General features: G+C 33.9%; 3 protein-coding genes, 1 long non-coding RNA gene and 1 other non-coding gene across 13 annotated transcripts in view; 2 read left to right on the forward strand and 3 right to left on the reverse strand.

The window, feature by feature from the left end:
* Positions 1–36419, forward strand: part of LOC106671026 (G-protein coupled receptor moody) — a 274923-nt gene extending 238504 nt beyond the window's left edge. The window contains exons 3-4 of the mRNA XM_014401778.2: positions 29810–30048; positions 33460–36419. Of these exons, the coding sequence (XP_014257264.1) occupies positions 29810–30048; positions 33460–34534 (1314 nt within the window). The 3' untranslated portion in view covers positions 34535–36419. The remainder of the gene's footprint in view (positions 1–29809; positions 30049–33459) is intronic.
* Trnav-cac lies at positions 30912–30984 on the reverse strand. The gene has a single exon. It is a non-coding gene; the product is annotated as a tRNA-Val (tRNA).
* Positions 36420–55458: 19039 nt separating the features above from the next.
* LOC106671020 (nuclear factor related to kappa-B-binding protein) lies at positions 55459–71512 on the reverse strand. Of its 7 annotated transcripts, none has more exons than XM_014401760.2 (22): positions 71416–71512; positions 67972–68215; positions 64793–64986; positions 64282–64729; positions 64074–64223; positions 63837–64009; positions 63272–63721; positions 62694–62914; positions 62370–62632; positions 62145–62313; positions 61847–62077; positions 61671–61786; positions 61245–61607; positions 61066–61174; positions 60682–60998; positions 60230–60565; positions 59648–59756; positions 59333–59524; positions 56645–56742; positions 56402–56587; positions 56161–56350; positions 55459–55667 (listed from the first exon to the last, which is right to left on the reverse strand). In XM_014401760.2, exons 1-22 carry the CDS (start codon positions 71430–71432, stop codon positions 55537–55539), a joined length of 4707 nt encoding a protein of 1568 aa, XP_014257246.1. In that variant the 5' UTR covers positions 71433–71512; the 3' UTR covers positions 55459–55536. The 7 variants fall into 7 exon arrangements, with proteins under 7 accessions (XP_014257246.1, XP_014257249.1, XP_014257247.1 ...); XM_014401763.2 differs by having other exon boundaries at positions 59333–59500; positions 60230–60574; positions 71416–71511; XM_014401761.2 differs by having other exon boundaries at positions 56161–56338; positions 60230–60574; positions 71416–71511.
* LOC112128213 lies at positions 71142–121632 on the forward strand. The gene is made up of 3 exons (XR_002910898.1): positions 71142–71307; positions 96033–96081; positions 121581–121632. It is a non-coding gene; the product is annotated as an uncharacterized LOC112128213 (long non-coding RNA).
* On the reverse strand, positions 74937–110236 carry LOC106671021 (tubulin-specific chaperone cofactor E-like protein). 3 transcript variants are annotated; one of them, XM_024230059.1, is made up of 8 exons: positions 110128–110236; positions 103367–103408; positions 76478–76720; positions 76240–76421; positions 76072–76178; positions 75686–76011; positions 75338–75507; positions 74937–75272 (listed from the first exon to the last, which is right to left on the reverse strand). In XM_024230059.1, exons 3-8 carry the CDS (start codon positions 76709–76711, stop codon positions 74951–74953), a joined length of 1341 nt encoding a protein of 446 aa, XP_024085827.1. In that variant the 5' UTR covers positions 76712–76720; positions 103367–103408; positions 110128–110236; the 3' UTR covers positions 74937–74950. The 3 variants fall into 3 exon arrangements, with proteins under 3 accessions (XP_024085827.1, XP_014257252.1, XP_014257253.1); XM_014401766.2 differs by lacking the exon at positions 110128–110236 and adding an exon at positions 105504–105640; XM_014401767.2 differs by lacking the exons at positions 103367–103408; positions 110128–110236 and adding an exon at positions 80472–80579.
* Positions 121633–126250: the final 4618 nt, after the last annotated feature.

The raw sequence follows: 126250 nt of genomic DNA on the forward strand, positions 1-126250 counted from the left end.
CATGCTTCTCAAATTTGATCTTTAGGATTAGACTCGTGCGTCGGTCAGCCCAGAAGCAGGTTATTCTTTCACCTCTCAACACTGCTACAGATACTTACATACTTACAGCAATGAAGAATCTTTGCGTATATATACAAGGTGGCCCCAATCGATTCAGCCACACTTCCTTCTAGATCTTATAGGAAATTGAACGCTGAGTAAAAAAAGTCCTATGAACCTGTGTCCGAAAACCCTTCAGTTCCGAGCTGCAGACAAAAATACATGAAAAACCACGTTTTTTGACCATATTCGTGAAATTGTTAGTAAACCGTTAGCCTCACCGTAAAACAGTCGAAACAACACGTTTTTTCGTGAACTCCAAACTCGGCTCACTATCGCACTGGCAATGCAGAAAATTGTCGCTATTTTTCGCTCAAGCTATTGTAATGGTTTTTTTCAATAAATAAAATGTAATATTCATTAAAAGATGCGTACACTTTCTAAAATTGTTAAGTAAGCCGTTCAGAGTTTTCGTACATTATTTCATTCAGTAGGGGGCACCCATCAGAAAACAGTAACATTCGATTTGGGTGAAAAGCAGTAAATTAGCCACAATTCGAATGTTTCATGAATCGGACTGGGGTTGGTCTAATGTGACGGAGAATTCGATATGGTGTTCAAGTTGTGAATTTTCGATAAAAATGTCAGAAATGGTGAATTTTGTGTACCCCTTCACCTCATAACTTCGAAAAATCGCCAAAAATGAAATTTTCGGCCGATCAGGCTGGTTTTAATCTCATTCGATCCTCTACAGATGTTTTGAGCTGTTTTACGGTTAGGCTAACGGTTTACTAACAATTTCATGAATAAGGTAAAAAAATGAGGTTTTTCATGGTTTTTTGCCTGTAGCTCGGAACTGAAGGGTTCGCGGATACAGGTTCATAGGACCTTTTTTACTCAGCGTTCAATTTCCTATAAGATCTGGAAGGAAGTGTGGCTGAATCGATTGGGGCCACCCTGTATATATATANTATATATATATACATATACATATATATATATGAAAGTAAGGATGGCCTCATGAATTAATCCTGTGCAGTTAAGAGAGCAGAGAAGCGGGATTAACTCTTGAGAGCAGTAAAACGTGTCAGAAAACGATGTCAGGCTTGCAATCTTCCAGAAGGTTGATATTTTGAACATTTACTTTAATTTTTAGAAGTTTTATTCTTTGTGTTTCTATTTGTATTTACTTCGTATTATTTTCATTAATTTTTAAAACAAGTTTCAAATTTTAATCACTTTTTATAAAGCATTTATAATCGAAAAATCAGTCTGTAGGAATTAAACATTAACTCTACATCGGCAATAACTGTTTTTTGAGAAATCAGGTACATGTGGTTAAAAGTTCATTAGTAAAAGCAACTTTCCTGTAAGCGCTCATATCCGTCAGTATTTACAGAACCAAGAAAGTCATACATAAACTTTAGACAAGAACTTTGGAAACTCGTCAAAGTTTATGTTCTGATTTCGTATTTTGTTTACTTGAGGTTGCAATAAAAAAAGTCAACCTCATAGGGTTTTCGATGCTCTTTCCATGTGTGTAAGCAACTTTTCAGTCGGATTAATATTTTAAAGGATACGAGTACTTAACGAAATGAAGTTTGAGAGGTCGAAGTAACGTGAAAAGTGAAAATATGGAATACAATTTATAATCAGATTCTGGACAATAAGGACTTTTTAGTTTAATTTGACAAAAAGACTAACCTCCAGAACTATTAAGTTTACATTACAATTAATTAAGGTTTTTTTTAGTTGAGATAAAAAAGTCAATGGCACGAGCGGGATTCGAACCCACGATCTTCGGCTAGATACGCCGCTGCTCTACCACTTGAGCTATCGTGAATTCGATCCACTCGGACACTAACTTCCCATCTCAACCACACCTTTTGAATTTTCCCTCCTTTTTGCCATTGCCGATTACACGACATTTGAAAAATTCAAAAGGTGGGGTTGAGATGAGAAATTGATGTCCGAGTGGATCGAGGTCACGATAGCTCAAGTGGTAGGCAGCGGCGTATCTAGCCGAAGATCGTGTGTTAATTAACAAACAATTACGATTGTATGCCTTCTCCAAGAAAATTGAAAAATAGATTTTTTTGCAATTTTCCCAGCAGCTAAAAAATCTTTTCTTTCTAGTTAATAGTTTAATTAACAAACAATTACGATTGTGACGGATTCGAGTTAAATAATCTGTAATGCTCCAAAAGTTTAACAAAATTTAAATATAACAATTTTATAATGTATAAATTTAAAGGATGAGCTTAATTTGTGTTCCTCCCTATAACCTTTTATTGGATTGATTTTGTAAAACAAACTGCGTTATATATTTTTTATTTTTGTCTGGTTCGACATGAGCCAAAAAAGTTTTGAACTAACTTTCCAGGATAACAGGTTTATCCGTATCCCTGACCGAAATTCGCAGGAAGCTGATTCGCGATTTAATGAGTAACTCCTTTTTGCCATTTTTCAAATGTCGTGTAATCGGCAATGGCAAAAACGAGGGAAAATTCAAAAGGTGGAGTTGAGATAGGAAGTTGGTGTCCGAGTGGATCGAGGTCACGATAGCTCAAGTTGTAGAGCACCGGTGTATCAAGCCGAAGATCGTGGGTTCGAATCCCGCTCGTGCCAGTGACTTTTTATCTCTACTAAAAAACCTTAATTAATTGTAATGTATTAATTGGTCAAGCGGACCAAGAAAATAGTGAAATTAAGTTTACAGTTCATCCTGTGGATAGCAAAATATAACAATGTTTTGATTTGAGTTAAATTAGTTTTGATATAAATAATTATTAATATGTATTTTCAAATTCAGATAAAGATTATGCCTTCATTACTATTTTAATTATTACAAATTATATTTTTATTTATTTTCATTAGAGCTATTTATACAGTTTTCATGCAAACATTTACTCCAATAATTAAACTAAAAGGTGTCATTAAAGTTAAGTGGAGATGGTATTAATAAGATTAACCCAGATTCCTTTACCCCGGTGTTAATTACAAAGGACGTTGTAATTTGTATTTAAACGAAAACCGATCGGTTTTTTATGGTGTTACAATCTTTTGACCAGCGTATAACTGGACAAAAACCCATTAGGCTCGGTTGTAAGCGAAAAAAGCGATTCGCCTGGAAAGGAAATATTAAGTAAGGGGCTGTCTCAAACCCCGGTTAAGTCGGATGAGCTCCTCTTCCCCGTACTTTTCCCGAGGGAGCCTAACCGTTGTAATTAATCTTGCCTGGCTAAATTATTCATCCTTACTAAACTCCTTTCTTCTTTTCTAAAATTGCAGTCATCCGCCACACGTTTAAAGAGTACGAAATATGAGAAGCATTGAATATTTCATTTAACAATATTATTTTTAATTAATTTTAATTTTTTTATTAAATTAAATAAAATTTAAACCGTGAGTCTTTTAAACTCTTAACCGAAAATCGTCTTTTTAAAAGATCACGTCAATTTAATAAATAGAAACTCTTGTTCTGGTATGTGATTCACGATGGGATCTCAAATTTTTCATTTAAGAAACTAATATTTTTTATTTATTTGTTTTCTATACCAAAAGCATTTCCTCCATGTTCATTGATACCAATCCTCCTTAAGTGCCCATTCAGTTCGCTGTCTCCGAAGAATCTTTCGGATTCGGAGTCTTTTTACTGCTTCCTTTGAAGCAGATTGTTGCCCAATAAGTGAATTTCACAGTTTCCTCACTCTCACCATGTCTTCTTTCCTAAGATACGCGTTGATAGGATGCATCCCTATACTACAAAAATGCTTCAAGACCTATCAGGTATACACTTCCTTGTAAGGACATAAGCTTCTTCGTTTCAGTCTACTCCTTCGTGTCATGGAATCCAGTAGAATATGATAATGGTGGTATCGCTGTACCAGCCAGATCTTCATCCTATCAGCATTGTTCCTTTTAACTATTCTTATTTGTCATTTATTAGTGGATCATCCTCGTGCTTTTGCCCTTAGTTCTGCGAATCCGTGTATTTTACAAAAAGATTTATGATTTTGAAGTATTACACTCAATTCGAGGGATATGTCATTAAGCTCTGCCATGCTCGTTGTGGAGGGAAAAAGATCCCTTCGATATTACGTAATGTTTTTTAGTATCCTATATTTATATTTCTATCTATTACTATTTTTTATTCAATTAACTCACGGTGTTATTGGTAAATCAGATTTTGTAGAATTAATATTTAAAAAAAAGTTGCCCTGACATTTTTTTTTTTTTTTTTGATTTGACATAGTATCATTCAATGCATCGCACGTTCAGCTCTTATCTAATACTTAATTATACTTATTCTCGTTAATAAATGTTAGAATGTGAACCAGCTAAAATTGACGTCAAACAGCTTAACATTGCTATGAATTGTAATTAAAAATATTATATAAAAGTGTGTCGTAACATCATTAAAAATACTTTCTACAAATAAATGATGTCCTTTTTAATTTAACGATGGTATTTGATATGAGATAAACAATACGAACGAAATCTGCTTCATTTCTAAAACAGTGGGAACAGAGATGTTTGAACAGTTTTATTTTTGTTCCTATTTTTTAAAACAGTTTACTTTAAGAATTCAACAATGAATTTGGCTAAAATAAATTTGAAAATGTAAAACTTTCCTCTTTAGACAGTGGCTTTATTTCAATTTTTTAGACAAATATTTTATGGTATTCTATGTTGTTATTGTTTTTTGTAGCATTCAGTATGCATTGTCTTTACTTTATAATGTAGCAGTTTAAATCTTAAAAAGAACTTTTGCAACATTAGTATTATTGTAATTTCAATATATTGTTCACAAATATACAGCATAAAATTTTCCGCAAAATTCGATTCCATTGAAAAACCTCACGATTTAAAGAAAAACAAATTAGTGAATATATTAGATTTTCGAAAGAAAAATTGCATTGGAATGAAGAGTTAATAGCTTATTGTCTGAATCAATTTATCATTTTTGGGGCTCTTATTCTTGCTTTTCTCAACTAAAAAAGGACCCACTTTGTACTTCAATTTTAAAATTTAAACAGTCTTATTTATTTTAATTTTTACCCGCTTAAGGCTGAAAATTGCAAAAAAAAACTCAACGTTTCAACCTATCAAAGGCAGCTGACCCTTCAACCACTATAAATATTTAATTTGCCATGCTCGTCTTTAAAACGGCTGTTCGTAATAATTATCTTGAATCTCCATTTACGAAATTCTATGGACGAACACTTTTGCCTGGCTTAAATCAAGGCTTTAACGAGCTTCTGAGTCATATAATTTAATTTTCTTTAAAAAAAACATTTATTACAACAGAAAATAACTTTTTGACAAATAGTTCTAAATAATGTACGGTTAATTACAAAAGTAGTTGTGATATGGCTCCGTGTTGTCAGCGGAGTGTTGAACCTTAAAATTGGTCACTAAAAAACACACTGGTATAACAGTCCGATCTTAAATTTTAAATTTTTTTTAAATAATTTATTATGAAATGGCATAAAAAATGTCATTTGGTCGTTGCCAATCATGTTGGTCTGCCTATCCCCGCTGGGATGGTCTGACAAACCCGTTTCGGCATTTCGTCATCTTCAGTGTTGGCTGTGGATCACTTTAGTGAAGACACAGAGTAAACGCCGATATATGTTATAGAAATTAAAAGGAACAAAACAATTTAAAAAACAAGCAGCCATTTTGACAACATGCAACGAGCAAAGTTTTCCAAATATTTGTTTTAATTTTTCGGTGTGTATCTTCACAAAATTCATTCAAACCCTACATTGAAGATGACGAAATGCCGACACGTCTGATAGAAGACCAACCCTGCGAGAATGGGGAGAACAAAATGATCAGTGACGACCAAATTACATAATACATTTTTTATGTCATTTCATAATAAATTATTGAAAACGTTTATTAAAATTTAAGATATATTCGTTATACCAGTGAGATTTTTGTTAGCAATTTTTAAAGATTTTATTCCCATTTCATTTATTATTATTTTTTTCAATATCTAACTTATTTTTATAATTAATTTATTCGATTTGTTCGCTTTTCTCCTGTTCTCTATATCAAAATCAAATTTTTTTGGTTTTATTTTCAAAAAATGATTTTGTTTAAACTGGTTAATTTTAATTTTTGTACAGTGTTTAAATATAGCCGTGGAACTTTTTCTCTCTATCTGTACACAAAACCATACAATTAACGATACAAAAAAAGAGAAAACAGTAACTGTCTAGAGTCTTTCTACACCTAACAATCACTTAAACCGATGACAAATAAAAATTGCACATATACAGAAAGTCAAAAACGGCACAAAAATCGGGATAATTTTTGTGAAGTGACAGGTTGAAGGTGGTGAAATGCCGAAATATATATAAAATTGTCCAACTTGCACGGCGCTCGGGTTATACACGTTATGCACGGCAGGACTGCGTTGATGGTTATGTGTCATAAGGCCAATGCGCGTACTCGCTCGCTCGCTTTCTCTCTCTCTCTCTCTCTCTCTCTCTCTCTCTCTCTCTCTCTCTCTCTCTCTCTCTCTCTCTCTCTCTCTCTCTCTCTCTTCACCCTTTCTCTTTTTCTCTTCAGTCGCTCTCTCTATCTCGCGCGCGCGCTTTCTCTCTCTCACTCTCACTCTCTCTTTCTCTTTCATTCCTCTCTCTCTCTCACTCTCTCACTCTCATTCTCACTCTCTCTCTCACTCTCTCACTCTCACTCTCTCACTCTCACTCTCACTCTCACTCTCTCTCTCTCTCACACACACACACATACAGGCTCAAAATAAGAAAGATGAAAAGGAAGGAAAAAGTTGTCTCTAGTCATAAACATTAATTCATTAATTATACAATTTTCTTCTTAAACAGGGTAAAATGGCGTTCGCACATTTTTCGCCATGTTGACCTTAGTAAATGTTGTAAAATTTTGTATGCACCTGTGTATGTGTGCAAGTTATAAAGGAATTTAGAGAAAAGAACGATTTATGTTTAAGGGATAATATTATCCATCCATCATATGGTGACGGCTAAAGGGTAACGTTATAAGAAAACAATGGTCCGTTCTATTATAATTTTAGAAATCCATAAACTTAGAAAAAATGTAAATCTTACTTGATTTTGAATAATTTGGTAAACAATTTTTTTATATTATGTTTTAAAGAAAATTTTTTATGCTATTATAATCCTTGCATGATTTTTTAAATATTTTGGCCGTCTGCTTGCTCAAAATCTGCAAGTGCAATCACTTTTTAAATCTTTCTTTAAAATCTGTAAATCTGCAAAAACCGAAACCTTCAAGGAAAAAAATTGTCACGAAGCTTTCCTTAGTCTTAATCTTCACCAAACTAAAAGTAATGTATAAGGTTAGAAGCGTTAGCAAGAAAATAGGAAAGTAACGGACAGAGAAAACAAAAAATATAAACTGGACCGTATCATTTAAAAATGCAATTTATGAACACTAATTACACCCTAAGATATGTAAAAATATTACAATACCTATTTTTGAACTATTGGTCTATTTTCACAACAGGCAAAGGTAAACAAACAATATGTTAATTACTATTTTCCCAAAAATATGATCTCACTGAAAGAAAACCTAAAAAATGGGTAGCCCCTTTTGAATCGCCTCCAGCCAGGGTCGTAAAAGGCATCCTATTTGAATATACGTTGAGAGGGAGGCATTCATTTTTCTCCAATAATTCAAATTGTTATAGCGTTTCCGTTAGAAAAGATAATAAACTGTTGGATTGAAGCCTGTTTGGATGCTTTTCTATGACGAGGTTTCATTGTTTTATGTAGCAATCTCACTCTTTATTGAACGGTAAAAGATATCAATCCTAAGAGGGGTTTTGTTGGAAAGTTTTAACTTTACCTTCCTGAGATGAATTTGTAACTGTTTTAATGAATTAAACATGTGTATATTGTACAAAATTTGTTTGCATCAAAAAACTAACAGATTATCAATAGTGATACTCATGTTGAATTTTTACGATATGTCAGCATAACTTACAAAAAATGTAATAATAATTTTAATTTCGGAATAATAATTAAATGCGTTTTAAGATAATCAATCTAAACCTTGCTAGTTTTAATCGCACAAAATTGACAAAATATAAAATAATTATTATAAATTATACTATTTCGTAGCATGACGCACAGCACTTTAACAAAGGTATGCTTGCACATTACGGCAGTACAACCATCTTTTTTAATGTATATGTTAAAGGGTTTAAAGTTTTTAATTAAGCGTAAGGGTTATGAACAGGTATAAATGAGTACTCAGAGGGGTTGTAACGACTCCCTCTCTCGAGGGTTAAACTAATTTCGTTTCCAAAATGGCGGTTTTGTGGTTCAACGTATTAATTACCGCTTAAACCAACACGGTTATTTACACATTGGATTCGGTGTGAAATATGTACAAACAATAAATAAAGGGTTGTAACATGGGAAAACGCGACATTCTTCGTTATCGCTTCGCCTTCACTTTATGGAAATAAATGGCCATCCGACACGCGCTGGTACTATTAATCGTTTAACAAGCTCTTGCATTATGTCGTTGAGAAGAAACTTTTTAATCAGATTAATATTTGTTTAGAGGTTACGTTGATTTTAGAGATTCAGAGAGATTTCATTAAATGAAACTACATATTTTCTATGGTGTTTGTTTCAGCGGTCAAAACTTTTCTTACACAGCGCAAATCACACCACAAACTTGCAAACTACAGCGCAATATAAATAATCTCATTGTATTTTTTTTAATAGAGTTATGTAGGTAAAAACATAATACAATATAAAAGAAAAAGAACAATTAAAGATATCGACTGGAGAAATTATTCGATGATACTAAATAATTTATTCATTTTAATCATTTGCCCTCTTTGAGTGCGGATATGTGGGGGCTCTGTATTTTAAACGTCGAGGAGGATTGTTGGGAAGAGATCGGGAGAAAAGTCGTACGTGAGGATTAAAGTGAAATTGGAGGCTAATGTGGAATTTTTTTACTTGGATGTTGCAACTTTGATTAAAAGAAACATTTAGGACGTCTTGGATGGTGCGGCTGGAACTGGAACTGGGCGTTGACGATGGATTTGAGGATTCATAATTGTTCAATCTGGGTTCTGCGGTTTGGTTGAACCCCGTATTTCTATGCCGTATGTACATTGTGGTTTCAGTATTGAGTTGTATAAATGTTTGGTATTTAAACGGTGTTTAATAACCGTTACTTGATGATTATTTGGAGGTTATGCGATGCGGTCTGGTGTGAGGTAGGTTTTAGAAAAACATTTTCTTTATCGTGCCAACGTTTCGATCTTTATTGAGATCATCTTCAGGGGATCATCTCCCAGGCCCTGAAGATTATTTCAATAAAGATCGAAAGGTTGGCACGATAAAGAAAATAATTTTCTAAAGCCTACGTCACACCGGAACGCATCTCACGACCTCCAAATTATCATTGAGTTGTATAAGAGTATTTTGTGGTCAAGAGAAAATTTAGATTTATTATCTAGTAGTCTTTTAAGCAAGCGGTATCGTCGGTTCAGTTCTATCATTTCCTCATGTATGTGTATTCCAGGTGAGTCGTTTTCCTAAATACAGCCTTAAGTAGCGGATGACGTTTTCGGTGGAATGTGGGTAAGATTATAATAGATTGGATGTAGGCTGACAAGATAGAGGGTGAAGGTTTATGTTCAGGGTTTATGTTAAGTTTAAGTCGATTTTTTTAACCATCTTTCAATGGAATTTTGGTGAGTCAATAGAGGGTTCGGTGAGCTATGACGGGGTCGGAGTTATAGAAGAGAAGTACAAATTGGAATTTTTCCCAATCCAGTGGCCCTGATATGAGAGATGTTTAGCGAGGGGAAAAAGGGGAAGTATCGAGGATTGTTTGGTTAGTTCAATGGTCAGATGAAAGGTCACGGAGTGTATGAAATTTGAAGTAAATTATGCTTTCAGTGTGTTGAAATCAATGCACTAAACAATGAATATGTAACAAAATGCACTACCACGAAGTTGGATCTATGACTTTACTCCGCACCACTTTTAAACACGATTGAAACCTTATTTCCAATGGGCAAATGTAATTTATTCCACATTACTCCAAGGACTCCCAATAAAGTCCGCGATATCACAACTATAAATTTACAAGTTTTTGAACGGTAAGGATAGAAATTTGATTTTGAATTGAAAATTGAGTTTCTAAATAATATTCCCTCAATTGTTGTTGTATTGAAACTGTTTCCTCTTGAAATCAAATCTTTCGATCCGGTGAAGGATTTCACTTCAAATTGACATTAATAGCATTCACCCTACACAATGTACAATATAATGTCATCAGTAAAAATTGAAGTTTGGCAGTCAAATCTAGAGAGAGAGCATGTATAAAAATGGTGAACAATGTTCGCCCCTGAACTGAACCTTGTGGGACCCCAGTGTCAATTTGTAAGGCGGCAGGTAAGAAGATATTTGAGGCAACGCACATGAGGATTAGTGCTTGAAGAGGAGAAAGAAGAAAATGTTTATTTTTGTGGGGATTTGACCGGACAAGGGTCTCCTGTACAAATTAAAGCTTGTTCCAAATACCCTCTTCTTAATACTCCGCTCTTATTTAACAAAGCGGTTTTTTCGAGTCCGACAAGGCTTAGATTAATTCGAATACTGCACTCTGGCCGAGTGAGTACCGCAGGGCAGTGTGCTCGGACCAATCCTCTACATCCGTTATACTGCAGATGTTCTCACTAACCCCATCTTTTGCCGATGATAAGCTATCCTTCAACCCCCGGTCCTGCGGTTGCTTTGGAAGATCTGCAGAGACATATCACATATATAGTAGATTGGTGTGGACAATGGAAAATGAAGTTAAGTGAAAGCACGTGCATCCATGTAACATTTACACTACAAAGCAAATCTCCCCTTTCACAATACACTACAACAATGTTCCTATCTCAAAATCCGACTGCGTACTCTAACTTGGTTTTCACCTAGATTCACCTATTGTGTAATCAGTTCATACGACTGAAAAGACATGATCTAAACAGACGCTACAGTATACTCTAAAAACGTATAGGACGACAATCATGGACGAAAAACAAACTTACAATTTACAAAACGCTACTACAACCGACTTAGATAAACGGGATAAAATTGTAGGGAACCGGTAAACCTTTCAGAATCTAACATCTCCAATTCTTTCAATCTAAAGTCATCAGATCACTTATAAATTGTACGTATTATGTCTCCAATAGCCTCCATAACGATCTTAAAATCCCATTTATCCAAAATATAATTTCTCAAAAATTTACCAAGTTCCGTAATAATCTCTCCCGTCTCTCCAATAGTCTCGCCCAAGCCTTATCCAACAGAACCTACCCGTACAATCCCACAAGACGTCTCAAGAAGAAATAGCGACATTCTTTCTCTTGGCGGTGAAGTTTATTTAGTGAATCGATTATATTTAGTACTCTGATTCATTCAATTAATTATTCTTTGTATGTAAGGTCTTGACTGAAATGAAAAGATTAGTGTCACGACCGGGATTCGAACCCACGACCTTCGGCTCAACACGCCGCTGCTCTACCACTTGAGCTATCATTACTTCAATCTACTCGGACATCAACTCCTCATCTCAACCTACAACCTTTCGAATTTTCCCTCCTTTTTGCCATTTTTCAAACGTCGTGTAATCAGGATTCGATTCTCGGCGACACATGAAGTAGCCGTATTTATTTAGTGAAGTGAAGTGGGAGAATAATATTGATTATTTACTCCCATCAATACGTATAGCTGTAAATATATCTATGTTCATCAAATTACATATTTTAATTTAAAAATTGCATATTGTAATAAAATATTAAGAAAAATTTTTTGTCGGAAAAGTTCGCTTTCCACCCTATGTTTATAATCATACAGATTTGATAATAGACCTATGTAGGGCAAAAATTATTTATTGCCAATAAGAATCTAATATGTTTCTTGAATTGTTCATTCATTTCTTTATCTTTATGCCTGTCGTTTTTTTTTTAATTGACATTATGTTGTACAGTGTTAGCGATGTTTGGTTTCTTATTTTTTTAAGCTACTAATTAATTTGTATGTCTGTTTTTCTGTTTTGCAAACGGCGCGTCGTTAAGCCCTTAAATAATATGAGAATCTAAGATATCATTTTATTCGGCTATGCTTTATTTGTTAATTAAATCTAATTAAATTTTATAAAATAGACTTGTCAGTGTTCTTTTGTTGAAGTTATACTTCCGTCTTCTCTTCAAAAATTTCAATTTTAAAGAGAAACTCAAATGTTTTTCGTTTTACGAAACAATCTCAACCGTAAACACTGAATTGTTTTGTTGTTTACCTAAAGCATTTTAAATGGGCGAGGGCTGTTAAGTGTAAACGTAGGAAATAAATTATGAGGCCGGGTGAAGAAAGCGAAGCTTGGCGGTGGGGTGATTATAAGTCTTGGCGGTTAGGGGATTCTGGAGGCGCACTCGACCCATTTCCTGCCGGGAGGAGACCGGCGTTAATAAATGTGGCTAGGAAAGAGGAATTATGTTAAAATTAAGCAGAGAGGGCGTTCGGGGAGCCGGCTTGCAGAGATTTACTGTCCACTGTAATGAAAACGGCCGTCGCAGAAGTAAAACGGGACGTTTTTCCGTAAGAAGCTCGGTTGAAACCCAACCGTCCATCAAAATCCAAACTAATTGACAGCTGATATTCCATTCCATCCATCCAATTAGTTGCAATACGCGACAAGTTTATCGATACCCAATTAATTTGTAAAAATTGGGGCTGAATCGCGTGTAAAGTTGTAAAGTTACACGTATAGATGAGACAAATTCAACCTTCACATTGTAAATGTATGTAAAAATACATAAAATGTATTACCACATGTGTCAAATATATCTTTGAGGTTGGTTTTATACGTGTAGTGTCTAAGTGTATGTTTCTAGTCAATTTTATGCCTCATAAACTAACCATGACAGAGAGAAGAAATTAAAGATATCCATCAGGTTAATACAGTGCACTTTATAAAAACTTATCGAATTAAACTTTTTCTACTTTCCTTTATCAATATTGGATCACGTCCACTGGAGTTGAGATTCCTTTAGCCCATCAATTAACTTATCTAGTTGCTTCTTCCGGTTTTTTCCAGTATTTTACTAGCTTTTCTCCCTTTTCGCTAGGCCGAGGGAGATAAAGGGGTGTCCCGGGCTAAGCCATAACTTTTTCAGCTGATCGATATCAAAAGCTTAACGATCCATTTTTGTTATGCTAGGTATTCTGAATTATTTTTTTATGAGAGTTTTATATCTAAGGTTTATTGCGATTGTCTGGTCCACTTATTTTGAAAGGAGGAAAAATTTATTAAAGTACTAGGAATTGGTTTGTTTAAATTGTTGTTTCACCTAACTGGTTTCACAATAATTAGCATGCATTAAAGTGCTGTTTTCACTTTTAAAAAAAGTAGCCGATAATAAATTACAAACATTCATGCAATAAAGTTTTTTAAATAAATATGTTTAACGTAAAACAAATATTTAGCAGACCTTATAAAAAATTGTATGACTTTTCCCGTTAAATTAACTCCCTTTTAATATCAAATTAATTATTTTTACTTCAAATGAGCACTTTTTAATTTCATATTAACTATTTTTTACTTCTAACTAACCGAGTTTAATTAAAGTTAGGTCTTTTGAATTTCAAATTAACCTTAAAAAAAGGCCGTTTAAACGTATATATTGCAGTTGGGATGAGCAATTTTTTGACCAATATATAAAAGAAGAAACCAACCTCTTAAGTTTCTTAATACTGCTTTTAAAAAAATGGTCGATTTGAAATGGTTTCTTTTCAAGGGATAACTTATGAAATATAATTATCAAAAATTCGTATATATTTTCAAAATATAAAATAATTGAGTTTTTAAAAATCATATGCAAATTAACAAATTTATTTTTTGAATCGGAGATTTGGTGGAAATGAAGTAGTAGTACCTTTCTGCCAAATTTTGCCTTTTATTAAGTCTTCCTCAGAGCTCTACAGAAAGAGAAATAAATTGTGTTAATACCACAGGCTCACAATAAACGCAATGTTTGCAATGAACTTATAAATACTTAATTAAAATATGTAAATAAAAGTGGCACAATCAGGTACTGTGGTCAGTTTTTGATATTATTCATACATTCACATTCCTTGCTTTATAGTAAATTTTAAATAATCTAATTAATAAATACTATTTATAGTAAACCATTTCCCTGTTTAATTTTGTTGCTTTATTGTCTGAGTGAAATTAAGGGTCACTTGTTGTAAGTTTAAAAGCACGGTCAATCCTTTTCGGATTATAAGCCTCATTAATCTTCATTTGATATATGGAATGATGAGAAATATAATAGCCTTTCTGTACATGTTCGTTTGTAGTACCAATTTGTCCCTGTTTCCATTGTTCACCATTACATGTACAAATGGGAGCTTTCGTTCCACTTCAATTTTCTATGTAAATTGTAGTGCTGGATACGAGTTAAAATTTGGAATAATTTGGAAATGATATTAGATATAGTAATATCTCAAATCTGACTTTTTTAACAGTAAAAGGTCGTCTAGGTATTTGTAATTAATTTTGTGACTACTAATTGAACTTCAATTTTATCCAATCCAGCAGTTCATTAATTACCAAGTTTGCAGTTGAGACAGTCACTTGTAGAATGTGTTGTAAAAGGTTGCATCTTGGGGCGTCGGTGTCCGGAACGGTTTAGGCGTTGACACGGCGCTCATCACTCTAAGGTAAAGGTCCCGGGTTCGAATCCAGCGGCCCTGCATTCGAACCCGACATACTTACAAATGGGCTTTTTGTCAAAAACACCGGCTCCCCGAGGGTTGATATAACCTCTGCTGTTGCGAACCCTCGTAAAAAAAATAGTGATTCTATATTTCACTGTGTCGTCTTAATAAAATGTAACATATGAGACCCAAAAGGATGCTTAGTGAAGTAGGAATTAATTAGAATTTCGTGGGAAAATTAGAATTTCATCCTCATCGATGGTGTAGGTTGTAATTAATGCCTTATGTATGTATGAGTTGTAGAGGTTATACTCTTTCTTTATCTAGTTTATTAACGTTATCCATGACATGTTTTGATAATACAAGACCAGGTATGAATCGGCCTAAGAAGGGTACTTAAGTCATGAATTAGAAGGCCAAAGATTTTAGATAGATCTGCATTATTGGTTGTCATTATGGTTTTTTTGTGTTCGGTTAAATAACTTTCTCTAAATAATGAATCTACCACCTGTGTTACATTTTGTTTATCTTTTTTTTGGAATTGTGGTTTGTAAATGTTACCTATAGTAAATTTACTTCCTTTTCAAAATGAATTTCTCAAAAGTTACAGTTGTACTCTTCTTGTCTGCCTTAAATATAACTAAATTAGGGTTTTTCTTTTCGAATAATCGAGTGGCTCAGATTTGTTTTTCAAGAGTGGGAATTCGTATATTTATGTTTAGTTTCAATCATCTTTACTGATAGTTGATGTTTCAGTTCTCACATGTTTGTTGTTAGAGTTTTAGCATGTCTCCCATAATCATTTCAATATCGAGTATTAATTAAGTCGGTCTTTGGAAAGGAATCTTTTGTATATGGTAAGTTGTATGTCGCTTAATTTCCCGAAATCCGCAGTACCATATGCGGTTAAACACGTCCTAAACTGTACATAAAAGATTCCTATATACTTTAAGCATTTTTTAATATATTATAAATTTTTATATTATTTTACACATGATATATTTTATTTAATATGATTTTAATTTTAATTGTATATAATTTTCATATTGTCTTCGATAATCTCCCAATTATTTTATATCTATATTTTCCTTTTCAAATGATGGAATTTTACTTTAAGTGATTACATTTCTTAACTTCTTCTAAGTTTTTTGGTGTTTTAAAGAGATGGTTTATTTTAAATTAAAACGGAATAATTGAAAATGGCTAATGTGATGTTAAAAAGGTTTTATTGTATATTAAGAAAGGTTAATTTGGCGTTTAAAAAAAGTTAAGAAGAAATTAAAATGGTTAATTTGAAGATAAAAAAGATTAAGTGAAAATTAAAAATAATTTAATTTTAAATTATAGGTTATAATTAACTAACAGGTTAATCTTACAGAAAGCTGCTGTAAACTGATTTAACAGTTATCTTTGTTATAAATAGAAAAAATAATTTCAATAAAATCCCTCTTAAAACCAGCGGAATAAATGTTTATCTTTTTCCAGAGATAAGCAAAAGACAGAATTTTGCTTTATAATGCAAAAATCCGTTCCTTTATGAAAACAGAAAGTCAAAGAAGCAAGCGTAACGATTTCAATGCAACTTCCAAAAGCGTTCCCGTCCGTATACTTGTATTAAAATAATTTAATTAAAAGCTCCTTCACTGCCTTTGTAACGAGAAAATACAAAGAAAACATTACATATACATTTATATATACAACAAACTTCCAAGGAGGGTGGATTTTATACAAAGACGGACTTCATTAAAACTTGAGACCTCAACGGCTTTCTCTTTGGGTCAGGTTAAGTCCCCTTTTGCCCGTATCGTTTACTTTTACTTTTGTACTTCTTTCCCTCCTTTCTTGTTTGACACGGGGTGACATATCGTTTTGAACTTTTCTCCATTGTTTTTGTACCGGGATGTTTTTCATATGACAAGGGTCACCGCGTTATTGAGCAAGAGTGTTCCTATCCTTTTTACCTTGTTCTTGACAGATTAAAAAGCTGTGAAACAGTTGATTTTCTACTTTAAAATAAATATATTACTCTTATAGTAAAACGATATGTATAATTCGCATAACAGAAACAAAACCTAGACTATGAGATCTAGTTCTAGTAGACTTTCCCAAGGTTCTAAATTAATGTGGAGTGTTTAGTGACCGTTACTTAATGATTATTTGGAGGTGAGATGCGGTCTGGTATGACGTAGGTTTTAGAAAAAGAATGACACATCTACACGGATAACGAGCACTTTGAGCCCTGAAGATGATCTCAATAAAGATCGAAACGTTGGTACGATAAAGAAAATGTTTTTCTAAAACCTATGTCACACCAGACCGCATCTCACGACCTCCAAATAATCATAAAGTTCTAAATTAAATTGCTTGCATAATAAAAAGTACATTAATTTGTAAAAATATACTAATTTTTTTTATTTATGATCACTCTTAAATTCTTACGGTATATGTTGAATTACTTTAAAACCGCTTTGTAATTGAGTGGTACTTCTAGACGTTGAAATATAGTCAAAAAAAAAATTTTTTTCTCTTTGATATATTTGGAGCACATCATAATTATGTGTTCGCACGACTTTATTTCTGATCAATAAATCTTTTTACGTTTGGTTATTTTATATTGGTATTTGTTACAAATCGCATCGTCTGCGTACATCCTATATATTGTCCCTTTGCTTTGTTTACCGGAATACCCAAATCAAAAATTGCACTATAGCTTTCGGCCTATTTAATGACTACAACCTATGTCTCAAATTAAAACCAATAGCATTGCAAAATATTTTATGATTTAGCGTCCGGTGGACCTCAAATATGAAACCTTTTTCTTTGTCGGCCTCCTCCCCGATATTCCTACAACATACGTGACATCACAAAGCTGATAAAAAAAAATACGTAATAAACTTAGATAAACAAATAAATAATTTTATATAAATAATTTAAGGCAGTACTTAAGAACGAAATGGTTATTTATTTTTAAACAAATAAATATTTTTTAATATTTTGGTACCGCTCTGCCTTTAAAAGGCTATTAAATAAAAATAAGAAGAAGAAAAACAATAACAGAATAAGATTCAATGGGAAATTATGAGAAGTGAAATTCTTCCACTGAACCTCAGTGTTGCCCCAGGGTATATTTTAAATTCATACGAACTACTTTTGAATTCGACATTTCGTCATTTCTTAAAACTTTAATGCGTCGTATTTATGAAAATAATTTTTATGTAAAGATTGCAAAATGGAAAAAACAAATACAATTTGATTTGAATGTGGAGGTCTTAAATTGAATCCGGAGCTGGAAAGTGAGAAAAAACCGGAGGTAAATAACTATTAAAAGCTTTCTTGAATTTTCTTTGAAGAAAAAGACGCCATCAAAGAATGTTACCCCACTTGTTAAACACTTCGTTTACAATATATACCGATTGGGAAGATGGAGATCGATTTAAAGTTGGTGTTGCCCCAAGGCAACAATGGGCTGAAAAAGTTAACCCCTTTTATATTTCCTTTAATTTAATTATTTCCTTCTTTTAAAAACTTTATTGTAAATTTAAAAAAGGTTCTGGGGAATCGTATAAGATGCATTTTGTTCTGTACTGAACTGACGAATATTAATATTCCAGTCGGTCGAGCTTTAATTTAAAAGTTCTAACGCTGTAGCCCAAAAATTGTATGGGTTATCTAAAGTTCATAAGAACAATATTCCATATTGACCCCAGGTTATGAACTTTCAAAATACTTGGCCAATATTTCAAAACAAATTGACAGTCATAAAATGTATAATGCTAATAACTCATTTCAGTTTAAGGATAACAAAACAAACTATTGATGACAGTGAGATGTTAGTGTCCTTTGACGTGAAATCATTGTTCACGGGCGTGCCATTATGTCTTGCGATATATATATATATATATATATATATATATATATATTGTCAAGACGGTGGAAGGAGTTGGAAGAGATCACAAAAAAAACCTTTTATATACTTATTGACATGTTGGAAGTGGTTGCATTAGAAGGTTTTTTCCAGTTCCAAGATGAATTCTATACGCAAGAAGATGAATTGGCAATGGGTGGAAGATTTTCCCCAATTCTGGCGGATTTAGTCATGAATGACTTATTAGATTGGGCGTTAACTCAATTGCCATTCACAATTAAATACATAAATAAATATGTAGATGATTTATTACATTCAATTTATGTTGGGGGGCCGCGGTAGCCGAGTGGTCAGCGTGAGAGACGTTACCCTTCCCCCCCCCCAAACAAATACGCATAATAACATTGTCATTGGCTAATATGCTAGAACATAAATCCATTTAAAAAAATGATTACCACAATAATTTACAATTCACAATAGAAAAAGAAAATAATGGGTAATTACCTTACTTGGACATGTTAGTTTGTAAATTGAACAATGTAATAACTACAATATGGTATATGAAACCTTCATCGTCAGAAAGGAATGTCAATTTCAATTCCTTCCATTCGTTTAAGTTAAAAATTAATGTGGCTTATAATTTAATTGACAGAGTGTTCAAACTGAGCTCTCCTCAGTTCCACCCTGATTATAAAAAGACGGTGAACAATATTCTAGTCAATAACGATTATCCTGTACCTCTAGGCACAAAAATTATTAAATGATAGAATTCTAATGTTTAACTGCAATACAAATGTACCTGATAGGAAGAGTGACCATACTTCAAGTGTATAAAAAACAATTACCTATGTTAAAGAAATTCCAAATAAATTGTTAAATTTGGTTAGGAGTCTTGGAGGAGTTAGGAGGAACGTCTAATTTGCATTCAAATACAAGAACAATCTCAGAAACCGTGTATTTTCAAAGTACCTAACCCCAGTACCTAATGAACTATGTAGCAATGCTGTTTACAAATGCCTTGCAAGGACTGTAAAAGGGTATATTATGGACAAACCAAACAGTTACTCAAGGGCAGATGTAGACAACATGAATACGACTGTAGGGACGAAGACAAACAGGGACAGCTCTTTCCCAGAATTGTCATAAACTCAATCATAAATTTTATTTTGAGAAAGTGGAAATTGTTGATAAGGAGCGTAACCTAGGGAGGAGGTTAATTAAATAAACGCTCTACATAAAAGCTGACAATAACGCTTGTAATTTGAGAACAGATATCTCTAACTTGAGTATTATTTATAGTTCTATTCTTAACTAAAATAGTCATTCTTTGTTGTTTGTTGTATTGTTTCATTTATTTATTTGTTTATTAGTAATTTATTTATTTATTTATTGTTATTATTTATAAACGGTAATTGTTATATGTGAAATTGTTAGCGTAATATATCTCTGAAACCAAAGAAAATTACTTAGGACAAATTTGTAAGCCATTGGCATCATTGTTGTGTGGCAATGATAACATGTTATCTCTCCTGGTGGTCTGGGTTGAGTTATCCGGCCCCTTCTATTTGGACCAATGTCCGAATTGATTGTTAAGTTTTGTAAATAATTTTTGAAATAAGTTATCAGATTTATCATTATAATTTATATATGTATAGTGTAGCGTAACATTAATTGTAATGATGTTTTCTTATATTTCGACCTCAACAGTTAATCTTATGATTCTTCCTTCTTGAAGGTGGGATAATAGGTCAATGACAATAATGACCTATTATCCCACCTTCAAGAAGGAAGAATCATAAGATTAATTGTAATGAAATAGTGTCCTGAGGAAGGCGTTAAATACAGCCGAAAGCTCGACAGCAGAAAAAGCATTGGTTTTTTTCACGTACATGGCGTCATCCCTGATCTCTTTATTTCAATATTTATCATGAAGGTCGGTATTACACTCAACGATATTCCAGACTTTTTACAAAATACGACAAAAGTCCAGTCAAAAGTGTAAATTTACTTTTACCCTTGCTTTTAATTTCTTAGTGCATTAAAAATCGTGCAGTTAAATTGTACTAAAAACAATTTAAATTAAATCAGTGTTTGTTAATCAAAGTACCACTTTGAGTAGGATTTGTTAGAAAGCTAACAAGTAATGGGAATGTATATTAATTAAGTTGTCTTAACCCCATTCTATGTTCTTACCCATCTCCGTTTAAAAGTTATATTTTAAATCAAAATTAAATTTACAATTATTTAATATTTATGAAAGGTATTATTTAAGATAAAAAAGTCAACCTCACGAGCGGGATTCGAACCCACGACTTTCGGCTAAATTCGCCGCTGCTTAACCACTTGAGCTATCGTGACCTCGATCCACTCGGACACCAACTTCCCATCTCAACCCAACCTTTTGAATTTTCCCTCCTTTTTGCCATTTTTCAAATGTCGTGAAATTTATTTCATTCTCGGCGACAAATGAAATGGCCATGGAGAGCTTTCGCAAAGATATACTTCAGTTTAATTATTAAATCCATTACAGTTCGTGGTCCGATAAAAAAGTCAGCGACACGAGCTGGATTCGAACCCAAGACCTTCGGCTAAATACGCCGCTGCTCTACCACTTTAGCTATCGTGACTTCGACTTTATCTCAACCAATACCATTCATAAATATTAATTAATTGAAAAAAAAGTTAATTGGTCAATCGGACCACGAACTGTAATGGATTTATTAAATTTACAAATAAACGGTTTATGGCCCATTTTGATGGCAATATTTATGACATTGAACTGATTAAAATTAATTAACTAGCTTTTTTAATATTCGTTCAATCAAATTTGGCAATTTACTTTTGCCTCGACCTTTAATTGTTTTTTGCTTGTTACATACCAAAGTTTACAGTTTAAATTAAATTATTGTTTGTTTATGGGAGAATAACCAGTATGTGCAGAAATTGTCAAAAGCTAACATGGAAAATGTATTTTAATTAAATTCTGTCAACCCTTTTTCAATGTTCTTGAACATCTCCGTCGTCCTGGCAGGAATAATTTAATTTTGACCCCCTCCCCCGGTCTTTAATCACATACAAAATACCACTATGCGTCTAATTTATATATTTTATATATTAAGTCAAGCTGGCTGAGAACAGAAGTGACATGCAATATGCATGGAGGATGCAACGGGAGATTTATGCGCATGTAAATGTTGTATAACACTCCGACGACACCCCCACGGGGCAGACGCACTTGAATTAAACAACAAGGACATTTAGACCAGTTCCATAGTTGTTATGTAGATTTTCAGCAGTGAATCACTACCCGGACAGAACACGAAAAAAGAATTCCAGACCGGCTAGACTAAGAGATCAAAAAAAATCAATTACCTCGCATTTCTTTGACAAGGCTCCGGAAATAACTTCCTGTGGGTGATAAAAACAGGAACGGTACACCGGCGAAACAGGAGACGGAAAAGTACGGTTGCTGAAATTCGCCTTGTCACAAATTTAATTGGTTACATGCCCTGAAGCCAGGTCAACTGTTTTTGTTTTCAAATGCCAAGTTGAGTAGATGAAACAGCAAGAGGATTTTAGTCATGTGTGTTATTTTAGTGTTTCGTTTTTTCTATTAGTTTTTTATATTTCTAAAGACTAAACAATTATTCAACAGGTCCACAGTTTTAACCTCTAAAGTGCATTACAGATATAAATCCAAATTAATTTCATGTTTGAAAAAAATCTAAAGGAAAAAACGACTTTTGTTTTCCATAAGAGCAATAATTAACTAGAGGGAGAACCACTCTTGGGATTAAGCTCGGTTATTAATTGCTTCCAGCCCTTCAAACTCGATCTTCAGAGACGGACAATCTGCGTCCGGGTGTTAAGAGAAAAACCGAGGCAATATCTAAGTGAAAAATGATAAACCCCTTGACACTTTAACCGGCCGAGATTGATGACCCCCTCAAATTGCAATCTCCTTTTCTTTAATTAATTTTTTTTTCTTTATAGTCACTTTACTAAGGAGATTTTACACGACGCAGCACCCCTTCCTCGTGCGTCGATACAAGGCGGAACGGTTGGGGAAAAAATTGCTGGCTTGTTGCCACTCCGAGGGAAATGTACTGAGAGGAAGCCGAGGGAGTTGTAACTTTGTGGGGGGAAAACTTTTGTTTGCGCAGAGAACGGCCAGGAGAAAATCTAGCATTTTAAACTAAATTTTGCAATTAGTGCTTGGAACAAGTTTCATTTCAGTGAACTCGATTGTATTTGATAGCAATGAATTTTTTTTTAAGCACAACAAAGGTCGAAATGGGGTTCAAACGTTTAGAGTTTCTTTAATTCCAACAACGGACAAACATTTCAATTATGAAAACAGTTTTTTTTATAATTAATTAATTAAACAGTTTTTTTTTAATTTGGGCAACTTTTTATTTTATGTGCGTGAGTGCTACTTGATGAACGGCCATCAATGAAATCCTGCCGCACCCAAACTGTAAACCTAAGCACTGTTAAATCGAAATTTTCAATAAATCTATAATTAATAAAATAGATGTTTTTATAGACAAAATGATTCCATGTATAATTTACAAAGCATAACACGGACATGGAGGTCGTTTTAAGTTATTAAAAACAAAATAATAATAATAATAAATGCAAATGGGCTTTTTTATAAACACCGGCACCCCTTGGGTTATTATCTCTGCTGCACCGAACCCTCGTACAAAAATATATTTACAAAAAGAAGGAAATGTAAATGAGAAATTTGTACAATTTAATTCATATTTTTATTTATTATATATTTTCGGTTTAAACATTTTATTTTGAAGAATTTAGATTTAATTAAGTAAGTAGCTTACAATTAAGGTTTTCAGTTGAGATAAAAAAGTCAATGGCGCGAGCGGGATTCGAACCCACGATCTTCGGCTTGATACGCCGCTGCTCTACCACTTGGGCTATCGTGACCTCGATCTGAAAACCTTAATTAATTGTAAGATATTAATTGGTCAAGCGGACCACGAAACTAGTGAATTTAACTAAGTAGCATTATCATTTGAAATTTTGGCAAAAATCAGGTGGGACTAAAAATTCCAACAACTAGGTCAAATCTATATTTCTAGGCTAGCAATAAATCTATAATTAATTTCAATTAATTAAATGAACAAAAATGATTCTAAACATGTCTAAATTTTAACTTTAAATAAACAAACTTTTATTTTAAATAATATAAAATAGTAATAATAAAATACTAGTAACTGTTGAGTCCGCAAGTAATGAAATAAATTACGAACAAATCAAAAAATATATTTTTCTATTGTCCGTTTATTTGTTCATGTATAGATGATTTGGATTTTGGATTTGGTACATACAAACACGTGCTGAGTTGAGCCTATTGGCTTTTTATTGTCCACCGGCAATTCCAGCTTTCGATATTTACTGTAAATTGCCGGCAGACTCGAGAATCACTCACCCCTGGTGTTGGCAGTGTGGGGGCAGACCTCAGTCTTATCCGCCCAGCCACCTACCTCCTCTAGGGTTCAAAAACTATGTAAATTGAGCACCAACGCATGCAGTTCCAAACCCATTCGTACTCACGTTCATTCACGCTTATTTACATACCATTCATTCAATTAGGGTGATGGAGTACACGATCACCCTTTACCCATATTATACTGCTAGCTTAATTGAGGGTCGATGTGATACTCCATATTCCGCCATCGATCCTTTCACATGGCACATTCACGCTAATAAATACATTCAATAACCATACGGATTAGGTACACACAACTGTTATTACTACATACAATAGAACAACCCCGTTTCCTCCAGGGAACAGGGGACCCAAATACTCGCTGCCGTACTCAAGCACAATCGCAAATCGCTCACTGGAAGATCTTTTTAAAAATTTGAAAAATTCACTACGCTATGACGGAGCCGTCTGGCTTCAGTGGGCCTTCCCAAACTGTGTTCCGCGGCGAACTTCCGGAAAAATTAATAATTACGAAAATAGAATGAAAAAAATAAAATTAAAACTAATGACGAAAGTACTGAAAACGAAAGTTTTTATTTTTACTTATTCATTCTGCCTTTATTTTTGTACAAGTAAATAAAGTAAGGTAAGTACGAACGGTACTAGACTAGTCGGTCGATCAGTTTCCGAGGAATATTCATGTTAAAGCCCTTCATTACCGGAAGAAAATTAGTTTGTTGGAAAATTGGATGTAGATTCTGTTATTATTTTATTTGCATGTAAAACCATCTACACACCGCATTCCATAACAGAGGATCATATAATAGTTGAAATTGTTCAAAAATGTAGCAATTCTACTGTTCAGTACACTGAAGTGGGGAATACATAAAAATATTTATTTTGTTTAAGAATTAGATTTTTTGTACAAAATGGTGTTGGGAACTTATTTTAAGTATGCATTCATAAAATAGTTACAATTAACTTAAAATACAAATACAATTAACAATTTACAAATTATCTTTCTGTTTTTAGTTGAAGCAAATTATTATTTTGATTTTATTGAATTTTTCAAGATATCAGTAAACTTTATGCAGTAATGATAATGTGTCTACCAAGGTTACTATGAAACATTGGCACAAAATATCATGAGATTCATATTGTATAAAGGAGATTAAACCCAGGGGATAAATAAACAAAAATTTTATTATCTTTCGTTCAGTTATAATGGGCCCATTTTATATTTCGAGCAATTTGAGCAGATTTTGTAAAGGTAGGATATATCTATAGCCTGCTATTTTGCAGTTTAAAAGATCTTATATTTCTCTGGCGATAATTACTCAATAATATAAAAATGGTCTCCTCCTCTGACAAAATCAGTAGGGAGTGAGGCTCTTTATTTTTCGGAAAAGTCAGGAATCATGAAACCACCACTCCTTGGATACCAAGTACCATCCAGCAACACGAAAACCAGTTCGACTAAAGTGCTTTCAATATTAACCTACATTAAGGTTTTATTGAATTTTATTAACTAAGGATCTAAGTTGACATTATAATCAGTATAATAGCATACTGAATAGTAAGCGTAGTGAAAAGTAGCAGCAATTTTATTCGATTAATCAACTTTTTGGTGAAATATACAGCACAGAAACTTCTGATATAGAAAAAATTAAGACGGCCAATGAGTCTGACTTTCATTGTCAAACAAGAAAATTTAGGACAAGAGATAAAGAGTAATCATCTTGGGGGAAAACCTCCATGACCAACAACATGTTTACGAAAGGACCAAGAGAAATCCTAACGAGACTGCACTGGACAAATTTGTAGAACATATGAAGAAATAGCTCTCCATCATCGACATGGATGGCGCTTTTGACTACACCTTGAAATGACCGTGCACAGAAAGCGTACAGACGCTTTGACTACCATGTCGGATAATAAGCGCGAAACTTGGTCATCATAGTATACAAATAGCACCTACCGAAGGATAAGGATACCTCGAAAGAGTCGCTACATCTCTTTCACTTCTAATAAGAACGATAGAAGTAGCCACCAAGTTTCGCGCTTATTATCGACCCTATTACCCAAAAGGTCGTTTTAAATCGGATAAGATAATTTTTAAAAAATCTTTTTTTTGCGTTTTTCTGGAAAACTGCATGTTTTACGAGATTCATTTTGGTTCCAAGTTTCGCGCTTATTATCGACCCTATTACCCAAAAGGTCGTTTTAAATCGGATAAGATAATTTTTTAAAAATCTTTTTTTGCGTTGTTCTGGAAAACTGCATGTTTTACGAGATTCATTTTGGTTCCAATCGACCCAGCAGGTCGTTTTACATCGAATAAGACAAAAAGGTTCTTTTTTCCGTATTTCTCGAAAACTACTTGGTTTACGACTTTATTCTTGTTTTAATCGACCCAGCAGGTCGTTTTTCATCGAATAAGACAATTTAAAAAAAAAACTTTTTTGTTCGATTTTTTAAGTTTCTGTTGAAAAGTGCGTAGTTTACGGGATTCATTCTGGTTCCAATCGTCGTTTTATATCGAATAAGACGATTAAAAAAAATATTTTTTTCTTTAATTTTTTGTGTTTTTCTCGAAAACTACATGGTTTACAAGCCTAATTCTCGTTCCAATCGACCCAGCAGGTCGTTTTACATCGAAAAACACAATAAAGATTTTTCGGGTTTTTCTCGAAAATAATGTGGTTTACGAGCTTAATCCTTTTTTTGTTTTAGTGCATAAAGAAAAGCCAAAATTCCTTCGAATCGTTGACATTGATTTGTAATATTATTTTTAATCTTTTTACCATAATCTTTATTTATGTTATTAACCAACTATAAATCTTTAGCACAATTTGAGATGCAATTTCGAAACCTATTTGACTCACACAGTTTATGGCTTTGAAGATATTTTGATTTTCTTTAAAGTAAATTATGAAATGAATTGCAGTATAAAAGGGCCCTTTTTTTTCTTTTTTTTTGTCTAGTGGAAAGAAAAATACATGAAGACAGGACTGTTTTGATTACCTTGGAACTGGTTGTGACCTTTGATTTACGATTCCTTATAAGAACATTATTATCTTTTTTAGCAAGTTTCTACCTGTTGGTTGATTTATATTGTCCAATAGTTGATTCTTACATGAATGAACTAAAGAAAGTTATAAGTGACAAAATTAAGAATGTCGTACTCTCGCCGAATTCAAAACAAGAAAAGAACCCGATAGGGGCCAAGCATTTTTCCTCGTCGACGTCCGCAGGGTAAACAGATAGGCGTAGTTTCGCATAAAATATGAAATTTGTGACTAGATTTCGTAAGGAAGTCAGATAAGGAAATTGCCAGAGCCGGTTCCCCGTCGACAGAAGGGGAGGCGTGGCTCCTCCTCCGAGACAATCGTTTCCAGAAAGGGAGCGTGTTTTTCCCGTCAGTAAAGCCGACGGTTTAGTGAGCGCTTACTTTCCGAGAGGAAGAATCAATGGCCGAGGGAAAGGGAATATTGGACAGAGCCGAGATATCCAAGAGAGAGTAATCCCCATTGTCCCATTTGCTTAACCCTTGATGGATATAAGGTGACTCGTCCCTTCGACCCAATCTGACTCTGACTCTTTACTAAAAACGATCTTCGACACCAGAGGAAAATACACTTCGAAATTGTTTCTCCACTGGGAAAATAACGCTCCTTAAAATTATGCCACCTGAGAAGCGTAAAACATGAGAAAAGAGGTTAACGGCAGAAAACATCATTCCCTTAAGTCATAGAGTTCATTTAACTTAACGGAAAAAAGGATCTAATTGCGAAACAAGTAATGGTAGCCGAGTGGCCCGAGTGTGAAAGAACAAAGCGGCACCAAAATTGGACTAGATAGTGGGTACAATATGCATGGTACAGGGTGCTCAGTTCCACCTTCGGCTCATAGGAATCCAAGTTATGAAGCAACCAGATGCCTCTCAGAACGACGTCAGCAAAGTCTAGCGGGTCCAGACGCCCGCCCATCAACTTAATCAGCATTTCTTTAAAATAGTATAAAATCCCTAATCCCAAAATATCCGTGCCTTACTCGTGCCTTCTCCCAGTCATTCTGTCGGTTTAACCTAAAACATTGTACAGTTTTGACTATAAAGTTGCTTTTTTTATGTATTTTTCGAGTGATCAATCGAAAAGGAAAAGACATTAAACTATAAATATTTAGTTTATGTAAAATAAAAGCAAAATATTGTAAAATATCATATCTTTAACTGAGAGTCCTTTTTAAGTTTAAAAATTAACCTTTTTTTCATTTAAAAACTAAGAAGATGAAAAATTAAAAATCTAAAACTAACCCTTTATTTAAAGTATTTTCAGAGAGGCGTTAACACGGCGCTCGTCTCTGTAAAGTAAAGGTGCGGGGTTCGAATCCAGCGGCCCTGCTTTCGAACCCTACTATTTCCAAATGGGCTTTTCTTTCGCAAACACCGACACCCCGAAGGTGACCTCTGACCTGCTGTTAGAGAACCCTAGTAAAAATAAAAATAAACTAAAAACTATTTAAAATATTTAAAAACTTAGGAGATGGTATGAAATATAAGCATGTTAAAGTACAGTTCCTAGATATTTGAGATTTTTTAAACATATGAAAATTAATTCAATTAAAATAAAAAATTATATAAAATTAAATCTAAAAATAAAGGGTTATTCTTTTGATTTGAATTTTTTTTAAATATACAATAATTGGGCATCTAAAAATCATATTAAATTTAATTGCAATTGAAATGAAAAATTATATAAAATTAAATATAAACATAAAAGATTCTTCCTTTAAATTGATATATTTTAAATATAAAATAATTAGACCTCTAAAAACCACACGAATATTAATTACAATTTAAATTAAACAGTATGTAAAATTAAATAGAATAAGAAGAAAAAAATAAATATTAGTACTCTAATAAATAGAAGAATTCTGTTTTCCTTTTTAATTTTAAACGTTTAATTTTAATTGGAATTAATTAATTTCACGTGTCCTTTTTGATAACCACCAATTTTGTTTCTTAATTCTCAAATTAATAGAAGAACACGTTTTACATTTATATTCATTTGTATATAACTTAATCTAAATCGTAATTTATTGTCATGTGATGTTATATAGGATTTATTTTATATTTCAGAAAGAATAAAGAAAAATACTTTATTGTTGCTTAATTTTAATTGTAATTTTATATTTTAAAAAATTCAAATCACAGGAATTTACTTTCCGTGCTTATAATCATCTCCTAGGTTTGTTTAATGATTTAAAGAATCTGTTAAATTTTAAATTAATAAGGTTAATTTGAAATTTAAAAAAAAAGACAAATTTTAAGTTAAAAAGGGTTAATTGGACCAAAAATCTATATACAGATGGATCTTACATTATTTTATTTTGTTTTGTGTAATTTTAATGGATATTTTCATTCGAGGTAGCAGAAGAAAAATTATATTAAGTTTGTATAGAGAAATTTTGCTTAATACATTTGGTTTGCCTCCGGTATATTTCTCTTTGCCTTTCATTTTTGGGGAGTAGAAGCGAAATTATAAAGCAATAATTCAAATTGTGTGGTCCTTTTTTATTAATCCGAACAGAAGAGAGGGTTACATTAATACGGATCATTTATATGACTTATTTGTAAGGTTAATTTTGCTTATAGACAAAACCAATAGTGAAATACTTTTTCTTTTTAAATTCCAGGTCCGGAATGCGACAGCAGTCTTCATAATAAATCTGTCCGTCTCCGATTTGATGTCATGCTGCTTCAACCTTCCGCTGGCTGCTTCGACCTTCTGGAGGAAGTCCTGGAGGCACGGACTCCTCCTTTGCAGACTCTTCCCCCTTCTGCGATACGGCTTGCTCGCCGTATCACTTTTCACCGTCCTGGCGATAACGCTCAACCGTTACGTTATGATCGGTCACCCGACTATGTATCCAAAGTAAGTAAACTGGATTATGTATTAAGAAAAATACACACACACACACACACACACACACACATATATATATATATATATATATATATATAGAGAGAGAGAGAGAGAGAGAGAGAGAGAGAGAGAGAGTGAGAGAGGGGGGGAGTTATAGATAGATTATGAGATTATTTGTTAAAGAATTTATTGTATCCTGGAAATTTAAAGGATTTATTGGGCACAAAAGTGCGTCTCAAAAATGTGATGGATAAGACCAGATATATTGTACTAATGTGATAAAAACTTTTTGGTTCACAAGAAACTAGAGAAAAAAAGTTTACAAGTTTACGTGTCTCGGCGTTTTTCCCCAAAAATATATAGGGGGAACAGAAGTTAAACTTACCCCGCATAAAATGACTAATTGAATTTTTGTTACAAATAATTAAAAATAACTATTATATTAAAAACACTAAATTCTATTGTTATGTGAAGAATATATTATTCTTAATCTTCCCAGCTGTAAGAATTAATACTAATAAATTGTTAAAAAAATCATAAAGTTTTTAAGGCTATGAATGTAAAAAGATGTATATAGATAAAACAATCAATTTTTAAAAATAGTTTAAAACAACATTAAAATTCATTGCGCAATAAAGAAAATGTCTATCGCTATATGACAATAAAACAAAATATAAAATCTATTTTGATAATGCAAAAAAGCACCTGCAGTATATGACAGTAAAGAAGGAAAACGGATTTTTTTTTACAGGCAAAATGAAAAAATTACAAATTGAACCCAAAAGTTGTAATTAAGCATAGCACTAAAATCGGTAAAAAGACAAACGACCAAAATAAAATTTAGTTTCACGAAAAAAGCAAAAAAAAGTTAATGTTTCCGCCCGGGATCGAACCGGGGACCTTGTGCGTGTGAAGCACACGTGATAACCACTACACTACGGAAACCCGTTGGAAGCAATGGCCAACGCTCCGAGTCTTAACTGTACTCTTCGAACTGTATCTCGTGTTTATTGTCTTAGGTTTATTATAGATTGTTTTAATTATCGTTTATTAATTCATAATTTAATAGTACTGTTTGGTAAATTTTAAATTTAAAAATAATTTAATTACAAATGAAATTTTTTATTTGTTCAATGTGTGGTGATTAGTGACCGTTAATCGATAATTATTCAGAAATCGTGAGATGTGGCCTTATTCACCAGACCGCATCTCACGATTTCTGAATAATTATAGTTACAATAATGTGAAAAGTCAAGCTGTACGGAATGTCAAAAGTGAATTATTTTTTGTAAAATTTATTATTTCTTATAATTATTAGTAATATTACTGCTAGAATATGGCAACTAGTTAACTCTTAGTCTTTTACTTATCTCTATCTGTCTAAATCCATTCATTCATTGTCTGATTCTACATCTATCTATTTATCTTTTTCCATATATCTACATATGTAACTTTTCTAGAAATGTATTTGATATCTCTGGTTTCTTTTTTAAAAACGTCCATTTTGAGAAATCTAAGAATCTCTTAACTTGCCTTATACCTGGTGCATCAGAGGTTGAGCGGTGGGTGAGAGGACTGCTTTTTGTTTGGTTTGATGATCTGCCTGTTCGTTTCTTCCGTCCTTCGTGTCCCACAAGTCACCTCAAGGTAACCTTGCTGTGTTGTCCTAAGGGCATCAGGCAATTTAGGCTCTTTCGGACTAATTTGGAGCTTAAAGCATACGCTTTGACAACCTTTATAGCTGTCTGACCAAAAGTTAATCCATGCACATTTCATTTTCTTCTTTATCAACTTATGTACACAGCGTTGGCTTGTATGATACGCGCTTAGAATATAGTTGGAATAGGGATTTTGCTATGTCTAATCCAGAATTTTGTGATGGCTCTCTTCAGAGTCTGTTGGCACTCTCGAAAGCACCTTTTGTACGTGAATGTGCAAGGTGGGAGATCCGTGTGCGGTTTCCATGTGAGACAAGTCAAAATGTTTGTGAACTTTGTATTCTGTGATTATTTGGAGATCGTGAGGTGCGGTCTGGTTTGACTTCGGTTTTAGAAAAATATTTTCTTTATCGTGCCAACGTTTCGATGTTTATTGAGATCATCTTCAGCGCTCAAAGTGTTTGTTTTCTGTGTACATGTGTCATTATTGGATGTCGTGTTGAGAGTGCTTTGTAGTTTGTTTTGTGTCTTCTTATGCAGTGTTTTGGCCACTAGTATTTCTAGTCTGACCGTTGTGGTGTATTAACAATCCGCCATTCTGAGTTTTATTCCCCAGTTTTTGCTACATAATCCTTAATCAAATTCCAATCTTATGTAGTGTTTCCTATACAACATCTTCACTTGAGCCTTTGGTCAACCCTTATACCTAAGTCTCTTCGGAAAAGATTATGGGTTCATCTTTTAGATTGGGTGGATTTAGGCTTAGCTTTCTTCTTCTTGTGAAGTTTATGATAGATCCTTTCGTAAAACTGATATTTAAACCACATTGCTTACTCATCTTTCAGTGTCGTCAAATGTTTCTTTATAAATGCACAATAGACCAACATGTTTGGGGTGCACAGGTCGTAAAGAGGCCGACTCCTACATAAATCTAATCTTCCTTTATTGTAACCCGGACATCTGCGTAACCGATGGTATTGTATCCTAAGTTGTTAAGCCCTGTGATAATGGGCAATAATGCGCAGTTTTCAGGTATTCTCCTCGGAGCAATGAAAACGATAACTGTTCAATCAAATCACAGAGTACGTCGTGTGTGTCTTCTTCTTTACATTGTTATAAAATAAATTATGTTCTTTTTTTTATCTATCACTTTGCAAACTCTAGTGGTGAGAACAGAAAATCGATGAAAGATAGTGGAATAAGTTGCAATGAAAACGAGATAAAGAGGCATAGAGAGAGAGAGAGAGAGAGAGAGAGAGAGAGAGAGAGAGAGAGAGAGAGAGAGAGAGTGAGAGAGACAGACAGACAGGGAGAGATTTTTTTCTTTTTTAAGTATAGCGGGAGCATACTAGTCTTCCCCAATTTAAAGGCCTTCTTTGAACTGCATTAAAGCTAAATTGCGCAAAGATATAAGGGATTAAGGAAGGGACGATACACGTCCTAGATCATAATCCAGTATTGGCATGGAAACGGTGCAACTATGAACTTTGTAAAGACTAAGATTAATAGCAACGCCTAAATAAATTAATAGTTAGGCACTAAGGAAAGTGCTAATATTCAAAAAAGATGGTACAAATTCAAAGGTACAAAACGTAGACTGAATACACAACAGAACTGGTCAGGTTGCTAATCATCACTATAAACCCCTAAGTTAAATTAAAAAATATATATATTTATAAGCACGTTTATGTACTAGTACCTAAATATTTACAATTTTTTATTTTTATGTAGGTACATACTAAAGGTATATTTATTGTTCTAGGTTGTATCGAAAACAATACCTAGGACTTATGGTCGGGGCAACTTGGGCATGCGGTTTCGGCGCCTTGGTAGCTACATGGTTTGGCAAATGGGGCAGGTTCGGCCTGGACCCAAGAATCGGTTCGTGCTCCATTCTTCCCGACTCGTCAGGCAGGTCGCCGAAAGAGTTCCTGTTTCTCGTTGCTTTCGTGATACCCTGTATATGCATCGTCGTGTGCTACGCCCGGATTTTCTACATAGTCAGGAAAACAGCACTCAAGTCGAGGGTGACCGGCCGAAATGCTGCCTCGGCTAGCTCTAGCGTCATGGCCTCGTCTAAAAGCCCGTATTACGGTAAGGTAAGACTGCTGAGGAAGTGCCATACCAGTTCGACCGACGATTCGGCATTCGGGACGTCGAGCACGGCGCAATCTTTTTCAACTGAAAAATCGTCTACCTTTTTGGACAACGGTTCTACCGAACTCACCAGCGACGTCAATATCAAAATGGTCACCTTAGCGCCTAGTCCCCGTCTGCTGAGCCCTTACGGAAACTCCCCCAATAAGCTCAAAGTCCTCCCTGAACCATCATCTTCTTCCGGGATAGAAGAGGGCGTGAATGAAGAGGAGGTGACGTCGAGGAGCGCTTCGCCCACTTCCATGTGTTCTTCATCCAGGGCGACATCACCTCCAAGACGTGGAAAACGGAGGCATCCTTCAGCCGTCAATTCCACTCTTTCGCACATGGCTTCCGTGTTCAGAAGGACTAGCCATTTCAAAGGCAGCCCTCGCCGTCCCAGCTCCGCCCCTCCGGTCCCTGGTAAGATGACGGCCAAAGACAAGAAACTTCTGAAAATGATTCTAGTCATATTCGCCTCCTTCGTCACCTGCTACCTCCCGATCACGCTCAGCAAGACCTATCGTGATGCCATCGAAATGAGAGCGTTGAACATCGCCGGATACATACTTATCTATCTGACGACGTGCATCAACCCCATCATTTACGTTGTCATGAGCTCGGAATACAGGCAGGCTTACAAAAACTTGCTCATGTGCAGGAGTCCCGAAAGCCAGATCAACACCGCTTCGAGACCATGACGAAAGCATCGCAATGGAGGACGGCGCCACCGTAACCGCTAACTCCATTGTCATACCATTTCACTAAAACGTCGTTTCAAAGAATTTTTGAGGCCAGTACAACAAGAATCTTCAAGACTTTAGCTCTTAAGGAATTTTTTTCTCCTGGTTTAGTAATTTATTTTGTAAATATTTTGAACAATGTAAATCCAATCTTAACCCCTCAGGGATTAAGGGAAATCTGACCAAAAACTATATTTAGTATAAGGAAAAACGTTCGATATGTGACATGGCCTCCACGAAAAAATTGTGTCTGAAAAATGGACAGAAGAGGAGGAAAAGGAGATTCAATATCGATCGATCTACCAAAAAAATCTTAATTTTAAACAAACAGCAATACTATTCAGATATTTTGGAAAAGTTATGAAATTAAATATAAACGATGATGATCACATTTTTCTTTATATTAAGTAAGTTTGGTATTTAAAATTATCTGGAAACTTTTGTTTTAAGTTCAACATTTCATTATGTCCCTGTATATCTTTATCATGTGTTTTATATATCGGCAACTTATCGTATGTGCATGTTTATTCTTTCAGCAAAGGACAGCAGAACCGGTTGATTTCGGCTTTCTGTCGGATGCATGCTGATACGTAAAGCATTTTGGTCAGACTTCAAACGTAGTGGATGTTTTATTTAAGGGTGAACTAGTTACCAAGACGTATATACATTATACAAAATGTTTGCTTTAAAAATAACTCAATACGATGAAGAATATGAAGCGTTTCTCACACTGGACAACTATTACATTCACTTTGTTTAAATTGATATTCCTTGAAAGAATCTAGAAAACGATCCGATTAGGCTTATATGTATTAGACAAAAATATCATGGTTGTCTTGATGTTATTGAATGTCCTTTGAGAAGGAATTTTTTATATTTCAAAACAGACAAAAATGTAAAGGTAAACAGGACGAATTGATTTTTATACTTTTTTATATGTGCATTGAAAAAAAGCAAGCTATATGAAAGTGATATAAAGAACTTGTAACTGCCATAATATTACCTCTTTTTGAGAAAAAACCTGCTTGCGGAAATAAAATTAATTGGAACTGCTTGGAACTGACGGCCGTTTCTCCGTGTTCTGTAATACCGCTCAAGATTCAGTTGAACCATGCGATTAAATTGCTTCGTCAAACTGTGATATACCTATAAAAATAAAAATAATTGTCGAGTTAGCGATTTATTTTTCTCCTTCAGTTCGACTTTTTCCCAAGTTGAAAAATATAGATCTAGATATAAAATTCGAGGAAGTTGACATACTAAGCACATTGACAGCAATTGTATCCCCCAAATAAAGCACATCAACGAGTTCATTAGTAGTCGTTTTTCTTCTGCAGTCCCAAAGCATTTCCTGTAGTGTAGTACTAAGTAATAGTTTGGGATTATCTTCTGCCTCATCGTAGAAACTACATGTACTATGTTAGATGATATCAATCTTCCTCAAGTACCTATTATGACCTTCCGTTAGGCTGTTAGGCTTTAGAGCCCCTTCCAACTTTCTCTGATGCCCTATTATTTATTTATTTGAAACAGTAGTATTTTTTCTGCAGTTATGCGGATAAGTGAAGCCCCACAGTCGACTATGTATGTCTGTATGTATGTCTTCCCCTTCGCAGAATTTGCTTGTACCAGTTGATACCAATTTTCTTCAAGGGTCTATTTAGTCCGCAATGGACGGATAGGATTCGGAGTCTCTTCCAATTTTCTTTCCAAATCTCGCCTTTTTTTCTTTTCTTTTTTGTAATTGTTTGCGTCCAGTGAGTAAATTCCATAGTATCCCTGTTTTCAAAGTGTCTTCTTTCCTCAGATGGACGCTGATAGTATATATTTATTTATTTCACTGTTTCCTAATTACAAATGTATACATTAAAAGTATTATAAAGGTTATAACTGTGCATAAATTTAGAAATGTTTATTAAAAAAGTAATTTCATTAATTGTTATTTTTATCTAAGGTTTTGGTTGAGATCGTTGAGATGAAATAATTAGTATCACGAGCGGGATTTGAACCCACGACCTTCGGCTTAATACCCCGCTGCTCTAACCACTTGAGCTATTGTGTCAGGATAGCGTATTGAGCCGAAAGTTCATTGATTCGAATCCCGCTCGTGACAATAACTTTTTCATCTCAACCAAAAACCTTAAATAAAAAGAATAATTAATTAAATTAATTAATTTGATCAATTATGACCACTAACCATGTATGGATTAATACAATAATAATAATGAAAAATAAAAAAATAACACAATTTAAAATGAATTGAAACAATTTGAAAAATTAATTAAATCTATGTAATTATCAATTATTAATTATAACCAAAATCAATATTAATTCAATATAATAATGATTCAATATTTAATTTTCTAATGATAAAATTTGTTTAAATTTACTTAAACTGACATTATATATATCTATACTTTTTAACGAGTTTACCATATTTGTGTTCTTGGTGTAAAACCTAATTTGCATAATTAGTTCTATGGAAATCAATGGAGAATGTTATATATTTTCTGGAATAATAAGATGGAACATAAAAGTTAATTCGGTTAAGCATTAATGATCAATCAGTTAATTTATGTAATAATATGCAATCTAAGAATTTCCTTCTGTCAGATCAGTCGTCAATTTCAGATCCGATAGTTTTTTCTTTTTTTTTTTACGAGGGTTTGCAACAGCAGAGGTTATATCAGTCCTCGGGGTGCCGGTGTTTTTGAAAAAATTTGTAAGTATGTCGGGTTCGAATGCAGGGCCGCTGGAGTCGAACCCGGGACCTTTACCTTACAGTGATGAGCCTAAACCGTTGCGGCCACCGACGCCCCTCAGATCCGATATTAGCGATGAACATGATGTATCTCTGTATATTCCGCTTGTTCTGTAATGTATCAGGCGTAAAAATAATTTTTGAACGGCTTTTATGCGACTGATACGGGTGGATTGAAAGTGTATAAAATTTTAAATGCATCTGGATCATGTAAAGGTTTAATATGACAGCTAATAAATTCTAAAGTTTTATTTGCTTTGGCAATAATAAAATAATAATAAAACATTAATGTGTGTGTGTGAAAGTTTATCTGACTGTCAATAATGATGCCAAGATCATTAACTATGTGTAGTATTTGGTGACCTTTAATTAATTATTATTTAGAGATTGTGAGATGCGGTCTTGTATGATTTAGGTTTAGAAAACATTTTCTTTATCGTGCCAACGTTTCGATCTTTATTGAGATCAACTTCAGGGCCTGGGATTTATAAACAATGATGTACACAATGTAGAAATTTTAGGTTTAATCAAAGCATTTATACTCACCCTAAGTGTGTGTTTTCTGTTGTGAGTCGTGTTGAGAGTGTTAGTGAGATATTAATCTTTTTTATTTATAATAACTAACACTCTCAACACGACACACAATGACACATCTACACAGAAAACACACCCTTTGAATGAATACAAATACTTCGATCAAACTTAAAATTTCTATATTGTGTTTATCATTGTTTATAAATCCCAGGCCCTGAAGATGATCTCAATAAAGATCGAAACGTTGGCAAGATAAAGAAAATGTTTTTCTAAACCTACATCACACCAGACCACATCTCACGACCTCCAAATAATCATCAAGTAACAGTCACTAAACATAACACATTTTGAATAAATGTGACTCGAAATAAGTCTCTGATATAACGTAGTTAAATTTGATAGGATATTTTATTTTATGGAAAATCATAAATAAACATTTGTCAGAATTTAAAAGAATATTATTAGTTGAGGACCAATTTTAAGTTTTACTAAGGGATGTTGAAGTTCAGTTACAAAAAGAATTAATTTTTAAGAATATTTTTAAATCATCTGTGAAAAGTAGGGTCATAGCAGGTGGAAGAGAATCAGAGATATCGTTCATATAGATTTTAAAAAGAAAAGGCCCTACGTGCGACCCTTGAGAAACTTCAAAAATTACTACAAATACTACAAAAAGATTCCTTAAGAATGGTTCCTTGCAAGGGCATCTGCTTTTTCGTTTTCCCCTACTTCTATGCCCTTGTAGCTGAACTGATTTCTTTTGCGCACATAATCGGTCTGGTTTTGTTTTGAATTCAGCACGATTCTCCATTTAATTATGTTTAAGTTGAATGCTCTGGTGGCGATCTCTGGATGCAGTTTAATTATGTACATCCAGAACAGAATTTCTGGTCTACAACACCAATCTTTTGTCTAGTATAACACCTAAATATTTAGGTTCATTTTGCTATTGTTTTGTTAGGGTCGATCCCTAGCCCAGGTTATTTACAATTTTCATCTGTAAATTTTATAACTTCTTGTATAATAAGGTTTTTTTTAAGGTTTGTTAATATTTTCTTTTGCCAATTAAGACCGTATTTATCCCTTTGAGATCCAACCTCAGTTGAACCATGAGATTACATTTCTTCGTCAAACTGTGATACATAAAAATAATTTATTTTTATTTTCTTCTACTTTATTTCGACCTTTTGTTTTTGGGAGGTGAAAGTGAGTAAAAGCACTACGGTTGGGAAAAAGCCCAGCGCGTATTTTTCCATCGGAAAGTAATAAAGTCACCCCGGCGTCTCGCAAGGCTCGGGGATGATATGCGAGCCGGTATAAACAGTTGTCAGGTGGAAGACGTCCAGGAAAAGTCGCTAATACGATTTAGAACTGGCCCGTGGGGGCGTACGAGTTTATGGCCCACCCAAGCATCCCCTTTTCTCCTCTTTCGCCAAAAACCACCCTTTCGCCCACGATAAGTAAAACGATAGTAAATCTGCAGGAGCTCGGGGGATTCCTTTGTAAAGGCCACTGCCCTCCAAACGTCTCCGGTCTATTGTCAGCCCCTCTATCGCCTTCCGGTCTTTGATATAAGAACTGCCAAAGTATTTTTAGCTTACCTTTAATTTTGCAAAAAGTGGAACTTCTTTACTTTTTCAATTAAAACCAACCTTGACAAAGCCTGTTAAGCCGATTAAGACATCAAAACTTTCTGGGTGTTCCTGTAGGGTGAGAAATTTCATAACACTCTTCCGCTTATTCTTTTCAACTCTTTTGCACAAAAACTCGTAACTGCATAGATTTGGGAATTGGAGTGTTGTGAATTTTCTATCCTTTCTATCAACGATTAACAACGAATAATTTTATTAAGCTTTATTATAAGTTTTTATCCAATTACCAAAACTGCCAAGGTGTTAGTTATAAGTGTCATAACCATATTCTTTTCAACGCCATTAAAAACCAAACAACTTTCTACAAGTTCTTTTCAACTAGTTAATGGATCAATATAGATTTTTTAAAAGATTTTGTGAAAACGTCATTTTTTGAATGAGAGGTTCGCCAAGTCTCGCTGTTTTGATATTGCGGCTTCTATACCCTTAAGTATTTTAATTTTGATACTAAACTTCCTAACTTTTTTTAATAACAATGTCAAGTACGAATAAATTTACTTCAAATCTTATTTTTTAATTAAAACGATGCATGGCACAGTGACTTTGGCTAATTAGGCGACAGAAACTTCCATGGTGATACTCGGTTGAAAATTTAATTAACATTTGCCACTTTCCGCTGGTTTCGTAATCAATCTACTTTTCTTTTTTAAGAAAAATTGATTAAGAGCATTACAGCCTGGAGTATTGAAGCAATAAAAATCAGACGAGGCAACATAAACTGAAGACCATATCAAAAATAAATCTTATTGAGGATTTTTAGTTTATTAATTTGTGTAGATTTTGATTACAAAAAACATAACAATTAAAAAAATGCTAAATTTTGAAAAAAGTACATCTGTTGAGAGGTGACTTTTGGTATTTTGATGATGCCAAAAATGTCTATAGCTTTTTATTTGTAATTTCCCCCTTTTTTAATTAAACCTGATGTTATTGTTGGCTTATTGGATGTGTTTTATTGAATATGCTTTAAAACATCTATATTTTTAGCCAATTATGTATAACATTTACGGGATATGGTCCGCTTTGAAAACATAATTAATATTCTTGACTTTGTTCTTTCAGTTATTTTTAAAATGCATTATGTAAATATTGATAAATTAAATGTTATTGCGTTGGTTTAATGACAGCAAAATAGTTCAAATGAGAATTCCTTGGCGAACGAGAATAAAATACAAAGGAGGATCCGCCAAGTCTCGATGTATTTATGTGATGTCTACGTTCCGATTTTCCTTTTACCTTAATTTTTTATTAAACTTTTTATATTTGAAAGAAGAAAACTACAAAAATAAATACCAAACGCATTTACATGAAAACATCCGGAGAAATACAATAACTTTATTAAAATTTATATAAAACAAGCAAGCCAAAATTTATTGTTATGTCAAAGCTATTCTGTTAGTATATCTGTTTTATTAAAAGGTCATCAGAGAGACACTGCTTTTTTACGATGTTTTGCTTTTTGATGGAAGTCGCAGTAACAGGGATGTTTTTCATAAGATTACCAAGGGAATATAAAAGAGTCATATAAAAGTAAAAGGTGCTCAAGGTGTAAAAATACATGAAAATGCTATTTTTTCATATTCTCCTTTGTTTAATAACAGCTATCAACCTTTGATGTGCGACACTTTTTACATTAATGGGCAAGGAAGGCAATATAACTGTCTAATGGCTTCATAAACTTCAAAAGCCAAACAGGGTTGATCAAGTTTGTTTCTATCTCACTCACAGTATTTGCCATAGGTAAGTAAATAAAGCAAATATAGATTTAATGTATAGTATTTTTTATGGTGCAAAACCGAAATGTAAGAATAGACGCCCCCCTTTTTTTAATTTATTTAAATGAGGGTTCAACATTTTATGAATTCTCATGCGAGCAAGGTCAATAAAACAACCTAATAGGAGTTTGTAAAAGGGAGGGGTGTCTGGAAGGAAAAGGAGCCCAAACAAATTGTATGTCTTTTGCAAAGGTCCTTTACAGAACGGGAAGGAGGTAGACTTTAATTTCGGCCTAATAGGGGCTTCCCAAAATGGCTTTATGTAGATTAGTCCCGAAAAGTACAAACGATCTCCTCCCCATCCTTTCACGATTTGTTTAATAAAGCGATAAATTGCAATCGCTTTCTATCTCGTTTTCCTTCGTCAGACTGCCAACTGTGCCACGGATATTCGAACGCGGCGTTCATTTATTTCTACTAAGCGTGATCCTGTAAACATGGTTCCACGAAAATGCGCATTTAATAATTTAATACGATGTAGCATTAACGAAACGTAACGTAGTACATTTATTTTCATTTTTGGCGAGGAAGTATGTTACAAAAAATACTTTTGCAACTGCTCCATTTTTTCGCTTCTTGCCAAATTTCTTCCCCCTCTGAAAAAGACTAGCTACTTATTACCGAAGAGGCATATGGCATCCTATAATGAAAATAGCTATTTAGATTTGACTTATAAAAAAGCACCCTCAAATGATATTTTTCTCAAGCTTCTTATCGTCTTTCAACAAGCAATCTATGCGCTTTCACCATCTTCAACGCTTTAGCCCTTAAACCTCAGCATACCCTACGAATCTTCGATAGAAATATTGTTAATTATTTTGACTATTACCATCGTCAACAAGGGGCATCCAGCCGTACGGCTTGTCGAACCAATCGAAAAACTCGCCACAGCCATCTGCCAACCGTTTAGAAATACTTTCATATGAGCCTTCTTCCTGGTAATGTAAGACCTCTTCCTTTTAAAATATTACCGAAAGTAATTTTTATGCCTTTCGACCATCTAAAAATCACAGGGTGTGAGTTATAGAAAGAGAGAGAGAAAAAAAAAGAGTGAGAGAGTCAGAGAGAGAGAGAGAGTAATTGCGATAAACAAATTGAGTGAGTGTGTGAGAGTGGGAGCAAGGGAAAGAGAGAAAGAGCGAGAGAGAAAGACTGAGAGAGAGAGAGATTGTAAAGGCACAAGGAAAGAACAGGTAAGAGAGAGTGAAAAGAGAGATCAAAACACCGAGAAAGCATAATTGATTTAAACAACCAAAAAAGACTTGAAAATAAAACAAAAAAATTTTAATTGTGATCAGGAGAATAAACAATAATATAACAGAGGCGTCTTACAATTTAAACATTTTGATAAAGTTATTATAAAATGGAACGAATTAGACATAAAAAGTATACTTAAGATTATGAAACAAATAGTGAATTTTTTTCTAATGCCCATGAACATTATTTAAAAATTAATTCAATTGAGTATAATATCAAGTTCAAAAACTCAACGAATATCGAATTAAATAAACACGAAAAAACATGACTTTGTAAGTTTGCTGTTGTAATATTCGTATTATTAGCTCAATAAACACTATTGTAAGGAATTAGTGGAATAATAAAACCAAAGTGAACAGGTAATATTTGCATTATAAAAAGAAAGATTACTCACACACACGACACCTCTGAGAAGTGTATAGCATTAATAAGAAAATTGTATAATATACACTACTAAATCACGGTTCACTGACGTAGAGAAGAATAGATTAATCTATTTCATAGGAAACTTACGTGCAATTCAGCTTCTAAGTTATCTTCATCTTGGAAAGTAGTTTAAAACATGTCTCCAAATGAAATGTAACTTCCAAATAGCCAGAGAAAAAGTAGACCAATGATGGGCCAACCCGCAATCATCGTATCTCAATATAAATCCCAAGTTACATTAGAACGAGACATAATGTAATTTATTAAAAATACCAGTTCGATTGAATTTAAAATGATTAATGCTATGTTAAACCATTTGGAAGCTAGATTATGTAAAGGGTAAAGAAGAATTTTATATCAAGATGTTTTAAAAGCAAAGCTAGAAATTTAAAAAAAATTATAGTCAACTGTTGCTGTAAAATCATAATTTGTACTTTTGTAGCTTTCAGCGACACCCCCTCAATCTCAACGGATTGGATAAATCATAGAAAATTTTATAGTTTTTTTTTTGTTTTTTTTTTTTAGTTTTACGACCGCACTAAAGAGAAGATTTCGGTAGATTGTCTTCCAGGTTTACTACTTTACCGTCAGAACACTCTTCCCTAGGTTCAGAAATGAAAAGCAAGCTTTCAAAGGTCAAACGGAAAAAAGAAAGACTAAATAAAACGGGGTTATAACTTTTTTTAAAGCCATCCTTAAACAAGACGGGTCCTAAATTAAAACGGAACTAAAAAGCTGAGGAAGAAAACTCCTGTAGATTTTATTAAACGATTTCAATTTTTAACTTGTGAGCTGGGCCCTTTAATAATAAACAGATTTCATATTCGGCTCTGGGTAAATCATTGCGGGCCATTCGTTAAACGGATTTAATATGGGAATTAGCCGCTTCCATTGAGCGTTAAACCCGAAGATAAGTCGCCGAAGGATCAGGGGTTTAAAAAAGAATTAGGTTTAATTAAATACGGGAAAACGAATAGTAATGGATACTCCGCATCGATACGGTTTGGCACTTGGAATACACCAATTTGGCACATATTGTTAGCTAAGAGTCATGAAAGCCTAACATCAGTCAGTAAAGGCAATTATCAAACCCGACAAAAACAACACGTACAATATTCAAATAATCGTGTTTATCTGCAATATTTGTCCGTTTTATATCGCCAATCCGAGGGGTGAAAAGCGAAACGTAGCGGACCAGTAAACAGTGATTTTCATCAAACTCCTGTCAATATTCCATTTTGTTTTAAAGGTTTTCGGCGATTTATTACATAAAATTTCCCTTGAAATATTTATTTCCACCAGTATCACAACCAGAAATAAATCGGACTATCTGATAATGTAATTGAAATAAACAAAATTATTCATTCTATAAAACAATAATGGCAATAAATAACAAACACTAAGATTTTATGTTTTCAGAAAGGTCTCAGAAGCAAGAGTTACGTTTTTGTAGTAAAATACAAAAATAGATCAAAACGAAACGTGGCGACCAGAGAAAAAAGATTTTGAATAAACTGTTTTTAATAGGACACTGGTTTTTATATTATAATTAAAAGATATTCGGTTATTTAAATTTGAAATTTATACATTTTTCTTGCAAAATGTTTTCGTCCGCTCACGATAATAATACCTTTAATAATTTTATATTTAATATTAATTAATGTCTTCATATTAAAAGCGAGAAGAGGCGGACGCAATCATACCAAATGACATGACTCTAAAATTTTATATTTTTCAATGCGGATATTAGGATAAAAAGGCCAAAAAAGAAAAAACTTAAAACATAAATTAAAACTATATCTAAACTGCTCCTGCTAAACCGAATCCTCTTGCCCTGCGCATTCTCCCTGTATGGACAGCTTGGCACAGCGTTCTGCTGCGTGTGGCACATAGGTAAGTCTCCCGTACGAGTACAAATAAAAGCATTTCTTTCCAAATACCCTCTACTTAATCACCCGCTTTTATCTATCAGAATGGTCCCCACGGGTCCGACAAGGATTGGGATACCTCAGTGTGCTTGGACTTTACACCACAGATGATGACACAACAGGCTTTTGGTAGGCTGCCAGGGGGATACAGAAATGTGTTCTCTGTGCAATCCAAGGGAAAAGGAAACAATCCTGCACTTTTTGGCTAAATGTACCGTTTGGTCCAAGATGCGTGCTTCTTATTTGGGTAGTGCTATGCTCTCGGAAGAAAGTCTAGTCAAACTTTTTAATGAGCCAAGCCTGCAGCTTATAAAATTCGCTCGTCACGCCTGGTTTTACCGCTGGGAACTGGTACAAGGGTTCAATTTTTGATTTATCAGAAGAAATTTTTACTTAATTAATTGTATATAAATCTATCTTCTTCTGTGTTCACCAGATTATTTTATTTTTTTTTATTAATTAATTGTTTTGTTTTCTTTTTTTTCTAATTATGTTATAAAAGAAAGAAAATATTATTATATTTTATTGGCTATTTTATTATCTTTTTTCAATATTTTATCAGTAATCTCGACTCCAAGCAGACAGATATTCCATTGCTATAATTTTTTTTTAAAGCGTATATTTTATTATTTATAATAATTGTCAAATAATGACACAACAGTACTATACTCTAGCTTGCTCTAGTTGCTTCTGATACAGATTTCTGATAGATCTGCAGAGACATATCACATGTAAAAATGATTGATGTATATAATAGAAAATGAAGATATATGAAAGCAAGTGCGTCCAGGACATATTTACACGATGACCTGGACCACCTTGAGCAAATCTCCGCTAAGATTAGTACTTACAAGAGGACACAATTGACCAACTATCACTTAGAACGACCGTTGAAAAGTCGGAACAGGTCATCATGTTAAGTTTCAGAACACATTAAGAAATTATCGAACTATTAGATTCAGCTTTAATCATATCTCAATGTTTGAAATTTCATAATTCTGTAGTTTGGTCGTTTCCGTTCGAACTATTTTTACTTATTTGGTCTTAATCAAAGTTTGCTCCTTTCAAAAGTAGAAAAATTGCAAAAAAAAAAAGATAGACCAATCATCGAAAATTTTGAAAAACCGAAATACGTCTGACAGACTAAAATTTCAAGGACAGGCAGACCATGATAATCGGAAATTACCAAACTGCTTGTTTATCTTGAACCATACCTGATATTCATTTTCTGTAGTCGTTTTCGATCGTTTACGCTAATTTTTGTTGTTTTCGCCTTCGGAGGTCGGTAGGAAACAGTCAGCGAGAAATGGACTTATTATATCATCAAGGTGTTAGTCGGATAAGAAAAGAATATAGTATTTAAGCTTAAAGAAAATACATATTCTAAAATGGGACCTGTGAAATTGTGACTTTTAACTAGTCACAACCCCTACCTTTTGGTGTAAGACTTTGGGTTTTTGAATGCAACTTTTACAGAATATTTTGATGTTAGGTGGACCCCCAAAAGGACGTATTTTTATATCCGTTCGAACGGTCGGCAAATCCTTTTGTGCTGGGAGACAGCCACCCTTAAAAAGTGCATTTGCAAAGTTGTCCTTAAGAAGGCGAGTTTATCAAAAGGTCTGCAAATTCAGGAACTAGTTTAACCCCGTCGAAGTCTGCCGATGAAAGATTTGTGGAGGTCGGAAGTTATCATTCCCTTCGGGGACCTTCGAGGCGAGGAATTTATTCCAGCCGAGTTTCCAACATCCTAATGGCCACCTAGTAATTCCCAGAAAGCCGCTATTTCCGTCTCATAGATCCAGACGGTGACTTGGCGTATCGATCCCGACCACGGGTCTTATCAGATTTACTGCCCTGATAACAGTAATTGCTCCTACTGAATGAGAATTAAGGGGGCCGATCCTGGAGGGGAACAGGACTCGGTAGAAAGCTGGGATTTGCAAGCGTTAAACGGAACCGATGTCGGAGTGCGGACACCGAAAAGGATTCCCCTCGGAATTTACAACCGTTTCAACAAGGAGATTGAATATAATTATCTTCCAATTATCGTAAATTTCTAGACGCTGAGTAATAGTTTAAACAACTCCCTCTTATAAATAATCATTCTAGATTTAAATCCATTCAGCTCATTTAAATTAATCCAACCAGATTCTTACAGAAATCAAATTCCTAATGAAAATCTTATATCTATATAAAATTGAAATATATTTTAAAAAGGAAAATTCAAATTAAATATTTCTCCTAAATTGAGTTGAACTAAAAAAATCCATGACAAAAAGTTCCGGTTTTTAAGCTAACAAACTTTTTGTGATATTTCCTCTTGGGATATAGGGTCTGATGAATCTGAAAAATCGAAATCTGTCTATCAGACCAAAATTATCAGAAACGACCGAACTACAAGCTTAATTTACCCAATTATTTTGGTTATTTTCAATTAATTAATAATGTGTAATTGTCTCGTGTTTTATATCATGTGGAAAGTTCTTTTTTGGTTTGCCCATATGTGGCATCGCCACTGTTTTGGTACCCTGAGGTCAGACTCTTATCCGTACCATCGTCGAAGCTAAAGGGGCTCTCACAAATATTCCAGCCCATGACACATGCAGTTTTAACCTAAATACACTCACTCTCTCACCTATTCTTAAAGACATCTCCTCTTATTTATACAGCTTTCAGAAAGGAGTTCTAGGTACACCGCCATCGACGCTATTGTATTACACACATTCACTCATATATCGGGTTGTCCGGAAAATAATGCAGGATTTTAAGTTTTCATTAAAAAAAATCTATATAAAATATTCTGTTTACGTTTACAGGATTACTCATTTGTNGGAAATTATTTTGATTAAAGAACATTGCTTTAAAGTAACTAGTTTCTTTTTTTTTGTTTAATACCAAAATCCTGCATTATTTTCCGGACAACCCAATAAATACATTCTCAAGAAACAATTAAAACACCAAACTCAGATTATATACAATAATAAGATTACCTGCAAGAAACAAAGAGATCTATATATACAGAATTTCTCCAGTTTCCTCCGTGAATCGGAATAAGACCCAAAGATCGGCTGCCATGCTCGAGCACAATTCTCATACCAGGCGGCTTCCTACTCGCTCCCTATGTAGAACAAAGGAATGACACCCATCAATTAAGTGAACCTTTCTCTATGGCAGACACATAGGCAACCCAAAAGTAAGTGTCTGTAAGTCAAATGGCCAATGTAGGGTTAGCATGATCCTTCTTCTGCGGTTTCTCCTTGGGCCACCTACTTTCGATCGTACACCGTCCAAAGTTCGAAGAACTTAGCGAGGTATTGTATGATGGTTTAGTCGATTTAGACCCAAGATTGTCGCGGACTAGTAAGGCTAGAAGGATTCAGGGTGGAGTCGGCTGGTTTCCAATCTGGAGTACTGTTCCCAGTGTCGTTCCTGCCCGCCCGGTTTATTGTAAATCAACTACAATTAATAAATTAGACGTGACGATAATCATTGATAATAAGGTTTCACTCCATTTCTCGAATTTTTAATTTATCAAATTCAATTCAGTCAGACTTTCTCCCTTACGATTAACCTAAATTAGTTATAGTATTGGATATTTTTCTTTTTATCGCTAAGTGTTAATTAATTAACCTTTTTCACTTCATCGCTGAAGAATCTATTTGAAAAGAAATTCACCTATGCCAACTAAGCCGAAGTTTCCTTTTCTAAAGTCAATTAATCGAGTTAAATTCTGCTAAATAATTTTAATGGTATGTTTAATTTTTGAAACACATCTCAGCTGAAATTATTTTTTATTTGAAGAACGTTTTAACACTGTCACCATGTATCCTCTTCAGCTACAAGAGAGCTTTCAAACGTATAACAAATTTCATTAAATCCTGTTACTAAGTCCGTGTTATATTTTTATTTCAAGTTTGGGGTTCGCTGTACGAGAAATTCATAGATTTTTACAGTTACATATTGTTTATAAGACATTTATGTGCTTATCAATGGTATCCTTACTGAGGCTTAACTTAAAATATGTCCTTACATTCCTTAATCTCCATTGTTCCTGCCTTTCAAAAATTACGAACCCTGAGACAACAATAATAAAAAGCAATACGTTCTGGTACTCACACTGGTATATATTAAAAAAATATTCCACTCCACATAACTTCAGTATCGATAATATCCGTGAATGGAAAACCAATCTTCACTCTGTTCTTGTAAAAATCAGTTCGAGATATTAAGAGTAGTCTGTCGGACTTGCTCTAGCGTCAACTCGCTTTCAGCTGTATAAAGATTATACTGCTAATAGGTAATATGGTTAAATTGCATCCCCAGGATGAAAGGACCCTGGGTAGTGGTCTCGGTGTAAAGCTAGGATTAGAGAAAACCTTTTTCACTTCATCGCTGAAGAATCTATTTGAAAAGAAATTCACCTACTCCAACTAAGCCGACGTTTCCTTTTCTAAAGTCAATTAATCATCGAGTTAAACTCTGCAAAAAACAGCTTTTAAAATAGTATAGACGTGCATGGTAATACAGGCATCAGTTTGTTAATTGACTTAAATTGTAAACAAGCTGTACAATTTTGTTTAAATTTATAGCTTTACTTTTATAGTCTATGTTCTTTAATTTAATTGTTTTTACTATTGTTTTCTTGATATATATTCTTTGGCATGAGACAGATGGGATTTTTATTATACATAATTATCATTGTAAAGTTTGGTTTTTGGATATGACCGCAGCAATAAGTTCCAAATCAACAAAATTGAGCCACGATATTCCAAGCAGGTCACGTTTATTCAAAAACCCCAAGCAGGTCAGTTCTAAAGAAGACAAATCGCTGTAATATATCGCTAGATAGTCAACCAAGTGTACATCACAGACCCGATTGTACCAAATATGTATGAACACTTGGGATTTTTTTTGTTCGAAAAACAAAAACAATATTCGTATATAAATGTGTAGTTTAGGATGTTTTCTAGTTATTTTGCAATTTTTTTTTCATTAGACAGTAGTAGGAAGGAAAGGATAGTCACGAATGGTGCTCTTTATCGCTTATTGTTTAATACTGTGATTGATTGTGATTAGATGTTCGGTTTAAAAGGAAAGCGTTTATTTGTAAGAGGAGCTAGGAAGAGGATGCGTTATATTTTATTAAAAGGTAGCTATTTGGCATAGGACCGCAAAAGCCTAAAATATCTTAAAAATTTTTTGCACGTTTTTTGCTATTGAAATTTTAGATTTTAAACTGTAAAATATTTAAACAACCCGACATTCCTAAACAAAAAGTAATTTTTTTCAACAAAAAAATACTTCCTTATTTTTATATAAATATATTTGATGCTAATGTCACCAGTAAGGAACATTTTTTGTATGGAGGAGGACTGATAGATTTTAAGAAAGTTGGTATTAGAAAAAAAACAAGTGCCTAGCGTGCAATACTCAAAAAGAATGCATATCTCAATTGAGTTTTACAATTTCTTTTCAAAGCAATATTTATTTCAATAATCTGTTTTGTTCGAACATGTAATTTAATGATGTCAATTAAGGTTGTAACGGAACGAAATATTTAAAGTTGGTTTATTAAAAAAAATAAATACTGTGTAACACGCAAATCGTGTTATAGTTCGTTTTGTAATTATTGTAAATTAAGACTTACAATGGACTTGTAATCACTGTCTTCAATGTACTGTATGTTAAATCTATGTACCGCAAAACAAAAATGTTTAATAGCTAGTTAATTTAATTTAGCAATCAATGTATATGTAAATCACTGCCAATGGGAAAATTAATATAAAAATTGTTCTTAATCTCAAGATTGAAAAATCGTACTACATATACTTACATGTTGTTTAACAAATAATAAAATTATGAAGAACTGCATTGTTTGATATCAACCCCTTTGTCTCGTTTCCTATTGTCCTTTTTCAAACAATATATAATCAGCCGTTAAATTCTGCAGCAATGAAGAATGTAGTGAGATACCAGAGTCGTGCACATTTATCCAAAAGCTAACTTTGGCGGAAAACATAAAATATCTGGTAAGTAAAATACGCCTCGGAACACAGCAGCTGAAAAACCATTTGGCCATAGATCACCATTATCTTTTAACGGTTAAACATTAATATACAGTTCCATGATAAGACCAATGCCTCTACTCCTACAGACAGAGAGATGCTACGGACGTGGGACCACCGATTTTAACGAAACTTTTTTTTGGTAATACTAGGTCGAAAAATACACTCAAAGACAAAAAACCGAACACTCGTATTTTGTTGTTTATTTCAAACCATGTATTTTTATTGTTATGTTAATTACCACGCACTTATTTTAACGTATACCAAATTAAACGAGATCGGAAATTTATAAGTTTTAATAAAAATTATTTAATTATGTCGGTTTTCAAGGAAATTCACCAGAACACCAGCAAATCATTTATTGATAACTAAACTTTAACTAACAATTTATTACCTAGTTGTACTAGTAATATATCACCAAATATATCTTCCCAGAGGGCCCAAGGCCTGTTTCAGACGAGGCGGTTTGGTTGATTCAACCAAGTTGCCCGGTTGACTCTCACCTAGTTTACTGCCGTGTGAAAACTCGTTCTTTGCTGGTTTCAAACCAGGCAACTTGTGGAATCAACCTCTCTTCCCAACTGGAGGTCAGTACGATATTAGAACCCGATGAAGCAGGAGCACTTCTTGTACTTGCTCTTCTGGTGCTTGCTCTTCTGCAAAAAGAGAAGCAAAAAAGGCGGAAACCTAGTATTTTTCAAGAGCGGGAAATACACCCGGGAAAGGACATCCGGAGGCAGCCAGGCTCTGTTCAAAAGGCAAACGCGGCCATTTGAACGTTTTACTGATTGTAAACTGGAGTAAAAGAAGTATACAGACCTATTCACGAAACCTACTAAGATGGCTAAATCCTGAAAACGACGAGGATGATCGCACACAAGCAATATCGTCTACTTTGGTAACGCTACAGTCATTTCCGTAAATATCGCAACTGCTAACAATCGAAATTAGTGGCAAAACCCTGCTAAATTGCAATTAACGGTAAAACTCTATTATATAGGAATGAATTTGGCCGATACTTTTGGTACGGTATCAAAACAAAAACAAAAAATTAACCAACAATGTCAAACCACAAGGGATTCGGTAATAATTTGCAGTCGTAAGATAAGAGAGGGTGTCAATCAGTAGTATATGCTGAATACAGCAACGGGATGACTTTACCCCAAGGGAGTCCCGCGTCCAGGCTGTATAAAGGAGTGAGAGGATCCGACCAGTAGTCTAAAGCAACCAGGCAGAACTTCAGGATGAGAAAGCACGTAGAGGGTAAGATGCCCTTGAGTTTCCAGACCAAACCAATATCAAGGCTTGGGTTGTAACAAAAAGTCTGAATATATTGAGGATTTATATAATAAAATTGATAAAAGTGTGGGTTTATCTGTTTGTATAAAATTGGGAAACGGGCGCTTTCTCACAAATACTGTTGTGCTACTTCCCTCCAAGCTTCGCTTCTTTTAATTTTGTCGCTATACTGCTCACACATCATGTCCCATAATGCGGGACTAATTCGAATTTCTTCAATGAACTGCTCCACATTGAAACTGGTAATTGCAACGCTTTCCTTGGTGAACTCAGTTGACTCAACTAGGTGACCGGTGTGAAGGACGAATGCCGAGCCATGTCTTTTGGGTTGAGACAATCAGTGGGGAAGAGTACGTGAGCGGCACTTGTACCTGCTGTCCACTCCCCTGGGCGGACGAGTTGACTGCGTGTGGAGGAGTTGGGGCGGTTCCCATCATTTGCTACTTGGTCTCCTAGGCATCGAGCGACCGGAAAAAGGATCAACTTTAACCGGTTTGAAACTGTTCAACCTTGTTGGAAGCTGCGAACGATGTCTAATCCGTCTCTTTTCATGTTCCATAAGTATTTTACATGTAGCATGTTACGAGACGTTCTGGCAAATTTATTATGGTAATCCCTGCATCCTCCAACTAATGGGTGACCGAGGTACATTATCATGTATCAACACGAAGTTGTTCTTAACAAATGGAGCCAATAGGACCACAGCATCTAGAAGAACTTCCTCGATATATAGCGCAGTAAAAGATCCATTCTGTATGATAATCATTTCGGTACGGGCATGGACGTTGATTCCCCCCGATACTATAACTCACTGTATTTGAAAAGGGAGTCTCACGAAATGACACATGAAGCAAAGCGTTCTCCATGTCTTCTTCACACATCTGTGAAGAAAACAGCCCCCCATTGTTCAAGTATCCATGCAAGGTGCTAATTTGCGAATAGTCGCGTCTGCTCGATACCTCTCCAGTAATAGAAAACCTGGTGTAGGGCTCTTAGAGACTAAGCTATTTTCACAAGCTTTCTGATGACTATGGCTGTGAAAAGGGCTGGTGTTTTTCGTAGCGTCGAGACGATGAATCGAGGCCGAGACCGTGTGCGTGGTGCCGTTGGTACTTGGTAGTTGTCTGTGACCCCGAGGAGTAAACCGTTGGCTGAGGTCCGGGACCGCGAGTCGGTTGACTAAGAGGCCTAAGGTACTGGAGTGCAGCAATTAGCCGAGAGAAGCAGTTGGCGTTTATAGCCAAGTCAGCTGTTTTTAAAAGGCGAGAATCAGGCTAATGCTGCGAATACCCTTGCTGTCGTCGACGAAATGTGTGAGATTTCGTCGGGTCGACCAGTCTGGTTTCAGTGGAGCAGTGCCCCTGCTACAGTGACAAATAGCGGTAACGTGGCCACTACAACTGTTTTGAGCTCACCCTTAAATTTCCGATCATTTGAAATTGACTACCTATCAAGGAAGCCGTTAAATGACGATTCATAGTGCGGTAAGAGCAATAAAACGAACGTCTCTAGGCATTGTACATCGCTGTCGACCACTACCTTCAATCGAGACTTCGGTGGTCCTAAACCGCTATAAATCATCGTGGATGGTAGAGCACGGCACACACAGCACTTGGGCTACGTCCGAACGGAGTCTTATTTTTAATCCAATGTCTGATGGCAGTTTGGTATGACATAAAAGGGGGTTCAGGGTTCATCTTACTTTCCAGGCCAATTTATCATGTTATATGTTACCCCTTTGCCCTGCCCCTTACCCAGAAAAGGGTAGTTTGTTGTTTTCCCCAATGTCTGACAAGGCCCATAGTGTAATCTCAAGCAAATCTAGACTTTACCAACGATGCATACCTCAGTACTGCCTGGCTGCCCGAGTAGATGGCTAGACTTCTATTAATGTTACCAAGCCTTTTAATCTCCTTGGCACAGTGTTTAACAGCCACAGTCTCCGCCAGTGGCATATTGCCCAAGTATGAGAAAAAGCTTCTAGCAGTCATGCTGGGGCAGACTTGTAATTTTCTTGTCTTGCAGTTTGCAATACTTAACTCACAATATCCTCATAGAAATTTAATTAGAGAGGGGTTGGTGGCCACAACTGCTAAGGTGTTGGCACGACGCTCTTCACTGTAAGGTAAAGGTCATGGGTTCGAATCCGACGGCTCTGATTCTGAATCCGATATACTTACTTTTTTTTCAAAAAACACCCGCACCCCAAGAGTTGATATGCATGAAAAAATAATAGTACTAATAAGAGGCAAAGCACTAGACTTTCAAAATTATTGTTATTGGTAAATAAATAATTTTTTATGTGTATCGTTTGTTTCCTATACAGTATGTTAAAAGTAAACTTTCAGAAATGTAAATAATTTTTAAAAAATTGAAAGGGATAACTTTATAACCTATATGGTAGACATGACCACTCGAAGGTTAAGCGGTTCAGTAAACACAAACGTTTAGAAGTAGCAGATAAAAATAGTTATATTATATTATAAAATATTTAAATATTTATATATTTAAATATTTATATTATAAAATATTATTTCAATACATAACAGGGTACAATTAAATAAAACTCCGTTTTAGAAAAAGGGTACAGGGCTTTCTGCCCATTTTATATCCACGATATTTATTTAACTATTTACAATGTAATATTAATATCTATGTTCACTTTAATGCAAAAAAATGTTCAATATGTACAAAATGAATACATTTAGTTTCGAAACAGACCTAGCAGGAAAAAATATTTACAATTTTTTCTTTATTTCTTCACATATAAAAATTGACTATGCTATTGATTAAGCATCTTCCTCTCTTAATTTGTACACTTTCATATAAATTAATTGTTCTAAATAAAAATTTTAGAGGTGATTTGGCTCATTTCAATAAAAATTTATATATAAAAATATTGCTATTTAAATTTCAATGTTTGTCCAATTAGCATAAATTATAAAAAGAAATTAATTACATCGTAGAATTTACATTCTGATAAATAAAAACAAAAAAGTAGGCGTGAACAAATATCAGTTTATACAATATTTTGTGATGATAAAAATACAATACCAAGTAAAACAAACTACATTAAATAAGTTTATAAAATTCAAAATATTATTTCTCACGGCTTTTTATATATACAATCATATATACAATTATTGTTTATCAATATGGACCTCCTATTTTTAAGTATTGCACTTGGATTGATTTTTTTTTTTTTTTTTTTTTTTGATTATAAAAAACATGCATATAAAAATAAAATGTCTTTTCAGCGGTTATTCCTTGGTAGATGTAGAAGGCGACTGAGTTTGTACTGTATTTGTAGAATCTTGTTGAACAATATTGGCAGTTATAACTGGTCTAACACCACTAGGATTAATGATACGAGCGAACACCTGCTGCCTGCCTAAAATTCAAATATGACAATTAGTAATTGGAACTGGAAAATAAACTTTATTCTGGAACTTCTGGAGATTCAAGCGGGATAAGGCAGTACAAAGATGTATGTTTACAAAAATATATATAAAATTGTATGTGGGAATATATCGGCCAACAAAAAACATACATGTAAAATTAAAATACTCTACTATGGAAAATAAACTGAAAAGGTTAAGAAAATAAACTAAAATGGGTAATAAAAAAAACAAAGAGTATTTTAAAAGTGCTAATAAGGGGGGGGGGGGCAGCTGGCACAACAGAACTGATGTAAGATGGAAAAGCAGCATCGGGAAATCTGGGAGATATTGAAATTCCAGTTCGGAACTGATGGAAGATGGAAAAGCACCATCAAGAAAGCTGGGAAATATGAGGCTTTCAGGACAGCACTGATTAAAAATTAAAAAGCAGCATAAAAAAATCTGGGAGATACGAGGCTTCCTTGATAGAACTTTTAAAAATACCTTGTGTTTGCGAAGGTTTTCCTTGTGCAATAGGAATGACTTTTAGACCCTGTAGGGTTTTTAAAGCACCAGGTGGTATCAATATCTGTTGAGAACCCTGCTGAAGGACTGCAACTGTGCCCTGCTGAGATCCGCCAACAAGCAGCGTTTGGTTTCCAGAGTTTCCGAGGATGACATTCTGTAAAACAGCCTTTTGATTATTTCCCCTGGTATGAACTCTTAGAAATGCAAGAACAGCTACCTGTCCCTGGACTGTCGTGGCGTTTTGAGGTTTGCTGGCGAGAAGGACCTGCTTCCCGGTTATTTGGGCAAGGTTCAACCCAGGTATTCGGACACCTTGCCCCGACGCCAATTTTGCAACTGTACTCGAATCGCCAAGCGACGAAACAGCAACTACTCCTGTATTTCCTCCTGTCGAAGCCACAACCTAGACACGGATTATTTTAATTTTATATAAAATTAAAAGTGAATTCAATAAACAAACCTGTGCCATACTGGTCTGCACTACCCTGCTTTGAGGAAGTGAAACAACGTACTGTGATGATAACCCCGCGCGGCTGACTGTTGGAAGTTTCACACCAGCTAAATAATCACAGAATTTTTTATTATTTATTACCAAAATGCTATTTAAAAGAAAAATTGAATGCAATCTCATATGCCAAAATCGCCCCTACTCTGGACATGTATTTATTTATTTTCTTCTATAAGCATTTTACCTATAAACTATTTATATTTTTAATTTATATTATTTATAAAAGTTTAATCGATTACTATATCTTGCAGTAAGAAATTAATTTTAGAATTGATATGTTAATTGATCAATAATTTATTAGAGTATTTTATGACTAAACAAGTAAAGATTCTATCATTTCACAGGCATGTATGACCCTGATGAGGACTGTTGTCATGGGAACAAAACCCATAGTTATTATTTATCGTATCACAAACATAACATCGGTTGTTTCTGATCATTTAGATCTCCAGTTTGTTGTCAGACGTGTTTAGGCTTCTCTCAATCTTCAGTAGTGGGTGTGGCAGAAGCAGTTAATAGAGGTTAGATGGCAAGAAGTCCAAATGCACCTGACAGACCAAAACAGCGAGGATATACCGATCAAAATGATCCGTTCTTCACCTCTCAGAGTTATGTGAAGTAACTTATAATAATACAGAATGAAATTTAACAAAAAACAATTCATCAAAAACAAAATGATTTGTATTACTGACAAGGGGAGGCCACAGATGAGGGAACACCGATTTCAATTAAACTTTCCAACTTTTACTGTTTTTATCATGTTATTCTTAATAATACTTATACTCAATTAATTATACATAATTTTAGTGGCATATTGAGGAGAAGGTTGAAATCCTGCCTGTGGCACAAATTTTTCGTTTTGAAAAAAATTCTTTACAATTAATTGAATATATATCAATTAAACTTTGTTTGGTAATGCTAGGTCAAAAAATATTACAATGTGGCTGAGATTTCTTGCCAATGGACCGTAGGAATCAAAAAGTATATATTTTAGGTATTTTTTTTTTTAAACTTGGTTATCTGCCTTTTGTATTTTTTACCGTATTTTTTACCCAGCATTAGAGAATAATATGCAGACTGGAATTAACAAGATTAGATTAGATACATAAAAAATAATAAAAATGAAATGTTATATATAAATATGATATAACAATAAAGTAGGTCATTTTTTTAAATTTATTTATAAGTTTGAATTTGTTTTAAGCACCCCCTTCTTTCAAACCCTTAGATATGTTTTTTTTTACATATTTTTGACCCTGGTACAAGACAGGGGCAATTATTTCCTCTGATGTCCAGTTTCACTTTAAAAAAATTTATTACTCTTATGAAATTTATCCAAAGCCCATGAGCCTATATCAACAACTTTGAAGAAAAAATTTTCCCTGAAATTTGTATTTGAGGGTATTTTGTGGTGCAAAATAGAAATATGAACTTAGTTTCTTTCTAAAATAATCTTTTAACCTTATTTGTACATAGATAACAAAATAATAATGCATTGTATTTATATTTTTATATATCTGGTGTTTAAAAATAGTTTTTAAGTATTAAAAAAAAAGTTGATATTTATGTTTGGCAACCTGAAAAGCCCTTGGTACAAAATTTGGGGGAAATAAAAATATCAATAATTTCTATCAAATTCTTCTGATTTTTTCGAAAATCACAAAAACGGTGATGAATTCAAAATTACTCCAATAATTTGTGGAAAACTTTGGGGTTTAGGACCCTATAACTTACTGGTTGGTAAACTGCACCCACATGCCCACTAACTCATCAACATCATACACACCCTAGGGTTACCGCCCAAGAGAACCTATCCCAATGTGTGATGTGAGAATATCAATCCAATGTGTGAGAAGAATATAAGAAGGTTAGTTGTGTAATATGTGTAAAGTTTGTGGTGAGAGTGAATGTGTGAAGTGAGAGGGTCGATGGGGTACTCAATATTCCACCATCGACCCTCAATTAGGTTAGTTGTATAATATGTGTAAACAGTGATGGAATAATATTGAGTAATCCACCACCCTAATTGAATGAGTGGTATGTAAAAAAGAGTAAATATATAAGAATGAATACATGTGGGTTCGGAACTGCATTCGTTGGGTGCTGAATTGGCCTAGCTGTTGGTAGCACACCCCCCACATAACCTGTTTGCATGTATGTACGTAATGTTCAGATTTGAGCCTATACAAATCCAAACCTCATTTAATTCAATCATACATTTTCTTATTCTACATTTTTAAAAAAATAATTGGTCAATATAATAACCATGAAAGACATGCATACAAAAAAGGCAGTTTTTCCCCTTTTTGAACATGTACCTCTTTTTTTCTCTCTTGGCTCCTAGGGGCCAATAGCAAGAATACTTGGTATTAGTCTAATATTTTTTGACCTACCTTCCTAGATTGGTGATCCCACATTTGTAACCTCCCCTTGTGAGTAAAATTCACAAATCTGTAAAGTAAACTATTGATCGGGGAGAATTTTGTAAAATAAAATAGTACTTGTCAGGTTATGTGTTAACAGGCAAATGCGAAAAAGATTTAAATGCGTTCAAACAAAACGTGAAAAGTTGCAACTGCCGATAGAAAAAAAAGGATGCTTCGGTTATAAATCAGACAGAAGTGGCATGCAAGACGATACCTTGAGTGACAGTTTGTTGTTTGTTGTGCTGTGCTAACAGGCTTTCCATTGTGAGTACCGGTGTTTGGACACTAGTCACCACTTTTGCCATAACCGGGGTAACCGTGGACTGGTTCTGAGGCTTAATCAGGCTTGTACCGCCAACTGTTGAAACAGGTTGGCCGCTGACTGCAATCCAATCAATTTTTGGGGCTATTTGTGATTTATTTATTTATTTATTTTAGTTTAGTGTTCAATATGGACTTTTCAAGCACCGATGTTTTAAGAGAGAAAAAACAAGAAGGAACGAATTTGATGCAATATGAAAATTTTTACCATGCGCTACAACTCTCGGATGGGTGAGCAGGCTGGTGGTTGCGGAGGTCCTCTGCTGCTGTTGTAGCTGTTGAAGTTGGGCCAGAGTTAATTGCTGTGGTTGAGACTGCTGTAAAAAAAAATTATTTACATTTTCATGTCCAGATTGTTTACACAGGTTCAATGAAAACATAATTAATAGAAATGTATGGTTTTCTTATTTTATTGTATAAATTAGTAGGTTTTATTAATAAAGTTTTAAAAACTTTTATTCTAATTTAGCATTTGCTAATTAATTGACTATTTTTGATGCCCCTACAAAAAAATATATTACTTTTTTATTAATAAAAGAATAATTGACTCGATGGAGGAATATTGAGTACTCCATTTACCAAATAGAATGAATGCAATGTATATAGGGGTGAATGTATTTATTTGTGTGAATTCACTCAGAGTTGAAATGATCGACCTGTTGGATGCCCCCTAAAAAAAGTATGATCAAATTTGTCTAACTTTGCCTAGGGTCAAAGATTGACAAAATCCATGAAGCATTTAAACATTGCCTTCCAATGAAAAAAAGAAATTTACAAGAAAAACACCAACCTTCTGTGATTGAGTGATGACCTGAACTGATTTCTGATCCGACTGTTTCACCATGATGATCTGCTGCTGTTGCTGTTGTTGCTGTTGCTGCTGCTGTTGTTTCAGCAGGATCATCTGTTGCAGCTGCTGCTGCGTTATTTGAGTCGTTGTACCCTCCCCGTCTCCCGAGCCCGACTGTTTCACAAGTATCATCTGCTGAACCGGCTGCTTAACTCCATCGCTTGTCGTCACAGTCGCCCCTTGCTGTTTAACCACGATCATCTGCTGCTGCGGCTTGTTCGACTTCTGCTGTTCAACAACCATTTGCTGCTGTTTAGCAATTATAAGCTGCTGCAACTGTTGTTGCTAATTGAAAACAAAAAAAGAAAAAAAATACAAAAAAGCCAAATAAAAAAGGGCCAAATTATAATGAAAACCTTGTCTGGAAAATAGAAAATAAATCTAAAAATTACCTGTATTGTAGCAGTGTTGTTTCCTTGCTGTTCCATTTGTTGCTTGTTAAGCAGTTGTTGGAGTTGTTTCTGTTGTTTTAAGGTGAGCTGCTGCGAGTCCATGACAATCTGTTGCTGATTTATGACTATCATTTGTTGGCCTGAATTACCCTGCTCGCCCGGGGCCTGTTTCATGACTATAAGCTGTTGCTGACCAGGTCCTGCAGGCTTCTTCAATTGACCCTTCTGTATTATTTTCTGATCAGAAATGATTGGCTGTTTCAGCTGTATTACATGCTGCTGTTGGTTCACTTGTGGAACTCGCTGAACTGTTCTCACTATTAAAATAATATAATAATATGGAGATTCTTGAAAATTGTAATAAGATTTTAAAAAAAAGCTTACCAGTACTTCCACCAGCTTGTGATGAGATGACTTTAACAATTGACTTTCCTGCTTGCTTTGCAACTTGATCAGCAGAAATTGTCACAGCTTGAGGCTGTACTTTTTTAATCTAAACCATAAAAATGTATTTAATACCCAAACTGCATGAAGTTATACGTAAAAATTATATTCAATTTTACCACATTTTGTGTTTGAGTTCGTACTAATGAATCCTGTAGTACAGTCCTCGTAGGTAGAATGGAGCTAACACTTGTTTTTTGAAGTTCTGCGGGTCTTTTGATAGCCGATATGCCCAGCTGGTTTTGCTGCAGCCTAATTACTTGTTGCTGAGCAGTTGTAGCAGTTTCCTGCTTCTGAGGTCTCGCTTTGCCAAGGAGTGATTTGACCCCTTCAGCAATAACTTTTTTCGTAACGGAAGGTACAGTGACAGTCTTTGGTATATTTTTAGGCTTAGCCTGTACAACAAGTGGGGTTGAATTTTCCTGAGTGGATGTACTTGTTATAGTGATTATGCTAGGATCCTTTATAATAATTGTATTATCCTGAAATATATATATTTTTTTTTATTCAATACATGCCTGATATAAAATTAACCTCATACTTACAGATGATGTATCAGGTACTTCAATTTTCGTTATTGTTTCTTTCTTTGGTTTTTGCGGCTTCCTAGGTGCCTTAGGCTTCACAGTTTTCACATCAGCCCCTAGGGCATGAAGCCTCTCTGCAAAAGATACCATTGGTATTTCTTTTGGCATTTGGAAGGGTTTAATATATAATTTACCAAATTCTTCGGCACTTCGTCCCTTGTGAAGGTTCACCCAGATTTTTCTCTTTGCGTCGTATTTGACCGACGGATCGGGCTCCCCATGCAACTTGTCCAGAGTGCCGCTCACGACTGAGCTCAACATTCCTTCAGGAGCAGTCTCTGATAAATACTGTGAGTCTTTCAGCAGCGTAACAATATCAGCTCGTGTGCCTTGACCATTAGGCAGTCTCGATACTGCATCCCGTACTGTTAAAAGTTAAAAATGAGAAAAAACTCATTGGATTGGTTAGGTACTGTGCATATAAAAAAATACCTAGTTCAAGAATTGTAACAAATTTAGGCCTGTTTTCAACCAACAAAGTATGCCCCCTGGCCTTACTCAAATTGCCAGTTTGTATCGACCTGACTGGTCCAACAACTGTTTCAGTTCCACCAACACAATATGTAAAAGCTCTATACGGTGTCTCGTATCTTTGTTTTTCCTACAGTTAAGAAATAAATTAGTGATGGAAAATTTTAAAATTATGTTTTGACGTACCTGTTGCCGAAAGACTTCTCGGTCTCTAGGAGGAGTCGGTTGAACAGCAGGACCACGTGGTGCATGCGTGATCGCTTCAGTACCATCCTTGACAACCACAGGAATAATCGTGTTCGGAATACCACGGTCAGCGCCTCTTTCGAGCCAAAGGGTGCACAATGGGACCAGTCTGTGGTCCGAATCTCTTCCAGCACCAATCCACTGGTACGCACAGACCGTCGACTTCCACTCCATATATGGAACATAGTCTTCAGGTACAATTTCTAAAAGGAATAATTTCACATTTATCCCATGACTTAATTTTTAAGAAATAGATTCACTTGCCAGGAAGGTCGCCGGCCAGAAATTGGACAGCTGAATGAATCTGATTTTCAATCTGTGGTGTATACCAATGATTTATTGGACCTATAGGACTACTCGCCCAAGCCTTGATTCGAGCTTCTAGTTCTTTCATTTCTATCCTATGATCTGTTGTTGAAGTTAAAATATCTCGAATCAGAGAAAAGAAGCAAGCATGCGTCTCTTGCATCAATTCTGGATGAGGCCTAGCAAAAAAATGTCATTTTAAATCAAAAGAAAAAAAATGTTATGGAATGTATTGAGTTACTTTAATAAATATCTTTAAAGCATGTGGAATTATTAGTTTCAAATTTAAACCCTTGTTTTTTTTTTTTTTCAAATATTATTTACAACATTATTATTTACATTTACAACATTATCAAATATTCTTGTTTAAAATAAATTCTTGTTTCTTCTGAAATATACAGCAAAATAATTCTTGATTAGCTTGAATCATATTATTCCATCTTCAATTAATTGTGAATAGAAATAACGAGCATCACATTGTTTGATCTTCAACTTGACAGACTTTTAAGCATGCAATTTACATAATCATAACTTACTTCATATCGTCAAGGGACAAAGGAGATGATTCGTCAAAATCTACTGGCAGATCCATCATATCAATCCCATCGAGATCGGACAGAGTGGCAGGGGTCAACACTCTAGAACTGGTCCCAGGCAGTTTCAAAGGTGTCATGGAGAATATCGGTGGAGCGTCAGTCATCGGCGTTTCTACTTTTATACTCGCCACTGGTGGTTCGATGGGTTCCACTTTAATCTTTTTGACAACGGCAGGTACTTCGACTGGTTCTTGTTTTATCTTTTTGGCAATGTTTTCAACAGGTTCTGGTTTTGGTTTCTTTGGGACGCTCTCGGTCGAACTAGTCCTCGCTTTCCTCGGTTCAGGATCTGGAGGTTTTTTATGGGTTGGCGTGTGGGTCGGTGTGTCGGGGGGTTCTACTTTAACCCTTTTCGCCATAGTACTGGCTTTAGGAGTTTTGGGAGATGTACTGAAACAAAATCTCCTTTTTATGACATTCTTCACTTATACATTTCAAGGCCCGTTTTTTGTTTAAAAAATCTTGAACACTTGACAAAACTAAACGATATTAATTAAATACTCACATTTGATTATTGGAATTTGGTGTATTTCGCATAACAACTGGTAGCGGTGGAAGATCATTTACGCCTTCGATGTCAACCTTATCAATTTCAATATCTTCTTCCGGCTCACATTTCATATTGAGTAGAGTTGACATGTCATCCATATCACTCCCTTCCTCCTGATCTCCATCAACCTTAAATATATTTTATATATGACATTTGTTTATTAAACAAATTAAAACAGAATAGATTATTTACCACAGGACTAGATATTGAAGCAGTTCTCGCCACTTTCATTCTAACCTTTTTTGGTATATTTGGTTTACTATTTGTTACTTTTTTAAGGAACTTGCACCTCATTGCTATATCTTGCAAAGATATACCTTTCACAATAAGATCCGGATGATCCTAAAACATTATCCACATTAAAATTATCAGGAATGAAACATTATTTGTTATAATTTACTTCTCGTGCTGCTCTTCTTTTCGAATGTAATGCTATCATTTGGGAATAAGTGTGTTCATTGACAGCGTAAGGATTGCTTTGTGGTACTTTCCCTTGGTCCCATGGAGTAGGGCCAGAGCAGAGCGTACCGAGTACAGGTGGTATCCCATCGTTCAACAACTCCGGAATGTTGCCAGACCTCCGGCTCTTTTTATTCAAATTCAACGTTGGTCCTTCTGGGAAACTTTCATCCTCTGAACTCTGGCTCGACTCGCCCACTTCTTCCCTGATCAGGGCCAACTCTTGGAAATACCTGTTTTTGACATTCTGCGAATGGGACATCCTTGCCCTTTTAGCTGGCAATGGGCAAATTTTGGGTTTTTCACCGTTAACAACTGACTCGACTAGACGCTGACGGGATGCCAAAACTGATTTCACGAGTTCGAATATCCGCCACCGCTCCAACCGCCTGGAAATAGTATTAAAAATTATATGTAAAGACTGTCGACAATTCATATCACATATTACTGACTTGTAATCTTTAAACTGGGCCTTCCGCAGCAAAGACCTCATCCTGCTCATATCAGGACGATAATGAGCAGCTCTAAGATGGTTATAAAAATCCGTTAAAGGATTGCCAAATCTAATGTTCTCCCTTGCAAATAGCATTCGTAAAGTGGCATCCTTCTCTTCAGAATCCTTTTCAGGAAAAGTGGGTAAAAAATTCTGTACAAGACAAACAATTTTTAAATAAATATTATTTTATTTGGTAAACTTATTCAATTAACTACTATGGCAAATGTTTCTAATCCTTATTTTATATGCGTAAGCATTTATTTATGTATAATAATTGCTAATAAAATAATTTTGTCATTTGGTTATTTCAGGTCATTTTTTATCTGCACTAAGTTAGTTACTTCGTAAGTTACTTTCGGACTGTGGTAGCAAAGTGATTAGAGCATCAGACACTCAGCTTGTAGACCATATAATGTTGTGGATTCAATTCCCACCTTCCCACTTGGAATTTTTGACCCATCCCCCACCAAAAAAGTCATCAAAATACAACTGAGACTTGGCTAATATGGTAAAAAAAAAGTTAGATACTTCAGCAAGAAGCCTCGGGCAGACCAAAGTTATTGGATAATACCCAATTACACGTTCGCCGCCCAGCAGACCTTATGAGAAAATTTCATAATATTTTTTTAAAACAAAAATACGTAAGTTTTCTATTTTCACACTCAAATGGACAAATTTCAAGCTATTCAAATGGACTACTAGAGCAGGATCAATTATCCGTATTCTCCTATGAATAATTAATCTTTGTGGAACATCAAATATTGTATGGTAGTCTATTCTACAAATAGTCGAAATATGTTATAAATAAAATGAAAACAGTTTTACATACAGTCCTTATATTTAAAGATGGTCTCCTTCTTGACTTAATCATTGATACCTGAGGAGAGATAAATTGATTGGTAAGAAGTAAATTGTCTTTTTCACAATAGGAATTTACCAGAGAAGTTTCGGCCTAATATAGACCACCTCCGGTGATTTTTTTTTTTTTCTTTTTTAAATAAAGTGGTTTAACCATTTGTATTGGAACTGGAATGTAACCAATGTATTTCTTTTTAGCGAATTTAACTTTGGAATTCCAAATAGCCCATTCTTTGCAAACTACTCACCATATCCGTAGTCATCTAGATATGCACTTTTAAACCTAAACTATGTAACAAAAGGTCAAACCACTTTATTTTTTAAAAACTTCATTAAAGATAGTCTATTTTAGACCGAAACGCCTATTGTGAAAAAGACACTTTATTTCCTACCAATCGACTTATTATGGAGTTCCACAAAATTAGGATAGACTCAATCAGAAATTTTGAGTAGAAATAGATATAACAAAGGTACATGAACTATGATTTTGTAATAAATTGAAGCCTAGATGGTCAGAACATACATACAAAAAAAAACTTCGATATGATTTCACTGCTTTCACACACAATTTTAAAAAAATTAAATTAACTATTTTATTCCACTTTCTCTGCTTTTTGACCGAAGCATACGTTTTCTGCAGTCTTCAAATAAAATAATGTTTTTTCCTATCAATAGAGTTTTGCATAGCACAGAATAAGTGAAAATCTGAAGTGGCAATTTCAGGGGCAGCACATCCCAGCCCAGTCAAGTTTGAACAATGTCTGTTGCATTTGTATGGCATCTGTGGGGACGAGGGTTGTCCTAGTGGAAAACAATCCTCTTGCAATTAATAATGTTGGTTGTTTTGAGTCTAATGCTGAATGTAATCACTCCTATTGTATGAGCATACACTAGAATTAATCCGGTTTGGTTAGGCGGAAGAAGCTTACAATAAATCCTTCCAATTCCACCAAATTCAGAACACCTTCTTGAGAGTATACCGGCTTTCAAAGTTGTTAACAGTTGATTGCTATGTTTTCTTCAGAATTTTCCCCTCTAAATAAAGTTAAAAGGGCACTCTTGATCTAAATTCTTGTCAGACAATATGTAAGGACCACTGGGACAAAAATATCTGCTGTCAGAAGTGTTGAAACGATCAAAGAAAAAAAATGAACAAAGGACAGGAGCACAGAATATGTGAGAAGAAGCAGAACTTCCGGAAAAAAAAAAAAGTAGCACTTAGGAAAGGGTGAAGAAAAGTATGCAGAATTTCTTAACAGCTCTGACAAAACACAAAATTTAATATATGAATTAATCTTATGGGGACTAATATCAGTGCCCACAATCGATATGAAAGGGTTCTATTACATAGGAATTTAAAATGTATATAAATCCTATCATTTTTTGCTGTGGAATGCAACACTGTCCATTAAGAGAGGTGGTTACTATGGATGGGGGTTGCCTGTACAGAGGAGTTTCATTGTATTGTAACAACTGGCTGCTGCTATTGACAAGGTTGCAGAACTGAAGATTCATTTTCTACAATCCAGAACAAAGCCAAAGGAACCAGAAAACCCCACATTGACTTTTTTAAGTTTAATTACATACATACATGTCAGGGGTGAGAAAAAGAAAATTTAACCTATTCAGGACGGTGAGCTTAATATTGGGCTGTATATTTTCCTAGTGACGTACTGAAAGTAAGGCGCTTAGTCTCTTCTCTTTTTGTCTAAAGTTCAAAGAAGCATTGTGCTGCTTAAAATAGTAAACAACGGTATTATATTTCCTAATTTTCCTAAAAAAATTAAAAAGTCTAGATAAATTACATCAAATTGATATCTACATTCAACAGCACATAATGGACCAAATTACATGGATGGAATATATTAAGAAAGTGTTGTCCTTGAATAAGCCGGTATCTGACTAGATGAAGATTACGACGAGGAAGTGGACAACACATCGGATCTTTATATTAAGGTAAGTCTGTGTCTTAAATGTTTCGTCTTATGTCAGCTTATCGTCTTAGGATTATCATTACCAGAATAGCTGACAACCCCCCCCCCACCAACAAGTTGACACTGTAATCAGACGAGTTGACCAGTTCCCAAATTTTGGATACACAAATATATTGTAATTTGTCACGTAATCAGACTGTACCGTCAAAGAGGAATCATCACTACCATGGTCCACAATGACCGTTTTGCCATCAATCTTGTTCAACGATGATAGATTAATCTGATTTTGGGCCTAACATTGCAAAAAGTCAGCGTGGCAAATTCGATAACTGCACGCAGTTACCTTGAGGTGCTGTCGTTGCTGTTCGGAGAAGCTGTGCCAGGTGTCGAGCGAAAGCAGCTCCTTGAAGACTTCGGCATTGTCGCAGAGGCCCTGCGGTAGGAGGAGGCTCTCGCCACCCACCCTCACCGCTTCCATCCTTGGTGAGGACGTAGAGTCCTCTGAGAACGAAGAACCCGTCTCATCCGAGTCGGAGCTGCTCCAGTTCTCCGCGGCCCAGGCCTCCATCTTATTCTTTTCCATTGATCTGCAATCATTATCACAATTAATTACATTGATAAATGTTAAGGTTATAACCATTAAGATAACGTCATTTTGTTTACCAAGGAAGGTAATGTACCCGGGTCCGATATAAATTATATCGAGGGTAAAACATTTTAAACTATTGCCCTCCTGGGGCAAATCAAGTGATATACCGGCTCGGAAAATTATCCTATAACCTAAATTATTTTAATGGAATTGCAACCGACCGGGGGGTAGGTGCGCGAAATTGTTCGGATATACATTTCACAGGGATTTTTTGTAGGAAAGAGGCGTCGATTTGCCAAGGCAGGGGACGATGAGAAAATTTGCCCACTTACCTCACATCCGAGTTGTTTCAGGTTTTGTCTAAATAAAGAACGCTGGCCGACATTGTTTTGCTACCTTCATTCAGCAAAATAAACTCTCGTTTCAAAGAAGACATAGCGGAGGGAACGGGAACCATCAAAACCTACATTTTATACAAAACAAATCAAAAGATACGTCCATGCCAGAATAGCAACATTGTTACAGCGCTCCTAACGGAATTTACAGTAACTAATACGCAAAGAGTTTCTCAAATTTTGCCGGAAAATAAATTGTACAGAATACAATTTAAATTCAGAGCCCTTCATTCATTAATTGATGAAATAATGAACACTTACAAAAAATATCAAGGCCTCTTTCTTTATATTAACTATAAATGTGTTTCTTAGTGACCTGTTGTTTCTTAATTCGTTAAAGTCGTGAGGAGCGGTCAAGAATGTTGTAGTTTAGAAAACACCTTTTTAATTTTTTTGCCGACGTTTCGACTTGCATTCCGGTCATCTTCAGCGCCTGGATAAATTACAAAACATAAGTCTATTGGAAAAAATACAATTTAAGGTGTAAATATAAATTTTGAACCGAGTATTTCATATTCCCATAAAGCGTCATGCTATTCTTATGGTCTCATATTGGTTTTGTGTGAAAGTGTTGTGAAACGTGAATTATTATTCTGCTGTTTTTATATGATTGGATGAGAGTTGGGAGACACGGTAAATATGGGAAATTTTGTTTTATCATAGGCAGTTTTATTTAACTCAAAGGAAGTCGAGAATGGGGATTTTCTGGATTGGATTTGTGATTCGGCATTCAGTATTGGAAAGGAAGTTAATTATTAAGGACGATAAGGAAGGAAAGGAAAATATAAAATAAAGGTTTAATAATTTATTTGCTTTCTGATGTTGGCATAGCTACATGTAATGTAGGCTGAGTTTGCATGTTCTGTAATTAATGCTGTGTGTGTCTGTGTTAATATAAACCATTTCTAGAAAGTTGTGTTTGTTTTTTTCCGTGTTAAAATAGCTTTTAAAAACCATAAAACAGTATGTACACTTTTTTCCAAAGTTAAACACCTTACACCAACAGCCTTCAGATTTCAACAAAATTCAAATTCTACACTAAACAATTTTTTTCGATACATTTTTAAAAATAAATAAATAAAATAAAAACTACTTTTTATGAAAGTGTGTTTTTGGGGGTGTCTACGTCTATGGAATAAAGCGGATCAAGATGCAAAATAAATTTTACCAGCAACCTACAGAATAATATAACAACAGTAATATTATCAATATATGATAAAATAGATTTTTATAATAATATAATAAATAATAATAGAAATCATCATATGTAAGGTTTCCGTTTTATTTAATTGTACGACCACGTTGCTAAAGCCAAATATTCATTTTAATGTTGTGAAATGTTCTAATAGTTTTTAATAGTTGTTAATTTTTATTTATAATTTATATTTACATTTTTATATATCAATAGTATTGTTTATGCCTCAAAATAAATAATAATCCAGCGCAGCCCTGAAGATGTCTATATGTACAATGAATTGTCCTGCATTTGGGAATTTTTCTTATTCTGACCTAATTATAATTACACATATGAAAAAAAATGGAATGAAATTGAAATTTTTTATAAGTACCAAAATTTTAGAAAATACTTTTATTTATTTTTAAATTTTATGGCCGGTAAACTACATTGGTTATCCCCAGCCCTCTCTTCCTTAGCTTTACAGTTTTCTTATCTTTATCACGTATTAATACTACTAAATTCTTTTTCTGTTTCTTCAGATGAGTTTCGATATTTTATGGTACAATGGTAATAAACTCTTTTCTTTATCCTATTGCTAACCTCTCTGTACCTCAGGGCCTCCTTAATTGTGGACAAAATAAGACAAATAACGAACACAAATACACTGAAACGAAATAAAAACGTGATAGTCTGGTTGGCATTCTCAGTAGCACAGAATACTCGATATTCCTATAAAAACTAGGGGTAATTTTGGATTAACATTTTCATTCACGCTAATAAATTACACTCACACATTCTATCACTCTACCACGGAGCACTTGGGGCAACTGGGAATAAACCCTTCCATTCATGCTAATTAATTACGGGCGGATTGTTTTTTCCGTATGATGGCTGTCTTTATATTTAAAAAATAGAAGCTCCAATTTTTTATAGGTATTTACTACGTTTATTATGTAAATACGTATTTATATCTTTTTTAATTTTGGCCAGCAATAAACATTGAATAATGGAACAAAAATACAGTTTAAATTGAATTTTGAAAAAAAATTAAATTAAGGCATGAATTAAAAAATTTAATTTTTATTGCGAAAATATTGTGTCATTTCAGTTATAATAAATGATTTATGTTTATTGAAATGCCAAACAAGATTGTTAACCAGAAAGGGAAATACCTTAAGTTTCGTTTGTATCTTTTCCGCAAGATGGCGGTTAAGATTCATACCTTAAAAACCTACTTCCCAAGCTTGACAGTTTAAAGTTAAAACGATTTTAGAAAAAAAGTATAATAGTTAAAACAATTTAGGCATGTTAGTTTAATAGTTTAAACTTTTTCGAGATATAAAAAAAGATAAGGGAGGTCAATTAAGGGTGTTTGGGAGGGGGTTCGCGCCTATTTTTCATTTCCCCGCCCTTGTGAGGTTTTCGCCCTTCTGTTTTCGTGGCTCGGCAGTCGTGTCCTAGACTTTCAATTCTAATCATCGGACAATTTACGCCCGGATAGAGAAAAACGACTCTTCGGTGAGTACAAAAAACCTGTTGATCTATATAAATCGTGGCCATCGCTCAGGTAACGGGGGCGGACTTAATACGTGCTTAGTTATTAAGTTATGTTGATAAAAATCTCACCTCTCGTGCTTCACCATTTCCAATCCGGGTTCGTTTCAAAACGGTTCGCGATTTCCCGGCCTAGCTGAGAAAAGAGAACGGCAGAACCGGCTGAACGGCTATGGCTGAATAAACAACGGCAAGACTATAAATAAAACGTTTTATTTATAAAAAAAAAATTGTTTTTTCCATATGATGGCTGTCTTTATATTTAAAAAGTAGAAGCTTCAATTTTTTTCTGTCGATATTTTTCCGCTTTATGATGGTCTTGGAAAACCCTGAGCTGCACTAATTAAAACACTAATTGCATCATGTGATTGTATTTATTACAAAAACAGCCGGGTTTACAAAAACAGTCATAGTTATATTTGAGTAATTTGTATAATTTAGCATTGATAAATTTTTGTTTACTAAATACTCTATTGAAAAAATAGGTTAAATCGTTTAACGATTCTTTTATTCAGTGGTTGTTTTGAACTGCAGGTAACCTACTTTTCATTTAAAAAAATCAGTTTTAACCGATTACATAAATTAAACATATGTCAGCATGAGTTGGACGCAAAAAAGCAGTTTAACTACAAAATTTCTACATTTGGAAGTACCAGGTCTTCTAGAAAGCCCTTTGAAGTGTAAGAAAAAATCCTTAAAAATGTTAACAATTGGCTTTACTTTCCCACGACAAGAAACTAGGTCTTTAAAAACGAAAAAATGAAAAAAAAACAACTAATTTAGTAATTCTCAAAAATAGTTAAATTCCAATTCAAGACATTAATAATTTGCAAAATATTTGTGCCTAAAGCCCATGTATGATCATCAGTCGTGCCTGAATCAAGATCAGAAGAAAAATCTGAAAGGCTATCCGAGCCATTGTAAAATTTTGTGCCTGGCGGGATTGGGAGTACCTGAACCATTTGATCGCTTCGAAATGTCTCGCTTGTTAAACTGACAGAAAAAACAAAGCACCACATCAATGCAGTTTTATCACTTGTATTCAGATTGTAGGAATAACCTGTGCATGTTTTGGCGTCCATTTTTGTTCTGTTAGCTGTGTCAGCTTATCTTGACACTCTCGCAAAATATTTGGCATTTTGCCTTTTAGGACTTTGATTCGAGACAGCAATTTGCAAAATATTTTTGAGTTTTCCTGCGTGGTCAGTTTATCTGTCAATTTGCCTGAATCCTGAACGGAAGAAAAACCTGAAAGGCTATTTGAGCTGGGTGTAAAAAAAGAAGAGTGGAATAGGATGTGGTAACATATGTAAACTTGCTTGCAGAATTTGGCGTTGGAAGAAAGACCCCAAGTTTCATGAAGGGGCCCTAGTATGGTACACTGATGGATCTAAAATAAGGTTAAAAGGGCCGAATTACACCCTAGCAAAATCCCTTGGACTTGTACCTTCTATGTTTCAAGCTGAGATTTGTGCAATTCACCTCTATTGACAGGCATTAGTAATGAAGAAAATGAAAGGTGCATAGGTGTACATAATTGAGAAACCAGAATCAGCGCATATCCTTCATGAACGTGAAACACGTTAACCTGGTTTTCTCTCACCATTCTCACTCAAAGAAAAGTTTTAAAGTTTTTTTAATCATGGGGAATTTGATCATTGTAGAACTATATAGGTCGCAGTGGAGAAAAGATCCTTACTTGATCCCCCCCTCAATAAATGTAGAGACTTTCTATTCATTGTGGTCATCTCAAAATTTATCATCAGTTGACCAGATTGACAATCGCTTGAACAAACTGTCAGTTCACAAAAGGAACTTATGTCTCAGAGCTGGGTTGAATGAATGCCATTTGTTTGATCATATATGACTGATATCTTAAATTACTTCAGTTGGTGTTTCTGAAATTGACACAAATGAAAAACTGCCTACAACCCCCCTCCCCAGTTTATCTTTTAGTTTACCTTGATCCAGATCGTAGTTATTAACTGAACATTTTTTCCATTAACTGATCTTGATGTTGTTTCTTTACTGATGCAAAATGCAAACGTAATCTAGTTGGTTCTGTCATAAATAGATATCAACTCTTTCTGAAAAATCTACTATGTAAATTATCTAAATATTGAATTATTTACATACTTCATCAAGCAATTTACATTAAAAAAGTGGCAAAAATTTTAATTTTTATGTTTTCAAATTGCCCTGTTCATGGTCGTAAAAAAGTTGTTCCACATGTCTCATGAATATATAACAGATTATTTTATAAGTATTTTGAAATTGAATTACTTTTTTCTGATATTTTGATGGGCCCTAAATTAAAATTTACTGGTATTTTTACACCTTCCTGGTGTCTGAGTCTGAGTGTTATTGTTTAGGGATGATCAAACAATAAGACTGGTTTAAAAAAAAAAATCACATTATTGTGTGTTTGCAGTGGGCAAGGGATTTAGAATTTGATAAATATTTGATTTGATAAATCTGACTGAAGTCAGATTGAATTCATTACAACGATATGGCCAACTTTAGATATATCTGTATTTACATGAAGCTTTTATTACTTTTCTGCGAAAGAATAAAATTGGAAGACATGGAATGTATTAAAAAAACTACAGATATGAGTTTGTTTCTAATTGAGATTTGTATTTCTGTAAAAAAAAAAAATCAAGAACATAGGTTTTAGACATGATTTCAAAGTATGAAGATGACTAATTAAAATAAATTATAAAACTGCCAATAATATATATTTAATTATTTCTGTTATTGTGCGTTTTAATAGTAAAAATATTGGCTTTTGTTCCTTGAATTTGTACAATTTATTTAATATTTATAAATTTTAATGTGATATGTCAATATTTTTGTTATTATGACACGTGTAATTCTGCCTATATACAATTTAAGGTATTATATATTGAAAGTACATTGTTACAGTCATTCTTTTGTGTAAGTCAACAAAAGACTAGATAAGTAAAAACCTAAATTTAAAGCGAATGACTCAAAATGAGGTAAAGCAGTTCAAATGAAAAATAGTATTATTTACCCAATATTAATACAAAACCACCAACACCTTGATAGATTTTTAAGGCTTATTTTACTATATTGAAAGGAAATTAATGCTAAAAATTATACTTTACACTGTTTGAAACTAACTGAAAACTCATATAATAAACTAACTGAATACTCATGTAGTAAAGTACCATATCAAAAAAACAAACTTAGGTATGGTAAATTTCATAAAAAGATTTGACAATCCTAAACAATGACTTACAGAATCTTAATATAGCTTAATAACATAATAATAAATATTAATAAGGGTAATATAAATCGAGAAAACATACAATACTAATATTTACAATGTTTTCGTTAATAATTACATTTAACTGAAAGACAGACTAATAGAAGTGTTAAGACCTAAATATGCTTCTTATTAACTCTATTAAAGACCTTCATTTAGGATAACCCATCAACAGTATTAAAACATTTCTGTTTTAATTTCTTTAACATTGTTATCTTATTATCTTGGTATATTCTTTCCCAAATTAAGCCACAGATTATATAAAATCAATTCTTGGTATTTTAACTCTAAATAAAATGATTAATGAAATGGACCAACTCATATTTTTGAGTCAATTATAATTTCATCACCACTGTTAATGTTATAGCTGTACAATTGTTTGTTAGGAAACTTCATTTCTTCTGGTCCGTGGATGGCTTTCATGTCCTGGTCAACATAAAACAGCTTCATCTTGGAAACAGGGATATTTGCAAAAGACTCGAGTCTCTGTTTCAGCTCACTGACAGTCTGATAAACATCCAATAGCCTATTTTCGGTTTTTGCTCCACAAATAACATTTATCTTGACTTTCCTTTCTGGTGAGAGGTCTATATTGACTAAAGGATCCAGCCTTCCGTGCAAACAGACTAATTCATTATACCTGCAAATAATAAGGCGTTAAAATTGTATTTTGGGGTTATGTGTGTTATAAAAATAATATTGAACCTCTCAGGTCGATCACTTTCAGGCTTGTCCATATACCGCCTGATGAAAGCCCTTTCTGCATCTTCTCTATCATCATCTGTGATGACGCCACCACCATTTAGGGTTCTGATATTTGGTAACCTTGCTATAAGCAACTGTCGCCTTTCATGTTTTGTATATTCTTGAGGATACTGCAAAAAGATTGTTATCATCAGGTTATCTAATCTATACGGAAGAGGAAAAGAAGATTTAAATGCATCTCTATCTTAAGATCATTGTGACAATTTGTTATAAAGACATTTAACCATCTTGCTTTAGCATGGTGAAAAGTAGAAGCAGTAAAAAATCGGAACAATATAAAGTTGTTACCTCAAAAAGAGGAAGTCCATGTATCCTCAAGTGTTCAAGTGATGGAAAGCAGGCTAGCCTGTCGATGTCATCCCAGGATGAAAGGAGTGTGTTGTTCAGATTGAGAAATTTCAAATTCCTGAACCAGTGGTGTGGAGAATCTACGTTTCGACAGTGGCCCTCACATTCACTTTCAGACCTAGAATAGGAATTGGCTCTTTCTGGCGAAGAGCTGGGTGAGGTGACATCAAGTGTGGTGATAGGGCAGTCTGCTAGGATTAGCGAATCCAGATTGGGGAAGGCTTGGCCTAATTTTGAAATTTCCCTCCAGGAGGAAACCGTATTGTCTAACAAGAAATTATATTTATAGAATTCATTAAAAAAAAATTAAAATAGCACATTTCTACCTGTAAAGTATAGCTTCGTAACTCCTTTATGAATTGCTGTATCCTTCTCCAAATCTTCAAGCTCTATGTAGCTGTAGCCGTTAAGGCTAAGGTGAAGCTCTTCCAAACTGTAAATAAATTTAAAATAATTAAATGTTAGACTCTGTGTTGTAATATTGAAGTAACTACCTTGGAAGTTGTGTGATAAGTTTTCTCACGCTGGGCCATTCAATGTAGGTACCGTTTAATATGAGATTTTTCAACTGAGGAAAACCCCCTTGTAAATGTTCATCACACAGCCCTTGCTTGAGAGTATTAAAACTCAGATTGGCAAACTGCAATCTGGGCATGATCCTTAAGATCGTCATGACCTGCACCGAGAGATTAAATTTAGCGACTTGATTAAAAAAAAAGTGAGTCAACGCACCTCTGTCCATTGCGACAAGGAATTTTGTGCGAGATCGAGTTCTTGTACATTTTGGCACTTGGTCCTGAGGTGTTCCTCACATCCGGCTGAATCGATCCCAAAATCGTTGAAGACGAGTACGTGTGGTATGAAGTTGTGCTGCTTCCTCGGAACGTAAAGTATCGGGATGTCCAATTCACAATCTTCCACCTCTCTTCCGTACTTCGCTTCGATTCCTTCAAGTAACGATGGCATCTTGGCAGCCTGTCAACAAATATTAACTGATTTACCTCCAAAAATTTTAAAATTGACACCTTTCCAAAAAACATTGCATAACATTGCAACTGGCACCCACAATAGTTTTGAACATTAGCAAAACAAAGAAAATAATAACAATTCAAACATCTAAGTCCTTGTAAAGTTTAAATTATTGTTCCTGTACTTATTCTTAGTCGTACAACATCCAAACAATCGCTTTAATAAATCAAAATCAACGAGGCTAGAACGGACCTTTATTTCATAACACGGACTAATAAACCTTAGAACTTTAATGTTTCACAAATAGTTTGAAAATCATTCATTCAAAAATCCAAAAACTTGTTTTGCTTTTCGGTTTAAAGGTTTAATTATTCTAATCTCTCTTATTTTATTTATTTTTTTGAAGGTGGTTAAAGAAATTTTCTTTCAAATTTCTTTCGGGATGCAGTGCATTTTTTCAAGTACGCGTTATATTTCCGCAAAATACTCTACTTCAAAAAAAAAAAAATTAATTCAAAAGAATAATGTAAAATTAAAGAATTTTCCAGAAATAAACCATGTACTTTACAACGGCACAATATACCGAAACGTATATTTTAAAATTTCTTTATCATCTCCCAAAAAAGGCCTAAAAATAATAAAATTAAACCATCCATACAAAATAAAAATAGGACGACAAAAGCCAAGAAAATAAGAATATTCAAATGTTGATTTTAACGCAGCAATAATGGACTTCAGTTAAATTTAAAAACAATTTAAAAAATACAATATATTTGCATACTTAAAAAATCAAAATTACAAAATGTTCTGAAATTATAATTTTTTAACAGTATCGTGGGTTAAATCCAGTGTAATGGATCCATGTCCAATAAATTTTGTATAACAAGTGTAAATAAATACATTATTCTTTTTCCAAATAATTTTTATTTAACTGTTTACGGATTTGACTTGATTGATAATATATTTTTTTCTGTGTGAAATGTGACGGAATATCATGAAAATCAATGCATCGCTTATAGTTATAAATGTGAAATTGTCTTTGCTGGTTGTTAGCTAGTAAAAGAAACAGCGAATACGGGCGGACCCGAAATGGCCAATTTTTTACTGTTCAGAACACGTGCCAATTCTTACTGCATGAGGACGATTATCAAAGGCGAAAAGTAATATGCCGTCCGATACTATTTAAACCATTCCACTTGGGAGCAAATAGGCCACATCCGTTAAATAAATAATAAAACAAGATACAAAGGCAATGCTTAGTAACACACTCGCTAAAATCACTTCGCATGATTTAAGGTTTATAAAGGTTATGATTTTTTCTCGCCTTTTTTGTAAAAACTTGTTCAAACTCCGGTTTCGTATGCCAAGTCCCCTCCCCAATGAAAGCAATTAGAACCTTCATTTTGTACTGTAATGCAAATTGAAAATTATGGGAATATTAGAAAAAGCTATTAACAAGCATCAGATCATGGATTATGTACTATTTTTTCAATCGTTGTGAAGAATGAAAGGCTTTAGGGGAAATTGAAAAAAATCAAATGATCATAGGGTGCTAGATTTAATTGTTCAAATGACAAAGTTGCTTCTACATAGAATTTACCCGATCAAATTTATTTAAAGAAAGCCTATAAATAATAAGTTTCTTAGAAAAAATTGAAATACCAACTTAGCCAATAACAAAATAAAGTCGCTAACGTTTGGTTAGGTCGATATAGAAAGCAATACGAGATTATTCAACCTTTTTCCCTAAAACCAGAACTGGTTTCCCTAATTTGTCTCTTAATGTTGTTTAACTGTAATTATGTTGAAATAACATGTACTGGGGATAGGCCAAAATATTCAGAATTAATTTGACATTAGGTTTAAATGAAATATACAAGACCGAATTTGATTCGTGATGAAGCGATTTTTTTCCCCAAAAAACTAAAACTGGTTACCCTAAATTTTCTCAAATAATTTACATTTCCGAGATTAATCTAGTTTAATGTTGGAAACACAAGCAAAATTTACTGAGGGAGTGCTAGCTAACATTTAGAAATAATTTAACGGGCTTATCGAAAAAAATAGAAATATACAAGTCAGAATTTTTGATTTATGATGAATCTCATCATCATCTCAATCTTTTTCCTCCCCTAGACACAAAACTGGTTACCCTATTCCGTCTCAAATAATTCACATTTCAAAGATTTAACTATTTTAATGTTAAAAACAAGGACCGTCGGTGGACGCAACGGTTAAGCCAAAGAAGCGTCGCTCAAAAGACCCGGGTTCGAATCCAGTGGCTCTGCGTCCAAACCCGGCACACTTACAAATGTTTTTTCCCCCAAAAAAACACTGGCACAACGAGGGTTCATATACCAACCTAGTTGAAATACCCTGGGGGGGGGGGATAAAACACAAGGCAAACATGTACTTTAGAAGGAAGATATTAAAAAATTGACCTAGGTTTAGCCAAAAAATTGTTGAAATATAGAAGACAGAATTTGATTCGTGATGAATCGATCCCCTCCCCCCCGAAAAAAATGTTCATCCTAAATTACAGGAGGGGTCAAAATATTAAAAACAACCCCCTAAATTGGCTCAAATAATTTACATTTTTTCTTATTAATCTAAGTTTTATTAACTTTAACCTACTTTAATGCCAAAAGCACAATGCAAAACATGTACGGGGGTTAATAATTATAAATAAAACGTAGCGCTTAATCAGGAATATTTGAAATTAATTACTTTATATATTTGATCAATAAACTTTATTATTATTAATTGAAATATCCCAGACAAATTTTGATTGACAGAAAACTTAGTAATCGTTAAAAATTTTTTTGCCAAAATCACAATTTGAATTTTTTCAAACAATTCTCCTAGTTATTATTTAAGTTTGTATTTTTGAGTTGTTTGTTTTAACTTAAAAAAATACCATGCCGTACGAGTAATTAAACCTTTTTCATGACGATAAAGTTTTATGAGTTTCAACCCATTTTAATGTGGAATAGAAAGCAAAAAATGCTCAGAAGTAATTTGACGTTAGGTTTAATCAAGAAATAATTGAATTACATATACAAAACAGAATTCGATTAGAGGATCGCACCAAAAAATGTACGAACTTTTAAATCTTTATCTTAGATAAACTAAGGTCCGAGCTGTCTTCCCCAGGACAACATATTTCAGAGAGTATTGTTATTATTTAGGTTTTCTTACGCAATGCACAAAACTACATTAATCAATAAATAAAACTAATGCAGGTCATTTCTTGACAGTGTTTTTATGCCAGTTTTTTTAAATCAATGTATTGCGTTTTGTAATGTAAGGTTGAATTGTATTTCAATAGAATAATAATAGTCTGTTTTTGACTTTCAAGTCGTTTGAAATGACAATTATTTAGCTATGTGTTGTAATCATTCAATAATCAATATTTAGCCTTACATTTATTCAAAAGTAAAAAGACGGTTTAATCCTTTTTTTTGCATCGAGGTGAAGAGGGGTGTGTGGAAGGGGAAATGTTACGGATTAGCTTTGCCAACTCTCGTCGGAAGCACAACGCAATAATCATAACGGTACCGCTGACAAGTGATTTTCCGACGATGGCCCCTTTGTCGAATAAAACAAAAAAGGAGACACTTACTGCAGGGAAATTGTATTTTTTTTCTCCCGAGGCCCGTGAACAACAAAGGAAACGTCAATCAGTGGAATATAGGCCAACGGACGTCGCAAAAGGTCAGAAGTGATGTACAAAAAACGGCAAGGGAGTGTCACTCACCAAACTTTTTAGCCTACAGCGGAAAGCGTTTCACCATGGATACGGGCGTCTCGGGCACTGTTTTGTTTACAAGGCACAGCTGTGAACTGACTCGTTGGTGAAAACTGTCAAGAGAGAGCCACTGCGCAAGGTCGCCGTCTCCCTCTTACTGCGCGTCAATATAGGATGAACCCTGATCTTCGGAGAACAGTCAGAACTTATCCGACTCACGGTACACTAATTCTGCTGATTATATCAGCTCTGTTTACAGGCCATTGAGCGAGCCGACAGTGGCAGACTGCATTTTTAGTCCTGAGGATCGTATAACCCGAAGGCGTGTGTCCCTTGATGATATGACATACCATTAGGGGAGAGTTTGAAAGAGGGGTTTCTGTAAACATTGATATAATGCAGAGAAGATCTAAAAGTGGCTATAAATGGAGAGAGTAAATATGTAAAACTATAAGATAGGCCAAACATTATGATAACAACAAAGGTGTCATACAATATCGATTTTGTATTTTGGTCATTTCTGGACATTTTTCTCTCCACGTCTTAGATTTATGTTTATTCGAGCTCCTTTTATAAGTTCACATTGACTGTTTAATGACAAATCTTTAAGAAATTGGAAAGACAAAAAGAAAGAAAATAACTCCGGAGGAATCAAGTAACATCGATTTTTATGAAATAAGCCAAGCAAAATTGTCGATTTCATTACGTATCACGCAGCGATTAACCACTATGATGATAGATTAGTACTCTATTGTTAAATAATAAAATAATAAAGTACTTACTTTTTGTTTTAAATAAGATTTGATTTTTTTTTACAAGAGTTTCACAATTTTGATAATAGACAAAGCGAAAAAAATCAATAGTTCTTTCAAGTTTGTTACAATTCTTTTGTTAGTCGGTATGTTAAACAAAGTATGCTTTTACAATCTCGTTTACAAAACAATACACGTTTTGTGCCAGGGGTATATTCTTTACTTCCAAATTTTGAGAAATATCTATAGACAGATGGATCAGAGATTAGTTTTTTAATAATTTTGCAAACTTTGAGCGAATTCTGTTGATTAGTTAGGGATAAATTAAGGAAAGTAAATGCTTTTTGCGGCGGTCCTTCACTAATGATTCAATCTCCAGATTTGCATACCTTCTTTCGGATTATTTTGATATTGACAAGTTTTATTAAATATGGGGTTGTGCTTTTAAATTCCATGAGGCACTTAAACCCCAGATGAGAATTCCTTGCTTTTGAACTTGGTATAAACAAATTTCTTCACATCCGATCTAAGTTTCATCGATTATACTATTGAGAAAGGATAGAGAAAGCTTCAGCTGTTAAATAATTCCAACAAATTTTATCGAACGTCAAATATTATTGGCTAGCTATGATAAAAAAGAAAATGCTTGTTTTTTATGGTAGTGCACAATACAATACATGTTTAGATTTGATAGACCAATTAAGCACTTCTTGTTTATTGTAATTAAAGATGAGGCTTCAAATTTCATTAAATTGGTAGGGCTACAAAACCCGGTTTTAATTGTCCGTGTTACCAATTTTTTAAAATGGTTATTATTTTGACTCATCCATGACAACATCCAAGCAATATCTATTATCTTAACAAAATAACATGAAAACCAATGAAACCCCGAATGATTTGAACTATTACAATTCGAGTCGCATTTTAAATAGTTTATATTTAAGAGAAAAAAAAAAGAATATTTGGATTCATCCATGGTAACAACAAAACAAGGCCTTTCATTTTATCCACGAAACCCATGGTCGATAGGTTCTATTACGTTTTGATTCACTTTATAAAAAGTTAATGTATGCATGAGTTACATGTGTTAATGTAATGTTAATGTGTACTTAACCATAGTCACGACCAAACGAATAGAATCCAATTTTTACCATGAACCTTCTTTATGAAAGTCTTTATCATTACTACTTTTTCCTATATTCTTATTATTGCTACTATTATTTATATTTTTTGTATTTTGTATTATGAGATTTAGTTCAATTTATTATTTGATGTTAAAGTCAAATCTTCATTAATTCAAATGCCAGATTTTTAAAAAAATTGTGACCTTTTGTTATTCTTAGGGGACTCTAGTCCCAGAATAAAGTATTTTCTCTCTCAACTACGTTTGATTCAAATATAAACATTTCAGAAAAAAATTAATCACCCATTAGTAACAACCAAACAATACCATTCTAACCGCGAATAAAAGATTCATACTATAAAGAGTCTACATTTTAGGGGAAAATATTTGGCTTTATCATATATTCATCATTAACTCCCTTTTTCCAATTTGGAACCATGGTTGAAGTTCTATTCCTTTTTGATTCGTACTTTTAATAATTTAAAACCAAATACACTTGTAGAAAAAAAGAAAATGTTTTAATATCTAATCATGCCCATCTAGGCTTTAAATGTTTTTCATTGACGTTGAGAGTCTGTTGACTGTTGATACTGTTGATAATCATTAGATGCATATACAAACTTGGTCATCGATAAATGGTCATAAAATGGAAATTGATTGTTATAACGTTTTAAAGTAGAAATCTGATTTCTCAGAATAGACATTTTTTACTGAACCTTTTTGTCTTTTGATTTGTACGTAACGCCTGATTGTACGTTTTCCCTTGAAATTGCATTCGTGCATTAAAATAAATTCTATTCGACGTTATTGGTTTTGTTGTTGGCCAACCTCGCTTAGCCGGCCTTCACAGTCTAGCCGGCATCTTGCTTTCACTGCCGCGATGATATTGCTTCATCCGTTGTTATTAAATAATGCCAATGCTAGTTTCAGGAGACCCGCTCCACAAAGCCTGACCCATTTTCGCAAAAAGAAAATACAAAGAACTGAAAAGAGTGAGAGAGGAAAAGGAGATTCGAAAGGTGAAAAACGGCGTACGATTCACTAAATGCCACGTTGCATTGACTGCATTTTAAAAAAATATTTCCGGTTTGTCACACCGAGAAGTCTGTCCTCGATGTTCCGGAATTATTTTGCAAACTCAATCGATATTCTATTGCCATTGCATTTGCCTTCTTACGTACATATTTATGTTATTAGTTTATTGTATTATTTTGGTATACTTTTATTTGTACTTGTAAGTAAAATCGAATTAGGGCATCCGAATAAGTTAGATTTAAAACTGCAACAAATCACATGTAATGCACACGAAAGCTGGGAAAATTTTCAAACAATACAACACTGAAGCCATTGCATGTTGCAAATAATTGATAGTTGCAAACAATGAAAACGTTCTTTTTATTCTAGTTGACGTTCTTTTTATATTGATCTCACATCACTTTTCCTGGTCCGTATGTTCTCGAGTTTTTTCCAGAATTAATGTGATAAAACAAAGGAAAATGGACGATGATGAAGTTTCAAATCATCAAGCATCTTTTTTAAACTAAATCAATTTTGGAGATTTTCTAGTGGTGCGGATTTTGGGACTATTGTTCTCTGCTTGTCTTTAACTAATTATGGGTCAGTTTAGATTAAAAAAATGAAACTACGGATATGCTAATGGTGATCACAGATTATCAAGTTATAGAGTTTTATTAAATTAATAGACTACACAAAGTATACGAGCAGTCTGACAAAGAAACACTCTAATAACAATAATTCGTCGACATGCTATACTCAAGATAATGATACAAATCAATTAATAGACTAAAAGCAGGCCCTATCCTATATCAGAAATGGAGTTTGGTTTCTAAGATATAAAGAAATGTTACAGTATTTATTGTCTTCATGTTTTCTGATACAATTTTGCCTAATTACTGTATTACGTTTCGACATTACTTGGAAGTTGCCAATGTTGTTGCCACAGCGAGGATACTCGGACGATGGATAATCCATTTCCATCTTCTTTTACCAAATACCCGCATTTTTGTGAACTATTAACCAGTAACAGTTTGGTACAATCAGAATAAAAGGCTTGAGTTGGGTACTACTTCGTTAATGGTTTATTTGGGCAGGAAAATTATCAGTCGAAAAGCAGCATAACAGACTTTAAGTGAAGAGTGGTGATAAATTTTGATCTAACCGCTATCAAAAAACAGCTAATTAGCATTGGAAGAAATAAAAGGTTGGAGACGTTTCTTGAAAGGTGATGATGCTTTCTGGGCGATGTTTGGTGAAGGGTATTAGTGAAAACTTGGTTAATCTCTTATTTTTTTATGCACTATCTTAAAGCACCGTTTAAGCTGTTAAGGAGGGATTGGACTACTTTGATAGCACTCCATTACCTTAATTATTTTAGATAATCAATATCCTATATCGTAAAAGATAACAATAATCTTTTTAAAAAATTATGAGTTTAAATAACAAAATTTTTAATAATTGTTATTTATTGCATCAGGCGAGGTCATTTTTTATTTTTAAATTAATCTGAACGAAAGAAAATAGAGTAAAAGATGCAACATGTGCGTCGTGTCTAACCTTTCTTCTTTGATTTGATGTAAAATAGAAAATTGTTTCATTCGTAATTTTCTAATTTCGCTCTGGGGGTCTTCGCCCTGGAAATTAAAGGTCTGATTGCTATTTAGCAATTTGAAATAATTGTTTTAACAATTCCAGCAATCTTTTATATCAGAGGCGTCAATCTACCCCGTTGGTTTCCATTGTCACTACGATTCTTCGCGGCCAATTAAGCCTTGTTTTTGAAAAAGACCTGGGCCATTGTTTTCTACTCTGATGTTTGCTTTCTTTTAATTGTGATTCATTAGAGCATGAAGATTTGTCTTGTAATGCAATTATGCTGCGTCCACAAAATAACAATAGATATGATTTAAAAGGATCCTTGTTCATGCGACCTTTAATCGAGTTATCACATTTTCAAAAGTGCAAGTCTATAAGATCATAGAGATAAAATAATAAATAACAAGTACCTTATCAGACGAGAAAACTCTAAACTTGCTGAACTATCATTTTGATGTTTTGTTCCAATTCCAATGAATAGGCATTTCTCATCATATTTTCTTCCTCGATATGAGAAGAAGGTTATACAGTCAGGTGGCATGTTGGCTAAGGTTTCCCATAAAATTAAGTTTAAGATAGATAATTAAGTAATTAAAACCAAATTATCTAAGATATAATTGGAGATATTATGTATCTAGTTCATATTTGTTCTGTATGCTTTCAATTTAAATTTCAATGTACTTGAAGTACGTTTCAAACTTGTTAAAAATGTTTATATAAATTACAAAGCTCGTCGAAGGAACTGAGTCCCTCAACTTTGATAATTTTTCAATGTATGTACATGTAAGTAATACAGATAAAATGCGCCAGAGGGTAACACAATTCGGCATTTCTATTGATTTATCTTTCTATAGAAGTGATAGTCCAAATGCAGTAAGTCGAATGTTTTAAAAATTTATTTATTCTATTCATTGTTATCTGTACAAAATATGCATTAAGCAAATAGTAAAATATAGTGCAATATTTGACATTAAGTTTCTATTCAGCGCGTTGAAACCAATTTGTTGATCGAACGAAGTCCCAATCGCTGAACTTTTGCGTACGAATGGCCAGGGACACAAGCCTTACACAGTCGTATTGTCTAGCTTCCTCCGCCCTTTTCGGTTCGTTCAAAAGTTCAATAATATTTACTGAATGTCTGTTTAATTCAAAGATGTAAGGAAACTCATTTTTGTTGAAAACAATGAAGAACTATTGGCCAAATAAGAAACTTTACGATAATTATGGTTTGGTTTAAATAAGTAAATTAAGATAAACATTTTAGTGACAATTGAGATGCATGAAAGTATGTTTTAACCTTTATTCTCATGTTTATAAATGTTAAATTATACTTGAAATTTTAAAATTTCTTTCTTTGTTTATTTTTTCTTCAGGTAAAAATAAAACATGCAAGTTTATTTGCAAACGCACTTGTTTTTATCTGTATTACATTCTGTTTTTTCGGCAATAGCTAGAAATAGAAGTCCTTGTGCAAGAAAGCATTAACGTTTTTTCCAAATACAAGTCTAAAAGTTAGGATTCGTATGCTGCCAATTGCTTTCAGAGAAGAATCATAAGAAACAGACACTTTCCAAAAATCCAATGAACCGTTAACACTTTGGACCGCTAGACTAAGTTAATTAGAGGTTTGCCGCAATAGGTTCGAAAAAAGCTCATAATTTGGCTTTAGGTGGAGGGTATTTTGCCCTTCGAGCTTGTACCAAATAGTAGGATTATTTACTATATTGACTGGCTCAACAACTCAATATTCTGTATTTTTGAAAACACTTGACTAACGGAATTAGACAAACTTAACCAGGAATGAAAAGGCTTCTTCTTGCCTCACCTTGCTTATAACCCTGCCCTTAATGTCGCACCATCTGATTATTGATTTTAGTTAATGTTTCGAAAATGTCGGCTGATTGATTAAAGAGGCAGAAAAATTTATGATTTATTTTTGATCAGTCTGATGAACGATTTGTTATATAATTTTAATGGATTCGCAATGGTTCGAAAAAAGCATATATTACGGATGAGAAATTGGATATTACGGCACAATGCAGCTATAAAGGCCCACCATATTGGCCTGGAAAATGATTTATCCTCTTATCTGGAATATGAACTTCCGTTTGTTTTAGTATCCTCGTATTTTCTTCTTTTTTTCTATTTAGGTATTCCATAATCAAAAGTGAAAACTCTGGGCGATACACGAAGAAATCTGAACAGGGAACTCTTTTGAATTTTTCTGAACAATTCACTGAACTTGAAAATCGCTTTTCGTACTCGACTCTTCAACGCTACACGCTTTGTAAAACGATTTGCCGGTAATTGTGCTAAAGCATACGGAAATAATTAAAATAAAAATATTTTTAAATCTATTTTGTTCGCGTTGATAGTAAGAATCCAGTTGATTTTGAAGTATCTATTAAAATATTTATATTTTATTATTAATATTAAGTTAAGCAAGGGATTGGCGCGTAGTTAAGCCTTTTTCCTTTTTCGAAAGATGATAAGACCTTGCGGTCGTATACTATACGCCATTACAATTTCATTTCCAACTGCGTATCCTTGACGATTTGAGGTAACAAAGGGATAGTTGTTCAGGCGCCACATCGATCATGGTTATTTCCTATTCTTGATGCCCTTATATTTCCGAAGTATTAATTTGCGACAAGAGAATGTATAGCAGAACCTAACACACCCTTTGTCGTTGAGCCAGCCGGAACGACATTACTCTTAAAGAAATTAACAGAACGTCTCTATGATTGGCGTATGTTTTTTACATTCTAACGACCAAAATATCTCAGTACTAGGTTTGTTTCCGTGTTACGTACGAAAAAAATAATATATGTAACACTTTAAAGAAATAATAGAGTTACTACCGGGTTTTTAAAATTTAATAGGTGTGCGTGATAATCATGCATAAACAACATTTATTGACTTTGTTCAAAAGAAGAGATTTCTCCTTCAGGTTTGCGGAGCAATGAACCAGCTTGGTCTGGTCGTTCTCGATCATTATTCGCCTTTTAGCCTCCCAGGTGCGACTCGCCTTTTCGTCATCGTTGTATGTTAGTGTAATTGAGCGATTACCCAAGTACACAATATAAATTAACACAAAGTGAGTTAAATATCATTTGCCAACATTTTCGGTGTACCTGATCGTAATAATCCGCACACCGAGTATTTGGGTCCCCTGTTCCGATTTTTGTGTATATTGAAAGTGAATATATTTATTAGCGTGAATGTTTATTGTGAGAGGGCCAATGATGAAATATTGAGAACTCTATCCATTAGATTAGTTATATAAAATGACGTGACGAAGGTGATGGCAATATATACTCCGCCACCCTGCCTGATTTTGTTGGAGGATGAAACTGCTAGCTGTTAACGATAGCCTCTAGATCCCTACCTAGGTGGTTGGACTGTTATCCGAGATTGGACCCTGGGCTGCCAACTCCTGAGGTGGGTGATTCTCGAAACCTGTCGGTAATTTATAATAAATCTGAATCCAAAAGCTAGAATTGCCAGCTGGCTGCGACAAGTAATATTCGTCTGTTCACGTGTGACTTTATATACATGAGTACAGAGTTGACTTTATTTAAATCAGTAATCAGTAGTCCGCAAAATTTCGCTGCTTTTGCTGGTCTAATCTCCGAATTGATTAAATAATAAAACGATCATCAACCGTCCTAAGACAGATTCGCTTTCAGAATAAAAAAGCGGGTGATGCAAAAGCGAAGGTGGACGTGAGTGGTCCAATTTTGAACTGTTTCTATTGGCTCACAATTCACGAAGGACACCATAAATACTCTTCTTGACTTTCAGTTTTATTTGAATCTCCTACTTAAACTCCTACCTGCTCTATTACTTTAAGTCAAATAAAACAGAAGTTGGAATTAAGACTGTTGTATTTTATAGCCAAAATTAATTAAAATTGACTTAGACATTCCGTCCAATGGTCTGTTGTCAGGCAGTGTTTTCTTTCGTTCCTTTTTATTTGCATCCGCATAAAAGACTTGTGTGACTCTGACTTGTGAACTGATCATTTCAAACCCGCAGGCAATTTCGATGAAATCCGTATGTACATATCATCTTTGAGTGTACCTTGCAGTCTTAATTTTTGGACAGATCATAAAAACATACGAAAATGTGTATGGTGCCGAAAAGGGCCTTAAAACAAAACATGAGACGGAATGGGGGAGGTAATTTTGATAATATTTTGTAACCTCCAAAATACTAGCACTCTTAATCCAGACTGTTTTATTTGTCTTTCGTCAAATCAGACATGGACGAATGTGAGAGAAGAGCTAAGACTCATCTATGATGTTGATTGATGAGGGATGGTGCGAGGAAGTGGGGGCTTGGTGTTCTCAAGCATTGAAGCTTCTGGCTTATTGTAATTTAATAGTTCCTAATTCAGTTCGACCGACTTGATCATTCCGTAAAGAAATAGATGGTAATTGTTACAACTTGCTTTTCGTGATCTTTCCGATATCTTAGGTTATGTCGGTTGCAGCATTCGAAGATAAAATGGTGGCAGTTTTTTTCTCCACAGTGTAACACCTACAAACGTGAACATTGTTGAATAAAAAACTGTTGGGTAGGTGTTTTATCAGATGCCCATGATTGTAAATTAAAACTCCCCTGAGGTTTACCCTGTTAATTTGCAGCAGTTTGGTCGACTAAACCTTAGAGATTTGGTGCTGACACGAATTTAAGAACAGAACAACTTTTGAGGGTATGAGGGGGCACCTGCATAATTAAATCTTAGGTCAGACCATAAAAGTACGTGAGTGAAAAAACGTACAAAAGTAACATTACAAGATGGTGACAGTGCCGAAACGCGTATGAGTATAGATAAACAGCGTAGGCAGGCGATCCGTAGACGAGCAATTTTGATAAAATCATGATGAACCCATCATCCACAAGTAGATCATAGAATCATCACTTCACGAATATAAAAGTGCTCTTCGGAGGACGTCCATGGAGTTATAAAATCCGTGTAAAAAGAGAAAACTCAGCAACTTTAGGAGGGGCCCGAGATGGAGTCGCTGATGACTATAATCTTAGCCCTGCCATGTTGGAACACGGCTGTGGATCAAGAAAATCGTTCAAGATTCAAAATAAAGATTCTTAGAAAAAGATTCTAAGACTTTTTCAAGATTTAAATTAAAAACAAACGTATAAATTCTTGAAAGTATTTTCTTAAATTGAAAGTCCGAGCAGTTACAGCTTAAATGGCGTTTCTGATATCGAATTTGACGTTATATTGCTCCTTACGCAACTCAGGATTTATTCCTCACGAAAATTTTGCGTCAAGAAGACGTATAACATAAAGTTAATCTCATTGATGTAATAATATCAGTTTTAAAACTCGTGACCCGAGGGCTTATGTAACACCGGCTATGATGAACATAATAATTACCAACCATCCTTCAACAACAGCCTTTCCCTATCAACACAACTGCTCATGACGACTCGTGTTTAATGCCCGTGGCTTTTTTACATTACAGAGTTTTTCTTTAAAGCGTTTTGAAAAGAATCGAAAATGGAAGTAATCAAGTTGTCAACCTGTACCTCAATTGATGCTGGCATGAAATGTCGGAAAATATTTGCATCACCCGATATCTAATTTTAGTTGCTTCTAACAAATAACGTATAGTTTCAAAACCGAATAAAAAAACTGCTGATTAAATATTCTGAAATAAAATTGTAACATATCTTTTTTGGAACTATTCTTTAAAAATGAAAATAATCCAAAGATAACAATATTTTCGCCGTGCTTATCTTAACTTTTCTGTTTGTAGTACTTTACATGAATAGCAAATTGCATAACTCAAGATATCAATAATTAGCTGGTTATTTGTTCACGCTTAAGAACCTCTATTAAAAATATTTTTGTTTTAAACGTTAAAACTTTCTGGAAAAATTTCCTGACACAGAGGATGTATTAAGAAAGGCGTAATCGCAGTAAAAGTGTTTCTTTTTACGAAACCAAGGTCTGAGATTAACTGATACTAGTAGTAATTCAGTACTTAATTCAAGCATATCAATAAAGGACAGCTTCTTCCCTGCCTAATTGCTTCAGATTATTGTCTATTACATGAAAATAATTTGTAGATTAGTGGTCGAAAGTAAAAGAAAATCATTTCTTGTAAAAAAATGTATTTACTAATGTTAACATAAATAATGCGAAACGCCTTACATGATAAGCGTTTAAATGTCACCTTTCACTACATATATTTCATACATATACACATAAATAACAATAATTTTTTATTTTGCATTGTAAACAATTTAATGCGCGTAGTAAAGAAACTGATGTCTTTGCTTTCCATAAAATTTCATGCGTTACAAAAAAAGTCGTCCGTTCGCCCTCGCTGCTCACACCGTATCTCCGGTTCCTTTGTAATCGAATGGTACCTTCCCTCGAAAAGATCACAGGAATGTGTCTGCCAACATCTTTAAACTTTTTGACAATCTCGCCAAATGGGAAATCATGACTTTTTCCAAGAATTTTAACCGACATTAATAGTCCTAAAAGGGTGCCTAAGTGCGAACTAGATATAAAAATCTATTTGATCAAATGTCCCACGGTACAATCTATGTTAGAAAGTTCTGATTAGCTAATTTAGTTACAACATTTATGAATATTTAATGGGTTCTATGTAAAAGGTGATTTTAAGTTCATTTTGTCTCGCCATTAAATATATCTCAACCCTAACCATGAAACCCTGGTTGATAAGTTCTATTTCTTCAAACTATAAAAAGCGTATAATAGAATATTTATATTCATCCCTGTTAACGACCAAATCTTACAGGTTAACTATGAACAACCACGTAACAATTTTTGATGTTGATGGCCGGTGTTGGTCTGCCAGTCGGTGAACACATGTTGAGGCGGCACTGGTCCGTCTACACTCGTAACATATGATAGTCAAACATCTGAGACAGTTTCTCACTGAAGATGGCACAAAACCGAAACGCGTATGAGTAACATTCAAAAACACGCGAATGTAGGCGAGCCCAATAAGCGACCCAGTGTCAGTTCAAAAATTATTGATGTGTTTTATTGCGCTTAGATGCCTACTGTAAAAAGTAAAAATATTTCACAGGATTTTTTTCTATTAATTTTGTACTCATCCATGGTAACAAGAAATCCCTATCTTTATTTAACCATAAAACCATGGTTGATATGTTCTTTGGTTTTTCGTTCATACTACTAAAAGTTTATACTTTAGATTTTTTGTAAATCATCCGTGGTTACAAGCAAATTTTTTTTATAAATTATCCACGGTAATAAAAAAAAATGATTGCTTGTCGTATTGCGTTTTCATTCACACTGCAAAAAGTTACCGCTTTACAATTTTTTGGTGTATTGTACTCCATGGTAATTACCAAATCATAGCTTCCATTTCAACTATGAAATATGGTCGAAATGTTCAATTGTGTTTTGATTGACGGAACATAAAAAAGTGTATATTTTTCTGATTGTATTAACTTATTTTGTGTCTGACTTTTTTCTACTCATGCATGGTAACAATCAAATAATTGTTTGTTAATAATCAATTGTTGTTTCACATTGTACAAAGGCCATAATGTAATGAAAAAATGGTTTGGTTGTAATAATTAAACGATATCTTCCATTTTAACCCTAAAGCGTCAACATTTTATTTCTTTCTTATACACAATATAATAATAATACATAGTTAAATAAATTAGTAGAAAAATTGTTTTCACATCTAATTCGACCGTCGGGGCTTTTATATTATATTATAAATAGTGTATATTATTTTATACACAATCCATAATCTTCTTTGGCTCTGGCCTGATTATTTGTTGACATGTTGACATAAGTCCCATGGGTCCGATGATTACAACAGTGCGCAAGTTTAAAAATGAAAACCTTTGTTTCCAACCGATCATCTTTTACTTTCTTTCGGCATAATTTTATATTATTACTGTAGTTGTTTACGGCGGAGCGGATAGCGGGACATGAGAGGTAAAAACTTAACGTTTTTCATTAAAAATTTCGTTAAATATTTCTAGATTTATAATATATATGAAATGTCTGAATGGTTTCGTCTCTTGGTTTTAAATGGCACAGGCCATGCTCCAATTGCTGCTCGACCAGGCTGACATCGATTTTCACTTTTCTTTCTTATTTCGAACTAAACTGGAAGACGTTCGTCCTCTGTTTTCACCTTTCAAGGTACATCGCAGATAGTACTCGTCACGAAAAAGATACAAGTGTTCTTCTGGACCGCCTATTCTCGCTCGGTTTGTTGTGTTGAAACTCTTTCTTCAAGGAATTACGTAAAATCTTTCTTTAAAAAAAATTATATGTTGACAGAAAGTTTAAAAAATTCCGCTGTTGTCTGCTAAATATAAGTAAACATTCCCATGACTATTTATAAAATATTTAAGAAACTCGGAAAGTCTACTACTTAAACTATGCAAGGTGACGCATACTTCACTGTTTCTAAAATATTTAAGATAGCTAACCCAAATTAAGTCAGCTTGTGTCCTGAATTTTATAATATTTTAGTCGATAACATTCGTTTGAAACAAAATTAGAGCATCTTTTACACTTCCTGCTCATAGCACTATCATTAAACTTAGAGGAAATCATATTGTTTACTAATTGAGACGTTTATTTATTTACTTTTACAACCGATTTTATTAAATGGAAGATCATTTGCCTTCAGTACATGGAATATCATGTTATCAAGCTCCAGTCTTGTCAAGTACTTTCATAGTCATTACATGTTAAAGAGTATGTACTAGATGAATTTCCAATTGCATTCAGAGCAAATCTAATTTTTGCATGTTAGATATTGTGCATGTTCAATATGTATATCATTCGGCTGTAGAAAATGGGCATCATCTCGTTTTCTATCTCCTGTACCTTTAGTATCTTCATACTCTAGGTAAGCTATCAAACCTATAGGAAATCACGTTGTTAAACATTGGATACATTTCTAATTTGATCTGCAAGTGCCAATTTCCATTTGTTCCTGCAGTTGACTTTTCTAGGTTGTTTGGTATATCATACAGCTTCACAAAATGGATTGTCATGTTGTTAAGAAGCTCCAGTTCTGTCTGTACCTTCATAATCCGAAGACGTAGAATAGTAAGTTATGTACTAGATACATCTATTCTAATTTCAGACCAACTTTAATTTTAGTACAGTCGTAGTTCAGTATGTATATATTCGGCTGTAAAAATGCGAAATCTCATTTCCCTACATCTCTATTTTAGTGTCTTCACAAAACGCCTATTTCAGTTTGTCAAACATACTCAAGTTTTTTCAGTACCTTCATAGTCAGAAGTCGTTCAATAAGTTATGTACTAGATATATTTCTAATTTCAGGCCAACTGTAATTTTAGTACAGAAGTAGTTCAGTATGTATATCATTCGGCTGTAAAAATGTGGCATCTCATTTTGTGTTGTTCTCAATTTGTGTTTGGTGTATCATACAGTTTCACATTTGGAATATCATGTCGTTTGAAACTCCAGTCCGTCATATCAGAAAACGTCAAGTACTGGTGCGTTTTTAATTTCAGACCAAATTTAATTTAGTACGTGTTAGAGGTTCAGTATATATGTTATCGATGAAGCAAGAATGATAGATAAACCTAGGTTTAACCGGTTAAAGTGGGGATTGCCAAGATTTTGCGGCTAAAGCCCAGAGTTTCCACCTCTAGCCGGCTAAAACCAGGTCTAACCTACCCTAGTCGGTTAAAACCCGAAGTTTCCAACGTTTTATTAGTTAGTATTGTATCATCCCCTACCTCTGTGTGCTTGTTTTATAACCTGTTGAAGAATTTATCTAAAAAATATTGATCTAAGTATGTTCAGATCAAGTTTCTATGAACAATTCAGTTCGGTTAAAGATGGAAGCGTCATACTACAGGTTAGCTATTAAACTGAGAGGAAATCACCCTGTTAAATATTAGATGTGTTATATTACCAAGCTCCCTCGGTTCTGTCTGTACCTTCTTAGTCACCTGACTAAAATTCAATTTTAGTACATGGTGTTTGTTGATAAAGTGAACCAACCTTTTTGCTAGACGCCTAGTATGTTAAGTGTGGATAATTTTTTATTTCTTGTACAGTAAAACTAATTTTACCCCATGCCTGAATTGTTTAGTATTACCGACAACAATGTAAACTGCAGTACTGTCAAAAGTAGAATATTAGCACAGAGAGGAAAGAAGGAAAATATGTTTAAACATCCTGTGCTGATTGATTAAAGATATAAGATGTGTTATGTCTTTAAATTTTAAACGTATTTCTAATTCCATACCATCAACATTGATGTTAACAGCAGAACGTGGCGACTTCAATGAACCATTAGAATTCGATGTGGGCTCTTATCAGTTTTCGACATTGTGTGTGCAACAATATGTATTATTTCTTTCAAAAGTTACATAATTTTCTTTTTCTTCAATTTTTTAATGGCGGTTAATGACAACGCCTGTTTCGCTTTCAAGGATAAAGGTCCGGTAGCATGTAACTAACCCTGGGGAACAACATTGTTCCCCAAACGAATAAAAGAGGGATGCACTGAATCGGTTACGGTTTGGCTCTTTACATTCACCTCGATAACACCGCCGGTCAGATTAATAAAGTACGTTCCCGTTTAAGCATAGCGCAAGCACGTTGTGTTGTGCTGGTGATAAAAAGGCAAATCTCTCAAGTTCTATCTGAAGGGTTTAGAATTTACGACAGCCTTAGATCCCAGCTCCCTCTCGATCCCTCTTGAACACAATCTTGAAATATTCCGTCATCCGACGCCGTCAGAATCAGGTTAAAATAGCATGTTTCGTTGCAATACGCTACAGGAATTCAACAGGAAATCCATGTCATGGATGACTTCATCCACTGACACGTTAAACTATAAAAAAGATCCAACTTTAGAATATCGTAGAGTAAACAATCACATCCGACCCAAAACCATTATTTCATTAAATGCAAATATTGTAATTAATTAATTTCTTAAAACATGGGATATCGTGTCTAATTTGTAGCACGAGAATTTCAATACCCATTTTAGCCTTTTCCGAGTTAATAAAATGTACTTTTGTTCTTTTTTCCAGACGAAATGCCGGTTCTGAAAGGTTCCACAGAGGACGATGAAATAGAGAGGTGAGACAGTTAACAAAAAAACTTTCATTTTTGCATATTTCGATCACTTTTATGCTACATGTTTGTTGCTGTTGTCAAATTTTTTAATTGACCTTTTCTTCTGAAATGTTGCAATATGTTTTTTAAACATTAGAAATCTTTCCCGTTCGTTTTGAAAATCTGTCTGACGATTCTTTAACGCCCACTAACGTCAATATTCAACTAAGTTTATCTTCCCTTTGAAACTCTAGTATGTGTTTTTTCATTTTTATTTATTTACTTTTTCCGAACAATGGTCCAAGAGAGTTTAGGCTCGGGCAAATATTTGCTATGCGACGTGGTAAATAATTTGCAAATGAATGGCGTATTTGTTCGATCACAAACATAGGCGAAACACATGTACCAAGTTACACCCAGGATCCTTGGAATGATCGATGCACAATTTTACGAATTTTTCACTTTATTCTACTATTTATTATTTTTATTTTACCTTATTAATGAGATACGTTACGACGCTTAATGTTTGTGTCTATATGTAATTTTGCAATAGATTTTTGATATTAGTTTATGCATTTGTGTTTTAACAAGTTTAGCATTCGTCATAACATTTACTCATTTCATGTGTTTAATTTGATATATATTTTTTATTTTTATTTCAACATTTTGCAAATATATTTAAAACTAATCCAAATACATTTAAACTTTGTTAATTTTAATCTCGTCTTTTCCATTTAATATTAGACTTTTTCCATTTTAATATCGATTTTTCCATTTATTATTAAACTTTTTCTATTTAATTTCGACATTTTCCATTTTAATTTTCGACTTTTTCATTTAATATTCGACTTTTGCGATTTTAATTTAAACTTGTCGTTTTAATGTGAATTTTTCAATTTAATATATGCTTTTTCCATTTTAATTTCGACTTTTTCTATTTTAATGTGAATTTTTTAATTTAATATATGACTTTTTCCATTGTAATTTCTTTTCCATTTACGTTTAAACCTTATTCATTTCATCCGTTTTCTATGTATTTGATCGGTTTTACAATTTATTTAAATTATTTGCTGTTTATTTTGAACCTTGAAAATTGAGTCAGAGCCTTGAGACAGTCAATAAAAATACAGTATAATAAAATATGAAATGGAATTAGAAAAAGTTTAATAACAAATGGAAAATTCCAACTACAAATGGAAAAGGTTTAAATGTATGCACACAGTTGGTACAATTTTAAATATCAAAACGTTGAAATAAAAGTAAAAGTGTTATATTACAAATAGCTCAAATTAATATATTTTTAATGTTTATGACTTTAATATTATTTTATGGATAGATAGGTTGAATAGTTTTGTCTTTATTTCAGTAAATACCGTAAAAACATTTTTATCATTCGTTTTAAATGCAAATCCCGCTTCGTGCTACTTAATGTATTTTCAAATATATCGGATTACGTGATAATATATCCCGATTCTTTTCATATTTTACATTTTCCCAGAAAGTGAAATTTGTTTTATGAAAAATTTCTGTAGTCCTGTCGCCATGGCTTAAAATTCAAGTTTACCAATTCACCCCTGACGTTAAGCGAATGTTCTTGGTTAAGATATGAGAATGCAAGTGTCCTTAATGATTTTCCAACTAGGTGTTAGATCTTTCTATAAAAGGTGCGCCTCTCGTTTCCTCTATTTACTCGAAAATAGTATTATTATTTTTTATTTGCATTCACGCTCTTTGTTCTTTTTGTTAACGTTAATATTTTTAAAAAGTGCAATAACTCTATCTACTGCAGGAGCTCTTCATCCCATCTCTCATTGGTGTTATGTTATATTTATGTTCAACAAGCAACAAATTGTGATTTATAAAGAGCCTGCAACAAACAGTCATACGAATCTGTCTGGTCTATCGGTAACGTTCTACTGTTACAAAAAAACCAATGGTTTAAATTTCCTTTTATTGTCCAGCTTTAAAACGAGCTTCTTTTTAATAGAAAGTTTAGCGAATTTCTTCGAAAAGTATTAATTAACCTCCTGTACTTCCTTTCCTCGTCGAAACCCGTTCCAAATAGACTCCGTTGTGTAACAGTCTTGTTGCCAGGAGAGTCGGGATCCTGCCCAAGGACGTGTGCACACGAGCTCGTCCTTCCGTCGTCCGACTCTCGCTGTTTTCGTTTCAACCAGTCAACAATCGCGGGATTGTTTTTATTTATTTGGTCAGAAAAAGCACGGCGATGTTTTATTCCTGGTTAATCCAGTTTCTTCCTGTTGGCCACTATTTCTAGATTTGCGCCGCACATACTGGTTTCTATCCCGTGACCTGGCAGCGTACCAAAACAAATAAAATTTTGCTCGAATGATTTCAAGTCGATCACCAATCAAAATTCTTGTTTTAACTATTTTTGAATTCAGTGATAAGCAGTATGAAGATAAAAACAAAGTGTATTCACTTTATACAACAAGTTCCATCAATATCTCCGTCAACCCCAAATATAAAAATTATAACATTTAAAATCTCATCTTCTCAGAAATGGTCGTAGGCTTTCTCACCATCACGCTTCATTCCACCATTATGACTTTCTCTTTGCATAAAACCGGAATATTCTAGGTGAAATGGAACATAGAAATTTTTTGTCGAGCCCAGAAACAATTCTTAAACGCCACAGAATTTTTAAGCTTTGTTTTGAAAACCAATGAAACGTTTATTTTCCAAAGTAGTTTTACTTAATAAGACCACAATGACACAAAGATATGATTTGGTCCTTTTTTTTAATTCAAAGCGATGCCTTTAATACATAAACAGTAATTAAAATTTTGTACGCAAAAAAAGTGAAAGTCTTAGTTTTTAATTTATTCTCATTATTATCGCTTGATAAGTTTTAATGTTTTTTCTTAAATTACCAATGTAGTAAATTATCAATGTAAGGAGTGGTATGTATCAATACCAAAAATTACCAATGAGTCAGCAATTATATATTGTCTGCGTTTTTATGCATATTTTCATTTTCCTAACGTTAAATATGTATAACCGATTAATAGGTTCTGAAGTAAAAATGAGACAAATGAAAGTAAATAAAGTATAAAATAAGGGTATCATGCGAGTTTTAGAAAAGTTCGTGCTTTTTAATTCACAATATCATTCATTTTTCATATTATTCATTGTTTAAGAATTAACAATAACAATAAATGAAGGTTCGCCACAGCGAAATGTCATTCAATGCCTATGTATATGCACATAAACCCACGCCCACAAAAAATGATTTATATATGGACGAAGGAACTGAGTGTTTTCTTTTTCAAATTGGCGTTATTCCATTATTTTGAATGTATTTAAAATTATACATATACATACGTTTAGAAATATTAAACACGAACTCTCTCTCTCTCTCTCTCTCTCTCTCTCTCTCTCTCTCTCTCTCTCCCTCTCCCTCTCCCTCTCCCTCTCCCTCTCCCTCTCTCTCACACACACACACACACACCCAAAATCTTTTTATTATTATTATGTGCAAGAAAATAAACGTGGATATTTCTTTTAACAAAAATCATACACAAACACCTCCAAACCCACCAAAAGTAATTAAGGAATTTTTTGTTATTCAACATATTTGATTAAAGAGAAGTAATCTTCATCTAAACTGCACATGAAAACAGTGGTGATTTCTTAAGTTTCTTATTTACCTTACCAACGAGTATTAAAAAAAAAGACAGCAAATAATTACAATCTCTCATATCATAGCACATGGCTGTTTAGATAACAGATAAGCGAAAGTAAAAAGAAAATACGCATTTAGGGCAACACGTTTGTTTATTGACGGGACAAAACAAAACTTTCTGTATTTATTAATTATCAGGAAATCTGAAAAATTGTGTAAACCTATTGTTTAAATATATTTTTAAAAAATCACTGATGCCCCCTCTAACCACATTACCCAGAAATTTAATAAGTCTTAATATTGGGTTGTCCGGAAAATAATGCAGGATTTTGGTATTAAACAAAAAAAAAGAAACTAGTTACTTTAAAGCAATGTTCTTTAATCAAAATAATTTCCCNCAAATGAGTAATCCTGTAAACGTAAACAGAATATTTTATATAGATTTTTTTTAATGAAAACTTAAAATCCTGCATTATTTTCCGGACAACCCGATAATTGTTAATTTAATAGTAAGTTACCCCCTTTGGCAGACACCCGTAGCTAAAAAAGAAAAGAGTACAGGCCGGAATATAAAAAGAAGGTGGTTGAACTGTTCTGGCACTCCCAATTCTCTAAATTGAATAGGCAGCAGTACATATAATTTTGTTCGGTTGCATCATTCCGAACCGCTTGAATCGGAGATGTTCACTACCCAGCGTATTTCGTTTTATGGATTGTGATTTATGCACCAGTCTTTAATGGGATCGTAAAAGTTATTTTTTATCATTTTTTATTGTTTATTACAAGAAATGTCAAGGTTTTTGTGAGTTATGTTCAAGAGACCTTGATTTTATCCGACTCTTGGCATTTTCGTATATAATATAGTTCGTCAAACTGATAAAGATTAATTTAGAACCTTTTTAAGGAATAATACGACATATCATTAAACTAAAAAATGCAGCGTAAAGCCCATTGTCAGTTTTCTCTACTTAAGTCACCTGACAATAGCCTGAGTAGCCAACCTTCGAAACAAGGTCGAATTTTTTTCTTTTATATACCCTCGTAAATGAATTAATTAATCACACTTTTAATCGAACACGCAGTAAGTTTCAGGCATTTTCCGAGTATAATTAAATGCTGTTCAATTCAACATAAGGGTTGAATAATTGCCTTCTTGTCGAGCAGACTCATTGGAAAGGTACATAACTGTAAAATAATAACTCTCCGCGTTTTTATCACACGCAGTGTCGTAATGTTAACCTCTGTTATCCGCAGACCTGCGTCTTCTTTCTCAGACGAAACGGTTCTTTTATTACGGAAAAAGGGATTACTCTTATTAACTGGGTGTGACTACATGAACCTAGGTTAATCTAAGGGAAACTAATTTTATTTCCCAATTTACTTTGATGATGATTGTTGATGGCAGATTGAAAGATAAAAATGTTACATGGAAAATAGATTTACCACTCTAAATAAAGAAGACGAGCTTTAACAGAAGAAAATAAATAATGCAAATATATAACGAATATTTGATATTTGTTCAAAGATAAAAAGAAGTCATAAATCAATTACAAAAAATCATTTGTTAAACAGTTGTATACACGTAACTGAGTTCATTTGGAGATTAAGGGGTGAGTTATTGAGTGAGAAAGAAATGAAGACAGACAGAGAGAGGGGGGTGGTAAAATATACAGACAGAGGGGGGAGGGAGAGAGAGAAATTCAGAGAGAAATACAGAGAGAGAGAGAGAATATGGAAGAGAGAAGAATGAGCACGCAGCCAAAAGATACATTAAAAAATATTGCCCTTGATATTTTATTGATACTTTTGGTTCTTTCAACATAAAATATAGTTTACTACTCCATAATGATTTCTATTTAAAGATATGTTGAACTTGAAAAACGCTATGTTAGAAATATGTTAACACTTCCTAGTCATTTTGTTTAAATAATCTAATAATTTAGAGCCTTTTAAGTTCTGATTCTCCTAACATTTAAACCATACATATTTGTGTTGTTAAGTAATTATTTCTTACGGTTTATTGTGCTATTGATCCTCAAGTTTTCTACTCGAACAACTAATCTAAAAGCAATTAGATTAGCCGTTATATTCGGTTCTTTAAAGCATTTACAAGAAGATGCGATACGTAAACGCGCTTATTTTTTCTCCGCATAACCAAAATCAAGCTTTATCGCCCAAGGTTTTCTTAAAATAAATTCAAGAACTTATAACTTCAGAGATAAGAAAATTTAGTTATTAACTTAAGTGAATACAGCGCTACTGTACTCAATACCCTGCTATCACTACTTACTCTCCTATCTCGAAGGAAGCTAACGGAACGTTTAAAAGCCCAACCTACTTTCAGCCTTTGGAATAGACTCTTGGAACATGAATTTTCCAGATTTCTCTTTAACATTCTTACACTTTGACATTATATTGTCTGAATAATATTTAACAAAAGAACCAGTTTCATTATTTAGCGTTCAGGCTGAACTTAAGGCTTTTAATTGGTTGTTTTCGGGCCTTTTCTTCTAGCATTATAATGAAGGCAGATCCAACTCGTTTTAACAGAATTGAAGTTTGTTTTTAATGTTTTTGTTAAATAATGTTTTGTTTAACTACAAGTAAGGTACTCGGAGCATTTTCATCACTTTCTCATTCCATGGTGTCTCTTTATCTCCCAAAGGAGAGCTGGTTTGCCCTTGTTCCTTCTATCAGTGAAAGATTTATGATTTTGACATGCAGACATCCGTTTTCTCATTATCGTTGATTATCAATCCGAAAGTCTGCCCATAAGTCCAACAACGAGATCAAATTATCTTTATTTTCTTTTGGGTTAGGGCAATCCTTGTTTAATGAGCAGTACGAGAAGCTATTTAGAATATTAGAGCAATTATTTTCCTCTACAGATTCATATAATCCCTGGGAATTATGTATGAATATGCTGATGGAGATTTCACTCAAATCCTCAAGTTGAAGAGGGTGATTAGTTTTATGCTTTATCGACAATTGGGCAATTTTGTTCAATTTCTAATTCTCAGTTGCTTAATGAATTTTTGGTTATGATTTTCCAAGTTTCAAGAGTTAAAGTTGGTGCAGGTTAGCCACGCCAGTTATTGCACATGCACTATTTCTTTGTTGTTTTGTTTAATTTATTTACTGCAATGTCTTTGTTTACCAAAAAGGAATGCCACTTAGGGTTTTATTTGTATTCTGTCTCTTTTTTTCTCTTCCTTTATGATCAAGGTAAAATTTTAAGTCGAATTGACCAGGTAGAGGTTTACGCTCATCGAAATTTTGTTTTATAATGGCACCACGGTTAAACGTCCCGTAACCGCAGGGCCCTGGATTCAACTTTTAGCCGTTTCGAAACATTTTCCGGTTCCGTAGTCATGACATCGAGTACCACGTGGAGTGTTGAAACGTGAAACAAGAATGAAATCGTGACGTGATTTTGAGATTAGCCCCGCTTTTTACCTATCCGCGGACTTATCTGAGATTTAGAGCGTTTTAGAGAAAAAGCGCGACGACCCCGGAAACGAACGGTCTAGCCATTAAGACGGCGATTTGCGATCGACAACTATTTATCATAGTTCACTATCGTTCGATTGAGGCCGCGAACAATTTATCTTGCAACGAGCTTAATCTTAAGCCTAACCCTTAAAAACCATTTTCGAAACTTACCGGAATTAAAGGTCTATCCAGGAATTGGTTATCCAAGAAAGCCTGCAAACAAATAGGAAAGTTAATTAGTCACATTGTATATAATAACTATATCTATAAATTAAAATATTCTATTTCAGAAAAGTAATTTAAAAAAAAAATTATGTTAATATCCTTATTTATTTTAAAAAGTATACGTTCGTACATTAGCTTCCTTTTAAGCTAACTTTTCGTCGTTTCTCTTCCATTTTACTTTACCAAAAATGTACATATAATTGTGAGTGAACACACTCATTAAAAAACCAAAGAATTTTAATGTAATAACTATACAAGTATGAAAAAGGAAAAGTATTAAAAATAAAATAATAAAGTAAATTTAAACGCAACTTTCAAATTTATTCAGTCTGGCTAAGAAAGGTTTTTTTTAAATTTAATAAATTAATCATTTTCTCAAATTTAGTTGAATCGTGTCCGTTTTTAACAAGTACAGTGTGAACTGAATAATAAAAATGTTGTGACATACACACTGGGAAACAATATTGCTTATAACTTATATCTCATTTAATTTAACTTTGAGAGTTCACAAGGCAAGGTGGCCCATCACTGGAAGGGCTCGGGTTCGAATCTCAGCGTCCCTGAATTCAAACACAGAATATTTAAGGTTTTTTCATAAAACTTAAGCACTCCGGGGGTTGATATCTCTTCTACAATACCCGTAAAAATCAATCTTTTTGCCGTTGTAGTTAATTATGCTTTAGTATTGAGTAATTGAGAAACCGTTTTAATGGATTTGGAGCTAGAAAACAAACATGTTATCAGATTAAATTGAACTTTCAATGTTTAATTGTTAAGCGTCAAGGGTTGTGTTAGACATGGGACTTCAAATCTGCCTTGGATTTCTCACGAAACTTGGTAAAGACTTTTTATTGAAGTTCTTAGGAAACAGTTTGACCCGTGTAAGAAAATTAATAGTTTCTTTTTGATTGTAGAAAAGAGACAAGCTAGTCATGACAAAGGTCTTTATATTGATTAAAGTTGAACTTGAAATTTTGATTGTTTAAAGCTTCATTTAACTTTGTTTATTTTTGTAACACGCTTGGAAAAACAAAATCCAATTTAAATACTTTCATTCATAAACTGTCTTACCGTTCTCCAGGACTGGCTCTGGAAAACATCCAAGCCTTGAAGAAAAATGCCCTTGACCAAATTACAAAATTCTAAATTAGACAAGGAACATATCGGCAAGTTTCCAACGTCGATTAGCAGTTTGACCAACGAAAAATTCGTTGTTTCTAAAAATGCATTCATGTAATGGCTAATTCCTTTTCTCTAGCACATAAATCCTAATTGCATAACCAAGATGGATCAAGGGAATGATTGTGCGTGAAGATTTATTTTGGCTTCGATACAGCTCGGTGAAGAAAGTTTTCCTAGTATTGTTACAGATTATATCATAAGAAGTCGGTTATACTGTTCTATTTTGCGTAACTCACCGCTGCTTGGCAGTATCTAACCTTGGTTCTATCTCCAGAAACTGACCCAGATCATCTCTAACGCGTCTATTCTAGCTGTTCGGCCAGGAATAGAGTTTATAGGTCACGGGGTGCGACAAACAGAGCGCTTAAATGCGTACCTTCCTTTAAAATAATTGGATGTCATTTGACGGAGCGATTTAAGAAAACTGATCTGTTACGTGGCCATAAACGAGAAATTTCAGCATGATCATAAAATGGCAGTACATTTGTTATCTTTTATTTTCTCAACCGTAGTACAACGAAATTATCATTATGCCTGTTATTCTTGGAGAAAATAATGTTTTAATGAACAAAGTTCGTGTAGCGTGATCGTCTCCGATCATTCGGTCCGCCTATTCTCGCTATCCTTCGAAGCATTCATCTTCAGAGGTCTTTAAAGCATGTTCAGACTGATGTCAAAATGTATGGATCGTGGTTATTTTACATGTTCTACTGAGTTTTTTTTTATCTCAAGCATATCTAATTTTACTTATTAAAAAAAGTTAATGTTTGTGCTTAACAAATTAATTAGTTATAACTTGGCGAGGCGAGATGTTTTCTTTTAACAAGATGCTAGGTTTATGCGCAAAATTATAAAAATTTAAAATATTATTTTGAGTGCATATCACAATTAAGTTACTTACTTGCATAAGTACCAATTGCACAAACCAAATCGCGAAAACTTTCTTCATCCAAAAACTGCACAAAGCTTTTTTATAAAATTTGGAATTATTTACACAGAAAACGGCTTTCAAATTTTTAGAAACCGAACTATTTACAACAAAATATAATAGAGAATCACGTGGCCGGGAGGTTATTTACGCTTACATACCAGTTTTGTCACAAGAAAAAAAATCCCTTTTTATTTTAAAAAAATTAAATAAATTACTGACTTCTATTCGTTAGGTGAAGTCGAAATCCAAGTGTATAATTTCTTTCAGTTGGGAGTGATAAATTGACTTCAATGGTGAAAGTTGAACAATAAAAACGTGATAGTCGTGATTTTGTTATGTTTAACCCCAATTATTCTCTATGAAAAGAATTGCACAAGAGAAATTTGGCGTTATTATGCTATGGACAGTCGATAAACGCATCGGTACATAGATTTCTTAAGTTTCCCCAGATCGACTACCAGTGTACCAAGGCCCATGATGTAACTTATTCGATAAGAGAACGGGCTGTTCGTGTGCAGGCATCAATCGATTAAGATGTTTAAAGGTTGTACCGTTACTTCTTAAGTGTAAGCTATGTGTTCATACGTTAAAATTTTATATGGTTCTGGTACTAGTATAGAAGTTGAAGAATTTGTTTCCTTATTATTTTTACATTTTAATTAGCTGCGCAGAGGAACGCAATATATAAACATTTCTCTTTTGACAGATAAAACGTAGATGTATGGACATTATATGTAGTGCGAATACAAAAAGATATCCAGAAATCCCCTAGGGAAAATGCGAATGAGCAGGCTGAGTAATTTGTCAGCTTAGTTTTATTTTTACAGTTTCATTTGGGATTTTTGTATTATTTACTGTTTTCTTTTTTGTTATAAAACGAAATAAATTTATCAGCTGTTAAATGCGCCTCAATTCCCGTCGTGACTAGGAATAGTTCTGCGAAGTTCTACATTTGTAGGTGTTATTTTTAACTCCTAGACAGAGAATCCACAGCTGTATCTGAGGAACATCTTGCGAATATTTATTTCATAAAATCCCTAGTTTTACTATTTTTAATTTAATTGTAATTTTTGAAGTGTCAAGTTCAAGCTTCCAAAATTTAGAGCACGAATATGTCGTATCTGTCACGTGAGGCCGCAACTCCTGTACTTTTGTTGAACTTGATTTGAACTGTTTTCTTTATATTTTTGTTGGTTTGGACCGTATTTCAAACGCGGAAGATTGTCCCAGAGGGTCAAGGTCCGGGTGTGACTGTTGAGCAGAGCAGAAGCTGCAGCTTTCTCGTTCTATCTCCCTCTTCTCTCTCTCTCTCTCTCTGTCACCCTTGTCACTCACTCTTTCTCTTTTTTCTCCCTCTCTCTTCACCTATATCTCCTATCTTTCTTTTTCTATCTATATATTTACCTATCTATCCGTATACCTATCATATCATCATCAGTCTATCTACCTATCTCCACTCTGTTGTCCTTCTCACTTTCTTTCTTTCTCTCTCTCTCTCTATCTCTCTTTGTTACTCTTCTCTCTCCTTCTCTCTCTCTCTCTCTCTCTCTCTCTCTCCTCTCCCCCCTCTCCCCCCTCTCCCCTTCTCCCTCCCGTTGCCTTTGTCTCTTTTTCTCGCACTCTGTCCTATTAGTTTATCCTATCTATATATTAATTTTTATACCTATTTTCTTTTTTGAAAGGTTGTTTGACAATTTATTTTTTAAAGATTATTTATAATTGCCATAAATTAATGTACTTATACTTTCCTCGGTTTCGAGCTAATTGAAATATATCGGATTATTGGAAAGATTGATTCACAAATTGTTATCCGGCGTAACTCAACAGCTTAGGCGTTACGTATGAAATGATGTAATTTCTGTCCTTTGTGCACTTTTTTAATACATGAATTGCAAACCATAAGACGAAACGAAAAAAAGGCAGCTTTTCTCTCTTGTGCCTAGTGACGTAACATGTTTCTATGTTCATGTAAAGCCTGGTTTGATACGCCGGATTGACGTCGCCCGCGATTCTCACCGAATTGGCGACGAAACAGGCCGCGTCCGCCTGCGACTGACCCAATTCCCATCTAAAAACGCGTAAAACACGTTTAAAAACAATCCAGGGGTCTGAACGGAAAACTAAAGAATAACCCATTGCTAAACCGTTTTTGTTTCTTTTCACGTGAAAGCCGTTTGGCATTTTGAACGCCCAAGGGCGTAGGAATTATTTATAAGCACGCATCCTAGTATTTTCGATAATGGTACTATCCTTATTATCATGTACACGGGCAATAAGAGAAACGGCGAAATCGTTCAAAAGGAGAAAAAACTATTTTTTGACGTAGTGTTTTTTTTTTTCATTTGGCCAATTTGTCATCAAGATTGAGTTATCTTCGACGTGTACTACATTTGGGTCATGTAAACCGATAATAGCGTCGCGAAGGAACACAAATAGTTTATTCTAAATATTCGGGTTATCTTTTAGTCGTTACGAATAAAGGGAATTTTAATATAAATTTTCCTCCTATTTCTCAATGTTGATTAGATAATAAAAAATGAAAACATTTGAAGTCTTAGCGTTGGGCTTAATAGTTTATAATGTATTTTAAGATTTTTTTTCTTTCTGTGTGACAAATGTTACGCTGAAAAGATACGCTTTGTTATGAACAATTATATTTATCCAGCCATGACTAGAGTATTATTCTTTTTCGTATTTATTTTGAAATAGCGTTAGAACAATTTAAATGTAATGTTAAAAGACAGAAAGGTCACACACACACACACACACACACACACACACACACACACACACACAACTTATTTTTCTCCTGACTTAATTTTAATGTTCGTGTCCGTCTATATTCTCCTTCCCCTTTCCTCTTCTCTCACTTCTCTCTCTTTCTCTGTCTGACTATAACTCTCTCTCTCTCTCTCTCTCTCTCTCTCTCTCTCTCTCTCTCTCTCTCTCATTCATTCACACACACACACACTTATTTTTCTCCTGACTTAATTTTAATGTTCGTGTCCGTCTATATTCTCCTTCCCCTTTCCTCTTCTCTCACTTCTCTCTCTTTCTCTCTCTCTCTCTCTCTCTCTCTCTCTCTCTCTCTCTCTCTCTCATTCGCACACACTTACTTATTTTTCTCTCCAACCTCTCTTAATTTTTCTGTTCGTATCCTTCTCCTTTCCTCTACTCTCACATATTCACTGACACACACACACACACACACCCTTACATACTACTATACTTCTACTTACTATATATGCACACACTATCACTCACCCAATTTCTTTCTTTTTTATATAAAAACAATTATACGGCCTTATTTCAAAATAACCTTGGAATAATTTATGCTTTATGCCACAATTCAAATGGATCAATTGTCTGTTGGAAATGCCATGTTATTTATTTATCCGCAGCCACTTGTGCACACTCAATTACACAATTTTTTTAAAAAATTTTGCTCGTTAAACTTTGTTTATTAAATGTCTGTACCTTGAGAATTTGTTATATGTTCAACAAATTCCTACTCTTACATTTTTCTTCTTTTTTCTGAAAATCTTCCAATAAATATGTATTGTGTACAAAGTTAAATAAGTATTTAATTATTTATGGCTTCATACGACCGATTTCTCGATGACCATTTTTTAAATAGATCTTGCAGGACTTAATTTGAATTTCATGTACAAGTTGGGCTTCGTTGTGACTTTGAAAAAAATGTGTTTCGTCGTCGAACTGAAAGTCTATACTTCTGCCCTGTCAGAATGCGGTTTTTCTCTTGAACGTAAACAGACTTTAAATTCGTCCCTCGTTGTTGGTTATTCAACCCAATTATAAACATGACTCTTACATTAGTAAGTTGTTGTTCTCTTTATCGTCTTGTAATAAGAAAAAGAGACAAACAGACAGGCAAACATATCACATTGACAACTGGGTGATGCGTGAGGTATCGTATTGGCTGTGCTATAAATTAAAAAGAATGAAGCCTGAGAACGAATTTAATAATTAGCGAATCCATGCGAACCTTAGAAACATTAGCAGTAGTTCAAATAGTCATTTTTTACCTCTTAAACACAAAGATCAATTTCCGTCCAGATACCAGGTTTTTGAAAATAGTGTTTTTTGGAAACGTCTAGCCGCTAATAATTAAAATTAAGAGTATACATATTTTAATATCGCCTTTTTTGTGTCTATTGTTGTCGGGTTTTGTCAATCGTTGAATTTTAATTAGGGAAATGTCGGACAATTATATGAATGTCAACAAACAAAGGGGGCACTAAGGAATTTGACAATTTGTTGGTAGTTGTTCTTAAAATTAAGTGTTTAATAGATACTAAAAATTAAACAGGTTTATACAATTATACCGCCAGAAAAAAACAGCTTTCTGTTTGATCATTTATCCCTTAGATAAAGTAAGAGGTCATTTAACTCGAGCGCCAGGTGGAGAGCTGTATACTTTGCCCATCTTTAATTGTTTCCTCAAAAATTACAGTTTTATTGTCATTTTATTAATAGATCGCGATAGGTTCATCGCTTTATTAGTTTTATACTATTTTCTAGTTGATTTTAAAGAGGAGAAAACACTTCTCATTTGTTAGACATCGAAACTCACTTTTGTCACGCTCACATGCGCTGCTTTGTTCTTTGTTTTTATCTCCCCCTTGTCTACTCGTTCATCACTTAGAACTTAAGCACTTTCCACTTTGATATCCAACGTCGTACTGTGCTTACCTTCCGCCGGCGGATCCCCTCCAACGCCCCACCAACCTAGAGCTACGCTGCAATTACGCCTGACGCCGAATTTCTCCATAACAAATTACGATTTGCCGACTGTTGACCTCTTTCCATCCAACTTAGTCTTCTTTCACTTTTTTACACCGTTTTCGATATTGGAACGCGAAACAATGAAATCTTCGTGCCTCTCCTTTCAGCGGAGGGGTAATAAAATGGTAAAATTTCACTTGACATATTTACAAAGATTTCAAACACTATGATCGCCAAACATTCCACGTTTAAAAAACGCGTTCAAAGAATTTATTGTTGTATTAACAGCTCTTTCATCAAAAAATGATTATCTATTCGTGTTGTTGGCCTGCTGGCAAACTCGTTTTAGAGCTGTCGCAGTCGAAGAATGTTTGCTTATTTATGTATTTTTTTACATAGCTCGAGGAGCAATGGGAATGCTATTTCACTATCAACTTCTCCTTATTCACTATAATAAATACACTCACTCATACAAAACACAGAAACACAAAACTCATATTTTGACGGCTATATACAATAAAAAACTTCCCATTTCCCCTAAAAATCGGAACAGTTATCTTGAAACTCGCTACCGTGTCCGAAAACCATTCTTAATCCGGCGGCGTGCCTACACGCTCTCTGTATGGAGCCAAGGCATGAAACCCCTCTATTATGTGGGACACATCGAGCAACCATTCTCTGCTTAAGGGGCACCTACGGGCTTTGGCCCAAAAGCAGGTGCCCGTGGGTCAACCGCGTATGACCAGTCCTCAATCGGGTGAGGACGATCCCTCGTCTCCTGCTCAGGTTCTCTGAGGTTATTTTATTGTTATTTATTTGATTGTCAACAAGGGAATAATGAACTTGTGAGTTTGTTGTAGACGATAGCTACAGTATAAATCTTATTCGTGGTTTATGGTTCACATTATTTTATTACATTTCAACATGCAGATTATTACTCGTATACGATACTTTAAAAATGGCATTATCACCAACATTAGTTGTATTATATGCTTCATAATTAACACAATTCTACATATATTTTATAGCATGTATTCCAAACTCGGCATAAACAATATACATTCTTGTGAAAAACTAACATGAATATAGTATCAGTAAACTGAACAACTTTTTGTGCTAAGTTGTTTAAAAAGTCACTGAATGAAAATTATACTTATAGTTATAAACATATTTGTATTAACTATTATTTTCTGAGACCTCTCCATCGATTTTGTGGCGAGACTTTTTGCCAAGTTCATTCTCAAAAAGGTTAGTAAAGTAATTACTAGAGTTCAGCCAATTGACAAAATTGGCGAAAAAAGTCCATGGTTGAGGGAGGTCGATGGCTCTCTGTGAGGCTTATCCCAGGATGAGGCAAGCCGTTGGTTTCAATCTCAATTCTATGAATTTGGCCTGCATAAAAAATGATCTTTGTGCTGTTTTTCATTGTTGCAGCATGGTTTCATTTCTGGTTGATGGAAATTTAATATATTGCTTCTAACTCAACATCCTTTTGAACTGCTGGCATCCGGAACAAATTATTATAAATAGAAGAGCATACTCACCTTGCTAAGAATAGGCCATGCGAGGTTGACACGGACATTTACTTTTGGGCCAAAGACCGCGATACTGGCATGTAAACAAGTCGCCCAATGTCCTAATTGAACGGTGCCATTCCTTGGTTTTATAAAATGAGCGAGTATTTGGCCCCCTGGTCCGATTTTTAAGGAAACGGTATATGACCCGTTTGGTGTTTCTTGGGTATTCTGAGATTGAATACATTGATTGGCGCGAGTGTAGTATGAGAGGGATGATGGTGGAGTGTTGAGAACCAATCGGCCCTCCATTAGATTTATTATGTAATATTTGTAAAGAGTGATGGAGGAATATCGAGTATTCCACAAACATCGTCGTACATATGCGTGTAGTCAAGTATAGCGTGTGAAGAAGTTGAAGTCTATCAACTATCTTAAAATTATCCAGTAGGCTTTTGAGAATGATTTGTTTTCGTGTTTTACTCCTTATAAAAAAGTGAATAAGCTCATATGGATAGACTCTGTGATAATCTTTTAAATATTTCTTTATGAAAATGAATTGTTAGAAAAAAGTTGTAAATTCCTAGATATGCAATTTGAAATTTTAAACTGATGCTTTCTACGGAAAAAAATAATTTTCTTCTATTAACCCTTTAACCCCTCAGGGGGATCTGAGTTCGTAGGTGATATTTACAGCGAAATATACGAGTCACGACGGGCCGAATAGGAAAGAAACAATTCCATTTTGAATTCACCCAGACATACTATAATAAATAAACATTATAGATATTACCCTCTAAAAAGTCACGTGTCTTTCTTAAGAGGGGAAAAATAAAGTATGGTTGATGTTGGATGTGCAGTATCTCACGAAATGTCGTGCTTCTCCTTTTATCTGTCCTCAGGCGTGATTTCTCTTTGTGCGTTATTTGTTTTCCATTAGTAGCCTTTTAATGCGATGAACGTGGATTCTCATGCTTTTCTCGACTTTCTTTAATGTGGTTTAAATGCATTTTTGCTGTGTTGAATGTCATTCATAATTGTTTAAATATTAAACATAGGTGTGTTTAATTGTCGTGTAATTGCTATGGGGTTTAACCTATTGTTTAGTCTTTTCCGATCATATTGGTCCGACCCTACACTGAAGATGGCAACAAGCCGAAACACGTTTTGACTAAGCGGAAAAGCGAGGATATGCAGGCCAAAATGATCATAAACAATCAAAACGCAGTGGTTTAAATGTATTATTGTGACTAAGCTTCACGGCTAAAAAGGATTCGAAAATTTAGAGTCAAAAATCAAGTTTTTTTATATTTTTTCGTCCTCAAAGCCAGGTGACCTTCCATTTCCTTTGTCTGACTGAACCGATTTCGACCCCACGCGAAGAATTGATGTCGTCTGAAATCTTAGGCACAAAAAACAAGAGGGTGAGCTTCCATGGTGGAAAAGCGGGTCATCATTCCGTGAAAAATGAGAAACTTTCCCTTTTGGGTTTTTTCCTTCGTCTGTCCGGTAGCCGATACTTGGACGGGAAAGTGACCGGTGATGCAACTCCCCCGTGCGGGTAGCATTTACGACCGAGAAGAGTTCAACCTTCTGAAAAAACGTTTAAATGAAGAAATTAAGAACAAAATTTTCAGTTTATTCCTATAAAAAGAAATAATCGGTCAACTAAAAGTCCCAAATAAAAGATCTGACTAGCCAGTTTTCAAGACGGGCTAAAGCATAAATAAAAAACATTGTCAAATTAAATTTAAATTTTTGTTTAAGATTTAAAATTAAAGAATTATTCGATGTCGTAAAGGACCTGTGTTAATAAAATATTTTTAACACTGCATAGAATTGGGTTAAAGTTGCAATAAGTTTTACACTGAATGCAATGAGGTAAGCATTAAATAGCACAATTCCAGGATATGTTGAACTGCATCAAAACATTTTAACCCTATTTAAAGGCACATCGTTTATTATTATATTGGTACGGTCTCTTTGGTAATTACTTGGATTCAGATATATAAATTTTAAACATTCTACAATGTATTAACAGGGGAATGTCAAAGTCTTTAAAATTTTAAAGATATTTTACAGTCATCTCTGTATCCTAAAATCTTAATTTATTAATGGTTTTTATGTTCTATGTATTTTTTGGCTTCTAAAGACTATTGGGTTATGATGACTCCCATGCTAAAACATCATACCTTCTGTGACATTCAAGTAGTGACTAATATGTTGATTTTACAATATGTACAGAGTCTATTTATTATATATANGGACGTGATATCTTTCAAAATCGATAAAAAGCGAAATTACTCTGAAATGGTTGAGAATCGGACCATGGACAATATGAACTTTTTTGTTCATTTTAGGGTCAAGAATCTACTGGAGAAGTTTGTAGCACGAGTAGCAATTCACCCTGTATATATATGGAAATAATTTATTGTATATATTTACAGGTATTATGTTTTTACATAATATGTTTTGATAATGACTTTCCAATTCGAGAGTGGGTAAAATAATACACGCTTTTTGGATTGTCTAGTATTTCGGAAAATCGTTTTCAAACAGAAAATCTTTTATTTATCATTGTTTAGACATAAGCCATTTGACGCAAACCAACCATCAAAACAAGACTGCAAGTCTGTTTTTGTTGTACAACTTCTTTTAAGTCACTCCCTTTTTTGACGTTGAATGAGTCATCCAAAAAAGCGGTTATATTGACGTTATTAAAATGGTTGTACAGGTCATTAGTAAAGATAACGTACAATATTGCCCCAAGGACTGATTCTTTTGGAATACAATATTCTATATGTTTTAACTATGACAGTTTTAAATTGGTTAAATATACTAAAAATGAAGCAAAAAAAAATCGATGACATTTTATTTATTTACATTTTATATTTTATTTGCGTTAGCTCTGTTCGTCATCTATCGTACAGATATGCTCCTGACATTTTCAATTCTGGTTGAAATTATATAGTTGAGTTTTTCTAAAAGTAATAAAGTATGTGGTACAGATTCAAAGGCTTTGCTGGGATCTAGAGATATCATGACTTTCATTTTCCTCAAAGCTCTTCACGATATAGTAAACAATATTTGAATTTACACGAGATGTGCCTCAGTTGTTTTCTGTATCGTAACTAGCGTGTATCAAACATCTCGAGGTCTCGAAATTTTCAATTTCAAAGTTTAATTTTTTAAATTATTAGTGATACAGTTTATCTGTATATATATGATCGCCCCCTTCGGGTAATGGACAAATCAGTGCTATTTTTAGGCATCTTGAAAGTACTCTATACTATAATGTTTCAGATATTAAATATGCAAGTGGCATCACAATATTATTACAGATGAACTGAACTATATTTACATTAGGCCATTACATTTCCTTGCTATTTGAATTTTTTAGGCAGTTAATAATTTTTACGACTTTTATATTCCAACTTTTTTAAATATAACTTACATTTCCAACTCTATTAAGAAAATTTTCTTTACAATCCACTAGTTTAGGTTACGGCTGTATTTATAAAAACTTTCTAAATTTAACTAGTATCTTATTTATTTGTTTTGTTTATTGGTTAAATTCCATATGGCTTTTTGCATGTTATTAGGTTTCTCTTTGGCACTGTCATTCGCTTTGGATTTTGATAGTGGTATTGCATTTTAATTAGTTTTTTCTGAATTTTGTCTTTCATTTATTCATAATATAATCTCGCTAGGTCTTAGGCGACTTGGTCGCCTAATAAATGTAATGCTTTCTTATTGTAAAACGCTCTTCATTGAACTATCTATTATAAAATTGTTTTACACGTATTTTCTTTTTGAAAAATGCATAATACATTTTTATATCATATAGTCTATGAAGTAATCTCACTTTTTAAATATTTTTTCTTCTGATGATTTCCCTTGTTTTTTCTCTAGCAAGGAATTTTTCAATAGGTGTAATCCCTTTATTGTAATAGGTATTACACCTTCAGCTCTTTTTACCGTTTATTGGAAGGTTTATTCAATTCTAAATATATTTAAGGTCCGAAAGATAGGTTTTTGATACATTTGATAATATGAATCTACGATCTAAGATCACAAAAACATTATCTGGGGATCTATTTCTGGGCATGTGGTTTGCCATGATAAACATTCAAAACTGAAGAGCCCTATTTAGCACACGTTGAGATGGAAATTCCATACTGGCTTTCCATATTGGCTGAAAATGCCCAGCTTTGATAAACGTCAAAGGTCTGCATGAATGAAATGAAACAATCATAACTCATCATAATCTGATGATGAGCATTAAAGTTCCAAAATTGAAAGACCACTTTCGAGAAGAACCATCCTTTTCAATTATTGAATTGATTTACTCACTCCATCATTACGTTATATGAAAAAATACCCAGCTTAACCACGAAAGGCTAGAAAAATCAAAATCAAATATTAAAAGAAGTTGTATTACTATAAATAATGATGTGATATGAAGTTTGCATATTTATAAGGTACATAACAAAATTAAGTCAATCAAAAAGACAAATTTGAATGTTAAAATAATTGTGATCAAGGTTAGAACAATTTGTGGTGAGAGCGTTTTTCTAAAATGTGATTTCTAGCAACAACAAAACATTATACGCTTAACCACAAGTTGTTTTATTTTAAACAAAATAATTTCACCTAATTGACAAAGAAAATAAATACACGAAAAAATTTAAATAATGAAAGTTTATATTATTAATTTATATTAACGAATATTGGCTATTTTTGAGGAGAATCTTAATAATTAATTATTCTTTCCATGTAAGGTCTTGGTTGAGATACAAAAGTCAGTGTCACGAACGAGATTCGAACTCACATTTTCAAATGTCGTGTAATTGGATTGGATTTTCTTGCATTCAAATGGCAAAAAGAGGGAAGGTTCGAAGGGTTGTAGGTTGAGATGGGAAGTTAGTGTCCGAGAAGATCGAAGCCAGGATAGCTCAAATGGTTATAGCAGCGGCGTATTTAGGCGAAGGTCGTGAGTTCGAATTCCGCTCTTGACACTGACTTTTTTTATCTCAAACAAGACCTTACATGGAAAGAATAATTAATTAAAAGGTGTAACTTGGTCAATTGACCACTAAAATTAATACTTAATAATTAGCTTTAATTCAAAATTCTAAAGCGACAGCAATTGCGATTTTCTTAAAGATTTTAGCGGTGCTGGTGAAAAGTTTTGTGGTACAGTAATGTTCACAAGGGTTACAAATATACCAACTTTTATTAAACACTTCCAAACTCGAAATTGCACATCACGCTGTTTGTGCGACTTTGAGGGGAAATGCTTCATCATGAACTGGTCAATTGTATCGTATTCTCCTCCCTTCTCGAATCAATGCAGCCATAAGGAAAATGGTCCTTCACCAGGGAATAAAAATGGAGTCATCCTCCTTGAAAAGATCCTTATATTTGGCTGACTCGGCGATAACTGTTTCACTTTGGCTAAAAGCTTTTAAATGAAGAACAGTATAAAGCACAACCGAGAAAGTAAACAATTGAAACATTTAGGATTGATAAAATGGAGATATTAAATAGCAGGTCAACTATCTTTCCTGAACTATTGGCCCCTATCTGGAAGCAATTGACCTATGATTTGTATTCTGTAATAGAGGTCATTCTTGCAGTATTAACTTCAAGATTTTTTCAGTTGAAGTTAAATTTTTTAAAACCGAAAGTTTTATGTCTAATTCTTCCTGAGGGGGCGAGCCTATTAGATGTAAATTGACTCCTCGCCGAGGCTGTTATGCAAGTGAAAAATCTTTCTGAGGTCTGTGACGCAAGAGGCTACCAAGTTTCGCAGACCGCATTTTGCGCTTGGGCCGAACCGCAGGGCTTCCTGGACTTATCTTTTCGCCGTTAAGAACCATCTAAATCGGTGCTTTCTCCAATTAAAAAGCATATCACCGTTAGCATGAGCCAGATGCTAAGCGTTAATGTTGAAAGATTGAAATGGAATAGCACGATATGACACAGTCGAAGCCCTTTCTATTCCATAACAGTAAGGGTCATGAAGAAGAATAAATCCTCGCTCAGTTATTCAAATGGTTGATCTACCCCTTCAACAAGCCATTATTCACCTTTAACGTTTTCCAAATAAAATTATGTTTATAACCAACGTTATTGTGGTTTGGTGATGGCTTACAGAGATCTTTACAAAGTTTAACGATTGAATAATGTCATGCTGTAGAAAACATAAGAGACGTTGATATAAAATGAAGGAAAAATGTAAATTTGATGCCATTTACGTTTTCGTAGTCAATTGACTAAGTTATTTCTTTCAGTCAATTAATTATTCTTTCTAAGGATTTGGTTGAGATAAAAAAGTCAGTGTTACGAGCGGGATTCGAAACCACGACCTTCGGCTAAATACGTACATTTTAAAATTTTGTTTATATAGCAGTCCTTCAAGAATTTCGCTGTGGTACTAAATAATTATAAAAAAAAAGTTGTCGAACTGGTAAATATGTATCCATACAAAATAATAACAAAAAATAATAAACAAAGAATTCTCAATCAAAATAAACGTATGAGCAATTTATGCACGAACTACAAGCATGATGTAGGCATGGGATGGATTATAATGCTGTCAGAATAATTGGTTTTTGTTGATGATTGATAAATATATATTATTTTTAATACTGTTCTTGAACAAATAATCTATTTATGACTAGAAAATAATATCAGCTGCCACCTTAGGTAGCTGAATCTGTGAGATAATAGTGTAGATAGATATCTCTTATGCCTTTATACTTTCTGCATTTAGGAATAATATATGCGATGTTCTAATTTCCTTCGTTTTATTTTCCGGTTCTTAATGTCTTCCTTTCCTGTATTATGACGTTCATGTCTTTGTTATGGAGTTTCTTGCAAGGGTAGTTGATTCTTGTCGATTTTATCCATGGAGAAATTAGCTTGGTTACTTCTGGAGATTATTTTTCTGCTTTGATTATAAGAAGGTTCCGTTTTAATGTTGAACGAATCCTCTTGCATCTTTCTGAATATCCTTCACTTTGTTCTTATTGTTATATGTGATTCAATCTTACAAGGGTCGTTTGCCATTATATAATTGTATAATGGAACCATGTATGTAAGTAGAATCCAATAAAAATTGTTTAAATTGATTCTAACTCGTCTGTTTTGGTGATGGTCTTGATATTGAGTTTTTAATTGGACGACCAAGGACTATATCATCACCAGTATAAATATCTACGTTTAAGCAATATTTATAAATATAATATAATATAAAATNATATATATATATATATATATATATAAAGTACATTGACTTCAAAATAACATTCTTTACTAAGAGAATGTAACAAATCTAAACATTCACATGTGTTTTTTATTAAGGATTTCTCACAATCAGAAAGACTAACTTCCTATAAATAGGAAAAAATAAAAATTTATTTAATAGGTCGATGTCTTCGACATTTAATTATCAATCAGCCTCTATATAATTCAAGGAGGTTTGTTAGTCCGCAACAACTGTAAAAAAATCGAACTAACTATAATCAAAGCATTTCGTCAGTTCCCCACATCAATATTTCCATCTGAACATCACTCTTTACGAAAAGATCTCACTGAATATATCTTGTCTTTGGTATCTGTGCGTCTATGCTAATTATCCGTAACTTAATCGTGCATTAATTAAAACACAATATTGCTATAATTGAAGGATCTATTCTAAAAAATGTCTATATGGTAAAGTTTATTTAATACTAGAATTTCATGTGCGTCACCGAGGAGTAAAAGGATCTATTCATATTGATGATTTTAACAAGTAGAACGGATATAAATATTAAAAAACGGAAAATTTCAATTTTCAAAATTCATTTTGGCGAAACCAAGGCCTTTTAGCAAGAAGTGGCGGATAAATGTCTGATATTTTGGAAGAATCACCAAAAATTTGAATCAAACCCGTGACCTACCAACTCGATCGTCCCCTTGTTAATGAAATTAGATTTAAATATTTTGGAAAACAGAATATCTTTGGCGAAGAAATGTTTCAGTATTTGAATGGTCCTAATTGAGTGTTGTCCAATTATTGTAAAAACTCCTTTAACTATGGAATAAGATTTATATTGCATTTATTAGTTAATAGAACAATTATTTATTACATTATTTCCGTTTTGCTTAAATTACATTATTGTATGAAATGTACTATTTATTTACACAACTTTATATAATATTTTATTAATCCAAATTTGTTTGGTGGACATAATTGACCATATTAAATATTCCAATTAATTAAAGGCCTAAATCGTCTAATTAATTGGAATATATGTTTTATATTATATAAATAGTAAATTCGATTCCACCGACGATCCATCCGGTCATGGTTGTCGTCTTTAATGTTTTTCTGTTATTTTGAAAAAACATTGTTTTTAATGTGTTTGTACATAAAAAAGACTTAACATTAGGTTGTCCGGAAAATAATGCAGGTTTATGGTTATAAAATAAGAACAAGTAAATGAATGATTTTAAACATTTTTTTATTAATTAAACCCTCCATAACCGTCAGTACACTTCTTCCAACGTTTGTAACTTCTCTATACCCTATGAATGAAATCTTGAGTCTTTATTATTAACAAATTCTGTAAACGCACTTTCAAACGACTTTTGATCTCTAAATTTTTTATGTTGTAAACCGTTGACCATGAAGCAGAACCTCATAACCAAGATTCAACAGTTTTCGTGTTGTCACATATGAGACATGGAGCCGAGCGTTGTCGTGTAGCAGACTCGGGGTTTTCCGATGAACCAAGTAATGCCATTTTCTGGTGCAGTGCTTCAGTTTGAAAGCAATACATTTCGGCATTGATTGTTTCCCCAATTCCAGCACAAATAAAGCACACCAGTCTCCATCACCTTTTTTTATGAGTTGGGGGCTTTGAAAAAGGCGGTCTTGGTTCTCCTTTGTCGAGCCATTGTTCAGAACGTCTGCTGTTATCGTAGAGAATCCACTTTTCATCACAAGTAACAATTCTATGCAGAAAAGGTTCGTTTCGTTTTCGGCAAAGAAGTCTTGGTTAAACTTCATAAGAATTCATTTGGTCGTTTAAGGTGCGAGGAACCCAATTCGAGCCATTTCACGTTTCCAGTTGTCTTAGGTGTTCAGCGACGGTCGATTTGCTAACTGAAAGATACTCTGCAAGTTCTCGAACAGTTCTAGGGTTTTCTTCGACTAAATCTCGCAGAACGTCATCATCTAGGGAAGAAATCCTTCCACTTTCTTTATCTTCAAGCCTAAAGTCTCCCTCTTGAAAATTTTTAAACCATCTCTGAAAGGTGCTCTCATCACACTGTCATCGCCCCAGACTTCATTAATGTTTCTGGTCGTTTGAGTTCCGTTCCGACCGAGTTTTAAACACGTAAAACGAAATCTCTCGTTGACATCTTTGTAAAGGCTGAATTATTCCGATGTAACGAAATGCTACATAGGTAAACAAACATTTTTGAATGGAAGAGGATTAAAAAGTGTTGACATTCGTACAAAGATAATCCATCAAACATAAACAGTTTTATTATATATGGGGGTAATTGAAAGAAAACATGAAAACCAGCATTATTTTCCGGAAACCAACAGTTATAATAAAAAATAAAATATAGAGCTGTTGACATTTTTGACCGTCCTACATGTTTGGCGGGTGCGTAAAGGCGCAAATAAACACCATTTCCAAAAACAAAATGAATTATCGACGTCTAAGACATATAATCTCGTGTTTTCCTGTTTTGCTACGTCGTATTCATAATGTTTTTGTTTTTTCAGGATCACCTCTCGCAAGAAGCCCGACAGCCTCTTGAAGAGTGAGTATTCTATTTTACTTATAAACATAGCGTGTTTAGCCTGTGAGGAGACGTATCGGGCTAAATCGGTCTTATTTTAACTCTCGTTGCCTCAGAATGCGCCATTTCTTATGTTGTAAATTAATGCGTGTATATATATAATTTTTTACCATCTCTAAAAGTTTTAAGATTCCAATACCACACAGCCTCAACCATACTTCTCGGCGCTTGGAAAACCTGGAAGTGGGTCGCTGGGAAAGTTCCGTTGACCGCGTAGGCGAAGTCCTGCGGCCCACGGCACACCGCGTTTCACTCGCAAAAACCTTTTATAATTGAAATTCATTGATCTTTTTGAGAAAAATAACTTCATTATCATTCTCAATATAAATAGCTACGTAGCGATATCCTCGATTCAAGATAAACTATTTATTATAAATAATGATTTCCTGTGTTTTAATGAACAACTTTTTCGCAAGAAGTTTATTCTCGATGTTCAGCATTATCGATGGGCTGTTATGCAAATTCTATACAGTAACTCATCTAAGATAATAAAAAGTATATTAAAAACCGGACTGTTTCTTGAAAACAATAATCAATTTTAAAAACATTGTTATCGTGTATAAATGTTGGTTACATTCTTCAGTTGAACTGTTGTGTAGGCGTTTGTTCGATTTTTGATCAATAGGACTGTTTGTTTTGATATCAGGCCGAGGTTGAGAGAATTTTCTGTGTAGTTATTCATATTCATATGCAAAATAGATATTATAAACCTACCACGTGCGTATTTTCATTGTTTTCCTACCTTTTTTTTAAATTGCACATCCTACATTCCATTTATATTTTCTATGTGCATTATTAAAAATGATCTATTGAACCTGACATTATTGTCGTGTGTTTTCTTATACTTTCGATCGTGTCGTACTGAAAATAAGCGGAGCTTGATAGTCTTTCAACTTGATCGGATAACAAGTGTGAATGGACTTGTTCACTTAATTCTCAGTCATTTATAGGCACCGTCGTCCACAATGGCAAGGCGCAGCTTACACAATGGATACAAACTAACGGCCGGAAGGGCAAATCCATTAATGGCCAATCCGGAGGATTCGCCTATGTTAGGAAGTAATTGCGAATCGCTTATCTAAAGCTAATCGTATCTCCCGTCAATCACTGTATTTTCTTTTGGCATGCAGTGCACTTGGCTGGACACAATTTGTGCAAACTGCTGGCATATAAATTGCCTTTAATAAATTTCTAATTGTAAAATTGGAAGAAAGATGGCATGTTTGTAATAAGTTTGTAATAGCACTAGTTTCTCAGTTAATCATTTATAAACAATGTATGCTATCTAAATGATATTTGATATTTGTATGTCGCGAGTAAAGTTTGTATATGTTGCACATCATCGATTTTCACGGATCGCATTATCTATTTCAACGCGACACCCACTTTTTTCGAAAAGGAAGGGTTATAGAAATAAAGGTTATATGGTAACCCAAGGATCTAAATTAAGTTCGAAACAAATAGTTCAGAATCATCGTCCCCCAAACAAAGCAAACAAGTCGTAACTTTGATACGGAATTAGCTAATTCATATTTAATAAATGCAGTGAATATATTGGATATTTCCAAAGAAAGCGAACACCGAGTTTTAAGGCTTTAAACCATACAGCATTTCTCTCGTTCAGGGATTGTGGCAAACCGACTGTGAACGAAGGATTACTTTGTCGGCATGTATGAAAATGTTAATGGAGTTACTTCCCGATTTACTATCCCATATTCTCTGGATTGATGAGTTTAACAGCAGTTTTTAAAGTATTCAAAAAAAGCCAATGGACCTTAGAAAAACGTTGCAAGCATGAAATACCGCCAGTCTTTGAATTGAAATATCTCCGGAAATACGCAATCAATCTAATTGCTCTTGGTGTCATGTTTTAAATTAAAAATCGAGTTTTTGAAAATGTATCAAAACTTGGTAGGTCTCAGTTGAAAAAATAAAGTTGATACTCAGTAATATATTACTGACATAAAAAAAAAAAAATGTTTAGACCACTTATTTTAGACCCTTTGTAAAAAAAACTATGAGGGTTACCATTTAAACTTTTTTTTCTGTAACCCTTCATTTTCGATAAAAGTGGGTGCCGAATTGAAATTTAGACGTGTATGACCGGCAAATGTATAATAAAATGTTATAATATAAAGGAAAGTACCATAACAGATATATCTACCAACCATCGTAAGTTATATACCGTATCGTATGTAGGATTTCATACATGGTATAATGTAAGTATAGTAATTCCTGTCGTACAGAAAAAGGGCATAAAAGCCCGTTGGGTATCGCGGACGAAGGACAAACCACTTTACAATATAGTTTTTATACCATCATCAATTAAAAAGTTAAAACCCAGAACCACTAGTAAATACAAGGCGGGCACCCTAACCACTCGGCCACCACCGTCTCCCATATATGGTATATCAATATTTATTATAAAAATGTATACGAACCACAGCTAAATATTGTACCATACGTCAAAAACCAGGGATCCTGGTGGCCCGGTGGTTAGGGAACTGAAGATTTGCCTCTCTAGCGGTCCTGGGTTCGAATACCAGTATAGCGCATGGCTTTGTAATTAATCATAATATGAATTAATATTGTAAATAGATTTGACACTTATCGTGATACCCAACGTAGTTGGACATTAAGCTCTCCCAATTGGTTACTCCAAAACGAAACACATTTGTCATGGCGATATTTACCTAATGGAATCTGCTGGGTTGCGAATTTTACGAATGTATATTTGAATGTATATCTTCTATAAAACCTATCATCCTGATTTATATATATTGCTCAATTTAACAATTTAAATTAGGACTTGTAGGAACTGAGAGAATCTTTGTTATACATTCAACCACCAGTCAATATCTCAATTCACATTGTGGTTTTAATTTAAACTCTCCCATTTCTAATTATAGTGGTTTGAATGCACATGCCGCATGCACCGATAACAAAACGAGCACTGAAGATTTCCCGATTTCTCTCTGGGAATATGAACTCTTCTCTCTCTCTCTCTCTCTCTCTCTCTCTCTCTCTCTCTCATCTATCTATTTATCCGTCTATATCCTATCCCTATCTCTATCTCTCTCCCCGTATCTCTCACATTCTCTTACTCAGTCTCTCAAAATTTTTTTGAGTTTTTGTGAAAAATCATCGAAATTTAATGTCTGTTTTTTTACTTAACTTTTATCAAAATGTTAATCCTGTTTTATTTTTCGTTGAGCCTGAAGCTATTCAATATGTTCAAAAAAATTTGAAGAGGTGGAACTTACATATTTTACCAGGTGGCACAACACGCGCACGAACTTTTCTTAAATTTTTTTGCAAACCAATATGTATAATTACACATTAGAAAATACCGGTAACAGAATATCATTGGCGATCTAGCGAGAAATTAAGGTCCGTTCCTGTTAATCTATATGGAGGGTATCGCAAAACAGTGATGTTATCTCTGAGACTAATTCAAGCTCGTTTTAAAAACATCCACTTCGATGTTTTAATCCTTGCCTGATTACTTCCGAAACCTTTTACGTAAAGTTGGGTCGGATAAAAAAAATCTACACTACGTGATCAAATTAAAAAATTTGAGTGTCCCCTCATAAAAAATTGTTATAAAAATATTTAGGCGTGATGTTGCTTCTAAATATTTTTCATATAAGTAGGTACAATTTCATATTAACATTTAAATGTCTGTTTTTTTCTCTCTCGCTACATTCTGCAAAATTAAGATAGTCATCTATTTAGATGCAATCTTAGATAGATTAGAAAAGCCATATATTTAATTAAAATTAATTATAATTAAGTTTTTCGTCCTTCATTGGGGTCTACAAATCCTACGAAGTTGTAACTGTTAACGTAGGTTAAAATTTACAAATTATTTTTACTGATCGCTGAATCCTCTTGGTATGCGTTAAGACTTCTGTAAGGGGGTAGCGTCGTTTTTCGGATTTTTCTTCCGTTTTTTTTTTTAACTCTTCTTGTACTGGACGGATATAAATTTTAATTTGCTTAAATAATAATAATATTAAAAAATAATAATAAATAATTTCCTTTTCAGGTGAGTCTTTACTTTCTGTTCAAGCATTAAATTGTGAAATGTTGCCGTATTTCAACAATTACTCAGATTCATTTAGTTGTTCAAAGAGATGCTAGAAGTTGCCATTTTTTAATATCATTTTCTCAAAATCTATTTAATAACAATATAATAATAATAATGCTTTATTAAACATAAAAAAGGAAAAAAGACAATTTAGATTTTAAAGCATTTAAGGCCATGGATCTTGGATCCGTCTGCCAGAGGTCGTTGATTAAACAGTCAAAAACGAAAAAATACACAATAAAATAAAAGTTTTAACCTACGCAATAAAAAGAAAAAAAAGGAGAAACAACAACTGCCAAAATGCGAAAGAGAGAAAAAAAACAGGTTATACAAAAGAAATCAAAAATTAAACATTAATTAATTCATATCTGTAATTCCATGCATGCCTAGCGTATCGAATTAAGGGCCGCGAATTTGAGCCACTCAAAAACCGTAACAGGTCAACCCTGGGGAGAGTGAAACATCCGAGATGCAACAACCGAATCTCACCCAGGATTGAGCAC

The sequence above is a fragment of the Cimex lectularius genome, unplaced genomic scaffold (assembly GCF_000648675.2).
Source record: "Cimex lectularius strain Harlan isolate CLEC.00 unplaced genomic scaffold, Clec_2.1 scaffold261, whole genome shotgun sequence".
NCBI classification, from domain to species: domain Eukaryota; kingdom Metazoa; phylum Arthropoda; class Insecta; order Hemiptera; family Cimicidae; genus Cimex; species Cimex lectularius.

Excerpts from the sequence above, each read along its gene's own strand:
- LOC106671020 (XM_014401759.2), bottom strand. Across the intron at positions 64,224-64,281 it reads AAAGAAGAGCAGCACGAGAA|GATCATCCGGATCTTATTGT; the intron begins GTAAATTATAAC and ends ATAATGTTTTAG. Across the intron at positions 62,915-63,271 it reads TTGTCCCTTGACGATATGAA|GCCTCATCCAGAATTGATGC; the intron begins GTAAGTTATGAT and ends TTTTTTTGCTAG.
- LOC106671021 (XM_014401766.2), bottom strand. The coding sequence starts at position 105,551 with ATGAAGAAAGTTTTCGCGATTTGGTTTGTGCAATTGGTACTTATGCAA. Across the intron at positions 76,721-103,366 it reads TGGATAGACCTTTAATTCCG|GCTGCCAAGATGCCATCGTT; the intron begins GTAAGTTTCGAA and ends ATTTGTTGACAG. Across the intron at positions 75,273-75,337 it reads GAAAGTGATCGACCTGAGAG|GTATAATGAATTAGTCTGTT; the intron begins GTTCAATATTAT and ends TATTATTTGCAG.